Source organism: Lagenorhynchus albirostris, chromosome 3 (assembly GCF_949774975.1).
Source record: "Lagenorhynchus albirostris chromosome 3, mLagAlb1.1, whole genome shotgun sequence".
NCBI lineage: Eukaryota > Metazoa > Chordata > Mammalia > Artiodactyla > Delphinidae > Lagenorhynchus > Lagenorhynchus albirostris.
The window spans coordinates 110,153,020-110,297,198 of record NC_083097.1 but is presented as its reverse complement, the minus strand read 5'-3'; the positions used below and the strand labels follow the sequence as shown (position 1 = coordinate 110,297,198).

Here is a 144,179-nt window from a genome sequence, read left to right as displayed (position 1 = left end):
AGGGCAGAGCTCTAGGAAGCTTACCATGAATGCACGTTGGTGGGGACAGTCTTTCCAGGCAACGGGAGACCTTTCTGGTGCCTTTGCAAATCCCACCACCAGGGCCTGTGTATCCCTATAGACTTGGGCCCAGGTGAAAAGGGCAAGTCCAGTGACTGGGTACAACTTTTTTCCAAGCCAACAACACTCTGTGAGCTTTGCAAGGTTACCTGTAATGAGCCTACACTGCCATGCTAGGCCCACTCCACACACTGAGGACCCAGACATAGTTCCTACACAGGAAGAAGGCTCTGACACGGGAGACTGGAAAGGCAGATGCACACATCTACCACCAGCTCCTCAAGTCCAGGGATATTCCTGAGAGAACCAGTAAAGACAAATACAAATTTTACAGATGAGCAGCCATGCTTCTGTTATGAGAGTTACTGTGAAGACCGCTGTGGGCCGTAATAGATTCCATAACCAGAATTCTATTTGCTAACCAGTCAGGTGTTATACAAAAAAAGTGTCCCTGTGGCTACTGGGCAATTGAATGTCTTGACCTTCAGTTCCCCTTTACTAGAGCAAGTCACACCATGTTGATTTGATGTATGAACACACAGGAGGAACGAGATGAAATATGGAAATATTCGTCAAGACAAATAACATTTTACAAAGCTAGATAAACTAGATGGAGATCTCACCCTTCAATGTGTTCTCTACTTTGGCTCATTTTAATTATCTTTCTTTTTCTCATTTGTTTTTAGAAAACTAGCTTCTGAGGCTTTGGAGAAGAAACACTGTTCCAGATGCACAATGGAAAAGACAAAAGGACAAAGAATTCTCTGGCTAATCAGAAAATCAGTTTCCCTTGTCCTGCAAAGGGAACATATGTGCGGAAATGATGGGCATTCCAGCTGCATTTGCCAACCATCCTTCAGACCTCTCCTGAAGCTAGGGACAAAACACCAGTGACAGAGAGTGAGATCCCAGAAGGCAAGACATGAGGGGAGTTTGATAAACATGGTGTCTTATTTCCACTAACAATTTCCTAACCCCAGAAGAGCTGAACCTGTGCAGCAGCCTTCTCACAGGATCTATAACCCTGGGTGTTTGGATGATGAAAAGAAAACCTCTGGAGCTTAAAGAGCCTTCACCTTGGGCAATTCAGAGCTCTGCACATCACCCATTCTCCTCCATGAACCAGAACTCCTCTACGTCTGAGGGGACTTGAGGGAACTTTTGATGACATATACCATTAAGCTTTGAGCATCACAGGGATTAGGGGGGCCTACCATCTGTGCAATCAAAATTCCATCTATAACTCATAGTTGGCCTTCTGTATATGCAGTTCCTCTGCATCCGTGGATTCCATCAACCATGGATCATGTAGTACTGTAGTATTTACTACTGAAAAAAATTGTGTATAAGTGGAGCCATGCAGTTCAAACCCATGTTGTTCAAGGGTCAATTTTACAGTGAGAGTTAGTAGCATGGGTATGAGGGCAGGAAAAGAGAAAAAGTGGTCACACAGCAAAAAAAAACAGCAGAGCCCAACTTCCAGGGCTGGCTTTCCCTCTAGGTCTTCTCACCCGGGATTTTGCTTGTGTGCTGTTGAAACCAGCAGACCTTAGACGGAGTGCAAAGGGGAGGGTACTGGTTGACACTTTAATAATCAGCTTCCGATGGATCCTTGGAGCTCAGGAAGCAACTTCTGACCTCGCAGGGCTGCCGCCCAGCTGGTCCTCACACCATTATCTGATGAAGTATGTTCAATAGGTGGCAGATGACTATCTCAGGACTCTGGGTTATGTGGCCATTGAATCAGATTGCTAATAAGGAGGTTTTAATGTAGAGTATGAATCTTTGAGCAGTAACTGTTTACCTCAAGTTTTTGTACTAAATACCACAAAATGAATCCCTAAACAAAAGAACATCTGTCACAGCAGCAGCTTTAGTCAACATTGGACAGCTGGGCCAGTCCCAAGTCTCTACCAAGCATAGAGAAGCTTTCTTAGATACACACACACACACACACACACACACACACACACACACACACACAAGCACAAGCAGCCTTCTCCTGCTGAGGAGTGGACAGATGATAATACAGGGTCACCCAGACTTGCCACAAGAAGGTCTTTTTCACCTGTTCCAACCACACATAGAATCCTTAAGCACACCAAACATTTCTCTTTCTGCCATGGTCACACTGTCTATGCTATAGGCAGAGATAACCCGAAACAAAAGAGAGTCTTCCCCAAGCAGGGAAGAATAGAGCGGGCTGGAATCCCCTTCCCAAAGTCCTTTTATTGGAGCACAGAGTAAATTACTCTCAGAATCAGAATCCACATGACTCTACTCTGGGAAGAAGAAAGACCACAGACACCAGAGTCTGTCTGGTAGCATGCAAGAGGCTAAAATCTAAATTCGGTATGAGTTAGGGATTCTAAATAAGAACTGAACTAACACTATGCCTATCCTATATTTAACATTTGTGATGTGCCAGGCCTAGTGGTGAGCACTTGTCTCATTTTATTGTCACAACCACCTGTGGTTGTCATCCCCAACTTAGAGATGAGAAAACTCAGGCCCAAAGAGGAGAATGATGTGCCCAAGGTCACAGTGCTAGTATGTGATGGAATCTGGATTCAAATCTGCTGTCTCAATTACTAAGGGCCTTCCGGCAATTAAAAAATTATGCACACACGCCTTGTGAGAGGACACATTAAAGGAAAACAGATACAAGGGCCATGACTTTCCTAAGCTATCAAAAGTTGTCACTCTGTTAATACTGATGGACACTGTGGGCCACACTTCTTCCTCATCAAGGCCCACAGGCTTAAGATTTGATCTCTGACCTTGCAGCACCACCAAGGACTTTCCCAGGATAGCTGGCACTCTCTTGGTGCTTTGCACGGGGCTTCTCATGCGAGATCCACGCCTAAAACACGGTATTTACGTAACGAGCATCTTGACCACCACATGAAGCACATAACAAGGCAGAAATAGGGTATCTCTGTTGGATTTCAAATTGCAACAATACTTGTGAGTTTAGAAACATGAAAATCTACTTGGCTTACAGCCCACCAACAATGGAACAGGGAACAAGCAGGCCTGTGAAGCACACAGCCCTCAAGTGCAGCCAGAAATTCGCATCAAAGAGCAAACCTCAGAACGCAACGGAAAACTGAACCCTGACTTAACTTCACTTGAATCTCAACAAGCGCCCATTTCCATACAACGCATCCCCCTCTCAAGGGGTCAGGGCGGTTTCCTGGGTGGGGTGCTTCAGCAGCTGAGGCCAGGCTAGGATCTCACCTTTCTGGTGCTTCTCCACCCTCCCTCCACACATGCCACTTCCCAGTAGTCTGTGCACTCGGCCAGCCCGTGGAGCACAGGAACCCGCGGAAACACAGGGTGGATGCCAGTGAAAGCAGACAGCAAAGGGGCTACACACTGTGCTTCTTCCCAAGAACTGGAAGCTGTGAAGGGGCTTCATCCCACACTTGCCCAATACCTACTACACACTGCTGATGTTGAGGCTGCAGCCCAGCGAGAGCTGGACCTGCCCTCACACAACCAATGAGCTAGCGGGGCAGCTGGGCCAGTGAACAGCCGCTGACAGCCCAGTGTGATCAGAACTGTGATACAGGATGTGCAGGGTACACTGGGAGGACAGGCAGTCACTAGACCCAGCAGAGGGTGAGAGTCATGGCAGAATCAGGGAAAGCTTCCTGGAGAAACCTCTAAGCTGAGGCTTGAAGGATTAGAAGTCACCTTGGCAAAGCAGAGAAGGCGGTGGGGAGGGGGTGTAGCGGGAGGAGGTGTCCCTAAAAGAAGAACCAATATGGCCAAAGAACTAAAAGCTGCCGCTGCTGCTGCTGCAGCTGACGTACGGCATGCACTCACCCCGAGCACCAAAAGGATGAGGAGCAGGTCCACCAGAGCTCAGCAGCCAAGACCCAGCCTCCTCTGAGCACACCCAGGGGGTGCAGACTTGCCTCAGGCCAGCCTGTCCGGCTGTGCACCCCATATCTGACGCATAGTAGAGGCCCAATACATGATGGCTATCATTCTCACTATTATTACTGAAGCCATATGGCTTCTCTTGCAATCATGTAAGTTAAGAATGAATGTTCTTCAAGCCCTGCTAGAGAGTTTCTATTACAATTAAGTATTAATTAACTTAACAACCATTGTAGAATTCCCATTATAACTCTGCATCATGGGTTTTCAAATTTAAGTTCGGTTTCTCCTTCCATTGCTTCCTCCCATCTCCCACAATAAGCTGTTTACCATTTCAATTATTTTAGTTCCAACCACTGTGATCACTGTACTTACAATTCAATCAGGCCTCTAATTTTAAGCATCTTTTTTGTGTATAGCACCAACAATTGACAAGTGTCCTGAATTTAACATCTGCTCCCAGCAGTAAACGGTTTTAAATTTGAGAAGTGAAAACACACATTAGGCAATTATGAGCAGTTCGCACACTGTGATTCATGGCTGTGCATCAGCAACTTCCTCCACGACAGCCACGGTCCTGATGGATGGGACTGCAGCCAGAAGCATTACTGCAACGCAGAGCCTGAACAAGCCACTTGGACACCCTGCTGCCACCAACATACCTTTTGACTAACAAAAAAACAACCTACTGTGCACCAAGAAACCTGCTGGACATTTTTCTAGGCTCTTTCTCATGTAATCCTAGAGTAAGCTGAATCTGCCCAGAACCTGGAGTAAAGACTGGACCTCATGCACTCAGACAGCCCCCTCCAGGAGTCTCATTGATGTCCACAGCCAAGAAACCATGCAAGGTGGCCTCACCCTGCCTTAGTGTCTCTGTGGCGTTATTGATGTTTGTGTCAAGGCTCTGTCTGCTGTTCAGGGGATGGTGGGGCGGGGGGAATCCAGCCAGAAAGTGTCCCACTGGGCTCACAGACCTCAGGTAAGAGGCTATGGAAAGAGCAGAGACAATTACAGCCAAAGGTGTTTTTCATTCCGACTTGGGAGGTGACACATCAGTTGAGACACGTGAGGAATCATTAAGTGCGCAGAAAGAAAGCAGCCATTTCTTTGGCCTCAACCAAATGTTAATTATACATAAATTGGTAAACTGTGAAGGGAAATAAGTATAAAATGCTAGAAATATACTATATTATTAAGACTGTCTAAAATTTTCAATTAGGAATTTTAATATCTATAATTCTCTAGGACAGAGCTCCTCTAATACCTCAGCCTTCCACTAGGGCTTCTAGAACTACAGCTCCATAATTTTAAAATTCTCCCATATCGAAAAGGACAGGAAATAACTGTGACTGCAACTTGGATAGTGTTTTACAGTTAATAAAGCATTCTCTCAAATCTAAAAAAAAAAAAATTCTCCCATATCATCAGCCTCTATTCAAAAGCCTGCCTTCTCTGCCACCTGACTTTCCATGGAAGATGCCGCTTCCCCAGGCCCTCGGGGATGGGAAGTGGAGTCCTTTCCCTCTCTGCTGTTACATCAATACTTCCCCACCTTCAATAGCCTCCTTATCGTGTCACCCATTGATTGGCAACTCATTCACCTAAGACTTGTGCGCCTGGCACCCATCATCCCCTTCACCCCCACTCCTTCCCTCCTCCTGGGTTACCAACATCCACATGGATAACCCATCCTGCGCCCTGACCTCCGCTTCCTAGACCACCTCGTTCTGGTGCCCTCCTCCTCCACTCCATCTCGGCCACCAAGAGTCACACCTTGGACCTTGTCATCTACCAACAGTACTCCCCTGTTACCATCATTAATTCAGACATCACACTCTGACCACACCTTCCTCTTCCCAAGTTGTTTGTTAGCCTACTACTTCTCTGGACATTCTGTGACCAGGCCAGGACCTCCAGTTTGCCACCCCTTCTTTGTCTGCCCAATCCAGCAGTGCAGTGCAGGCGCATGAATAGAGAGACCAATTCAACAGGTTTGTCTTTTTCCTCGTGTAAATTTGAACGCCTTTATATTTCATCAGTAATTATAATGATGGCTTAGACTTGGGGTGTATGTGCACGTGATTTTTTTAAATCACCCTAAGAAATTATATCAATCTATAGAGGGGTGGTCAGGAAAGGTCTTTACTACATTTGAGCACAAATCTGAAAGGAAGGAAGAGAAGGAACCACAAGGTTTTCTGGGAAGAACATTCCAAGCAGCACAAACAGTAAAGCCAAAGGCCTGGAGGCAGTAGCATGCTAGGCAAAGACACAGACCTACTAGAGAACGGACTTGAGGATATGGGGAGGGGGAAGGGTGAGCTGTGACAAAGCGAGAGAGTGGCATGGACATATATACACTACCAAACGTAAGGTAGATAGCTAGCGGGAAGCAGCCGCATAGCACAGGGAGGGAGATCAGCTTGGTGCTTTGTGACCGTCTGGAGGGGTGGGATAGGGAGGGTGGGAGGGAGGGAGACGCAAGAGGGAATAGATATGGGAACATATGTATATGTATAACTGATTCACTTTGTTATAAATCAGAAACTAACACACCATTGTAAAGCAATTATACCCCAATAAAGATGTTAAAAAATAAAATAAAATAAAGAACAAGGATGCCAGCACAGCAGGAGCAGAGTAAACAAGAGGGAGAGTGGTGGGCGGGGTAATCAAAGAAATGGATCAGGATGGCAGCAGGGGGCAGACCACCGAGACACTCCAAGGCCACGGCTTTTATAAGCCAAGGCTATGGCTTTTACTCTGATGGGAGGGTTTTGAGCAGAGAAGTGATGTGCCCCAAGTTGCGTTTTGAAAGGCACGCGCTGACTTCTGGGTTCAGAATTGCCTCTAGGGAAGAGCTAGAGTGGAAGCAGGGGTTCCAGGTAGGAGGCTATGATCAAAATCCAATTAAGATACAGGAAGATAGAAGTAAGAAATGGTCAGATCTACCTTGAAGATTGTATTTTGAAAGTAGAACCAACTAGACAGATAAAGCTAGATGGTTAGAGAGATTGTGTAGGTGCGTATACGTATCTGAAAGCACATCCCCAGTCTATGGTTGAATGAGAAGCATATTAGAGCCGTACATATGATCCTACTTACACTATAAAAACGACATATTTATACATGCATAGGAAGCTATTCGGAATGACACTCAAGTGCTAACAGTCATTTCCTCTGATGAATAGATTTAGAAGGGACATGGGAGAGCTATCATCTTCTACTTTATATGCATTTTTGGTTTAAACAATGAGTATATACACTCATTACTCATGCTGAATGGGACAGGTCATTTGGTAGTAAGCACCCCTCCGCAAGAGGTGGTGGCCCTGGACTGGAGGACCAAATGGTCAGCCCTCTGGTGACATGGGTAAGTCACCAAAGGAGTCAAACATCAGATAGCATATTGGACCTAAAGATTCTCTGCAAGCCTTAGGCGTCCTCCTCAAGATAAACAATCTTCTAGGATCCCCTCACTTCTCTGAGCATCAGTTCCCTCACTGGTAAGACAGGGATGACAGTACCTGCTCCAGTGCAGGCTTGAGATAATGTACATAAAGTGTCCAGGACTTCCCTGGTAGCACAGTGGTTACTGTGCCTGCCAATGCAGGGGACACGAATTCGAGCCCTGGCCCGGGAAGATCCCGTGCCGTGGAGCAACTAAGTCCACGTACCACAACTACTGAGCCTGCGCTCTAGAGCCTGCGAGCCACAACTACTGAAGCCCGCACGCCTAGAGCCCATGCTCCGCAACAAGAGAAGCCACCGTAATGAGAAGCCCACACACCCCAATGAAAAGTATCCCCCGCTCGCCACAACTAGAGAAAGCCCACACACAGCAACAAAGACCCAACACAACCAAAAATAAATAAATTAATTTAAAAAATTAAAAAGTGTCCAGTACAGCACCTGACACACAGAGACTCTCGGTAAGCATCAACTCCCCTCTCCTACCCAACAAGGATTCCAGGAAAGTCCAGGAGGTGGGGCTGCTCCCAAAGGCTCAAAACACCCTAATATTGCAGGCTCCAGTGAGACAGGAAGGGTGCTGGCCTAAAAGGGATTCCGGCACCCATCCCCCAAAAGCATGAGCGTCTCCCTCAGAGAGAAGGGCAAGGCTGCTTCCCGCTGACCCTCTCTAGAGAAAGGCAAAGAGTACTGTAGAAATACCCCCACTCTACTAGCAACAACGTGTGGCTGGACTCCCCAGAGTTCCAAGTCAAGGTCAGAAGTTCCTGACAATGTGTGATTTTCCTCTCTTGGCTTGAGAGAAGGCCATGGGGAGAGGAAAAGAAAAGCTGAATGCTATTTATCTAAAATCACTAATACTTTCTGAGAAGCTATAAAATGTGCATTGCTCTTGACAAATGGATGTCGAAAGAGCTTTGATCTCCATTGTGGCTGGAAATTATCCGTTCCCTTCCTAATGCAGATATATGGTTTTCATGTCTCAAATCTGCCCAGTCAGATGCACAGCACATTCCTAATTATTTTGAAATGATTAAAAATAGAGCCATAAATCTATGCTTTGACATGACATGGTGATTTGACCCCCCAGACATAACGTAATGGGTTATTAACAATGCTTCCCAAATCTATTGAAATTTTTTTCCAAAGCTATTCACTAATTAATAGCTATTCAGACAATGATCATTTTTGAGTAATTATGAAACTGTGTCACATTATTTTGTGATGAGAACATAATTATGTCCATTAAAATTATTTGTATAGTTTTTAACCTTCTGCTTAAAATAAATGAGGTTGGTCAAAGGGTAACACACACTTTGTGACAATACCTAGAGTACTTCCCAAAGTTTGTTTTGTAGCCCAGAAACTTAGAGGTCGTCCTTCAGCTTTTTCAGAGCCCCTGGAAGCAAATGGCACTGAAGAAGTACCTGGGAGAGAGGGTCCCCGTGATCTTACAGGATTCACATCTCCCCTCTGTAGCCATCAGGCTGCTCCCCCTCAGCCTCTGGTCACCTCCAGCATGGCCCCCTTGCCCACCTCACCCCTCCAGTCTGTCCTTCTGGCCAAGCCCCAGCACTCAGTTTATATAACCCCCAGTCCGCCCAAAATACTATTTCCTGGCCCCTTGCCCCACCTCCTCTGACTTACTGGGACCTGCTGGAAGGCAAGCGCTCACCTCACTCACCCCTGTATCCAGCAGAGCCCGTGAGACAGAACTTGCATCTCCCAAAAGGCCATCACCAAGAGGAAGAAGGTGTAGAGAGCTTGCTTAGTTCACACTTGCATTTGAGGAGCAAGACTGAATGGGATGAGTCTAATAAGGACTTCTAACAAAGGCTTCACTTTTTGCTGGGACTATCTTAGGGTGTGTTTGGGTTGGAGGGGATGCGTGCCTTACTGCCCTCCCAATGAGTCGTCCCTTCCAGGTTCTAGGAAGCCTCATGCCTCAGATCTGGGTAAATCAAGAGGCCTCAAATCTGTAGGGCTTGTGTTTTAAAAATAATTGTCATTCATCTGAAATTCTAATTTAACGGGGCATCCTGCATTTTATCCTGAATCTCTGGATGGAGATGAGATGGATGCAGGTGTCCACCGGATGGGCACCTCCCCAGCCAGCCCAGGCGGTCTCTCTTGTTCCTAAGGCACAAGCTGCTGCATGGTCATTCCTATCCTCAACACATCAGGTATCCTGGGCTCAGGCTCAAAACTCTGAAGGGCCACAAATGAAACCTTACCTGGAGGTCTTTTTCATCAAAATAACTGTGTGCTCTTGCCTCAGCCCCTGCCCCTGTCCAGCTCCTCCATCCAGCTGACTCATCTCTTACCTAGAGTTCACCTTCACCTTCCAGGAGACAGCCTTCTCCACACCTTCACACTCTTGCCAGCATCTCTAGCTGTGGCCACAAGAGACTTCACCACCAGTAGCCAAAGGCCTACGAGGATGGAGCTCAAAAGGGCCTGGCCCCTAACACTGGCTACCACAGGTTCCAAGAGTTTCCTTTGTAATGTGTGGGGAGCGGCTGTGGGTGGGGGAGGGAGGAGAAGCAGGGGCAAAAGCTCACTGTGCAGTCAGGCCTGTGACCTGTCTCCCCCTCCTCCCCATCCCCCAAGAGGTCTTCCCAGGAGAGGAGGCTTCCAGCAGCTTCCAACCAGTTCCCTAGATTCATTCTTTCATTTGGCCAATAAATACATATTGCACCCGACTATGGGCCAGGAACTGTTCTAGATGCTTGTTCTAGATGTTCTAGATGCTTACATCACAGAGAAAAAGAACAGAGATCCCTGCCTTGTAGCTCTGATTCACACAGCAATCCAGAAATGCCAAAACTCAGCAAAAAAACAGTCATGGATCAGACTGGAAGTCAAACTTTCATCAGCTGTGTGAAAAACAGGTAATACTGACTTGGACTGAAAACATTAGATTATTTAAAGAAAAACAGAGAAAACTCAAACATAATAAAACAATAACATTAATAAATACATTTAAGACTCTTCTTTGGGGAAAACCAGAGTTAAAACAGTCAAATCTCTGGCAAATAACAAAAAAGATAAAATGCTAAATGATAAAAAATGAAGCAGATATAGGGAAAAAATTAAAAAGTGTAAGGCACTCATAATACCTATGGACAATTAATCTTCGACAAAGGAGGAAAGAACATACAACAGGAAAAAGACAGTCTCTTCAGCAAGTCGTGTTGGGAAAGCTGGACAGCCACATGTAAATCAGTAAAGTTAGAACACACCCTCACACCACACCATACACAAAAATAAACTCAAAGTGGCTTAAAGATCTAAATATAAGGACACTGTAAAAGTCCTAGAAGAGAACATAGGCAAAACATTCTCTGACATAAATCATACCAATGTTTTCTTAGGTCAGTCTCCCAAGGCAATAGAAATAAAAACAAAAATAAACAAATGGGACCTAATCAAACTTACAAGCTTTTGCACAGCAAAGGAAACCATAAACAAAATGAAAAGACAACCTACAGACTAGGAGAAAATATTTGCAAATGATGCAATTGACAAGGGTTTAATTTCCAAAATATACCAACAGCTCATACAATTCAACAACAAAAAAACAACCCAATCAAAAAATGGGCAGGAGATCTAAATAGACATCTCCAAAGAAGATATACAGATGGCCAAGAGGCACAAGAAAAGCTGCTCAACATCACTAACTAATAGAGAAATGCAAATCAAACCTACAATGAGGTACCACCTCACACCACTCAGAATGGCCATCATCAAAAAGTCTACAAATAACAAATGCTGGCGAGGGTGTGGAGAAAAGGGAACCCTCCTACACCATTGGTAGGAATGTAAATTGGTGCAGCCACTGTGGAAACATGTATGCATGTTTCCACAAGTATGGAGGTTCCTCAAAAAACTAAAAGTAGAGTTGCCATAAGATCCAGCAATCCCATTCCTGGGCATATACCCAGACAAAACTATAATTCAAAAAAATACATACACCCCAATGTTCATAGCAGCACTATTCACAATAGCCAAGACATGGAAACAACCTAAATGTGTATTGACAGATGAGTGGATAAAATAGATGTGGTGTATATGTATACAATGGAATATTACTCAGCCATCAAAAAGAATGAAATAATGCCATTTGCAGCAGCATGGGTAGACCTAGAGATTATCATACTAAGCAAAGTAAGTCTGAAAGAGAAAGACTGGGGACTTCCCTGGTGGTGCAGTGGTTAAGAATCCGCCTGCCAGTGCAGGGGACACAGGTTCAATCCCTGGTCCAGGAAGATCCCACATGCCACAGAGCAACTAAGCCCATGCGCCACAACTGCTGTGCCTGCACTCTAGAGCCCGCAAGCCACAACTACTGAGCCCACGTTCCACAACTACTGAAGCCCGCATGCCTAGAGACCGTGCTCCGCAACTAAAGAAGCCACCACAATGAGAAGCCTGCACACCACAATGGAGAGTAGCCCCTGCTCACCACAACTAGAGAAAGCCCGCATGCAGCAACAAAGACCCAACGCAGCCAAAAATAAATAAATAAATATATCTTTAAAAAGAAAACAAAGAAAGACAAACACCATATGATATCACTTATATGTGGAATCTAAAATACAACACAAAGCAACACATCTACAAAACAAAAACTGACTCAGAGATATAGAGAACAGACTTGTGGTTGCCAAGGGCAGTGGGGAAGAGAGGGAAGGACTGGGAGTTTGGGATTAGCAGAGGCAAACTATTCTATTATATATAGAATGGATAAACAACAAGGTCCTATTTTATAGCACAGGGAACTGTATCAAATATCCTGTGATAAACCATAATGGAAAAGAATATGAAAGTTATATATATAACTGAGTCACTTTGCTGTACAGCAGAAAGTAACTTTCTAAATCAACTATACTTCAATAAAATTTTTTTAATTTTTAAAAAACACTTTCACCCTCCCCCCCAAAAAAACTGCAAGGTACTTAACTATTAATATTTTTTACTAATGAATTTGAAGATCTCAACAATATGGATGATTGTTTGGAGAAAATAGAAATTATAAAAATCAATCCTTTAAGAATTCTTTAAGATTAATAATCAAGGAAAAAGTTACCAAATATTTACTTCCATAAAAGTCTACATGTCCACATGTCAAATTTAACTTTTAAGAAACCGCTAATTCTTGTCATGTGAACAATTTTACTACCTGAAAAAAAGTTGAACAGCAATCTAATTTATTTTATGAATCTATCCTAACTCTAACACTAAAATCTGAGAGAAATATAAACAACATGGATTCTCCTCACTTAAAGAATAAGTGTAGAGGGACTTCCCTGGTGGTGCAGTGGATAAGAATCCGCCTGCCAATGCAGGGAACAAGGGTTTGATCCCTGGTCTGGGAAGATCCCACATGCCGAGGAGCAGCTAAGCCTGTGCGCCACAACTATTGAGTTTGCGCTCTAGAGCCCATGAGCCACAACTACTGAGCCCATGTGCTGCAACTACTGAAGCCCGCGCACCTAGAGCCCATGCTCTGCAACAAGAGAAGCCACTGTGATGAGAAGCCCACGCACCGCAAAGAAGAGCAGCCCCTGCTTGCCACAACTAGAGAAAGCCTGCGCACAGCAACGAAGACCCAACACATCCAAAAATAAATAAAATTTTTAAAAAAGAAAAGAAATAAGTATAGGGATTAGCATATATAAACTATTACATATAGAATGGATAAACAACAAAGTCCTACTGTATTGCACAGAGAACTATATTCAACATCCTGTGATAAACCATAATGGAAAAGAATATGAAGAAGAATGTATAAATATGTATAACTGAATCACTTTGCTGTATTGCAGAAATTAACACAATATTGTAAATCAACTGTACCTCAATAAAATAAATTTTTTAAAAAGTGTAATAATCCTAAATAAAATACCAGAAAATAGAATTCAATAGAATATTAAAAGAATAATGCTTAACAATAAAGTAGGATCCATCCCAGGATTGCATAAATGATTTAGTGTTAGGAAATTAGTCATATAATCTCCCAGATCAGGGCATCAATTTTTTAGTGACAGCCTTATGCTTAGACTCTTGTTAAATTCAACATGTTTACCTCATGAAAATTCTAAAATCTGGGAATAGAATGATACTTGCTAAACATAATAAAGTATATATTATACAAAGAATTTATCTTCCATGAGGATCCTGGTTATATTCAAATAATTGTGTATTTAATTATATGACACTATCAACGGGAAGAAAATATATAAATACTCTCCTTGTTTATTCTATTTCTTTCACATTGTTGAAATAATACCTTTCGATCAATGTGTAAGGTTAATATTAAGTAATTCCTTCCCCTCCCCTTCCCATCAAGTTATCATTAACTTGGTACATCTCAGAACAAATAGCTTAAATCTGAGGAAATCAGACATATCTCAAATGAACAATTCACTTCACACCTACCAACGTAACACTCAAATTTTGATGTGAAAATCAGGAACAAGACAGGGAGGCTTGTTATCAACATTATTAACTAAGACTGTTCAGAAAGGCCTGATCAGTACAATAAGAAACAGCATTTAAATCTATAACTATTAAAAATGAGACTATACTATCATTTTCATTCATTCATTCATGACAAGATTGTATTCTTGTAAAATTCAAGACAATTTAATCTAAAAATGTATCAGAAATAATAAGAGAGCTCAGTACCATGTTACTAATAAATATGCAAAACTCCTGAGTGGGCAAGGGTGTGGTAAAACTGACATACTTATATGTTGTTCGTAAGAATTTTTAAGTTGGTACAACCCTTTTGGAAACAATTTGGCAATAGGTATTAGGAATCTTAGAATATTCACATAAAAATAAATAAATGACGGGACTTCCCTGGTGGCACAGTGGTTAAGACTCCTTGCTCCCAATGCATGGGGCCCAGTTTCGATCCCTGGTCAGGAAACTAGATCCCACATGCATGCCTCAACTAAGAGTTCACATGCCACAACTAAGGAGCCTGCTTGCTGCAACTAAGACCTAGCACAACCAAATAAATAAATTTTAAAAATAAATCAAAAAATTAAATAAATAAATAAATGTTAATTCCCTTTATGACAGATACTCTTGCTTTCCCAAAATCTATTCCTGCTTCTTTCCTACTAACAGAATCTAGGGGCTTCCCTGGTGGCGCAGTGGTTGAGAGTCTGCCTGCCGATGCAGGGGACACGGGTTCGTGTCCCGGTCCGGGAAGATCCCACATGCCTCAGAGCGGCTGGGTCCATACGCCATGGCCACTGAGCCTGTGCGTCTGGAGCCTGTGCTCCGCAACGGGAGAGGCCACAACAGTGAGAGGCCCGCGTACTGCAAAAAAAAAAAAAAAGAAAAAAAAGAATCTAAACTTTGGGGAGCAATGTACTCAGCCCAGATCTAAGGCAATCATGGTATGGTAGTCCTGTTACCTTTTGCCAGTGATGGGTGTAGGAGTACACATTTGACTTAGACCACATAAAGGAAAGTCTGCTCAAGACATTAATCTCTGCAAATAGAAAGCTCTTAAGAAGAAATCCCTTTTGCTCCTACCTTCTTCCTTCCTCCTTGGGATTCTATCAAATAATGATGTGATGCTTGGAGCTATGGCAGCTATTTTAGACCATGAGGGCATACATTATCAATACACTGAAAAACAGAAAGCACCTGTGCTCTTGATAATATCACTGAGCCACTCCTCCAGCCTGTACAGTCTTTCCTCTAAATTTGCATCTGAACACATACTAGGCATCCATCATTCATGGCTGTCTGACATCTTTTTAATAACCCCATGATATTTTGGCAGTTTCACATGAGTCTTACCTCCCTGTACTAGGAATCCAAAGATCCACTTATCAGACTTCCTTATTACTAGACTGAGGACATGGGTCCCAAGTTCTGCCAGTGTGACTCACCCACATGAGACCTGGATTCAGAAGGGAGAGGTGAAATGACAGCCATGTGCAAAGAGCTCAGTTTTCTAGTAGTGTGCTGTTGGAGGCAACTGGTCCTCCTAGAGAATATGTGGCAGAGTTTCTGGAGCCCAAAACCCAGGAGTCATTAGAGCAAAGCATCAGGAAATGGCAGCAAGAGTGTTTCACTAGAAAGTCCCACAATGGGATGGAGCAGATTCCAGCTGCACTGTTCCTGGTTATATCCAAGCCTAGTTCTCTGCATCACCACCCCAACCCCCCAGAGGTACCTATTATCTTGTGTAAAGATTCCTTTCTGCTTAAATATCCCCAGTAGATTCTCTCATTTACAAACAAGAGCCTGAAACTTTAATTCTACCTCTAGCAATCTATTCCAAAGAAAATAATACAAAACCTAGAAAGCACCTTACACATAAACATGACTATTGCTCTATTATTTATAATGGTTGAAAAATTTTTAAATAAGTTAAATGTCCCACAATGAGAAAATTATTAAGTAATTTATAATTAATCCAGTTGAAGTCTATAAAATATATATAATAATATGGAAAACTACTAAAACAAGAATGCAAAAGAACAAAATCATATATAGTTTGATCACAGCCATGTTAATAGCAATGAGTCTCATAAGCATTTCTCCCACTTTTATTTATCCAACAAGTACCTCCTATGGTAAACACCTTAGGGGTATCTGCACAGCCCATGAGTCAGCCCATTTCCCTGAGAATTTGCCTTCCCACACCACAAGTGTGGGTCCTGGCACCAATGTTTGTGCCTCATGATCCCTACTCCCTGACCACAGTTGACCAGACCTGGGGAGACCACTTGAGCCAAGCTGAGTCAGTGAGAATCTTCTCCAGGTATCTGAACTCAAAATGTTAATGTTAATTTCGTCATGTGACTGGAACTGAGTGCCAAGTGAGAGAGATGGGGAGAAGGGGGATGAGGGGGAGACCAAGGGAGGGGAGAGAGGGACAGGGAGAGAGTGGGCCACTTTCTAGATTCTAGTCTCAGCCCATTCCTGAGTCCCAGTTTCCTCCGTCTCTTTGGGTTGTGAAAGAAATTCCTATGTCCTTGTAATAATTTTTTGACACTAACTAGTTTGAATGGGCTTCTGTTCCTCAGAACCATGGTTTTACTAGCACATTTCTAACAGTGAAACCTTAGGATGCCGTACACAATCTGAGGGCACCTCACCCTCAGCATCCCTGACTTCTTTTCTGTCCACCTTCACCTTCCCAGAGGCTGCACCTTGTACCCCGGCCTGTGCAGCCTGGCCAAAGTCACTCCAGGCAATTTGGCCAAACCAGCTTGGACACCAAGCTCCCTTCATTGGACTGGTCAGAGTGGGGAACCAGAGAAGGATGAGAATGAGGAGAGCCAGAAGGTAACTATATAAGAATGGATTTGTCTTATGGAATACTACTCAGCCATAAAAAGGAACAAAACTGTGCAATCTGCAGAGACAAGGATGGATCTAGAGACTGTCATACAGAGTGAAGTAAGTTAGAAAGAAAAAAATATATATCGTATAATATCACTTATATATGGAATCTAGAAAAATGATACAGATGAACTTATTTGCAAAGCAGACATAGAGACACAGAAGTAGAGAAAGGACATATGGATACCATGGGGGGAAGGGGGGGTAGGATGAATTGGGAGATTGGGATGGACCTATAGACACTACTATTAGATAACTAATGAGACCCTACTGTACAGCACAGGGAACACTTCTCAGTGATCTGTGGTGACCTAAATGGGAAGGTAATCCAAAAAAGAGGGGATATATGTAAACGTATAGCTGATTCATTTTACTGTACAACAGAAACTAATACAACTTGTAAAGCAACTATAGTCCAATAAAAATTTAATTTTAAAAAAATAGACTTGGGGCTTCCCCGGTGGCGCAGTGGTTGAGAATCTGCCTGCTAATCCAGGGGACACGGGTTCTAGCCCTGGTCTGGGAGGATCCCATATGCCGCGGAGCAACTAGGCCTGTGAGCCACAACTACTGAGCCTGCGTGTCTGGAGCCTGTGCTCCGCAACAAGAGAGGCCACGACAGTGAGAGGCCCGCGCACCGCGATGAACAGTGGCCCCCGCTTACCACAACTAGAGAAAGCCCTCGCACAGAAACGATGACCCAACACAGCAAAAATTAATTAATTAATTAATAAACTCCTATCCCCAACATCTATTAAAAAAAAAGAAAAAAATGGACTTGTCTTTACTGGAAGGAAAATAAAAATGTTGGAGATGGGAGTTGCTTAAAAAGCCTTGGCCAGAGCCAGAAGGAATAGTGAAGGAAGAAAGACAGTCTGGAGATTGGGCATTTTGAAAAGAAAGCAGAGATCTGAGCAGTTGCTAGAAGATCCAGTCTTCAAGGACACAAAGGGACAAAAGAGAACATTTAGGAAGTTTGCTAATAAATCCTCCTTGGTGATCCCATTAAGAAAACCTCAGTAAATCTGTTCATTATCCCCATCGAGGCTTTGAGAGACTTGTGCATTTCTTCTAGATGCTTAACTGTATTGAGACTGTCTTAATGAAAAGAGGTCCAGTTTTTTTTTTTTTCTGATTTCACAGGGGGGAAAAAACGATCCATGCACTACTTGGATGGAGTATAGAGGATGAGATTTGGTGGTTGTGATCCTAAATATAAGAGGAAAAGGAGCACAGGAAGGTTTGTGCATTTTCTGAGGAGAGCGCCGCCGGCAAGCGCACATTCCCCCAACTTCCCAGGGTGCAGGATGAGCTGTGGTGTGCAGAAAAGCCCCATTGTCCTTCTGCGCCATTTGCAACAGAACCTCTCCAGGAACCCTGCTTGAAACGTAATTCAATTAATGGTGATGAGTTGACTGCTGATCAGGATGATCAAAGCCTTTGCTGATGCAGAAAATCTGGAACTTTGAAAGGACCAGAGCTGGCATGTCTCCCCCGATTTCCCTGGGCAGTGATGCAGTCCAACCAGGATGGAGAAGTCTGGTCTCCCCTCCACACCCGCAGGGCCCCTATCACTAGGGAGACAAAGAGCTTCCCATTCCAGCACCCATTCCTGCCACCTCCAGAGAAACAAGTCAAATCCAGAGATAGGAGGCAATCCTTTCTTCTCTCTGATGCTCATTTTCCTCAAAGGAGACAGGCTTTCCCTGTGGTCTCCTGGGACTGCTGAGAAAGGAGACTGGGGTATCAGAGAAAGCACTTTCTGGAAGGTCCATGTCTGCATATGTGAGGACAGTCCCACATGGGTCAGGAATAATGTCCTGAAAAGAAATTTATTTCTATCTTGTCTCCCCCATCCCATTAACTCAGAATCCTTTCTCCTCCTTCTCCTGTCACACTCTTGATTCCTTGATTATTTGGAAAGACCTATGAGGTTTGTATAGAAAGATGATTGACCTGTCATAAAGAATTCCCCACACAATCTAGCAAACACGTCATCCCCTGCACCCCATGCACATCATGTCCCAGCCTGACCCCGACAACGGAGAGCATGGCCCACCCAGGGAGCTGACAGTTCTAATTAGGCAGAGAGACTTCACTAGCATAGCCATAGCAATGAGAACTCTCTGGAGAACACAACAAAAGCCTGGAGGATCTCGAGACATGTCTGTGCAAAACAGGGGAGAGAAATGTGCCAAGAAATGTGCTGACCATAAGATGTGATGTCCTCAACAGGCCCTGACAAATGCTTGTGTTGGAATGAGCACCTCATTCATCCTCTCCATCCTCCATCAACCACCACCCAGTTATCCATCCACCTAATCACCCATCTTCCTTTTATCCACTCCATCTATTTATGCATGCATGTATCCATCCATCCATCCACCCATCCTCCTTTCAGCTATCCATCCACAGATTCACCACCCTCTTTTTCATCCACCCTTTTATTCATCTATCTTTCCACCCAACCACCCATCTGTCCATCTCTCTGAGCTCCATCCAGCCAACCATTCATCCAACTGCAATGTTTTCAATCTCTAGGTTCATTTATGTCCTCAAAAAACCATCCTGCCACACATCCACTCACCCATCTATCCAACCAGCCTACTGCATGCAGGATCTATGCCAGGGTCTATGGCTACAGAAATGAGTACCCCACCCATAAAGACCTCTCAGTCCAGTGAAGAGGGTCCTTTATGAATAAAGCCCATGCAGTTAGCTCCTCTGGAGACCTGAATGTGTTCTCTGTCTGGGATCCTCAAGCAGCACATTCTGGTTTCCCACCCCATCAGCTCCATCACAGCCTGGTCCAGGGACGTTTTCCTAGCAGACCCAGAAGGCAAAAGAGGGGAGCAACATCCCACATGGAGCTGCCAAGAAGTGAGCTCCCAGCCACCCAGAGCAGTGCTGCTCAAGTCCCCGACCGGGTGGGGGGGAATCTCTTTTCAAGGTACAAAGGGCCCCTCATCTACACCACTTCCTCCCTTCAGCCTCTAGATCAGTGCTGTCCAGTAAAAATATAATGCAAGTCTGGGGAAGGGGAAGGGGAAGCTGGGACGAAGTGAGAGAGTGGCATGGACATATATACACTACCAAATGTAAAATAGATAGCTAGTGGGAAGCAGCCGCATAGCACAGGGAGATCAGCTCCGTGCTTTGTGACCACCTAGAGGGGTGGGATAGGGAGGGTGGGAGGGAAACGCAAGAGGAAGGAGATATGGGGGTATATGTATAACTGATTCACTTTGTTATAAAGCAGAAACTAACACACCATTGTAAAGCAATTATACTCCAATAAAGATGTTAATAAATAAATAAATAAAATGCAAGTCACATATTGAATATTAAATTTTCTAGGGGTCACATTTTAAAATGTCTTTAAAAAGGTGAAATTAATTTTAATATATTTTACTTAACACAATATATCTAAAATATTATCAGTTCCACATGTATTCAGTATAAAAATTATTGAGATAGTTCACGTATTTTAGTACTAAGTCTTCAAAATCCAGTGTGTATTTTATACTTACGGCACATCTCAATTCGGTCGAGCCCCATTTCAAGTGCTCAACAGCCACATGCAGCTCGCAGCTACCATATTTTAAGGCCAGACCCAGACATGAGGCCACCCTAATAATGTGGGGCCTTTTCAAATTGATATTTGCTAAGCGTTTGCTAAGCAGTTAATCAGAGGACTCGCTAAGCAGTGTGACAGGAAGGACAGGAAAACAAAGGGCACTGCAGATGATACTCACAGCCCCTCCTCCACTGTCCTGAGCAATTAAGGTCCAGCCCCAGACCGGCAAACCCTCTCTGCAAAACTCAGGCTCTGCAGTCACCAGACTGGCCTCCTCCAAACACAGTCTAACCACCTTGAGTTACTTAACCGTGCTCCCCGGAAGACTGTCCCCACTTCTTAGAAGACCCTAAGGGAATTCTTCCCAACCATAGGCAGTGAGACCTGTCATCACAGCTCTGTCCACATTCAGGTTTCTCTTAGCTCCCCTGAGAGATGGGGTTCCAGGATGTTATTCAGCCAGCCCACCTCTCAACCAGCTTTATCCCTGCTCAGATTCCATTTTCTCTGTTCAAGTGAATTCTCTCTTCTTCAGGACCAGCCGATGAGGCTGGAGAAATATACAAATATTGGTCCCCAGGACAGAGACTGCCCAGTTCTTACATACTTGGAGAACTTATAGTTTCTCTGAGATCCCCCAGCAGCTTATGGGGTACAGAAGCCTGTCTCATTCTAGAGATGAAGAAACTGAGGCTCAGAGAGGCTGAGTGCCTTACCCAGAGTTACATAGGGTATCAATAAAAGTGATGCAGCAGACTGGACCACAGGCTGCCCACTGTCTACATCGCTGCCCTCTTCCCTCCCAGCCTTCCCCACAGGCAGCCCCTCTAGACAAAGAGAACAGGCAGAGGAGAGGGCTCTCAGAGGGTCTCCTCCAAGGTCGCAGAGCCATTCCACCGCCAAGGCAGGCCCATGAAGAGGAGCCCTCACCAACCAGTCCCACCTTCCTCCCAGAGACAGCACGCCTTGGAGAGCGTGACCTGCAGGTGCCTTCAACAAGCTCAGGGACTTCACACCTCCATGCCTCCACCCATGCTGCTCCTTCTGCCTGTAATGTTCTCCTTCCCCTTTCCTGCTCAAAAAAGTCCTTACAGCCTTTGAGGCTTGACCAGAGCTCAGCTCAGTTAAGCCTTCCGTGACAGCCCCAAGAAGAATGACTGTTCCACCTGCATTTTTCCCTGTGAACAATACATTTGCTGATTCAGGTGCCCCTCCATACTCTGACCCGCACAAAGAGCAGATATGGACACTGTAACCAAAACAGTGCCCGACAAGCAGGGACTGGCACACAGTAAGGACTCAGAAAATGTTTATAAATAATCAGGTGGGAAGCTTATGGTGCATTAATAACCTGTGTCACCAATGGGCTGTCTGGGTCCCCATTCTTTTTTTATTTTAATTTTATTGGAGTACAGTTGATTTACAATGCTGTGTTAGTTTTAGGTGTACAGCAAAGTGATTCAGTTATACGTACACATATATTCTTTCTTTTTTAGATTCTTTTCTCACGTAGGTTATCACATAATATTGAATAGACTTCCCTGTGCTACACAGTAGGTCCTTGTTGGTTATCTGTCTTACATACAGTAGTATGTGTATGTTCATCCCAACCTCCTGATTTATTCTGGGTCCCCACTCTTAATCTCAGCCTCCTCCCATTTCTCCAGAAGCCCATGTGCCTGTGGACACCCCAGCCTTGGTGCAGCAGGGCCATTGGGAAAACCCTGTACACATGTTCACATGCAAAGCCCCTCCTGGAGTGACTCTCCTGGGGTCCCAGCTTCCATCTTTAACTGTCTGTCCCCTTGGCAGCAAAATTCCCAGGGACCTGTAGCCTCTCCCCTTCCCTACCCACCCACTGAAAGCGACATCCTCTTGGATCTAGATGGGAGATATCAAAAGTCACAGGTAATTTAGTTTGCTCAAGAGCATATCGGGAGATTATTTATCTGTGTTCTCTAGAAAATGAAGGCCATAGTAGATCTCGCTGATTATATTACCCCACTGAGAGGCAGAAATAATCCTGAAAGTGGCAAGTTAAATCACTACTTTGTAATTTACTGAAACAAAACTAATACCAAAAGAAATATTTTCTCCACCGTTTTATAGCAATTTCACCATTAAACTGTCTTTGACTGCAATTCATAACAATGAATAAAGAATAGGAAAAAGAATATCTTCAACCCAGCCAAGAAATTTATTTTTCTGAACACTAAAAATTTTCCCCATTTCCTCCAGGCAAAAGCACTGGGTGTCATTTCCAGAGTAGCCACAGCCCACCTAAAATGATGAGTAGGAATGACGAGGGTCACACTGTGTGTGCAAACAGCTTCATCCTCCCTCCTCCCCTGAGAAAGCCACCAAGTCCTCTTGCTGGGACTGAAGGCTGGACGGCCCTCACTGGAGCAGCCCACATGAGTCAGCACGGCAGTGTTCCTCGTGCAGACTCCCAGAGAGCCTTGGACTCTGGGGGTCAGCATCTTTGGCCTTCAAGTCCAGGGGTATTTATGGTAAGGGCTCCTGGAGGGGGTGGGGACCCAGCTCCCAGGTACAGATGGACTCTGGGAGTATCTAGACATCAACCCACACAGAGGCTGGCGACGGTCACTGAGAGAGGGAGGCAGGACCACTGGCCTTCTTCAGCCACAGCCCCGCATTGAAGGAACTTACCTCCTGCACTTTTGGGTTCCCGAATCTCAAAGAGAGCAGCTCCACAAAGCCTGGGATGGAGAGACAAGAAGGAAGCGGGGTACTGGGCACCCTGCTCAGCTGGGTGACCCTTCCTCACTTAGACACTCCCCTTACGCCATCCCCTTCACCCCTGTGGACTCTATTCCCACGTGACCCTCAGATAGCTATCTCCGGCCATCTCTCTACTCCACGTGCCGGACTAAAATAACCAACTGCCATCTTGACATTTCCTCTCAGACATTTCAACATCATTACAAAGTCATGGACATTTAAAACTCAACCATCCAAATTTGGGCTAGTGATTTTCTCCACCAAACCTGACTTTCCCTACTTAAGGGATTGGCACCTTCCTCCAGCCAGCCATCCCACAGGGCAAGCCAGACACCTGGAAGCCACCCTCAGCACCTCTCCTCTGCTCACACCACATGCCTGACCCTCCCAAGTCCCAGTGATTCCACTTCTTTATTGCCTCTTGAATAAGTGTACCTTTCTGCATCTCCACCTCCACCACCTGGTCCAAGCCACCACTGTCTCTCACCTGGACACCTGCACTCATCCCCTAATGGGCTTCCTTACTTGCATTCTGGCTCCTGGACAATCCATTCTCAATCAGGAGCCAGGGTCACTTACCCTCTGCTTAAAACCTTCAGTACTATCCCACTGCTTGTACATAAAGACCACATTTTCTCTCCAGCCTTCATGGCTCTGTGTGCTCTGGCTCCAGCCTGCCTCTCCCATTCCACCTCCCACTACAGACACTTGCTCTCTGCACTCCAGCTATCATTTGGTCTCTTGAACTCACCTCGACCATCCCATCACAGGGCCCTTACCCTCCATTCATACCCCACCTTTCTTGCTTAATTATCTCAGGTTATCCTTCAGGTCTCAGCTTAAACATGCCTTCCCATGGTAGGAAGTCTTCCTTACCATGTACACATTTTCCTTACAGCACTCATCACAGTTTACGATAATGCTTTCATACATATGATTATTAAATACCTGGCACCGCTAGAATATAAGCTCCATGAGGGCAGGGACCATAGATTTTGCTTATCACCATGCCTCCAGTGAGTAATTATTATGTAGATGAATAATGAATAAGGACAAAATCAGGGTTCTGTCATGGCCCAAGTGCCTTTTCTCAAAGGAAGAATATACTCTCCACATGACTCAGCCAAAATGTCAGCCCCCAGTGGCCCTAGATTGACCCTTGGCCCCAATAGCAAACTGACTCTGGAGCCAGCCCCTCATTTATTCCTCCCTTGAGTGAGAGTTTGTGGATGGCTCAGGGCCACTTGTCCACATACTTGAAGACATACACCCCAGTGCTCTCCCAGGCACACCCTGTAGGCACACCAGTGACACAATGGGAAAAGGAGCAATAGGCAGAGAGTGATCAAGATGGCAGAGTAGTAGGACGTGAAGCTCATCTTCTCCCACAAATGCATCAAAAATACATCTACACCTAGAGTCTGTCATACAGAGTGAAGTAAGTCAGAAAGAGAAAAACAAATAACGTATGCTAACACATATATATGGAATCTAAGAAAAAAAAAAGGTCATGAAGAACCTAGGGGTAAGACGGGAATAAAGACACAGACCTACTAGAGAATGGACTTGAGGATATGGGGAGGGGGAAGGGTAAGCTGTGACAAAGTGAGAGAGTGGCATGGACATATATACACTACCAAATGTAAAACCAATAGCTAGTGGGAAGCAGCCGCATAGCACAGGGAGGTCAGCTCGGTGCTTTGTGACCACCTAGAGGGGTGGGATAGGGAGGGTGGGAGGGAGGGAGATGCAAGAGGGAAGGGATATGGGGATATATGTATAGCTGATTCACTTTGTTATAAAGCAGAAACTAACACACCATTGTAAAGCAATTATACTCCAATAAGATGTTAAAAAAAAAAAAAAACTACATGTGGAACGATTCCCACAGAATATCTACTGAACTTTGGCAGAAGACCTCAGACTGCTGAAAGGGCAAGAAAATATCCATGTAACCAGGTAGGAAAAAAGAAAAAGAAAAAAAAGAAAGTGAGGAAGGAATCAGGATGGGACCTGCACTCCTGGGAGGGAGCTGTGAAAGAGGAAATGTTCCTGCACCCTGGGAAGCCCCCTCATCAGCAGGGAGATTTGCAGGGACAGAGGGGACTTCAGAGCCTCGGAGGAGAACACAGCAGCTAGTTTGTGGCAGCCAGAGCAGAGGGAGAACTACCCAGACAGTCAGTGCTGCCACCCTGCACTCTCCAGCCTTAGACACATGACCCCCAGTGTGGCTGAGGGCTGGGTGCTAGAACTCAGGCTTCAGATATCAGAACCAGAGAGAGGACTGGGGTTGGCTGTGTGGAAACAGCCTAAGGAGGCTGGAATCCAGTGCGCCCACAACTGAGGGTGTAAGCAGAGAAAGTCTGGGCTGCCTTAGAGGCCAGTCGCCATTGTTTGCGGGGAGCATGAGGTGAGAGGAGGAACCCGGGTTGTAGTCTTTTTCCCTGTGTGCACACTTGCAGAGAGCAGGACACTACCTGTACGGGTTCCAAGTGCGGTCGCAAGCCTCCACCACCGCCCAACCAGAGGCCAGGAGTGGTCGCAGGCCCCTGATGTCTCCCTCCTGGACACCAGGAGTGGTTGCAAGCCCCCACTGCCTCCATCCCAGACCCTGGGAGTGGTCGCCAGCCACCACCACTGTCCTCACAGACTCTAGGAGTGGTCAGGAGCTACCTCTGCTCCCATCATGTGCTCCAGGGGCACACCTGAGCTGCCACTGCTGCCAAGAACCCTAGGACTGGGAACCAGCCACCACATCTGCACACCCCCTATCAAGGGTATAATGACGAGCACATGCTGAGGAAAGAGACGACAGGCATCGGTACTAAAAACAGCCCTCGCACCAAATATATTAAAGCCACACAAGCTACACAGGGACACCCATACATATAAATAGCCCTCCAGGATCAGAGTAGATAATTGTTTCTCCTAAACTCACAGAGTAAGAGAAATATAAGTAAAATGAAGAAGCAGAGGAACCACTCCCAGTTAAAAGACCAAGAGAATTCCCCTGAAAGAACAAACAATGAAACAGAGCTCTTCAGCCTATTAGACAACAATTTCAAAAAGGAGGTAATGAAAATACTGAAGGAATTAAGAAAGGCTATCAACAGAAAGGCAGAGTACTATAACAAGGAACTAGAAACTATAAAAAGGAACAAAGAAAAATTATAAAACTCATTTGCAGAGACAAAAGCTGAGCTGGAAGACAGAATAATGGAAATCACCCAATCAGGACAGCAGACAGAAAGCCAGATCAAAAAAAAAAAAAAAAAAAAAAAAGGAAAGAAAGAAAGCAAGCAATATAAGGAACCTATGGGATAATATAAAGTGTGCCAATCTATGCATAATAGGGATTCCAGAAGGGGAAAAAAGACAAAAGGGGATCAAAAATGTATTTGAAGAAAGTATAGCTAAAAACTTCCCAAATCTAAAGAAGGAAACAGATATCCAGGTACAGGAAGCACAGAGGGTCCCAAACAAGATAAACCCAAACAGACCTACACTAAGACATGTTATAATAAAAATGGCAAAAGTTAAAGATAAAGAGAGGATTCTAAAGGCAGCAAGAGAAAAACAAAGAGTTAATTACAAGGGAACCTCCATAAGGCTATCACCTGATTTCTCTGCAGAAACACTGCAGGCCAGAAGGGAGTGGCAAAATATATTCAAAGTCCTGAAAGAGGAAAATCTGCAACCCAGGATACCCAGCAAGATTATCATTTAGAATAGAAGGAGAAATAAAGAACTTCTCAGACAAGCAAAAACTAAAAGAATATTAAACCTATCGTAAAAGAAATATCGAAAGTTCTTCTCTAAATAGAAAAGAAGAATCTATAGGAAAGAGAAAATCACAATCGGAAAGTAAATCATTAAATAAGCCAGTACACAGATTAAAAAAAAAATCAACAAAATTCTATGGAAGTGATGATAATGAACAGCTAAAGGATTATCATGAAGATGTAAAAGAGGACATCAAAATCATAAAATGTTAGGGAGGAGAATAAGAAAATGTAGATTTTTTTTTCCTAGAATGCATTTGAGCCTATATGACTACCAGTCTAAGGCAAGTAGAGATAGGAAGGAGTGAGTATACTTGAAAAACAGAGTAACCACAAATCAAAAACATACAACAGATTCACAAAAACCAAAAAGAAAAGAACATAAGTATAATACAAAAGAAAATGAGGGCTTCCCTGGTGGCGCAGTGGTTGAGAGTCTGCCTGCCGATACAGGGGACATGGCTTCGTGCCCCGGTCCGGGAACATCCCACATGCTGCAGAGCGGCTAGACCCATAAGCCATGGCCGCTGAGCCTGCGCGTCCAGGGCCTGTGCTCCGCAACACGAGAGGCCACAACAGTGGGAGGCCCGCATACCGCAAAAAAAAAAAAAGAAAAAGAAAAAGAAAATCATCAAACAACAAAAGGAAAAAAAAGAAAAAGGTACAAAGAATAAATATAAAATCAATGGGAAAACAAGGTTTAAAATGGTAATAAATACACATCTATCAATAATTACCTTTGGGACTTCCCTGGTGGTCCAGTGGTAAAGAATCCACCTTTCAATGCATGGGACACGGGTTCGATCCCTGGTCAGGGAACTAAGATCCCACATGCTGTGCAGCGCGGCCAAAATAAATAAATAAATAAATACCTTAAATGTCAATGGACTAGGGACTTCCCTGGTGGTGCAGTGGTTAAGAATCCGCCTGCCGGAAAAAAAGCCTGGGAGAGGGGGAAGATGGCGGAAGAGTAAGACATAGAGATCACCTTCCTCCCCACAGATACATCAGAAATACATCTACACGTGGAACTGCTCCTACAGAACACCCACAAAACACTGGCAGAAGACCTCAGAACTCCCAAAAGGCAAGAAACTCCCCCACGTACCCGGGTAGGGCAAAAGACAAAAGAAAAAAAGAGACACAAGAATAGGGATGGGACCTGCATCAGTGGGACGGACCTGTGAAGGAGGAAAGGTTTCCACACACTAGGAAGCCCCTTCACAGGCAGAGACTGCGGGTGGCGGAGGGGGTAGCTTCGAAGCCACAGAGGAGAGCTTAGCAACAGGGGTGCAGAGGGCAAAGCGGAGAGATTCCCGCACAGAGAATCGATGCCGACCGGCACTCAACAGCCCGAGAGGCTTGCCTGCTCACCCGCCGGGGCGGGCGGGGACTGGGAGCTGAGGCTCGGGGCTTTCATCGGATCGCAGGGAGAGGACTGAGGTTGGTGGAGTGAACACAGCCTGAAGGGGTTAGTGAGCCATGGCTAGCCGGGAGGGAGTCCTGAAAAGTCTGGAACTACCGAAGAGGCAAAAGACTTTTTCTTCCCTCTTTGTTTTCTGGTGCGCGAGGAGAGGGGATTAAGCGCGCCGCTTAGGAGCTTCCCTGGTGGCGCAGTGGTTGAGAGTCCGCCTGCCGATGCGGGGGACACGGGTTTGTTCCCCGGTCCGGGAGGATCCCACATGCCATGGAGCAGCGAGGCCCGTGAGCCATGGCTGCTGAGCCTGCACGTCCGGAGTCTGTGCTCTGCAATGGGAGAGGCCGCAGCGGTGAGAGGCCCGCGTACCGCAAAAAAAAAAAAAGAGCGCCACTTAAAGGAGCTCAGAGACAGGCGCGAGCCGCGGCTATCAGCGCTGACCCTAGAGACGGGCATGAGACGCTAAGACTGCTACTGCCGCCACCAAGAAGCCTGTGTGAGAGCACAGGTTACTATCCACACCCCCCTTCCGGGGAGGCTGTGCAGCCCGCCAATGCCAGGGTCCCGTGATCCAGGGACAACTTCCCCGGGAGAACGCACGGCGCGCCTCAGGCTGCTGCAATGTCACGCCGACCTCTGCCGCCGCAGGCTCGCCCCGCACTCCGTGCCCCTCCCTCCCCCCGGCTTGAGTGTGCCACAGCTCCCAAATCAGCGGCTCCTTTAACCCCGTCCTGTCTGAGCGAAGAACAGACGCCCTCCGGTGACCTACACGCAGAGGTGGGGCCAAATCGAAAGCTGAGCCCCAGGGAGCTGTGCGAACAAGGAAGAGAAAGGGAAATCTCTCCCAGCAGCCTCAGGAGCAGCGGATTAAATCTCCACAATCAACTTGATGTACCCTGAATCTGTGGAATACCTGAATAGACAAAAGAATCATCCCAATTGAGGAGGTGGACTTTGAGAGCAAGATTTATTATTTTTTCCCCTTTTCCTCTTTTTGCTCTTGGTGCTGCAGCCAGGAGTCAGTGCTGTGCCTCTGAGGTGGGAGAGCCAACTTCAGGACACTGGTCCACAAGAGACCTCCCAGCTCCACATAATATCAAACAGCGAAATTCTCCCAGAGATCTCTATCTCAACACCAACACCCAGCTTCACTCAACGACCAGCAAGCTACAGTGCTGGACACCCTATGCCAAACAACTAACAAGACAGGAACACAACCCCACCCATTAGCAGAGAGGCTGCCTAAAATCATAACAAGGCCACAGACACCCCAAAACACACCACCAGACGTGGACCTGCCCACCAGAAAGACAAGATCCAGCCTCATCCACCAGAACACAGGCACTAGTCCCCTCCACCAGGAAGCCTACACAACCCACTGAACCAACCTTAGACACTGGGGACAGACACCAAAAACAACAGGAACTATGAACCTGCAGCCTGCAAAAAGGAGACCCCAAACACAGTAAGATAAGCAAAATGAGAAGACAGAAAAACACACAGCAGATGAAGGAGCAAGATAAAAACCCACCAGACCTAACAAATGAAGAGGAAATAGGCAGTCTACCTGAAAAAGAATTCAGAATAATGATAGTAAAGATGATCCAAAATCTTGGAAATAGAATAGAGAAAATGCAAGAAACATTTAACAAGGACCTAGAAGAAATAAAGATGAAACAAGCAACAATGAAGAACACAATAAACGAAATTAAAAATACTCTAGAAGGGATCAGTAGCAGAATAACTGAGGCAGAAGAATGGATAAGTGACCTGGAAGATAAAATAGTGGAAAGCTACTGCAGAGCAGAATAAAGAAAAAAGAATGAAAAGAACTGAGGACAGTCTCAGAGACCTCTGGGACAACATTAAACACACCAGCATTCGAATTATAGGGGTCCCAGAAGAAGAAGAGAAAAAGAAAGGGACTGAGAAAATATTTGAAGAGATTATAGTTGAAAACTTCCCTAATATGGGAAAGGAAATAGTTAATCCAGTCCAGGAAGCACAGAGAATCCCATAAAGGATAAATCCAAGGAGAAACATGGCAAGACACATATTAATCAAACTGTCAAAAATTAAATACGAAGAAAATATTTTAAAAGCAGCAAGCGAAAAGCAACAAATAACACACAAGGGAATCCCCATAAGGTTAACAGCTGATCTTTCAGCACAAACTCTGCAAGCCAGAAGGGACTGGCAGGACATATTTAAAGTGATGAAGGAGAAAAACCTACAACCAAGATTACTCTACCCAGCAAGGATCTCATTCAGATTTGATGGAGAAATTAAAACCTTTACAGACAAGCAAAAGCTGAGAGAGTTCAGCACCACCAAACCAGCTTTACAACAAATGCTACAGGGACTTCTCTAGGCAAGAAACACAAGAGAAGGAAAAGACCTACAATATCGAACCCAAAACAATTAAGAAAATGAGAATAGGAACATACATATTGATAATTACCTTAAATGTAAATGGATTAAATGCTCCAACCAAAAGACACAGACTGGCTGAATGGATACAAAAACAAGACCCATATATATGCTGTCTACAAGAGACCCACTTCAGACCTAGGGACACATACAGACTGAAAGTGAGGGGATGGAAAAATATATTCCATGCAAATGGAAATCAAAAGAAAGCTGGAGTAGCAATTCTCCTATCAGACAAAATAGACTTTAAAATAAAGACTATTACAAGTGACAAAGAAGGACACTACATAATGATCAAGGGATCAATCCAAGAAGAAGATATAACAATTGTAAGTATTTATGCACCCAACATAGGAGCACCTCAATACATAATGCAAATACTAACAGCCACAAAAGGGGAAATCAACAGTAACACATTCATAGTAGGGGACTTTAACACCCCACTTTCACCAATGGACAGATCATCCAAAATGAAAATAAATAAGGAAACACAAGCTTTAAAGGATACATTAAACAAGATGGACTTAATTGATATTTATAGGACATTCCATCCAAAATCAACAGAATACACATTTTTCTCAAGTGCTCATGGAACATTGTCCAGGGTAGATCATATCTTGGATCACAAATCAAGCCTTGGTATATTTAAGAAAACTGAAATTGTATCAAGTATCTTTTCCGACCACAACTCTATGAGACTAGATATCAATTACAGGAAAAGATCTATATAAAACACAAACACATGGAGGCTAAACAATACACTACTTAATAACAAAGTGATCACTGAAGAAATGAAAGAGGAAATCAAAAAATACCTAGAAACAAATGACAATGGAGACACGACGACCCAAAACCTATGGGATACAGCAAAAGCAGTTCTAAGAGGGAAGTTTATAGCAATACAATCCTACCTTAAGAAACAGGAAACTTCTCGAATAAACAACCTAACCTTGCACCTAAAGTGATTAGAGAAAGAAGAACAAAAAAAACCCCAAAGTTAGCAGAAGGAAAGAAATCATAAAGATCAGATCAGAAATATGAAAAAGAAATGAAGGAAACGATAGCAAAGATCAATAAACAAAAACCGGGTTCTTTGAGAAGATAAAAAAATTGATAAATAATTAGCCAGACTCATCAAGAAAAAAAGGAAGAAGACTCAAATCAATAGAATTAGAATTGAAAAAGGAGAAGTAACAACTGACGCTGCAGAAATACAAAAGATGAGAGATTACTACAAGCAACTCTATGCCAATAAAATGGACAACCTGGAAGAAATGGACAAATTCTTAGATATGCACAACCTGCCAAGACTGAATCAGGAAGAAATAGAAAATATGAACAGACCAATCACAAGCACTGAAACTGAAACTGTGATTAAAAATCTTCCAACAAACAAAAGCCCAGGACCAGATGGCTTCAGAGGTGAATTCTATCAAACATTTGGAGAAGAGCTAACACCTATCCTTCTCAAACTCTTCCAAAATATAGCAGAGGGAGGAACACTCACAAACTCATTCTATGAGGCCACCATCACCCTGATATCAAAACCAGACAAAGATGTCACAAAGAAAGAAAACTACAGGCCGATATCACTGATGAACACAGATGCAAAAATCCTCAACAAAATACTAGCAAACAGAATCCAACAGCACATTAAAAGTATCATACACCATGATCAAGTGGGGTGTATTCCAGGAATGCAAGGATTCTTCAATATATGCAAATCAATCAACGTGATATACCATATTAACAAATTGAAGGAGAAAAACCATATGATCATCTCAATAGATGCAGAGAAAGCTTTCGACAAAATTCAATACCCATTTATGATAAAAACCCTGCAGAAGGTAGTCATAGAGGGAACTTTCCTCAACATAATAAAGGCCATATATGACAAACCCACAGCCAACATCGTCCTCAATGGTGAAAAACTGAAAGCATTGCCACTAAGATCAGGATCAAGACAAGGTTGCCCACTCTCACCACTCTTATTCAACATAGTTTTGGAAGTTTTAGCCACAGCAATCAGAGAAGAAAAGGAAATAAAAGGAATCCAAATCGGAAAAGAAGAAGTAAAGCTCTCACTGTTTGCAGATGACATGATACTATACATAGAGAATCCTAAAGATGCTACCAGAAAACTACTAGAGCTAATCAATGAATTTGGTAAAGTTGCAGGATACAAAATTAATGCACAGAAATCTCTGGCATTCCTATACACTAATGATGAAAAATCTGAAAGTGAAATCAAGAAAACACACCCATTTACCACTGCAACAAAAAGAAAAAAATATCTAGGAGTAAACCTACCTAAGGAGACAAAAGACTTGTATGCAGAAAATTATAAGACACTGATGAAAGAAATTAAAGACAAAACAAACAAATGGAGAGATATACCATGTTCTTGGATTGGAAGAGTCAACAATGTGAAAATGACTCTACTACCCAAAGCAACCTACAGATTCAATGCAATCCCTATCAAACTACCACTGGCATTTTTCACAGAACTAGAACAAAAAGTTTCACAGTTTGTATGGAAACACAAAAGACCCTGAATAGCCGAATCAATCTTGGAAACAAAAAAAGGAGCTGGAGGAATCAGGCTCCCTGACTTCAGACTATACTACAAAGCTACAGTAATCAAGACAGTATGGTACTGGCACAAAAACAGAAAGATAGATCAATGGAACAGGATAGAAAGTCCAGAGATAAACCCACACACATATGGTCACCTTATCTTTGATAAAGGAGGCAGGAATGTACAGTGGAGAAAGGACAGCCTCTTCAATAAGTGGTGTTGGGAAAACTGGACAGCTACATGTAAAAGAATGAAATTAGAACACTCCCTAACACCATAGACAAAAATAAACTCAAAATGGATTAAAGATCTAAATGTAAGGCCAGACACCATCAAACTCTTAATGGAAAACATAGGCAGAACACTCTATGATATAAATCACAGCAAGATCCTTTTTGACCCACCTCCTAGAGAAATGGAAATAAAAACAAAAATAACCAAATGGGACCTAATGAAACTTCAAAGCTTTTGCACAGCAAAGGAAACCATAAACAAGACCAAAAGACAACCCTCAGAATGGAAGAAAATATTTGCAAATGAAGCAACTGACAAAGGATTAATGTCAAAAATTTACAAGCAGCTCATGCAGCTCAATAACAAAAAAACAAACCACCCAATCCAAAAATGGGCAGAAGACCTAAATAGACATTTCTCCAAAGAGGATATACAGACTGCCAACAAACACATGAAAGAATGCTCAACATCATTAATCATTAGAGAAATGCAAATCAAAACTACAATGAGATGTCATCTCACACCAGTCAGAATGGCCATCATCAAAAAATCTAGAAACAATAAATGCTGGAGAGGGTGTGGAGAAAAGGGAGCACTCTTGCACTGCTGGTGGGAATGTGAATTGGTACAGCCACTACGGAGAACAGTATGGAGGTTCCTTAAAAAACTACAAATAGAACTACCATATGACCCAGCAGTCCCACTACTGGGCATATACCCTGAGAAAACCATAATTCAAAAAGAGTCATGTACCAAAATGTTCATTGCAGCTCTATTTACAATAGCCCAGAGATGGAAACAACCTAAGTGCCCATCATCGGATGAATGAATAAAGAAGATGTGGCACATATATACAATGGAATATTACTGAGCCATTAAACGAAACGAAATTGAGCTATTTGTAATGAGGTGGATAGACCTAGAGTCTGTCATACAGAGTGAAGTAAGTCAGAAAGAGAAAAACAAATAACGTATGCTAACACATATATATGGAATCTAAGGGGAATAAAATGTCTTGAAGAACCTATGGGTAAGACAGGAATAAAGACACAGACCTACTAGAGAACGGACTTGAGGATATGGGGAGGGGGAAGGGTGAGCTGTGACAAAGCGAGAGAGTGGCATGGACATATATACACTACCAAACGTAAGGTAGATAGCTAGCGGGAAGCAGCCGCATAGCACAGGGAGGGAGATCAGCTTGGTGCTTTGTGACCATCTGGAGGGGTGGGATAGGGGGGTGGGACAGAGGGAGATGCAAGAGTGAAGAGATATGGGAACACATGTATATGTATAACTGATTCACTTTGTTATAAAGCAGAAACTAACACACCATTGTAAAGCAATTATACCCCAATAAAGATGTTAAAAAAAAAAAGAAAATTATAGGCCAATATCCTTGATGAATATAGATGTGAAAATTCTCAACAAAGTATTAGCAAGCCGAATCCAACAATACATAAAAAGGATCATACACCATGACCAAGTTCACAAGGATGGTTCAACATACACAAATCAATCAATGTGATACACCACATAAACAAAAGACAAAAACCACATGATCATCTCAATAGATGCAGAAAAAGCATCTGACAAAATTCAACATCCAATCAAGGGGTCCCTGGTGGTGCACATTCAAGACAAAACACTTACTAAAGTTGGCATAGAGGGAACATATCTCAGCATCATAAAAGCTATTTGTGACGAACCCACAGCCAATATAATACTCAATGGTGAAAAGCTGAAAGCCTTCCTGCTAAAATCTGGAGCAAGTTAGGGATGCTCACTGTCACCTCTTCTATTCAACACAGTATTGGAAGTCCTAGTCACAGCAATCAGACAAGAAAAAGAAGTAAAATGTGTCCAAATTGGAAGGGAAGAGGTAAAATTGTCATTATATGCAGATGATATGATACTATATATAGAAAACCCTAAAGACTCCACACAAAAACTACTAGAACTGATAAAAAAAATTCAGCAAGGTAGAAGGATACAAGATTAACATACAGAAATCAGTCGCATTTCTTTATACCAACAATGAAATATCAGAAAGGGAATGTAAAAAACAATACCTTTTAAAATCATACCAAATAAAAAATAAAATACTTAGGAATAAACCTTACCAAGGAGATGAAAGAGTTATATGCTGAGAACTATAAAACATTAATAAAGGAAACTGAAAATGATTCAAAGAAATGGAAAGATATCCCATACTCTTGGATTGGAAGAATTAATATTGTTAAAATGGCCATACTAACCACACAGTCTACAGATTTAATGCTATCCCTATCAAATTACCATGACATTTTTTACAGAACTAAAACAAATAATCCTAAAATTCATTTGGAGCCATAAAAGACCCAGAATTGCCAAAGCAATCCTGAAGAAAAAAAACAAAGCAGGAGGCATAACTCTCCCATATTTCTGACAATACTACAAAGCTACAGTAATCAAAACACTGTGGTATTGGCACAAAAACAGACATATGTATAATGGAACAGAATAGAGAGCCCAGAAATAAACCCACACACCTATAGTTAATTAATCTTCTACAAAGGAGGCAAAATATACAATGGGAAAAAGTCTCTTCAGCAGGTGGTGTTGAGAAATTTGGAAACCACATGTCAATCAGTGAAGCTAGAACACACCTTCTCACCATACACAAAAATAAACTCAAAATGGCTTAAAGATTCAAACATAAGACATGACACCATAAAACACCTAGAAGAGAACATAGGCAAAACATTCCCTGACATAAATTGTACCAATGTGTTCTTAGGCCAGTCTCCCAAGGCAGTAGAAATAAAAGCAAAAATAAACAAATGAGACCTAATCGAACTTACAAGCTTTTGCACAGCAAAGGAAACCATAAATAAAACAAAAAGACAACCTAAAGAATGGGAGATAAACCCACACACATATGGGCACCTAATTTACAATAAAGAAGGCAAGAACATGCAGTGAAGAAAATACAGCCTCTTCAATAAGTGGTGCTGGGAAAACTGGACAGCCACATGGAAAAGAATGAAATTAGAACACTCCCTAACACCATACGCAAAAATAAACTCCAAATGGATTAAAGACTTAAATGTAAGACCAGACACTATACTACTTTTAGAGGAAAACATAGGAAAACCACTCTTTGACATAAACCGCAGCAAGATCTTTTCTGACCCACCTCCTAGAGTAACAGAAATAAAAATAAACAAATGGTGCTTAATTAAACTTAAAAGCTTTTGCACAGCAAAGGTAACTATAAACAAGACAAAAAGCCAACCCTCAGAACTGGAGAAAATATTTGCAAATGAAACAAAAGACAAAGGATTAATCTCCAAAATATACAAGCAGCTCACGCAGCCCAATATCAAAAAAAAAAAAAAAATCCAGTTAAAAAATGGGCGGAAGACCTAAATAGACATTTCACCAAGGAAGACATACAGATGGCCAAGAGGCACATGAAAAGATGCTCAACATCACTAATCATTAGAGCAATGCAAATCAAAACTACAGTGAGGTACCACCTCACGCCAGTCAGAATGGCCATTATCAAAAAAGCTAGAAACAATAAATGCTGGAAAGGGTGTCATGAAAAGGGAACCCTCCTACACTGTTGGTGGGAATGTAAATTGATATAACCATTATGGAAAACAGTATGGAGGTTCCTTAAAAAACTAAAAATAGAATTACCATATGACCCAGCAATCCCACTACTGGGCACATACCCTGAGAAAACCATAATTCAAAAAGAGACATGCACCCCAATGTTCATTGCAGCACTAGTTACAATAGCCAGGTCATGGAAGCAACTTAAATGCCCATCAACAGATGAATGGATAAAGAAGATGTGGCTCATATATACAATGGAATATTACTCAGCCATAAAAGAAACAAAATTGAGTTATTTGTAGTGAGGTGGATGCACCTGTCATACAGAGTGAAGTCAGAAAGGGAAAAACAAATACCGTATGCTAAAGCATATATATGGAATCTAAAAAAAAAAAAAAATGGTACTGATGAACCTAGTTGCAGGGCAAGAATAAAGAGGTAGACATAGAGAATGCACTTGATGACACGGGATGGGAGGGTGAAGCTGGGACGAAGTGAGAGTAGCATCGATGTATATACACTACCGAATGTAAAATAGTTGGCTGGTGGGAAGCAGCAGCATAGCACAGGGAGATCGGCTTGGTGTTTTGCGATGACCTAGAGGGGTGGGATAGGGAGGGTGGGAGGGAGGCTCAAGGGGGAGAGTATATGGAGACATGTGTATGCATATGGCTTATTCACTTTGTTGTGCAACAGAAACTAACACAGTATTGTGAAGCAATTATAGTCCAATAAAGATGTATTAAAAAAAAGAATGGGAGAAAATATTTGCAAACGATGCAACAGACAAGGGCTTAATTTACAAAATATTAAGCTCATACAACTCAACAACAACAACAAAAAACAACCTTATCCAAAAATGGGTAGAAGACCAAAATAGACATTTCTCCAAAGAAGACATACAAGATGGCCACAGGCACATGAAAGATGCTCAGCATCGCAAATTATCAGAGAAATGCAAATCAAAACTATGATGAGTTACCACCTCACACCAGTCAGAACACCATGTGATCTAGCAACACCACTCCTGGGCATATATCTGGACAAAACTATAACTCAAAAAGATACATGCACCCCTATGTTCATAGCAGCACTATTCACAATAGCCAAGACATGGAAACAACCTAAATGTCCATCAATGGACAGATAAAGATGTGGTACATATATACAATGGAGTACTACTTAGCCATAAAAAAGAACAAAATAGTGGCATTTGCAGCAACACGGATGCAACTAGAGATTATCATACTAAGTGAAGTCAGAAAGAGAAAGACAAATACCATATGATATCACTTACATGTGGAATCTAAAATATGACACAAATGTACCTATCTATGAAATAGAATCACAGACATAGAGAACAGACTGGTGGTTACCAAGGTGGGGGGTGGGGGTTGGGGAAAGGATGGAGTGGGAGGTTGGGGTTAGCAGATATAAGCTTTTATATATAGAATGGATAACAACAAGTTCCTACTATATTCAATATCCTGTGATTATCCATATGGAAAAGAATATTTTTAGAAAGGAATGTGTGTGTGTATATACATATATATATATATATATATACATACACACACATACAGATATAGTTGTGTATATATATATGTATAACCGAATCACTTTACTGTACAGCAGTGATTAACACAACACTGTAAATCAACTATACCTCAATAAAAAAAATAAAGTAAAAAATAAATTAAATAAAGTAAAAACCATCAGCCCTTCCCAAAATTAATTAATTAATTTAAATTTAAAAAGAAGAAGCAATAGGTTTCTCTCTCAGAAATTTGGGGTCCACTAAACTGGAACCACCTACTCCCTCATGGGCAGTTCCATCTGCCCTTGTCTGTCCCCACTCCGCATGCAGCCCTCATCTTGTAGGCCTCTCAACATCCTTCAGAGAAAAACATCATCCCTAAACAATCCCCAGGAAAAAACATGTGTATGGGGAGACACTTCAGGCTAAGCCAGGCTGGGCTCATGACCAGCAAGCTTGACAACAGAGTAAAATGAGCTTCATGGGTGTCCATCTGCTAAGACATTGAAGCATCTCCCAGGAGAGGACTTGTCCTGAGAAAAAAATGACCAAGTCTGACGAACTTAACCCAGAGACCAAGCCTGATGATGTGACCAGCTCTGTCCCTGATGATTCAACCTGGGTGTAAGAGAGAAGAGGGCTATAAATTAAAACCAACAGCCCCTCTCCTACAAACACAGCAGTGCTGCAGAACGTCAGCAGTCTGGCTGCACTACACTCCCTCCAGCTGAGGAAACATGAAAGAGAAAGATGTACCTTCTCTTCACTTCTGTAGAAGCTCAGGGCTATATGCATGAACCTGAAATACCCAAGAAACAGGCTCCAGGGAGAGACAGCAGCACCTTCAGAACCAGGAGGACCTAGCCAGAGTCAGGAGGGCCCAAGGGACCTACCAGAGACCAGCTGATGGACCTGGAGCAAATAAGGAGAACACAACCCAGACACACCACCATGAACCCGGACTCGACCTGTTCAAGGACATAAAGGGCAATCACAAAATACATGGGGAGACCATGATGGGAAGCGGTTCCCGATGAGCTGAGAGTCAAAGAAATGTGTGTGAAGGTGGGCCAGCCAGGAGAGAGTTTAAATTCCCCAGTTACTTTACAAAATGTATAAAATCAAAATGGTCCCCAGAGACTCAGACCTTCCAAATCTAAGTCCAGGGAGACAGGTTTATGGATCATTATTAAACTGATGAGAACCAGGAGACTATTAGACATAAATCAGACAAATAAGCCTGCAGCCCCATCTGTAATGAGACATGGACACAGGCCAGCAGCACCTAAATCTCAGGGACACTGGTTCAGAGCAGGTGGGGGACAGGGAAGGGTCAAGGCCTGAGCTTCACTCCCCTCACCCCAACCAGACCCACCTCAATCCTTTGCCCTTGGACTTCAGGCTCGGGAGGCAGAAACAATCTGGTTCCTAGTGTGTGCTGAGTAGAGTAAGGTCTGATGCAATAGGCAGTTCTCATAGCTGCCAACTATGATGAAGGTGCCCAGCCAGGTCCGGAGAGAGGGAGGATCAAGCCCCGGAAAGAGCTGTTCCTGGAGCAGGCTGATCTCCTGGGGAAGAGGAGAACATTCTGTCGATGGGATTTTCCCGGGTTGGAGTTTGGATTGAGCCACAAAGCTCAGGACACCATGAAGAAAGGCCCACACATTTCAAAGAGAACAGCTCTGCCCACTTACTAAGCCATGGCCAAGCAGGCCCTTATACATCCTGTCACCCCTCCTGCCCAGAAACTGTGGAAGGTCCCCTCCCAGAGGAGGAGCAGAGAGGATGCTCGGCCCCCAAGTCTGCGTGGAAACTTCGGGAGAGGAGGGAGATTCAAGCTCATCCCCCTATATGTTTCCTGAACTGTGGACTCACAAGTCCTGGTGGCACTACAGCCCTAGAAGTGTGGCCTAGGGGAGGGGAAGAAGAAGACAGAATTCCTATATCCATTTTACACACTGAGGCTCCCAGAAGTTACATGAATAATCCAAGATGAGGCAGCTGGGTCAGCTCAGCCGCCTGGCTCTCCTCCTGCCTAGGTGGCAGATGCCAACATCTCCCCTAATGTCCCTCTACGTGGACCAAGCACACCCTGAGGGCAACTGGACGTGGGACCACTCCCCAAAGTCCCCTCCATCCTTGCCCAAGCGCCTTCTCCCCAGTGTTCTTCCGCTTCCCCACTGCTCTTCCCAGACTCAAGCGCCAGGCTGGGTTGGAGTGGACACCAGATAAAGGCCAGGCCTTTTACAGACCCCCATGGGAATCCTAGCACCAGAGGGCTGAGGACAAGGCAGACAACACCCCACGCTCCCACCCCAGCATCGCTGTGGGTCTTTTGTTGGGACAGATGACCATTGTGATGAACGAAGGGAAGGGAAGGGAAGGCAAGGACAAGCCTGCCCCCTGCTCCCATCTCACCCACACCACTGTGACCGAGCCACTCTCCTGCTACAGCACAGTTCCAGCCGGCGATGAAAGATACCCTTTTATTTTCCTTTACAAATTACTTTCCTGAGGGAAGGCATAAAACTGAACCAAAAGAGTTGAGTTTAAATAATTTAGAATGTTTTTACCTAGGAATGTCAGTGTAGGGTAAACAAAGGGAACAAAGTTCAGGCCCTCTCTCACCTGAGGCCCGTTCCAGGGCCTGAACTCTGCCATCCACTGAGACGGCCTTAGTACTGTTGGTTTATTCAATGAGCATTTATGGATCACCCATGACATCCTGGGTGTGTCATAGGCACTGGAACACAGCAATGAACAGGTGAGACGTGGTTCCTGCCTTCGTCTGAAGACTATGGCTCAGTGGTTCCTCCACTGAGCTTACAGTCTAGTGGCTATGATACCAGCAAATAGGACAAGTACAGACTGTAATCATAATCATAAAAGCTTACACTCCCTAAGCCTGACTCTACTGGCAGGCACTATTTTCAGTATTTTACATGTATTAACTCATCTAATCCTATGAGGAAAGTTCTATTATTATCTCCATTTTACACAGGAGGCACAAAGGGGTTAAATAACTCATCCAAGGTCACACAGGCCCAGAAATGGAGGGTCATGAACCACAAACACAGATGTGTCTGGTTCTAAGCCCTCTCTCTCAACCCCCTCACTCTGCGTCTCTTGTGATAAGACCATAAAGGAGACAAACAGGGTAACGGGAAAGAGCAACTGGGGGGAGACATTTTTACTTACAGGAACCCAGAACGGCCTCTCTGAGGAGGGATGGAGACCTGAGGAAGCAAGGAACGGTGGGAGCACCTGGGGAGCAGCCTGCCAAGCAGCAGAAACTGCACCACAAACTCCAGATGCAAAACCAAGTGTAGGCGCGACCAGGGAATGAAAGGAGGGCTGCTGAGGCTGGATGCAGAGCAGGAGGAGGGCAGTGGGCGCCGATGGGGCTACAGAGGAGACCAGACCCAGATCTCCTTGAGAAAGAGGGAGGCTTTGATTCAAAGCACACGAAAAGCCAGTCCATGGCGAGCACACGCTGAACCAGTGGAGTGAGGGCTCTGATTCCCACTGGATGGCGGGGGCATGGGGCAGGGCCCTGACACTGAGTTCCATTTCCTCATCTGCCAGGGGGCCCTGCACGTTCTGGGGCCTTTGGGGAGATCACATAAGATAAAGTCTTATTGTTGATAGAAAGCAGAGATCTCATGCACTCCCCTGGGGAGCCAAACTTCCGGAGAGTAGCATGGAGCCGCCCCAGGGTGAGGGATGGGAAGGGCAGGATCCTTTCCTGGGTGAGGCCAGAGCCCCAGCTGCCCATGAGGGCACCTCAGAATCCAGCTGGCAGACAATGTGGCATGAGTTCCCTGCCAAGCTGGCCTCTCCTGCCACTCATTTCCCATCTGGGGCAAAAACTGTCTTTTTATTCCCTCCCAGATCTGCAAGTACCTGAAAACTAATTACAACCACAGTCCTGTGCCATGAGATCCAAGGTTTTCTTTGATAGTTTAGAGTTCGGGTGAGAAAAATACGGATGTATGCTGAACATGGAGAAAAGCGGGGTGAATTTTTGGGCCCCAGCCCATCCTCACCGTCTGTGCCACATGCTGACAGGGTTTCTCCCCTCTGTCACCACCTCCATGTACATCAGAGCCCTGAACCAGGGTGACGTGAGGAGGAAGAGCACGGCTCAGAAAAAAAACTGTTCCCTTAATGTGAATAAACACGTTCATAACAATGAAACCAACATTCACTGAGCCAGACACTTACTGAGCATGTTTCATCTAATCCTCACAACAAGTGAATGATGTAGGCCATGTTCTTATGCCCATTTTGTAGATGAGGAAGTGGAGCCTCAGAGAGGACAGTAACGTTCCCAGGGTCACACAGGTGACAGAGACAGGATTTGAACTGGGCCCTGCCCGACTCCAGAGTCTGTATTGTTTATGCCTCATCAAGAGGATTCCTTTCACAACCGAGATCCAGGTGGGCTTATCTCACACTGAATGCCTGTATGATTCGTGTACCCTGAGGAATAAGATGAGTTAGCGTTTATTTAGGACTTACTAGGTGCCAGGTGCGGCGCTAAGCGCTGATACACAGTATCTTGTTTAATCCCCGCAGACAGATTCTGTCCTTACCCCATTTCACAAGTCAGGAAGCTAACTGCAGGCTCCAGGGCTGGGTGGCAGGGGCATGGCTTCGGGCTCAGGGCTGTGTGAGCTACATGACCAGTCATGGGTTCGTTGCTGGGAATCCGTCACCCTGGAGTGCTCTGGAGCAGACTGAGTCAGGGATTTGTCACCATCACTGCCACCCCCCGGCCCGCCGCGAAGGAGGCCAGACTGGGGTTTGCAGGGAAGGGAAGCCTGTCTGCGGCCAGGCTGGGAGCAGCTATCCTGGGCTATGTCCTCCCCAAAGAAATTGCCCAGCTCCAGCTCTTCCAGGCAGGTCAGCCAGACGAGCTGTGTCAAGGCCATTGGGTCAAAAGAGAAGCCCCAAGCCAGCCAGTCCCTCTGCCCTACGGCACCTCAAACCCTGGAGTGCAGGTCTGCAGACCTGTTAGGTCCCCATCATCCCTGTGTCCTGGGAATGCCCCACCACATGGACACAGAGAGGAAGTTAAGCCAGAACCCACCCCCAGACAAAGGACATTGAGGACCACCCCACCTCAGGTCCCCTACACCCAACCACAACTCCTACTGGGCCTTGCTCGGCACCTCTGCTCCCATAGGAGCTGAGGCAGGGTGGGTGGACCCATAGGTAGATGAAGAGTCTGGCCAAAAGACTAGGAGAACAACGTGACAGCTAGGATGGAGGCCCAGATGAGCCAGGAAAGACCTTGCAATACAGAGACGCTGCCCACTCTCCCAGCCCAGGCAGTAGTATGCAGTCAGCACCTCCTCCCTCTCCTGCACAGGCCCACACCTGCCATAAGGAAGGCAGCCATACAGAACCCACCAAACCCAGCGCCCTCAACTGCTCCTGTGGACAGCCAGCTGCCCACCCCTCCCAGCTCTTTGGTTTAGCCCTCTCCCTTCACTGCCCGGTACTAATATCCCACTTTGTGGGATCTCTCTGTGTGCCCAGAATGGTGCTGAGCCCTCACACGCAGTCTTGTTACTCCTCCTCATCATCCTCGCAGGCGGGACTATAGCATCATCTCCATTTTATAGATAAGCAAACTTAAATGCCTTGCCAGGGTCACCCAGCTGGTGCATGGTAGAGCTGGGACTGAAGCCAGGCCTGTCCAATTCCAAAGCCTTCCACCTTTTCCCTCAGCCTCCAGCCCTATCAGATCTCTCTGCACCCAAATCTCCAATGCACCAGACCCCAGAGTGCATCAGGCGGTGGGAACCACCACCACCCCTCTCCATGTTTGCACGGCCTCTTTCCCAGGGAGTTGTACCTTCTAACTTCTCTCCCCACCTCCTGTCCTGGGGTTCCCCAGGTTAGAAGCTCTTGGGCTACCCAGGAAAGCACTGACTGGCAGGCCCATGCTCAGATGCTTCAAACTCCCTGGCTGCAGTGTGGCAGCATCAGGCTCCCTAAATGTTGTTTACTAATAAATCCCTGAGAATGTATAACGAAGTTGATGGGGCTTGACTGATGGGTCCAGGGCAAAAGGGAGCCAATTACCCGACACTCTCTGCTATGATCTTAAAACAGATGTTGGAGTGTGTAAAATTATGGCTTGTGGTTGAGAACTGCAGATACAATTCCAACCTTCCCTTTTATTGCCACACATAAATGTTAAATGCGGCAAGATCTACATCTGAAATTCAGTTGTTGCCATTTTGTCCCATGTTTCTGAAGCCAAGGCTGCATTTGGAGTTGGTGTCCTGGTAATTACTCTGAAACCCCAGGAACAACATACAGAAACAAACTGACACGAAGTGCAGCAGAGGACAGGCCCCCAGGGCTCACCTCTGATGACCCCAGAGTACAGGTCAAAGGGGTCACCAGCCCCTGCCCTCTGGAGTTTATACTTTAGGTGACCCAAACCTGGTCCAGCAGACCACCCTTCCAGAACCCAAATCAGCCTGATTCTCGGCACATTTATACGGACCAAATAGGAAGGTGAGTTCTTGCACATTTGCATGTGATTAGCATTTAAGGTTATACCTGGGCCTCTGGGACTTCCCTGGGCCACCCACAGCAGGGACTCCAGGAAGCCAGCACTGCAACCAGCACTGCTTACATCACGTGCCTCCTCACACAACTGCCCACAGAGGAAGTGGGAGGAGTGGATGCAGGATGGACACAGAAAAAGGAGTCTGCGAAAGTGGAACTCCCTGCACAGAATTCTCAATAGCAAAGTTTCTCGACATTTTGCTCAAACCCGGAGGCCCTTCCTGACAGACCAGCCCCTGGACCTGCTCACAGGGCAATCCCAGCAACTCAGCCGACCCACCCTCGTCTCTGAGCACGTGTGCCCTGAAGTCTCTGAGAAACCCACACATAAAGGGGCCAGTTATGGGTTGACTGTTTCCCCCACAATAGGATAGGGTGAAGTCTTAAACCCCAGTACCTCAGAATGGGACCTTATTTGGAAATAGGGTCTTTACAGTGTTAATCAAGGTGAAATGAGCTCATTAGGGTAAACCCTAACTCAATGTGACTGGTGTCCTTATGAAAAGGAGAAATTTGGACACAGAGACAGACCCACACAGAAGGAAGACGATGATAAGACACAGGAAGAACACCATCCACGGGTAAGGAATGCCTGAAGCTATCAGAAGCCAGGAGAGAGTCAAGGGCAGATTCTCCATCACAGCCTCAGAAGGAATCAACCCTGCCCACACCTTGATTTCAGGCTTCTGGCCCTCAGAACTGTGAGAGAATCATTCAGTTGTGTAAGTCCCTGGCGTGAGGGACTTGGTTACAGCAGCCCCAGCAAACAAACACCCCACTGTCACTGGGATGCTGACAGGGCAGAAGCGGGCCCCCCCTAACATGAGCCTCCTCCAGGCCCTGTGAAAGGCCCTACTAAGGTGTTCACGTGGTCCCATGTTTTTGGTGAAGTTGTTAACTGGGCCATTTTAACACAAATAGGGCTGAAAAGAAAGGAATTTTCATCAACACCAGTGGGCCTATGAAATAAGAAGAAAAAGGTTCAAAAATGGCATGAAGGGGGCATCACCAGAACCTCCACGGAAGCTCCCTCAAATACTGCCCAGCTTGTTCCCCAAGAGCCCAGTATGAAAAGAAGGCAGGAACATCCATCTACCTTTTCTCCAGGAGACAAAAACTGCCACTGATAGTCAGTCACATAGGTCACTACGTGAGAGAGAGAGGGCCAAACAGAAAAGACACAAATGGGGGCTTCCCTGGTGGCGCAGTGGTTGAGAGTCCGCCTGCCGATGCAGGGGACACAGGTTCGTGCCCCGGTCCGGGAAGATCCCACATGCTGTGGAGTGGCTGGGCCCGTGAGCCATGGCCGCTGAGCCTGCGCATCCGGAGCCTGTGCTCCGCAACGGGAGAGGCCACAACAGTGCGAGGCCCACGTACCACAAAAAAAAAGAAAAAAAAAAAGACACAAATGACTGTCCCGAAAGATGACTTACACGTGTCCTCCAACTGGGAATGGCAATTGTGATGCCCGACACCCACACGCTGGGCCGTTTTCTCTGAGATCCAGGGCAGGTGTTCCTCTTTCCCCCTCCCTTGCAAAAGATGAGGTCACCCAGCTGTCAGGGAGCTGAGGAATGACCTTGATCACTGCAATTATGAGTGGGGGGAGAAACCTTAGCCAAGTCCATTTTAAACGTTGGAAATTCAGGAGCCGGGTTGAACAAGGACAGCAAATGGCCAGTGTGTCCTCGAGTGAGCACTTCCAGAGACCCTTGGGGCCTGAGCCCCGCCTGCCCATCTTCACCAAGCCACCTGCATCCTCACCAAGGCCTCTCCTCCTGCAGAGCCCCCCAGCCTTCATCCTTCACCCTCAACTTCCCCTGCCGAAGGGCCAGGAGCTGGAGGAAGTGGTGGCTGGAGAGAAGACACATCCCAAACGGATTGTCCTGCTTGTGCTCACGGGATCCCCACTCTGAACACATGCCGTGCCTTTCTTAACGTATGGAAACTGTGTGTTTCCTAAAAAGCAGATTGATTCCCTCTGATTCTGCTCATAGCACACGTGAGCCCCCGCCTAATCACAGAAACCTGGCCAGATCTCTGGCCACCCTCCTCCACAGTGAACCACCCAGCCGTAGGATCACTATCTCCCAGAGACACAGGCCCTCTGCCATGACCCCACAGCCAACCACTCGGCCTCACACAGCTCCTCACCAGCCTCCCTGCTGCCAGTCCGTCCCCTCCTCCCCCCTACCCCCAAACAGCGGGACCTCTCTACAATGCAAATCCCACGAACTGTGTCCTTGCTTAGAAACTTACCAGGGCTCATCAACACCCTCAGGAGAAAATCAAGGCCGTTTTTGTCTCTTATGAAATATACAAGGATCCAAGCCCCAGGAATTCCCTCCCCAAGTACTTAGGACTTCCCAGGATGCTGCTTGCACAGGTGACTTACCTGCCACGTCCTACAAGGGGTGCCAGGCATCAGCACATGCCCAGAGGCTGTGCTTGTAGCCACAGACAGTCCCCAGACGTGAGACACCTACTAAACCACCTACCCCTTTGTCCTTCCTGTTCAAGAGAGCCACACTCAGGCAAAGGTGCCTGGGGCCGAGGCACTGCAGGCTTGGGGGCCAGCTGTCTCCACGCACACACCCAGGTGTCCTCAAGCTGCAGCGGGCAGGGTGAGGATGTGCTTCTCCTCCCTCCTCTATCACCAGGCCAGATTCCTGGTTGCTTTATAGACCCTCTCATGGGTCCCTGTGGCCTTTCCTAGAATCTGACCTTGCTCACCACCACCCCCATCTCTGGTGGTGTATATCATCTTCAATTTCAAAAGGCCCCGAATCCCCATATAAAATAATGGCTGCAAAAAGGGTTTGTGGGGAGGGGTGTTTTATGTGATTCCACCCAGTGGCCCCCCACCCCTCATCTTTGACCACTCCCTGCCCTGCCCACACTTTCCACCCAGAGCTGTTTGTCGATCCCTGCACACCTTTGGTCACTCTTTCTCCTCTGTCTAGGGCTCCTGCACCAACCGCTTTCTTTTTACTTGCTTATGTAGCTGCCGCCCACTCACCCTTTACCTCTCAGCTCCAATCCCACCCTGGGATTGATGGTCAATTATCTGTTTATTTGTAGGCCCCAGCAAAGGAAGGGCTACAGCAAGACAGCTCTGGGCCCTGTTGTATTTACATCCCTGGGACAGGGCAGAGCCCCAGGGCTACTCAGAGAATGTTTGTGGAAAGGACCAGTGAGCCAACAAATGAAGTTCAGGCTCCCCATTTGTTGCAACCTCCAGGTTTCCTGCGGCGGTTGCCATGGCTCCCAGGTGCTGTCCTCTGGTGGCCACTGCCGGCAGCCTAGTCTGAGAGGTGGGCGCCATCACAGCAATGCCAGATTGTCGGGAACCATTTATTTTGTAAACTCAAATTAACAGGAAGCAATTTCATTAACAGATAGTGCTGCTTGATGAGTTCATTCCAATTCAGGGCTTATTTTTAAAGTGTCCTTAAAAGCTGTGTGGAGCAGGCTGAAGAGCTGAGTCTGATTTAATGGAAATCGCGTGATATTATGTCTCAGCTGAGAATATCGAAACGCCGAGGCTTTTCCCTTGAACTGTGAGGACCCCTCCAAGCTACAGATATCTCCTCCAGTTTGAGGAGGGGGTGGACGGGGTGTGCATACATGAAGCTAGGCTCTGGAGCCTGTGGGCCCAATTCGAGAAGGGAACTCAACCCAGCAAATGCTTCTCCACCCTGGAGAGGCTCTTATTACAGCCAGGAGAAAGACACACGCAGAGTAAGAAATCACAAGACTTACCTACCCTGTGAGGGCCAGGGAAGTAAGATGCACCGTGGAGATAGGCCGAAGGCCACTGGTCCTGGAGAAGAGAAGCCCCACACACTAGTGCCCCAGTCATGCCAGGACAAGTGTAAACTAGATGTTGTGTCCAAAGAAACGCATCGCCCTGCCATCACAAGCAGTCTCAAAGAAATTCCAAACTTGACTTGGCATTTCCAGAGGAACGCTGCACCTTCCTCGCCTCCTGCTTCCCACGACTCTCCTCCAGTCTCTCCCTTTCCACCTCCAGCCCACAACCACCTTCACCCTCAGCTGCGGATTCTGTCAATCAACAGCCTCATTCACTTCCCCTTCACCCATTACCCAGGTTCTTTATTCCCAGAACAGAAGCATCAGCATCACCTGGAACTTGTTAGAAATGCAGATCTTCGGACCCCACAGCAGTCCTTCTGACTCAAAAACTCTGAGTGTAGGGCCCAGTAACCTGGGTTTTAACAGGCTCCCCAAGGCTTTCAGAGGCACAGTTGAGCCACTGCTTTACCTCAGAGGAGAGCCCAGGAGCTGATCCACAGGGAGGGTCCTCCCCACCACTCTCTGCCCTGCTGCTTCAGTTCAATCTCTTGTACCTGTTCTCCTGATTTGGCATTAAAGAAATCTGGAGAACAAGTAGCCAAGACAGAACTCACAGAGGGTGGGCAATGGCAGGAGATAATCCTCTTTAAATGGTTGGGGGTGGAGGAGAAGGCCTGGGGACCCTCATACACCAGGGAACCTTGTGTCTTTCATATCACTCAAACGGGGATACCAACCACGAGGCAAGGAGAGGACACTAAACTAGGTGTCTGGAGGCTCAAATTTACCCCAGTTCTTCCAAAACTGGTCTTAAACCTCTGCAGCAGAGCCCAGGATTCAGAGAGTCATACAGCTAATTCCTGGGAATCTCTATGCACACCTGGAGACCCTAACCTCTACAGAGGTCAGGAGCAGCCCCCTTCTCGGGCTACCAGTGGGATCACACCGAGTCAACAGGATAGGCTCAAGTCATAAGTAGTGTCCTCTGGCACTAGGTAGGATGGATCCACGTGCAGCTCAGGGGCAGGAAGCAACACTCCCTCTCCAACCCAGGGGCTAGTGACCATGCCCCCCAGAAGGAGGTCAGTGCCTCTCAGCTCCCTAGGCTGCCCATCAACAATGTTCCTTAGGAATCTGGGCTACTGGCAGGACAAGGGCAAGAAAGAAGTTTCCTCCACAGCCCTGGGACTGCTTATACCTGGGTCAGCTGCTCCTTGCACTTCTAATAGGGCATAAAAAGGCAAATTACATGCCTGGTGCTCACAATACCTTTATCCCTCTTATTTGTCTAGAATGTCTTCCACATCCATCATTTCATGTAATGGGCAGAACTGGTGTGATCACAATTACACAGATGAAGAAACTAAGGCTCCTAGAGGTCTTTTTCCAAGTTGAAATATGGTCCATGATCAGCATCACCTGGGAGCTTGTTAGAACTGTAGTCTCCCAAGACCCTACCGAATCAGGATCTGCCTTTTAGCAAGAGCCCCACCTGAATTTGAGAAGTACTGGGCTGGGTACTTACTCAAGATCTGGGGCCAGTCCAATATTCTTTTTTTTTAATATATAAATTTATTTATTTACTTACTTAGGCTGTGTTGGGTCTTCGTTGCTGTGCGCAGGCTTTCTCTAGTTGCAGCGAGCCGGAGCTACTCTTCGTTGCAGTGTGCGGGTTTCTCATTGCAGTGGCTTTTCTTGTTGCGGAGCATGGGCTCTAGGGCCTGCAGGCTTCAGTAGTTGTGGCAGGTGGGCTTAGTAATTGTGGCTTGCGGGCTCTAGGGTACACAGGCTTCAGTAGTTGTGGCATGTGTGCTCACTAATTGTGGCTTGCGGGCTCTAGAGTGCAGGCTCAGTAGTTGTGGCACATGGGCTTAGTTGCTCCGCGGCATGTGGGATCTTCCTGGACCAGGGCTCAAACCCGTGTCCCCTGCATTGGCAGGAGGACTCTTAAACACTGGGCCACCAGGGAAGTCCCCAATATTCTTTTACAACAAGTGATGCCACACTTTGAGTGATAAGGACCTTTTACTAGCAAAAGTCCATAAAAGTTCTCTGCTTTCTCGCCTGGGGGCTCTGTTAAACCACACTTGTTTTGCTCTTAGCTACCCTGGAGAGGAGATGGAGGTCTGCATTCTTTGAACTCTGGGACTCCTCAAGGAATAAAGCCTTTACTGGTGTCACCCCAGGCAAACGAAGAGCGATGCCGCCCTCAAGTGGCAGCTTCAACACTGCAGCTCACACAACACCAAATCAGAACTGACTGGAGGAAGGCCATCGGATTTTCAGGGAGCCAGATGATGTAATATGCAGAGCAATTGTTTTGGGGGGCAAAAGCCCCATATTCTAGGCACACACCTTTCCAGAAGATAAACGTTTTTCAAAATAGCTGGAATAGGGATTCCTGACTCTGCCATCCACCTGCTCTTTCAGCTTCGCCTGCTTTGGCTGTTTCCTCATCCACAAAGCAGAGAGTTGAATATGTTTTCAAGAATAGTTCTCATGTTCTGAGTTTTTTATTCACTGAAAATACTGCACGTGTGTATTCAAGTATCCCGTGCTTCATGCTGGCTGCAGGGGGCAGTTGTGAACTAGGCAGAGTCCATCCTTCAGTTGAAAGATATAGAATAAACACAGACAGGACCCGTCACAGAGGAAAGGCCCCTCACCCAGCCTGGGGCTTTGTTTATGACTGCATGGGCCCTCTCAATTTTCTGAGTTCTGTTACACACAACCCTCCTGGTCTTCATGGCAGTCTCACATGATTTCTATAAGACCGCCTACCGGCATTGCTGAAAGGTACCCTATCATTTGGGTCATCCTTTTCTGGAACATCTACTGATCCTGCTCATCCTCAGAAATGCTCTGCTGGGATTTACATCTTGGAAGCTGAGGCATTGAGGCGGTTTCCCAAGTGTTTCTAGCTTTCTCTCCCCTGAGCATTTAGCCAAGTCTTGACCAAATAGTAGACCAGTCTATTTTAAATTTTAAAGTGCATGTTGAGGGAGCTTCCCTGGTGGTGCAGTGGTTAAGAATCCGTCTGCTAATGCAGGGAACACAGGTTTGATCCCTGGGCCAGGAAGATCCCACATGCTGTGGAGCGACTAAACCCGTGAGCCACAACTACTGAGCCTGCGCTTAGAGCCCTCAAGCCACAGCTACTGAAGCCCGTGCGCCTAGAGCCCAGGCGCCCATGCGCCGCAACAAGAGAAGCCACTGCAACGAGAAGCCCGTGCGCCACAACGAAGAGTAGCCCCCGCTCGTCGCAACTAGAGAAAACCCGCGCACAGCAACGAAGACCCAACACAGCCAAAACTAAATTAATTAAAATAATGTGCAGGTAGAAAAAACAATGTATGCGGTGGGTAAGGGCCTGCTTACTTGTGATAAGAATTTTAAGTGCTCTCTCCCTCCATTGATCCAGGACTCCAAATCTTACCAGTCTACCTGGACTTTGAAGGATGTACACACAGACACAACTAATGGAAATGGCCCCAAACATAGCTCCATTTTTTTTTCTGCTTGTTGTCCTTGAACCTGGCAAATCCCAGGTTAGAAGTATTTCCCCTTCTCTCCCTCCCTGCCCTTACGGCATGTGTCAAAACTGGAGTGACAAGGTCAGGATTAGTGGCACTTGCTCATGGTTATTGGACGGATCTAGAAACCAGTCTGTATTTTCACATCCTCTGAGATCTTCCCTTCCCTGATCCCCCAGAAATGTATTCCCTCCGTTACCATCCTGGAAATGTTGCTCCTATCCCAACAACATGGCTGTTTTTCCATTTTGCCTCCTACCCTGCTGCTTAAGAGGTCACCTCCTTGATTTCTACAGTTACGGCACCTGCTCCAAATTGCAGTAATCCAGCTCAGAGGACCAGGGCATTGAGTCATATCCCAGGGCTGCTCCAGCCAGAGGCAAGGGAGCACCACCCAGGAAAGGAATGCCATGGTCTCTGGGTAACTGAAGGAAACTATCCCCTTCTGCACACAAGACAGCGGGCCTAGGACGCTGCCCACCTCCTTCCTCCCCAAGTAGATCCCTCATTTCAACTAGGCCAAGCTTCCTCACCAGATACTCTCCTCCACCTGAGGCCTCACTGCACGCCCACAAAGCCCAGCTACCCCCCTTCTAAAGCATCCTCTCAGCATCTAACCCCACTGGCCACTGCCACCTCTTACTTCTCAAATCTCCCTCCTCCCTAACATGCCTCATGGATGATCATTCTGGCAGCTGCTCGTTTCCTTCAAAGCTTCCACTTCCTCTTCCTGACACAGCCAAACACCATCCTTTACTCTCTAAAGCAGGAAGAACACACCCTGACGCCCAAAGCTTCCTTCCACACCCAACTGCAGCTTCAGGATCTCTCGATTCCATGTCTGTACAATTTCCTAATCTTATCCAGACTCTCACAAACATCTGCACTGACTCCTGCAGACCGGAAGCTCCACATGTCTATCATGTCTTTTATTCCAGGTTTGAAACCTTGGAGCCATTCTTTTTGAAATATATTTTTAATTTAACATTATAAAATTCCAAAATGCTTATTACAGAAATCTTAGAAAATACAAACAAGCAAAAACCACTCACAATCCCACAACTGGGAGAAAACCATTTCATTTTGAAACACCTATCCAGTTTTGATATTTATGCAAACACCTTCCATGTTCCTTCCAAACATGGGAAGCTGTGCGTATTGTTTTATAACCTGTATTATAATTTTACATACGAAATGATCTGTTAAGCTACTTAAAGAATGATTGAAATCAATCAAGTATACAAAGTGTACTACCAAAAGCCAGCTCAATATAAAATGTCAGTAGGCCCCTGAAGCCTAGCCTGAGTTGCCTTGTCATTACCCCGTAAAGGTTAACTACTTCCTCTACTTCTAACAGCATGGTTGTTTTAGTTACTTTTCCATCTTCCCCCTTCCTCCTGTACCAAGACCTACCACTTCCCCCTTCATTTGGCTCATTCCCCTAAAATGTGGATTATTTTAAAAGTTCCACTACCTCCAACTTCCCCCAGGCCCCACTCACCCTGCACATATCACATGAGCATCCCTAAAACATTGTCACTCTCAGGTCAGGCTAAAAGCCCCAGTGCTCCACACCAGGACTCCAGTCTCTCAGCCCTACCACCTCTGACAGCGCCCCAACAAAAACCCCTCAAGATGTTTGATAGGCATGTCAAAGGCCACTGGTCTAAAGCCTCTGTGTGAATTCTCATCAACCCGACGGGAGCCACAGAAGTTCTTCACGTTAAGCTGAAGCTGCCCCACTGCAAAACCGTCCCAACAGCCCTGGCTTGCCTCCAACACCCTCTTCCCCAGTGACACCAGGGATGCTGGTATCTCTCCTGGGTAAACAGGTATGCTACTCTTTCCAGGTGATTCCAACAGCCCTATAAAATGGCTACACTCTGGATAATCACTAGCTAGCTGGCTTCCCACTCATATTACCAGGGGTCCACTTTTCTCCCTAAGACAGAGGCCCAGAAAAAAAAAAGACTTTACTCCAGACACTTCTTGAAGGTGGTGGACACAGGCCCTGTTGGTAGGCCTGGCACCGGGACTATTAAGTAGCAGGACTACAGCGAGGAAGGCCCCAGACGCCTCCCCATCTAGCCCCTATGCTTTGTATAGTTAGTGTCTCTTCTGGTGGCTTCACCCCCTTTCAACACTCAACACCACCCCACATACACACCAAGACACACATACATGCACACACTGTTGGAACTGTCACTGGTAACAACTGTTACTAGCACATTCTGGGCCATGTCCTGTTCTTTGAAGGGGCAGTCATCAGTCCTGGCACTGGCCTTTATAGGGCCGTAACCCACCTCCTGCTAATACCAAAACCCTCAAAGGCCCAGTCACAGGAGCAAGGTAAGGATTTCTAAGTCAGAGAACTGGGCCAAGACTCAGCATGGGAGAGTAAGTATGGAAAGAGCTACTTTTTACCACCCAGTGTGCTAAGCCTCAAATGTTCTTCAGAATGGAGGTCTCTGACAAATGTTAACTACTTGGAATTTAGCTTAGAGGACTCTTACCTCTAGAGAAGAGTTTTTATCTAAAACACAAAAACATACAGACACACACATACACACCCTTCATTATGAAATTAAGAAAACCATTCCTTTGAGTGTAAGACAGGTTTCTTTTTATTAAGTTTTCCTAAAACTTGTCTCATGTTTACTGAATGTTTTTCTTTGTGTAAGAACATAACCTGGAGCTTTAACAAACCAATTGGGACAATGCAACCTGGATAAATGCTTGTCTGCACACAAGTCATTGATTACGATTCTCTGGCCTGGCCTCCATGTAAATCCAATTGGTCTTAAAGCCTATCTAAACAGAGAGCAAGCAGACCACATCATCTTATTTCTAGTTTAAACTTTAAACCTCAACCTCACCCCCATCCCAAGACCCACACCCTCCCCCACACACAAAAGAAAATTTTTAGAAGAAATGGCCATTAGGAACTGAGTCAGTTGCCTAAGAATTGGCTTAATCCTGCAGCCAGCACTCCTAAGTAGCTCTTGGCCTCACAGCAGGCCAGCTGGAACTCTTGAAGCAGGACAGGTAGAGAATGGATAGAGGAGGCTCTAAGAACAGGGCCAAAGTCCTGGTGCTGCGAGGCTTCCACACATGCTTACACTCCAACATAAATACACTTCCACCTTCCTCCTCTAAGTGATGTTTCTCTATAGCACTTTAGAGCTTGTAACACTCTAAATATTTTAGTTCATGAGATGGACAGAAACATATTCTAGATATGCAAGGTATAATCTTATTTCTAACAACATAGGCCAAAATTAACAGAGCAGCTCTGTTAATACAGATTAACAATTACAAAGGTCCAAAAAGTAACCAACAAAGATTGTAACAGTTTCTAGGGCAGGTACCAGCTCTGGCCTCTAATACTACAGGTTTCCCTTAGTTTCCAAAATGCCTCACTCTTATCAACACTGCCCAAAGGGCAGTCACAGGGAATGCTTTGGTGCTCCTGACACTGGCTGCACAGTAAGAATGAGGTGTTGCTAAAGTCAGCACCACACTTCTTTAACACTTATTTCAGACTCATCCAGTACAATCCAGTGCATCTTAGTTTTCTGTATGATCTGTCCGCTGTTTAACACATACAAATTGGCAGATTCATGACAGATATTAACACAACACATAAGTGATTGTGAATGAGCAAAAAAGAACTTTTAACTCTTGTCGTAAGACTTCAAGCTATACCTCAAATTTACACAGAACATCTCACCTGAATAAGCAGGCCAGGATACAAATCTTCACACCATAATTAACAAGAATCAGTCCCTCAGTTAAATTTACCAGGCCTATATCCAACAGCACATCTACCCAATTCTAACCTTCCGAAGAGAAAATTATTTAGACTTTGATACTTGGGATATTAGTGGACATACTTTCAGGAACATACATTCTTAGGAAGAGCCTGCAGGTCTAAAATCCTCAGTTAACAACTTGCTCCAGGTGAAAGGATCTATTTTCCAGGAGCAACACACGGCATTTGTAATAGGAGCTCCTTTAACTGGGGGAAGATGGGAAGATAGGAAGACGGGGTGGGAGTCCCAGCGGAGCTGACTGACACGTGATGAAGCTCAGAGCATACCTTTTAGTTGTTCTGTTAATCCATGCCATGCTCTCTAGTCCTCAGAAACAGAGGGAGACCCCTCCTCCATCCCCACACCAAGCGGGGAGCCTTTGTGGCAATCTCCACAGCAGATCTGTGAAGCACAATTAGAGTTCCTGCCATATATGTCATAACAAGTCTGCTTGATAGCTAGGTATAGCTTGTGCTATAGCTCAACTTTCTAAAACAAACTTCTCTTTGTATAAGCATGATTAAACATAAAAGGAGTGAAGCATAAGCTCAGTAAGACTAACTGGGCTTCTAAATAGTACCATTATGAAAAAGATACAATGCACTTCATTTCTGTATCTAACTATTTCGAAGTCAAAATGCTCCATACATTACCTATATCTCCCGCCACCCAAATCCCCTAAAAACTAAGAAATCTCCAGTATTTAATTGCTCTAGTTGATATTTAGAACAAAGTTGACAACTTAAAGCTTTATAATAGTCTGTTTTAATATAAACAATTGTTGGAATCAATCAATGTCCATTTCAGGAAGCTTCTTGTCTGAATCCGAAGGCAGAGCTGTGTCTGTACCCTGCTCAGCAGCCTGAGGGCCTGGGCTGTCTCCTTGTCCATCCACTGGTCCATTCTGCTCTGCATTTTTTTGCTCCTCTTTTGGAGGTTCCACTTTGGGTTTCGGCTTTGAAATTATAGGGCTACAGATACTCATCAGCTCCTAGAACAACAGGAGAGAAAACTGTGGTTTCTTGTAACAAATTTTACATGGCATACTAAAATCCAAGTCCACCCTATCCCCAAGCCAGAAGCAAAGATGCAATAATGAAATTCTCTCCTATTAATAATATAATAATGAGACTGACTAGAAAAGACTATTAAATCTTTAAAATCATACATTACTTTAATTTTAGCTTCAATCTCTTTTGCCTTGACAACTGGATCCATGGTCAGACTCTGCTTGTTCTGCAGATTCAGCTTGTTATTCATCCACTCCATGGCCTCATTTGTGCTTTTTTCTACCTTCACCATGTCAGCAGCATCCAAATGGTCATACTGGTCCTCCTGCAACCAGTAGCCAACCAGACAAGTGTCAAAGGATGATACTGTCCCTACTCAAACATTGCCTAGTTCTTCACCATCTTTCAAAAAGTTACAATCTTTCCCAAAATGAAGCCCATCTAGCCTCTCAAACTACATAGACATTCAATTCCCGAAGAATTCAGAAAAGTAACCCCAATTTTTAAAACACAGAGGAAATACATTTAAAGGCCAAAATTACACAAAGTAGTAATTAAAATGCTTCAGCAGTATACATAGCACATGCTTTACACAAAACCTTATACAATGCAAAAAAAAAATTACATGTCATTAGGTATGAGACCTGAGATTTAGGCATCCTTGTTAGGAACCAAAATAATAATGAGTACAGTTTTTTAAAAGAGGCCTTTCAGGGCTTCCCTGGTGGCGCAGTGGTTGAGAGTCCGCCTGCCAATGCAGGGGACACCGGTTCGGGCCCCGGTCCGGGAGGATCCTGCATGCCGCAGAGCGGCTGGGCCCGTGAGCCATGGCTGCTGAGCCTGCTCGTCCAGAGCCTGTGCTCCACAACGGGAGAGGTCATAGCAGTGAGAGGCCCACGTACCGCAAAAAAAAAAAAAAAAAAAAAAAAGAGTCCTTTCGAAAGAAGCACAATTTTTTAATTAAAAGTAATTTTTTTAGAAAGCTCAATTTATCTGTCTTAAAGTTTCTTACACTGACAATACATCAAGATCCTTGAGTATAGTAGTGGACTTAACCGAACTATTTACCAAAGTTTGGGAGCCATCGAAACTCTGGAATCAGACCTCAGGCCAAATCCCAGCTCCCCCAATAGTAACCTTGGGTGAGGATTAAAGATGTTAGAAATTATCTATAAATGTTGATGCTACCACCTACTTCATAAGGGTACTGTGCAAATTTAATCAGATAATATATTTATGGAGTATATATCATATAGTGCTCAAAAATAATGAAAGTAGTTTATTGTTGAGACAGTCCTACATCTGCATAACAAACCAAATTATTTGCCTAATGTGTTCTAACACCAAAATAGAGCAAGTTAAGTCAAGGATCAAACATTTCAAAACAAGAAAAGGAAGCTGAATAATACTGCTCAATTCCATAGTCCCCTTATTAAAGAGAAGCAGCAAATCCCAGGGTTGTTAGTAAGATTAGATAAAATATTATACATTACATTAACATCCAAAAAGAAAATACTATCATTAAACAACTGTTAAAAAGAAGACAAAAAAATGCTACGTAAATGTCTCAATACTTAACTCTACCGAAACAACAGTAGGGAAGAGGAGAAGAAAAAAAAAAGAAAAAAAAAGATACCTTGTTTTTGAAAGAGCTGATTACTTTCATATACTGTTGGATTTGTTTCCCTAGTTCGTCAAATAATTTTGGTCTTTCTTCAGATTCCTGGAATCGTATCTTAATAGGCTGACCTAGATTCTTAACAGAAGAGAGAATATACAAATTCTTCACAGGGGAGTTTAAACTTTAAGAGTATTATCTTTCTACCAAGACTGATTATGAATTAAAATACGTTTAATCTCCATGTTCTATATATAAGAAGTTGAATATTTTTCCCCAGCCAATTGAAATATATCCTCAGTCTACATGAGAATATACCTCAATACTGTTCCAAGTGGAGCCACTTCAACTTGTCACTTGAACCCTAGTTCTCAAAATACATTAGAGAGACAACCAAAAATTAGGTGCCTCCAGACAGTGATATGGTATACTTCACCATATATGAAGTACACTTGGAAAAATAAAAAATAAATTTTCTTTTAAACCTGTATCTGACAAAGCCTCCAGCTGTAACCATCAATTTACCAGATAAGATTAAACACCAGAGTTGAAAAGGAGCAAAATCCAGACCAGGAATAAATCCTCGAGCACGAATGATCAAGTTTTTTCATCAACTAAGTAAGGGAGGAGAAATGGTGGAAGGAGAAGTACAGACACAGATTTAAGAGACATATCAACAGAATGTATGGACCCTGTTTGGATCCTGAGTCAAACAAACTAAAAAATTATTTATGAAGCAACTGGAACCTGAAAACAGACTGAATATATGGTGATATTAATGGTGACATTAAGAAATTTTTATGCATGTGATAATGGTACAGCTTAAGGCTACATTTTCTTTTAAATACACACTGAAATATTTTTGGATTAAATATAACCTGAGAGACTTGCTTAAAATAACTGGGAGTGGAAACGAGCAGAAATGAAACAAAACCAGACATAAGTTGACAACAGTTGAAGCTATAATTCTGTCTACTTTCACGTGTTGGACATCTCCCATAATAAAAAGTAAATCAAAAACCTCAATGGCAAGGATCTCACTGGAGACTCTTTATATTCTTGCCAGAATGACAGGAAACTGCAGGCACTGTCCTTCAGCAATTCCATTCCAGAGGTTAGTCACAATGGCCCAGTTTGACAAGAAACTAAGTAATCCAGAGAAATGCAAAAAGTTCTTCTTGTGTATTTGCATCTTTTTCCAAACAAAAGGCCTCGGGCTTCCCTGGTGGTGCAGTGGTTGGGGGTCCGCCTGCCGATGCAGGGGGCGCAGGTTCGTGCCCCGGTCCGGGAGGATCCCGCGGGCCGCTGGGCCCATAGGCCATGGCCGCTGGGCCTGTGCGTCCGGAGCCTGTGCTCCGCAGTGGGAGAGGCCGCAACAGTGAGAGGCCCGCGTACCACAAAAAAAAAAAAAAAAAAAAAAAAAAAAAGGCCTCAACTCAACTTTAAATAATTCTTTGTACTTTTAACTCTAAGGTGTAACTATCAGCTTCTTTAAATACAAAACCAGACACTTCTGCTCTACTGAGAATCAAAGCTGTATACACGCAGCCCTGCTCCAACTGCATTGCAAGTACCTTTAGGACAGGGATGCATCTTGCTAGTCTTTCAATCTCTTGACACCAAGAACATAGTCAAGCTCCAATTCAGTGAAACAGTTTAGGGCTAAACTCAATTTTCAGAAGAATTCTTTTGCTGTTACAAAGTTGTGAAAGAAAGTGAACCTAAGTGATAAAAAGTATAGCTCTTCAGTCACTTTCAATCTGCCTTCAATTACTTAACATGAGAATTACTCTCAATTTTGAGATACTCTCCATGGAAACTACAGCATTTCTGCTTTCAAGAGTCACTCACTTTTAATTCAGCCAATTTATCAACATAAACTTGCTTTGGCTGGTCTTCTCCATCCTCATACAACCAATTTTCAGTATCTTCTAGTTTTAAGGTAAAATTGTTACGGTCCTAAAGATGAAGGAAACATTGCAATTTAGTCAGTCAAAAATCAGTAGATTCACAAATGAAGAAACAGGCACAAACTATGATATATATGGATTTTCTTTAAAATATGGGGGAGTGGAGAGATGGGGATATGGAAAACAAGACTGACAAAATGTTATTTTGCTTTATAGGTACAAAGGGGTTTATTACACTATTTTCTCCGCTGTAGGGGATATATGAATATGTTTGAAAATTTCAGAATTAAAAACTACATTTAAAACTAAGTGAGTCACATAGTTAGTAATACTGTAGTGAATATATGAAAGTTACTAAGAGAATAAGTCTTAAAAGTTCTCATCACAAGAAAAAAAATTTTTTAAGTATGTGTAGTGACGGATGTTTAACTAGACTTATTGTGGTAATCATTTAACAATGTATATGAACATCGAATCATTATGCTGTACACCTGAAACTAATATAAAGTTATATGTCAATTATACTGAATTTTTTTTAAGAAGTGAGTTAAAATAAACATCAGGGAAAAGTGAACTGATTTAAAGAAAAATACTAGGTAAATAATAGCATGCAAAAATGTATCAAAAAGTGACACACCAAAAAAAGAGTGATGCACAACATCTAACCTGTGGGAAACACTCCATCAATAGAAAATAAAATGATATAAAACTTTTCCCCAAAAAAGTGCATTTTTAATCATTTTTCTGTATACCTACAGATACAAACTTCCCCTTGTTAACTACATTTAAGGATCCTGCCGGAAGACGCACACTAAGTAGACACACTGCAGCACATACTTACATCTTCACTCACAAACTTCTCATATTCACCACTAAGCTTGTCTCTCATTTCGTACACGTATTCTTCTACTGCATTCTTAGCATCATTCCTCTCCTTCTCTAGTTTATCCTGCATGATCATCTTACCCTGTGAACAGTACAGTTAGACATTCAGAAAACTGAGACAATTTCCCCTTAACTATTAAGTAATATAAAAGTAGAAAAGCCTTCTTCCTCAAATCCTTTTAGTTCTGCGAATCATTCATGGAAAGAGAGCTGGAAGCATCAGTCCTTAGTAAATTATTAAGATCAAGTGAGAGTTCTGTGGGTGTACTTAGAAAAAAAGAGCAATAGAAGAAATATCAAGATGTTGAAACTCAAAAGCAAAAATAAGGAAAAGAATTTAAGACAAGAGAACTTTAAGAAACTATTAGCTCAATGTCACAAGGTGAGTATACTCTGCTTGTATTACATACCCAGGAAAATCAAATTATTCATATAGTATAGAGGCTAAAGGGTCTATGAAACAAAACTATTCTAAGATCCAATGTATATATGATGAGAAACCTCACAGACAATAATTAATTGAATAACTGTGCTCCAGGGTCCCAAACCTTGCATCGCTCACCATAACTAGAGTTACATATTGACTGGCAACAGGGAAAGGAATAAACAAAATATTAAGGCTAATGTAATTTCTCCTGCTGATCAACTTCCCTGACCCTGGCCTCAAACATCCCAATCGCTAGTGAACAATCAAACTCACACACCCAAACATGAATGATACCTCCCCTAAATGTCAAAGATCTCAAAACAGAGTTTTTAGCAATAAAGACATAATATCACCATAAAAGAATTTTGATGTTATGTCTTGGGATCTATTAAACTTGTCCTCCACTACCCCAAAACCTAAAACTGTTCTCAAACCCCATACAACCTAAAATACATGAAGGTCACTAGATACAGAGTTTGAACGTTACGGTCAAGTTAACTTTTTAGCTTATTGTTCTAGAAGACTTAAAATAACCACCTCATTTTCAATGTACAAGTTGAGCATCTCTCTGTCTATCTGCCATAACAGCTGATTCTCAATTGGCAGGTCCACAGTACTGGTCTTCACTTTTGCCTTCTTGGCTTGCGGGGGCTGGTCCATCTTTTTGTCTTTTGACCCAGCTTGAGAGGTCTAAAATAACAGAAATCATTAAGAACACTTATACAGACTCTTAAACTTCCAAATGAGTCATGTTTCAAAAGCTGGTTTTGCTCTTTTATTAACTTAGTTTGTGTTCTTACAATATCTGGAAAGTTAAAAATATAAATATTTTTGACTATAAATAGTCAAATCCATAGAGATAGAAAGTAATGGTGGTTGCCAGGGTACGGGGGGAGGAGGGATAGAGGAATGGGTAATTGTTGCTTAATAGGTAGTTTTAGTTTGGCGAAATGAAAAAGATTGTAGCACAATGTGATTATACTTAACACTACTGATCTGTACACACACATACACTTATTTACATACATACACACAAAAACAACCTGCCATAATCCCACTATCAACATATAATCACTATTAAATATTCTCTAATTTTCTTCCACTCTTATCTAAACATATGAACATGCATAGGAAATTAGTGGGGAGAGGGTATGAAATTTTTAAGGATCAGAAATCCAGTACTAATATGACTTCCAGAGTATCTGCACCTACTTACATTCTCACAAGGAGTAACAGAATCCATTCCACTGTACCCCGGCCAAAAAAAGGAATTCATTTACCATGATCTATTATTTTCGTTGGGTCAATAACCTTTTTTCACAAAGTTATAAGGCATACTTATTTCTTCAAATAGCCTAGTCATATTTCATCCAGCGTTCTCTTGGGATCTTTGTGATTCTTCCCCCCAAGTGATTGACTCTTCTAGCTTTTTTCTAATCTTCTATTATTTGTCTATGCAAGCTTTTATTGTTGAATCTATTCACCTTTTCCTTTGTGATTACTTTCATTGCTTTTACGCTTTGAAAGCTCTTGCTGATCCACAAATTGGCGGGGGGGTGGGGAAGGCAGGTGGGTCCACCTCTCTCCTTTCTCCTCCCCGACCTTCCCAAACACAGAAAAATACGTACTTCTCTTGCCCACTGCTGCCCCCAACCCAGGCAATAACAGGTCTTCCACCTTGGAAAAGGCCTACAGTACACTAAAGCATCTATGAGGATGATTTCCTCTGCATTTTTTTTTTACAATTATTTGCACAGCTAAAGGAATAAAATTTGTTAACTGACATGAAAATGGGTACCAGACTTAAGCCTCCTAAAGGCTCTGCCAAACTTTTTTAAATGCCACAATCAGAAATACATTAGAAGGTGAAATTATACACTGCAATGTCAAATAATTTGAAAGAAAAGCTGTTTTCAATGCTGATGACAAAATTTAAACACGAAAACTCAAAAGTTAAAGAACAGGTTGTAAAGGATCCAAAAATGCTACATATTCATTTAAATACTTGGGATAAATATTAACATTATTTACAAAATATATTTCAAAACATTATTATTGAAAACTGTATTTCAACAAAAAGACAAGTTTCAGAGAGTTGACAAAACTTGAAAGAAACATCTTTCATTGTTTATTAGTAAAGAATAAATTATGGGTAGGATGACTATAAGTAACAGCCATTCAGAAACCAGCATGAACCAATCACTAGCCTAGTAAAACTAGGGCTTCTGAGTGCTTCCTTCCCACAAACCATCCAGACTGAAGTTCAAAGACCATTTTGCCAAAGATACTTTCCAACCATACTACAAAATCTTGCTTTAAAGACTGTTCAGATAAATGAAGATTTCTAATATAATTCCCTTCCAAGACATAATATGTCAGCCAAAACCATTATGTAAAAAGACGGCAAATCATACTCTAAAACACAATTCATACCTCCATTTCTTCAGACTCTGCCTTATTTTCTGCTGGTGTCTGCTGCTGTTGCTCTTCAACATGTGGTTCCTCCTGATCCACTTGCATCTTCTGAAAAACAGGTCACATCAAATCCTGAAACTAGGAAATACTAGTGAAAGACTAAGCAACCTTCATGACACATTGGCAAAATCACATGATGTGGAATTCCTACTAATTACCAACAATCAGACAACCCAGACTCAAATTCCAGCTATAACACATATGTTACACTTAGAACATGAAACTTTTCCTCTCTGGATCTCGGTTACTACATCTGTACAATGGAAATAACTCTTGCCTTGTCCTTATATAAATAGGAGCGGCTATAGAACTACATTGTAAAACCATAGCAGTACTTATAAGCAAACAGCGTGGCAATATTTAACACAATAAAATCCGAAGAAAGCATGAGTTTCTCCTAGCTTCCTCATGAATACATTTCTCTCAAAAGTCTTAACTTTTTCTAGCAGTTTTTAAATCAGCCTTTCCATCCTCAAAAGTACAACCACTGTGTACATTAGGGGAGGTGGACACCTTGAAAATTCTGTTAAAGGTGTTAAAAGAACAAAGGCTGACAGAAATGACAAAGAAGGGAGAAGTTTGTAGAGACCTTGAATCACACTGGCTTTCAATGCCTGCAGCACATTATAATGACCTCGGAGGCTTTTAAAACTGACCCCTGGGCTCTAGCCCAGACCAAGTCGAACAAAATCTGTGGGGATGAGACCCCAAACATTTATAGTTTTATAAAGCCTTGATTTTTATACACAGTAAGTACAAGACCCAGTGCATGATTCCAACAAATGAGTGAATTCTATGCTACCTGTGGAAATAATCAACTGAGACTCAGCATTCCCCAGTAATCAGAAAGAACCAAGAATAAGTCAAATTGAGAGGTGCATGGTCTGAAGGAGGAAGCCAACTATGTCCCACTTCTATACAAATTCTGTATAAAGACTTTGTGCTAGTTCACATATGATGGGGTACGTATGCAAACCTACTCTCAGCAGCTCTGTCACCCAGTATATTTGCTAGAATTTCTAGACAAGTGTCACCTCTGAGCCATTATGAATGGCCTAAAATGGTATAAGATTGTCTAGATTACCTCTTCCTCCTTTGCATTCTGATCTGTTTCCATCGGTTCCTCATTTTCTTCAAACTTGTGCACTTCCACTAGAGATGCACTGGACACACTGAAGATGCCATGGACATTTACTCGAACCTTGACTTTCACTTTTGAACTGGAGCCATCAGACTGAGGGGTGACTTTCTGAACTGAAAACTGAGCTAAGGACGTAAGAAAGACAAAAGAGAACACATAACCTAAGAGGATGAATTCAAACACAAATACATGCCCATACTGCCAGGTTATGTCCATTTCTCAGTGAAAGGTCAGTAACATGATACTTCAAATAAGCGAAGTGGGCACTCTTAAAATCTTACTAAATCATCAGATTTCTCCTTCCTCTCTCACAAAGAGTCAAACTCTTATTTATCTTGTCTCAATTAAGGACTCAAGTACCTCCTAACTCTTCAAACATGTCCTTCCCTCCAGTGCCTTACTCCAATTCATCTTTATAGGCTACTGCCAGATAAATTCCTAGAATAGATTTGTCCCACTTTCCTCTACTGAAAACCCCAGTGATTCCATACTGCTTGTCACTTATCAAGAAACTGACATTTCTAGATTCAGTTACTATACCAGGGTTTTGCTTATGTTTTTTAATTCATAAAACTCTGTAAAGTATGAATTATCACACCTAGTCCTGTTTTACAAATGAGGAAAATAGAGTAGGTTAACTTTCCAAGCTTCTAAGTGCCATTCAAGATATTCCTAATACTTTACCCATGTATTCTAGTTCCATAATTATCATATTAACTCTAGTTTCTCTCTCCTCGACTGGTATTATATCCAGATTCTAAGTTTCTCAGAGTCAATGAAGACTCAAGCCAACATGGTTCCATAACCTGTGATACTGATCATCACAATTTTCTAATGATTTTCTGTGTACACCTAACTCTATGTTAGGGTCAGAATTGAATCTCTTCAACTCCTTTCAGTAACTAGCACCACATTATGCACAAGGTATAACAATAATGTGCATTAACCAAGAACTACAGCCCAGGGAGTTCCCTGGCAGTCCAGTGGTTAGGACTCTGTGCTTTCACTGCCGAGGGCGTGGGTTCGATCCCTGGTCGGGGAACTAACTTCCCGCAAGCCGCACAGAGCATCAATCAATCAATAAATAAATAAAAATAAAAACTAAACTAAAAAAATTTTAATTAAAAAAAAATAAAACAAGAACTATAGCCCACAATAGGAGATCCAATTAAATAATGACCATCCTGCTGGTTCTAAACCTGGTAATACGACTGCAAGTGGTTTTTTTGTGCGTGTGATCTAAAATACCTAAATTTCAGCATACTCTACTTGCTTTGCTATTCCAGTTCTCCCAAGCACACATAATTTTTTTTTCTTTTTTTTTAATTCCCAATTCTTTACTTACCTATAGCAGGATCTGGATAGGGCAAATCCTGAGGAGCGCTATAATAGGCCTCAAGAGTGAAAGGTTCCTTTCTATAAAATGTGAGTACTTTAGAGAAAGGAGCAGCATGATTTTTTGAAAAGACTTCACAGTCACTGAACAGAGAGAGGAAAAAGACAAAAACACAAATTTAGGACATTGCTAACACTTTTTACCCATGTATTCTAGATTTGTAATCACTGTATAGCTCTAGTTACTCTTCTCAACTGGCACTGTTTGCAGATTATAGGAGTTCCTAAGAAAAAAAATATGTATGTGTGTGTGTGTGTGTGTGTGTGTGTGTCTAGTGTCAGTTTTAAACATATATATATATACTTCAATCAGCACATAAAAGGCACCAATTATTTCAGCAGGATCAAATAAAAGAAGCTAGTAAGGACACAAACTTATTCTGATGAATGACTAAATAATCACTTTGCTTCATGCACTACGGCAAAATATTACAGATGTGTATAACTTGAAATGGAGAGTATTTTCTAAGACTTAACACTTAAGTAAAAAATGATTAAAAAACATTATTACCTTGACCCTTCTTCAGCTGGAGAATTCCATCTCAGAGATACTGGATATGGTACTACATCAGTGATAGAAAATTCTCTGACTTTGAAAGCAGGCGATAAGATTGCACACTAGAATAATAATTTTTAAAAATTCCATTTGGCAAGTAGACATACGAACTAATTATTACAATACCTATAAAGAATGACTTCAGAAGACATCTACTTACATTAATAACTTAATAGTACCTAAATAAGTGGTTTTATAAATGTCTATCATTTGTCAAACCACCCATATAATCTAGCTATTCCTCATTACTTTTCCATTAACCTCAACCTTTATTTAACTGATGTATAACACTACTTCATGCAACAAATACGTCAAATTCTAGTGGTATTTCAGGCTTACGTATGTTTCTAGTAACTTATTTCATCTTGTTACATGTTATATAGTACAAACAATTCCATTTATGAACACAACTTCTGATACCAATTTTAAAACAGAAGTTTTAGAATCTTAGACCTTAAGATCACTGAGCTGATCTCAGACTAGCTGGATACATAAAACCACTGCTGTATTTACAATGACCTATAAATGGCTACCTGTGAAAGAAAGCAAGCTCACCTGCAATGCACAGCCTCTAGTAACAGCTTCATCAGCATTTAGTGTTGTACTAAGTTCTTTACCAAAAAATTTGCTGATTTTCTCTTTCACTGCAGGGATTCGTGTTGCACCACCAACTATCTCCACTGCATAAATATCTTCTTTCTTTAACTCTATTTAAAAACAATTAGAATAGACATTTATATTAAAAGAATCTTTTAATTAGTATTTTACAGTGAAATAAAAAGAGCAATATAACATCTTATCACAACAAAATAATTCACAAATGTATAACAAAGCCCCACCACCCCTAATCCCCTCCACAATAACACGTGAGCGCGCACACACAGACAGGTGCACGCTCAAAATAATGAGGGCAGAGTGGCACGACAATATTGGGACTTAAGAGGTGAGAGTCAGGAATACCTAATGTCCTACAGTACACAAATCCTACAATCTTGGAAACAGCCTCACACAAATAAATGTTAAAACATCAATAATTGAGCTGGCCATAAGGAAAATAAAAGGGCCTCAAAATATTGGACTATCCCTGACATGGCATGCAAAAAAAAAAAGTATGCAGATGCACATCTAGTCACTCCAGCACTCCAGCCAGAGTATAAGCATAGGCCAGATTATAACACAGGTACAATCTCCTCATATCAGAAGGAGAGAAGGTACACACCAAGGCTCTGCTGTCACTCATAAAACACCTCTTAATACCACCTGGTTGGGAACTCCCTGGTGGCGCAGTGGTTAAGAATCCGCCTGCCAATGCAGGGGACACGGGTTCAATCCCTGGTCCAGGAAGATCCCACATGCCGCAACTAAGCCCGTGCACCACAACTGCTAAAGCCTGCGCACCTAGAGCCCATACTCTGCAATAAGAGAAGCCACCACAATGAGAAGCCCACTCACTGCAACTAAAGAGTAGCCCCCACTAGCCGCAACTAGAGAAAGCCCACGCGCAGCAACAAAGACCCAACGCAGCCAAAAATTAAAATTAAAAAAAAAAACAAAACCCACCTGATTTCCTGGTCACATTTTGTGCAACAAACACTGACAATTTGTTGAGAAGGGCTATTTAAAGAAATGGGCTGACCCAGTATGGAAAGAACATGCCCATCTGTGATAATCATTCTGATTTAAGAGCTGAGCCTGTGTCAAGATTAGAGTACATCTCAACACCATGAAATAGCAACCAACACAAGAGTGGACTCTAGGAAAAGGTTTGTCAAAGGTTTGCAGAACATTAGTAATGCATTCCTAAATCAAACTTCCACCTTTTAGCCCAAGATAAAATTAAAGCATCCTGTTAAGTATGTGATTATCATATCCTCCCTTTACTTATTTTTCAACAAAAGATTCACTGACAAAAAAAACCTACAAGACTACCACAGCAACACTGCTAAAGACAATTTTTACCACCATGAAATACCTGAGACTTTAAATCCATCTTTGAATCTGAATTACATTTCCTGGGAAAACTATCAGATTTCCCTAGACACTACTGGAGGTCCTCCAGGGGGACGATATTGATAAAAAGAAGTTTCATATTGCACTGAAGTAGTTCATACAATGAAAATTTGTAAAACTTGAAAAAAAAAAGTAATTAACATTTTCCAAAGAGTCCAAGATGAACAGTCACAATAATACTTACTGGCCTGTTCCAAAATACTACGGAGTGGTGGCTCCACTCTAGCTAAGAGATCATCACACATCTCCAGAAATTTGCCTCTATGGAAAAGAATAATAGGTTAAATCACATTCCACTTTTATATAAAATAAATCTCTATAATCAAAAAGACAGATAACAAGTACTGGCAAGGATGGAGAGAAACTGGATCTCACACACATTCCTGGTGGGAATGTAAAATTGGTGTAGCCACTTTGCAAGAGTTTGGCAATTGCTCAGCATGTTATATATAGTGCTCCCATATGACCCAGCAATTCCACTCTAGGTATCTATCTAAGACAATTGAAAACACATGACCACACAAAATTTGCACATGAATGTTCATATCAGCATTATTCACAGGCAAAATAGTGTGAAAAACCCTATTATCCATCAAGTGTATTCAGCAAAAAGGAACAAAAACAATAAAAGTGACTGATACATGCTGGAACATGGATGAACTTTGAAAACAATATGCTACGTGAAATAAGCCTATCACAAAGAACACGTCATATATGACTGACCCCATTTATATGCAATGTTCAGAATTGCCAACTCCAAAGAGACAGAAAGTAGATTAACCACTGCCTAGGGCTTGGGGGAGGAAGAACAGATGGGGAAAGACAGCTAATGGGTACAGATATTTTTTTCTCTTTAATTAATACACTTTATTTTTTAAGACTGGTTTTAGGTTTACAGAGAAATAAACAAAATGTACAGAGAATTCCCATACACCTCTTACCCCCACACCCAGTTCCCCTGTTAACATCTTGCATTAGTAAGATACATTTCTAACAAATGATGAGCCAATATTGATACATCATAGTATAAATTAGGGTTCTACATGACTTGACAAATGGTGTAAGTATTCACCATTACAGCATCATACTGCATAGTTTCACTACCCTAAAAATCCTCTGTACTCTACCTATTCATCCCTCCCTTCCACTGAACCCTGGCTAACCACTGATCTTTTTACTGTCTCCATAGTTTTGCCTTTTCTAGAAGGTCATATAGTTGTCATATAGAATGTCACATAGTTCTAAAATGTCATATAGTTGGAATCATACAGCCTCTTCAGGTTGACTTCTTTTGCTTAGAAATATACATTTAAGGTTCCTCCACGTCTCTTCACAGAATGATAGCTCATTTAGAGTTTCTTTATCAGGTGATGAAAATATTCTTAAATTGGGTTGTGGTAATGGCTGCACACTTCCATGAATATATTAAAACCCAGTGAATTATATACTTTAAATGCGTGACTTTTATGAATTACATCTCAAAAAAAAAAAGAAAAATAGTGAAGGTATAGAATGCACCCACCAGAATGGCAAAAATTCAAGATCACTAATACCAATATTTGGTGAGGATGTGTAGCAACTGAAACAGTTCAAAATGACGGTTTGGTGGTCCAGTGTTTGAGACTCCACGCTCCCAATGCATGGGGCCCAGGTTCAATCCCTGGTGGGGAAACTAGATCCCACATACCGCAACTAAGACCTGGAGCAGGATGCATGAATGAATGAATGAATGATTATTTTTTTAAAACTCTTAGCTTTGTCTAAATAAATAAATAAATAAATTGATGGGTAGATGGAAGGATGGATAGATGAACAGATCAATAGGTATGTGGAAAAAACAAGTACAGTTAATATTATCAGTAGACCCTAAGTGGCAGGATAAGGATGTTCACTGTAAAATTCTTTCAGTTTTGCTGCATATTTGAAAATGTCCAAAATAAAAACATGAAAAGCAAAGGTACAGAGAGCATTCTAGAAAGATGGCAGCAGCAGCAGTAGACGTTGTTCCTTTTTTTAAAGTTTTATTGAAATTTAATTCACATACCATAGAATTGACACATTTAAAGTGTACAATTCAATGGCTTTTACTATATTCAGAATTGTGCAAACATCACCACTATCAATTTTAAAACCTTTTCATCACCCTAAAAAAGAGTATTTTCATCACCATTAACATTATTCTCCCAACTCCCCCACCAACCCTACAGCCCTAGGCAACCACTCATTCTGGACATTTCATATAAACAGAATTAGACAAAATGTAGTCCAGTTTAACTTATTTCTTTCATCTAGCATAAACTTTTCAAGGTTCATCCATGCTACAGTACGCATCTGTACAACATTTTTTTAATTGCCAAATAATATTCCATTGTATGGACATATCACATTTTGTTTATTTTATCAGTTGATGGGCATTTGGGTCATTTCCATTTTGGGGGTATTATAAGTAGTGCTGCTAAGAACATTTATATATAAATTTTTGTGTAAATGTGCTTTCATTTCTCTTGGGTATGGAGTGGAACTGCTGAATCATATGATAACTCTATATTTTACTCATTTTTATGTGAAATAAGTATTTGAGCTTTTATTTTTTTAATGAATTTATTTATTTTTTTTTATTTTTGGCTGCATTGGGTCTTTGTTGTTGCACACAGGCTTTCTCTAGTTGCAGGGAGCAGGCGGCTACCCTTTTGTTGTGGTGCGTGGGCTTCTCATTGCAGTGGTTTCTCTTGTTGCGGAGCATGGGCTCTAGGCACACAGCCTTCAGTAGCTGTGGCATGAGGGGTCAGTTATGGCTCACAGGCTCTAGGGCGCAGGCTCAGTAGTTGTGGTGCATGGGCTTAGCTGCTCCACGGCATGTGAGATTTTCCCGGACCAGGGCTCGAACACTTGTCCCCTGCATTGGCAGGCGGATTCTTAACCACTGCATCACCAGGGAAGTCCCTTCTGAGCTTTTAGAAGAGAAGTGTGCACTGCCACTAGAGATGCACTGGACACGTTGAAAATAGCTTGGTGATTCCTCAAAAAGCTAAACACATGATTACCACATGACCCAGCAATTCCCCTCCTAGCTATACACCCAAAAGAACTGAAAACAAGATACTCAAACAACCTGTTCATGAATGTTCATAGAAACACTCGTCACAATAGCTAAAAGGTGGAAACCCAAATGTCCATCAACTGATGAATGGAAAAATAAAATGTGATATACCCACACAAATGTAGTATTATTTGCCATAAAAAGCAATGAGGTACTAATACATGAATCTAGGAAACATTAAGTTAAAGAAGCCAGACACAAAAGAAGCCAAACACATACTGTATGATTCCCCCTAACACATCATAGATACACAAAAAGTTGCTGTCTAATAATAATGAAAACCATCACTTTCAAGCAGAAGAGAGAGGTGACTACAAATCTGGTTACTAGGCACAGTAATCTAATTGTGGCAGATTAAAAGCAATTCTGACTCCATCACAATTTTCTGAAGATGGCTCAGGCCACCCTTCTCCAAACAAGCCATCAGTCTTGCCTGAATTCTACCAGTAGAGTTCACATACTAAAGAACATCCAAGCAACCTAACCAGATAACAGAAGCATTCTGGGTATTTCTGAGGATAGCCCTGAAATGTCAGTTACCCAGAATTCTTGTAGTATTATACAAAAAGACCCGTTGTCCTCAAGTGATACTGAACTACTCAAAACCACCAATTTCTGAATCAATGACTAAAGCAAATTCAGTTTAATCCTGCACTAAAGCACTTTGCCCTGAATTTATGAAAACTGGTAACTCACGTGTAATACATGCACATGTAAAGGAACTGCCAATTTCCTGGAAATAGTCTACATTATTAGACTAACCAAACCCAGCCTTCACATCAAAGGCAATATCTGGACGTCCCTGGCGGTCCAGTGGTTAAGACTCTGCGCTTCCAATGCAGGGGGTGCGGGTTCGAACCCAAGTCAGGGAACTAAGATCCCATGTGCCATGCAGCACAGCCAAACATAAAAATAAATAAATAAATAAATTTTTTTTAAAATAAAATAAAGGCAAGATCCTGAATGGCCTCTGATTTTTACCTATAGAACTGAAGTTATATAACATCCATATAATTTCAACAATTAGCTAATTAAGGCTAATATAAGTAGAGAAACATCACAGTTCAGTTTACCACCAAAATATTAATATGATTACCTATTCATAGTTCCAGATACATCAACATCATTCATAAAACATTCGATGCTCAAAGGAAGGTCTGAAGCATTTGCACTCATCAATTTCTTGAGTTTCTCACACTCCTGAGACAGTCGTAATAATGCACGGATTTTGGACTTTATGTCTAGCTTGTATTTCTTCCCAAATTCCTCACAGAAGTGATTTACTAGCACCTCATCAAATTTTCTGCCTCCCAGTGTTGTGTCAAATGCAGTGGCCAGAACCTTTGAAAAAAATATGATAATTAATTCAAAAACTAACCAATTTAAAATTTTATCATGGTATATATTTAACTGGTAAACTGTAATAAAAAGGCGAGAAGGGACATTAAGGTTGAAACAAGGCAATGCGCATGTGTCATTTAATCATGGTTACAACCACTATGGAAAGAGACATTGCAATCCCCAATTTACAGATGATACAAAGACCTAGATAGATCAGATAGGTCACAGGTCACAAAGTTATTAAGTGGTAGAAATAGAATTCAAAACCCAACCTCAATTCCAAAACCTATGCCTTCTCCACTACACCAATCTGACTCCAAGCAACAATTATAATTCAAGGCCCAATACACTAACATGTCATGTACAGTTCTAGTTTTATTGCTACCACAAAACTGTGAATAATACCAAAGGCTTATTTAGTTCTACGCAATTTACTACCAGAAAATATGCTAAAGTCCGAAGTCACAGCTATCTGTTTCTATTCAACATAGAAGACTAATTAGGTTAGGTTATCCTTTTCCAAATCTCTGGCAGATTAGAAGCAAACTAGATCTAATCAGATCCAATAATAGAAGACTGGCTAAATAAGTGATGACCCACACCCTTAAAACAATCTCTTCAAAGAATGTTAAATGTCCTCAGGAAGTTTTTCTTAATAAGTGAACTCATAGGAGAGGAAAAAAAAAAAAAAGACAAGACACAGTTCTGTGTAATTCCAATTTTGTTTTCATAAAAGACTAGAATGAAATACACCAACTGTAGTAAGACCATGAATGTCTTTTCTTTATACATAGATGTTCCAAAATTTGATTTTATAATAAGTATTTTGATAATTAAGTTTTAATGATAATTGGAAAACTGACAACTAACAGCTGATAATGAAGCAGAAACTAATACACATCACTTTGACTCAAAGACAAGACTAAATTATGGCCAGTATCTTCTGTCGAAAAAGGTGAGAGGGTTTCCCTGGTGGCGCAGTGGTTAAGAATCCACCTGCCAATGCAGGGAGCAACAATGCCAATGTTGCTGCCACACGCTGCGGAGCAACTAAGCCCACATGCCGCGCAACTACTGAAGCCCGTGCACCTAGAGCCCTGGCTCCATAACAAAAGAAGCCACCACAATGAGAAGCCCGTGCACTGCAACGAACAGTAGCCCACGCTCACCGCAACCAGAGAAAAGCCCGCGCATAGCAACGAAGACCCAATACAGCCAAAAATAAATAAATAAAATTAAAAATAAATAATTAAAGTTAAAAAATGAGAGTACAAAATGGAATTTAGAAATAATCCTATTATGGATAAAAGTAAAGCTTAAACAGTGAGAATAACACTTGGTCCATCATTCATATCTGTAAAAATCGTGAACCTCTTATTTCCCAACCATCCCAAAGATTTGTATTAAAAAAAAAAACATAAACCATAGAAACAAATCAGAATATAAAGCAGAGGCAAGCCCAGTTTTCAAAGAAGCAGGATTGTAACAGAAACTCAAAATGCCCTCCAAACCTAACAAGTACTTATTTTGGGATAGGTAGTCCACTCGACCAACTCCTAAATTGGAAGCAGAATTAGACTTGGCACTAAGAACCTTGATACAGAACCCAAATAATTAAATACTCAAAATATCCTTGGCTCTTAAGCAAATTCTAGATAAAATCACCAAGCCAGAGAACTGATTTTATATCCCACTGAGGAACTAGCATATACCACCAAATTTGACTGTGACTCACAGACATAGAAAACAAACTTATGGTTACCAAAGGGGAAGGGCGGGGGGATAAATTAGGAGGATGGGATTAACACTACTATAAATAAAATAGATAACCAACAAGGACCTACTGCATAGCACAGGGAACTATACTCAATATTTTGTAAAAACCTATAAGGGAAAAAGAATCTGAAAAAGAATATATATGTATAACTGAATCACTGTGCTACATACCTGAAACTAACACACTGTAAATCAACTATACTTCAATTTTAAAAAATAAACTTAAAAAAAACCCTCACTGAACACCTAAAATCTATACCTTTTACTCTATATAAATTTGACCTTAATAAAGAGACTAATACAGGAAATGTGTATACATATTTTTTAAAAATTTTTTCAACTGTGACTATGATCACCCTCTGGTCCCTCTCTGCCATTAACACTGCTAGACTTCTCTGTGTACAAAACTGCTTTCTCCAGAGCTCTAATGTCTCCAGACATCTAGACTATCACTCCTAGTCTGGTTTCTTTCGGCCACCCAAGTTCTAGTCACTCCATCCTGTTCCCAGACCACTCAAAACCTTAAGAGAATACGTTTATCATCTCCTCAATCCTCAGTGTAAGATATATGAAGGGACTACATGTTAAAGATTCCTCCTAGTAAGCTTGCAAGGCAAGCATTATTTTCCCCACATTATAGGTAAGAAAAATAGGCTCAGGACTCTAAGAGTTTCTTCCTCAAGGTCTATGCTCTTTGCTTCATACCATGTCAACTCTTGATAAATTATTTTGGGCTTACAACTTCCACCCAACCCCTACCTACCTAATTCCAGGTTCAGATGGCTCATACCAAGTTTCCACTAGTGAAACAAAATTCTTTAACCAATTATTTTAAGTTGTCTCTCATAAATTCCTAATTAACATACACTTGTAATACGGTCTTCTGGAAAAAATATACTTACTTTAAGTTTTCCTCTATTAAACGCACATACAGAAACTTGATAAGAAGAATGCCCCATGTCTACAAAAACTACATTTCTTGGTTTCTCTTCTAAGGCAGGAAGATCTTGTTTATAGATTCCATATGCAAGAGCAACTACACAATAAGAAAAAAATTCAACATGTTATCATTTAAGTACTAAACTTAAAATTCATTTAAGTAGGAAAAAACAGACTCTGTATACAGATCCATGAAAGACTCAAAATCTTTATAAGCTCTGCATGATTTATTCATGAAGAACACTAACTTCAAATAGTTAAATGCCGACATTCACTTAGGCTTCCTTACGTTTCCAATTCCAACAACTTTGACAATTTTTCCCAAAACCACTTCTCCAAACATTTCTTCCCATGTTTCTACTATCCTTGTGCCATCTCAACATTCCCATATATTGTACCCCCTGAGATGTTGCTTTATACCCCACCCCTGTAACTCCACCAATCCACAAGCTGGAGAAAAACCCAATATTTAAACCAAAGCAATACTCCAAACACACAATAAATGCGTTCCTTCCCAAACAAGCATGCAATTAAATACCAAAGTAAGTGCTATGAGGATACAGAAAAAGCACTTCTCAGGTGAACTCTTCACAGAATGTGACAGAGTATCCAAAAATACTATGACACACAGGTGGTAAGTGCTCCAAGCAAAACAGGGAACAAGAAACCCTAGGGTTTTAAGATTTCACAACCTTCAAGATGGAGTAAGTCAAGAATTTCAGTTAATAATCTCTTACCTGCAGTAGTTTCATTCATTAATCGAAGGCAATTGAGACCAGCAATCTGTGTTGCATCCATCACTGACCGTCTTTCTGCATCAGTATAGAAACAAGGAACCTATAAAAAAATTTGAAAGTTTACTGTATTATGGAGATCCCTCATTTAAAATATACCTGTCAAACAACAGTAAAATCCAGAAACGTCCTCAAATACTTACAGCAATTTATTCTGTATATGACCAAGGAAGTATTTCAAACCAGTAGGAGAAAGCTGGACTATTCAGTGGTCTTGGGACAAATGGACAGCCATACAGAAAAAATAATAAAGTTGTATCCTTACTATACACCTAATACCAAAATATATTTCAAATCAAAATTTTAAATGTTTTTTAAAAATCATGAGTACCATAATAAAAGGGAATCTTTACCGTCAAAGAAAAGATGGAATTTTCTAAATATAACACAAAACCCAAAAGAACCGGCAGGTCAAGGCGGGAGTCCGCCGGTGGCCAGTGCTGGGTCCCAAGCCGGGGCCAGGAGATCAGTGGCACACCTGGGCCAAGGGCTGCAGCGGGCAGGGCTGCTCGCTGCCTCTCGCTCGCCTGGCAGCAACAACGGCAGACATCAGTGAGGCCCGTGGGGACTGGAGGCGCAGCCCGGTGGGTGGGACGTACAGCTGTCCCTGGCTCGCTCAACCTGCGTGATGCTTTTCTCGCCAACAGTGGCTGGGTTTCACTACCTTCAAGATCTTCGTGCACCTGGCTGGCCCTGTTGGTGTTCTCTGTGCTACTGACCCTGCGTGTGGACAGCCTGGCTCCAAGCCTCTCCTGGTGAAACGTGTCTGTGCCCTTCTTCGCCGCTAACAGGCTCAGCACCTACTTCCCCACTATCATCTCCGTGCATCTCTTCCAGGACGGAGAGAGAGAAGCAGCTGGCCATGCTCAGCCTTTTCTGGGTCCTTAGAGTTCTTAGCCTCAAGTTCATTTTCAAGATGTTATTATGCCAGAAGCTGGTGGAGCAGACTCGGGAGCTCTCCTTTGACCTGATCAAGTCTCTGGTCTTCATTCTCCTGAAGCTGCTCTTGACCTGCACCTGCTGGGTCAACCAGCCTTGTAGAGGATAAGCTATTGATAGAATGCCCAAGCTGAAGTCCCTCTTCAACCATACCACTGAAGAAGTCTGGGTCTGAAAGCCAGCTGTGCCCTGCTGAGTACCCACTTTTCTCTGTACTGATCATGTCTGAAATAGTTGCCTCAGCAGGGCTACAAAGAGCAGCCTTGATCCTTAAAATGTATTCCCTCTTGGACTTCCCTGGTGGTCCAGTGGTTAAGACTCCGCACTTCCACTGCAGGGGGCACAGGTTCGATCCCTGGTCGGGGAAGTTCCACATGCCACATGGTATGGCAAAAAAAAAAGTATTCCCCTTTATTTCATGCTTTGAATAACTAATCCTAAAATGAGATCCTGATAAGAGTCCCAGGCCAGACAGTCCTGAACTCCTCTGACAGTTGTAAACTGCATATAAGTAAAATGTTCTGATGAGCTCTGAATATTTTCATGGATCCTGGGAAAGTACCCATTGTGCAAAGGCTGCCAAGCTGGACTTGGGGTTTCCCCTGGGTAGCAGCACTGACCTGGAAGCGCACTGCTCCAGCCCCCAAGACAAGACTTCCTTAGATGCTTGAGCTCTAAAAAGTGTAAACCAGCTTGTGAATCCTCCCCTGTGCCACTGGGAAAAATGGTCCTTTCTTCATTCCAGCCCAGGCAGACAAGAGTATGTTGAATAAGCATAATTGGGACTCTCTCTGGAGACTTGAAAAGAACTTGCTTTCAAGGCGCAGCTTGGGTTCCTATCCCAGCAGATGGCAGTGCCACGACTTTTCCACCACCCTTTGGCCAGCACTGTTAGCACACTGAGACAGATTTAGGCATCCCTAAGGGATCAGAGGGAGGGCAGGTGCTCTGATGCTCATAGGCACTGAGACCTACAAACACTAAGTTTACAAATGGTCTCAGCCCACCGAACTAAGGTCTTTGGTTTGATGTCAGGTGCCAAATGAGAACATCTGCTGAGATAAAAATAAGAGAATGTTTTGCTGGGGAAGAAAAGAAAAGAAAAGAAAAAGGCGGGGAGGGGGGTTGATACATTTGACTCATTAAAAAATTCTAATGACCAAATGGGGAAAAATATTTGCTACTCACATCATAAAACAGCAAAGAGTTAAACTCTCTAATATTCGAAGAACTACAAATCAAAATAAAGACCATACACTCAAAATAAAATGAGGAAAGGATAGGAACATTTCACAAAAAGCAAAATACAAAATGGTTCATAAATTTTAAAATGTTCTAGCTTACCTAAAGAGTAAAATATCAGCATTAAAATCACACACACTTTGCTATGATTATTTATCTATCAGAATTATTTAATATACCAATAAGCTGTGCTGGTGAGGCTGTGGTCAAACAAGTCCTCTCAGGCATCTGATATAAGTGTAAATCAGCACAAATTCTCTAAAGGGCAATTAAACAACAGCTGTTGAAGTTTAAAATACACATATCCTTTGTCCCAGCAATTGCACTTCTAGGAATTTAGCCTATAACCTACAAACTTATCACATAAGAGCAAAATGATACTTGTTAAAGTTTACTCATTGTAGTATTCTTTGCAATTAAAAAAAAAATCTGGAAGCAACCTGGATGTCCAACAAAAAGAGACTAGTTAAACAGATTATGGTACACATAAACTGCGACACTGCTCCACTAAAAGGAACGAAGCACCTCTTTACTGCTATGGAACATATATAAGGTAAATTGTCCAAAATATACTAAAAGAAAAATGAAAGTAAAAAAGGACCTATACATATTTGCCTGGGTACATAAAAACCTCTGGAAAGATCTGTAACAGGGTGGTAAAACTGGTAACCTCTAGGAAGGAAAATCTACTTTACTAGGTAACAGATGTGCTAAAGCTTCCCATATACCCTTTTACACATTTCATTTGATTTGAACACGAGGGCTACTATTACCTTCCCCCAAAAATAAAGCTTATATTTTAACAATAATCAGTTTATAAATAAAGCAAAATCCACCCAGGCCTTATTTACATAGCAATCAGATATACCATAGTACCAAAATCTAGAGCAATGACTGTGCAGAGAAGACTGTGCAGAAAAGAGTTCACAGAGGCCAGAGACCACTATCCTTAGGCCCGATGGCAAGGTTGGCCCTTTTCTGCATCTAGGAATCTGAATGATAAATAGTTCCCTAAATCAACAGAAAAATTTCCCTAAATTATAAGAGTGGTTCACTGTGCCTAAACTGTACAATGTAGTTTATGCTTTACACTTAATTTGCTTCTGGAAGTCTGGAATTTCGGTACATGCAAGGCATAACATGCCTATGTGAATGACCTCCAATAGAAATCCTGGACTCCAAGGCTCAGGCAGAACTTTGCTGGTGTATGACATTTCATACGTGCTGTCACAACTTGCTGCTGGAGGAATTAAGCACTTCTGGTCTGACTCCAATGGAAGGTGACTCTTAGAAGCTTGTATCTGGCTTCCTCCAGACATTGTCCATGTATGTTTCCCCTTTACTGATTTTATTTTGCATCCTTTCACTATAATAAATCTTAGCCGCGAATATGGCTTTATTCTGAGTCCTGTAAATTCTCCTATCAAATCACCAAAACTCTTGAGGACCCCCAACACATAACTTAATTCATCACCTTTTAACTTGATCCCAAAAGCTGGAAAAGCCACTCAGGCAGTCTTGCCATTTTACGTAAATTTTACTTCTAGGGCTTCCCTGGTGGCGCAGTGGTTGAGAGTCCGCCTGCCGATGCAGGGGACACTTGTTTGTGCCCCGGTCTGGGAAGATCCCACATGCCGCGGAGCGGCTAGGCCCGTGAGCCATGGCCGCTGAGCCTGCGCGTCCGGAGCCTGTGCTCCACAACGGGAGAGGCCACAGCAGTGAGAGGCCCGCATTCCGGGGAGGAAAAAAGAATAAAAAAAATTTTTTACTTCTACATGGAGCAAAATTCAGAATCAAAGTTAGGGCGGTAGATGGGGGGAAATGGGGACAAATCACCAAGTCCAACAGAGATTTGGGGGAAGGCAGAAACCATCTAAGAAATACAGTGCCTGTATTGAATCTGAGCTCTTTAAGGGAAGTAGCATTCTTATTCTTTGCATCCCCAAAATGTGGGTTATGAGCCATAAGCCAATTCTTCCTGACAAATGTCAGTACTACTTTACTAGATAGCCTAGAACCAAGGAATCCATCAGTCAAAAAACTGTGAGGTGAAATAAGCCACCTAACAGTCCTTGCTTTGACAACCAATGCACCAAAATTTAGACAAAAGATGCCAGTAAACAACAAGGTCCTACTGTACAGCACAGGGAACTATATCCAATATCCTGTGACAAACCATAATGGCAAAGAACATACATATGTGTAACTGAATCACTTTGCTGTAGAGAAGAAATTAACACAACACTGTAAATCAACTATACTTCAAAAAAATTTTTTTTTAATAAACAAAAATTTTAAAAGGCATAGGAGGCCAAAGAGCTAAAATATCAGATAACAGCGGCAGAATGAGGAGATTCATTGGAAAGGCCAATACAACCACCCAAATTTCAACAGTCCCTATGGACTTCACCATACTACAAGCACAAAGCTACAAACAGCCAGGCTTCCATCTAAATAGGGAAATGGAAAAGACAAGATCAAGTCTACTGCTGCCTTGCCTTTAGTGCTAGATACAAAAACAGCAAAGATACAGAGATAGAAATGAAGAAAAAAACAGCATTTCTAATTGAGAGTATTCAACTAATGCAACAAACATGTGGCTACCATGTGCCAGGCACTATGCTAGGTGCTAGAAGGAATCCAGGAAGAAGTGGGCTGAGATAAGCCTTTAAACAGACAGAATAACAGAATCATGAGCAAAAACTAGGGGGCAGAAAAAAATATTCAAGAATATGAGAACTAGTTTGATGAATTCTTAAAACAACCATTACCACCTAAGACAAAAAGCAATTTTATTTTCAATTAATAGCTTTCTTCTTTCTGCTTCTTCATGCAAGATCCCAATAATGTGTAGGGATCAAACTCACCGAAACAACACAGTCCACGACAGGCTTCTTAAGAACACTTTCCGCTGTCTCCTTCAGTTTGGACAAAAGCATGGCAGTCACTTGCTCCGTGGTAAAATTTCGCTCTTCCTCCATGTATTTCACCTGCAATAAAAAACCAAAAGGATCTAAACTTAATACTTCTTCATGTCCTAAAAACCTAAAATGAATAATCTCTAAATCATCAATGGAACATTAACTCAGGAAGGAATTAAGAAAGCTAGTTTTAGAAGCAAAAACAACTTGAAGGTCACTTTTAGCTTTTTAATATGCTTGTCAAGCATGATACCTGGAGATGAGGACCACTATGTAAATGGCACGTTGTGACCACCAACAAAACTTGAAGACAATTACCTGGGCAGAAGCAAATTGGTATAGCTCACTATGACCCACACTGTCCCTCCATAAAGGGATCTGGTGGTGGAAACTATTTTACCATCTGACGTACTGTGTGTATTTTACTTTGTTTACTGTGTTGACTTTATGATCATCGTCCCAATTAGGATCCAATCTAACGCAATGGTTTTTGTCAGATTTGTTCACTGTCATAGCCCCAACACGGAGGACAAACTTGACACAATAAATACGTGTTGAATTAAAGAATAAACAACAAACAAAGCTTCAAGATATCCTAAACCTGGATAAAGGTATGCAACTTTGACAACATTTACAAACTTTAAATGTTGAAAAGACTGCCTAAGTAAGATAAGGTCCTATTCCACATGCCCATACTCCCCAAGTACAACCCAGACCAGAAAATGTCACTTTCTTCTTTTAGTTCCTGCTCCAACTCAACCTGAACACCACCTTCTCACTCCCCAGTCCAACCACAATTTATTCTGGTTTAGAATTTAACAGTGTCTCACTTTATTGCATGATAAAGATCGGAAAATAACCCTCCCAGTGAGCCTCTTTCAAAGCTACCTCTTCTTCCCTCATTTAAGTCTTTGTCAATTCCTCCAAGCTCATACTTGGATCCACTTGTTCCCAGGTCTTCTCCCTAGTCTCTTTCTCCTTTGGCACTTGTAACGCTTCTGACTGAATCTGCCAATACGCATCCTATTTCTTTCTTGACTGTAAGTATCCCCCATTTCCTCAGCTCCCTTTCCTTTTTTCCTCCTCTGCACTCCATATTTATCCATTAGCAGGCCCATTCAAACTGTACTAAAATTATTGCTGAAAATACCATAAGTAAACCCGTGATCATTTTTCAGTTATCAAAATTCTTCACTTCCAAATTCAACTGAATTCTCAGCTACAACGGCACAATTAACTACCTTTTCCCCACAATTCTCATCATCTCTTGGATTTTGAACCTGTTCCCATGATCCTTATTTCTACAAATGGGGTGTCTCAAACACCACATTTCCTCTCTCTAAACTCAGTTGCCTGAAAAGCTCAAACAACCTTCTGGATTCCTCTTACCACCTGAGTGCAAGAGAGACAAATGTGTTCACCGTACCCATCCCTCAGCCTCTAATCTTTTTTGTATGATCAGTTCACTGCATGCTTCACAAAGAGACTCTCCTAGATGTTGCAGAGATAGCAAAGACTAAACTCCATTTTCCCCAAAAGAACAACACCTTTCCAATCCTACTGTCAAGAGTATGACCACATATCTGGCGGTGACTTTAAAGTGTTGATTTCTTTGCCTGCTCCTCCGGAAGTCATTCACTAAAATCATACCAGCAAGACTGCTGCATTAGTCAACAAGACAAGTAGCAACTTCACATCATTACCACCTATCTGTCCAACCCCTATTAACAGTGCCACCTATGACTCCCAAATAAAATCCATATTATTCAAAAACTGCCAATGGTCTTTACTAGCAAAAGACTTTCCAAAGCATTTGTAACCATTTTCATTACAACTTGAAAGTAGAATGGTATAATATACAATGACCTGTATTTCAATCATTAAGGTATTATCTTGAAAACCTTACCTTTATACCTGTTAACCCAGTGGGCAACTGCACAATATCATATGCAAGTTTAGATTTTTCTGCCTCCACAAATGGATCAGAGAATGCTCGGCCATGGAATCTTTTAAATCCTTGGACTGTGTTCTTTGCATTGGATATTACCTAAGAAAAAGTGTATCAGAGTCAAAGAGTGGAAAGACTAATAGCAATGAAATTATGAAAAAAAAAATTCAACAATCTCAGGATTAAATTAGAATCATTTTCCTTCTGAGTTAGTTTTCTTTAGCACTAAACCTTTCTGAACGATGCCTGCTAGCTTGTGAAGTGAGGAGTGAGGGACCTGTACAGGTCACATGCAGGGCTAGGACCGGAGCCCAGATTGCCTTACTTCCTCATGAAGACAGGTCATTACCCTTATAAAAGTATTCTCTGTTCTTAAACTTCTAACAAACATTTACATAAAATAATTTTTATCTTTTAAAAATTACCCGTAGTTTGTTATTTGAACTTTCCAGGGGCCAATCTGGCAGTATGTATCAATTCAGTTATTCTAGTGAAGAAAACTTACCATAATGGAAAAAAAGATGACACTAAGCCCACAAAGCTAATGCAAATAAACTGATAGAGCATTATTTATCACAGCAGAAAACTGCAAAGAGCCTAGAGGGTAAATGACAGGAGAATGGGTAAATAAATTATGGCATATCCATACAATGGTTAATATTATTTTAGAAGTCTGGAGACAAGTATCTATATGATATGATGTCACTTTCTTGGGGTGGGGAGAAAAACATTTATATGCTTAGAAAGAGTACAAAAGGTTACACATTAAGATATTAACAGTGATTTTTGGATAATGGTAGTATGCTAACTTCTAAATTCCTCACACTTTTACATCTATATTTTCTAATTTCTCTAGAATAAAGTATTATAATTTATGGGAAAAAATGCTGGCAAAGGACATTCAAAAAATTTAAGAATGAACTTCTGCTTAAGACTTATAGGCTCCTCTTCCCAATGCAGAAGTTAAGTGCAACAAGTCCCAAGGAAAAACAGCAGAGCTCCTCTGCATCAGCAATGTCAAAAGGCACAAACAGAAGTTCTTTTGTAAAACAATATGAGGGCTCCAAAGTCAGGCCCTGTTTCAGTAAGCTGCCAAGTAGAAACTCAGTATCACAATAACTATGTCAACCTAGAACTAGGCAGCCAGTTTAGTACAATAACTATTCTCAATAATGAAAGCAAGTTTAAAAACAGGAAGAATTCACTGGACTTTTAGAAGGAAAGACGTTTCAAAACAGCTCTGTACTTGCTATCTACTGTCTCCTAAAACATGTTGAACTTTCTGAAAATGAGATTATAAAACACCCAATTTAATTAAATTGGCCAAGCACAATTTTCTTGGGCTTATAAATCTTAGGCGCTGCCTGGTCCAGAAAAAGAAACAGTTATTCATTCTATACGTTGCTCCAGATTGAACTATTAAAACATCTAACATGCAACTCCTTAATTTTACAGCAACCTCAGACACTCAGGGAAATAGAACTCTTCAGGTTCTGCTGCTCTGGTTACAGAGGAACCAGCAAATATGTCAGGTTCCTGGTTTAAAAGTAAACTAATGGTAAGTGTGCTTCTACAAGTATGTTTTCCTTCCTTGAGAACCTTGATCAACACTGACCTTAAATATGAATAAGATGAAGACAGAACAAGACACTTTAACGAGCATTTAAAATACCCAGGGGGACTTCCCTGGTGGTCCAGCGGATAAGACTCCGCGCTCCCAATGCAGGGGACACGGGTTTGATCCCTGGTCAGGGAACTAAGATCCCACATCCCACATGCCACACGGCGCGGGCAAAAAATAAATAAATAAATAAATAAATAAATAAATAAAATAAAATACCCAGGAAAGGGCTTCCCTGGTGGCGCAGTGGTTGAGGGTCCGCCTGCCAATGCAGGGGACGTGGGTTCGTGCCCCGGTCCGGGAGGGTCCCGCATGCCGCGGAGCGGCTAGGCCCGTGAACCATGGCCGCTGAGCCTGTGCGTCCGGAGCCTGTGCTCCTTAACGGGAGAGGCCACAGCAGTGAGGAGCCCACGTACCGCAAAAAAATAAAATAAAATAAAATACCCAGGAAAAAATTTAAAAAATAAAATACCCAGGAACAAGCAAACATCCTAGCACTTTGCATTAAACAGATTATACATGTTCATGCTATTTTAAAAAGCTATTTGCTTCTCACTCAAGTACATTAAGAAGGATCAGGTTCATCTCTCAGTTGTACACCCAGGGGCTCACAGTGGTGGGCACATAATGGGCACTGAAATACTTGCTGAATGGGAAGGATGGACAAACCACAGAAGAAAGTCACTTTAGGGAAAAACAAAGTTCTACCTGGCTTTTAGCTGCTGCTCCAATTGAACGATTCTTAGGACCAAAAGAAATGCAAGCCCTAGAAGACAAAACAAACATTTAAACATCAAACCTTACTGTAATTATTACATCCAAAACCAAAGCAGGCAAGGACTTCCCTGGTGGTCCAGTGGTTAAGACTCCGCGCTCCCACTGCAGTGGGGGGGAAGGTTCGATCCCTGTTTACGGAACTAAGATCCCAAAAGCCTCGCAGCACAGCAAAAAATCTGCTTAGCCGAAAAGCCCTATTTTTGTTAACTGCACACAGTAAGTCTATGATTTTGACCTTTCTACTGAGTAAACTGTCCATGGAATGCACTGCTTCTTAGAATAATGGGAGTTCATCACTTAGATGTTGAAGTACAAGTTTGGTATGACCATCTGTCTGAAATACTGGAGAGAGGTGGACTAACCAGTCTCCACTGTCCTCTAATTCTTCAAGTTTGGTGTTCAAAATTCCAATATAAAATAGTATACCCTCATATCAATACATCAATAAAATGTTCTTTGTGTTTAGAACAGCTCATAACTTCACCAAGAGAATAGTCTATAAACCCTGAAAACAACGCTTGTCCTATTGTGAATATTGAATACATAAAAAGTTATTTTTCTAGAACTAGTTTCCAAGGACTCAATTTCTTTTTTTTTTTTTTAAAGACTCAATTTCTGACAAGGAACTTCATTCCCACTTCTGAACACATTCTTCCAAATCAATTCATACACTGCCTGCTGGTTTGATGTATATGCTGCTTATTTTAGAAAGCAAAATTGAAACTTGCTTAAAGGTATAAACACTTTAAAACACTGTGTTTAAGCTTAAAAAGTCAGTTATTTTGGAGTTGATGTTTTTGCTATCATGGCCTCCATGCTTCCCCCTGTTTTTCACTCTGGAACCTTGGATATATTTGTCATCTCCCTTTCCAGTAGCTGATTTCTCTCAAGCTAAAATAAGATCAAATTTACCCATGCCACCCCCAAAAAATCCAAAAGACAAAGCTCTTCCCAGAGTCCATTTCTCCCTCAGGTTAGTAAAGCCTTCTCTTCCTCCTACTTAATAACAATGACTGCATAAATTGCCTATATGCACCATCTCATTTAATCCTCATAAGCACCCTATCTTATTCCCACTTTATAGGAGAGGAAACTGAGTCCAAAAAGGTATTAATAAGTAAATTTGTCCAGAGTCATACAATCTGAAAGCAATGGGAGTCAGGACTATAGATCGTTTCTCCACACTTCACACTCTAGCTAGCTTTGACCCTCTCTCTATCCCCCCTGGACCCCTAATTCTTCAAATTTAGTGGAACGAGTAAGAATAAGAGCTCTACAGCCATACTGCCTTGGTCCAAATCTGACCGCACTAGATGACCTACTAATTAAGTAGAACTGTTTTACTTAAACTTACCAGCCTTGTACAAACTGGCAGAATGCTCAGCCTCTCTGTGCCTCAGTGGTCCTTTCCAAACAATGGTGCAAGAGTCCCTGTGAGCCAATCTCCCAGAAAAGTTACAAGCAGCTATGCCCTGAATAAATGACACAGCCTGGAATTTCATCAGATTTCCTATGAGCCCTAAGCTCTATGGGCCTAGAACATGCTGAGGGGTAGCCCCTCTAGAGCACAGGTATCAAGCTCAGCCTTTCTGCAAATATACCACCTATCACTTAAAAAAAAAAAAAATCCTGAGTACCACTTAAATGTCTCCCCTATTACAGCCCTTTAGGAAATTGCCCACCGTAATCTTACCTACTCCATTCACCCTGTCCACTCCTTCTAGCCTATGCATGCAAACCTACATCTTTCTAAAAGCCACCAGATCTGAATTTCTAACATGCATCCCACCAATAACTCAATCCCAACATAACTAAAAGCCAACATTATTTATCTTCCATTGTTTCCTGCAGCCCTGTTTTCAAGCCTTCACCTCCTCAAAACAATACTAGCTCTAAGAATGAAAAAATTAATGTTCCCAACTTTATTGTATGTCTGTTGAAGGGTTAATTTCCTATTCTACCTTGGTAACTCTGAATCTGTCTTGCTTCTAATTACCTTCCAAACAAAAACATTACCAGCAAATAGGGTCCAGATTCCGTAATGTAGAACCTAAGGCCTCTCACAATCCCAACCCCACCCCCATTTTCCAGGTGCAATCTCAAGCACACAGTGCCCCAACACAAGTCAAACAGTCTTCCAATCCTCCTGCTTTGCTCTACCACTTTTGCCACCTGAAATGCCCTGGTCCTTCTAAATCTCACTCATTCTCCAGAGACATCACACACTTGTGATGCCTTCCCAATCCCTCTCAAGTAAAAATTGTTACTACCTCTTAAAACTTATTAGACTTGGCTTAAAACTTACTGGACTTTGGGCAATGTGAATGTAGAACATTTCCATCATCACACAATGTTCTACTGTACGGAGCTGCTCTAGGTAATATTCTCTTTGAAGTCAGTTAACATTTTTACTTACTCTTAAAATCTACATCTGCCTTAGAAGTAATAGATAGGAAATGGTTCGTATATCTTGAAAAGCTAAATAAAAGTTTGTCTCAGTTCAAATTATTCATCCTTTTATTCGTCTATATATGCACACACTACAAACAGTTCCCAACTTCTTACAAAGCAATCAAATGTAACTAATGGAACATCAATCTTTACCACATAATATGGCAATTACACCTCAAACAAGGCATAACTCTTGCAAAGTATGGGCAGAATTCACACTTTTCTTATCGTATTATAGAAAATTATTAATATATTATTACATAATTCTTACATTCTAAAAAAAGTTCTATAACAAGCCAACTAGTACATTAAAGAAAGGAATCCTTAGCTTTTCCACTTTATGGTCAATTTGATTGAGTTGAACACATGTACAGTAAAAAGAGCTCAGGCTCTAGAATTAGACAGTATGGGTCTGTCTGAATCCCTTCTCTACCTTTCTAGCTGTGTGACCTGTTAATTAACTGCTCTGAAATTCAATTTGTTCATCTCTAAAATGGGGGAAATTACCGCACCTATGTAATATGGTTGCTATAAGGATTAAACTTGTTGATCCACTTTTAAAGGACATTTATCAGAGACTGGCACATCATAAATAACATTATATATTACTAAACCTCCAATGAAACCTTGGTCTGAGTTTCATACAAAAAATATATACCGGGACTTCCCTGGTGGCGCAGTGGTTGAGAGTCCACCTACCGATGCAGGGGACGCAGGTTCGTGCCCCGGTCCAGGAAGACCCCACGTGCCGCGGAGCGGCTGGGCCCGTGAGCCATGGCCACTGAGCCTGAAGCCTGAAGCCTGTACTCCGCAACGGGAGAGGCCACGGCAGTGAGAGGCCCACGTACCGCAAAAAAAAAAAAAATATATATATATATACACACACACACACATATATATACACACCAACTAGGGAGTTCCCTGGTGGCCTAGTGGTTAGGATTCTGGGCTTTCACTGCCATAGCCTGGGTCTAATCCCTGGTTGGGGAACTGAGATCCCACAAGACACAGGGCACAGACAAGAAAAGAAAAAAAAAAAAAAACCAGAACAAACCAAAAATATACCAACTAGTTTGCTATGTAAATTGTGCTTCACCTTCTCAAACTATCCACTAAAACCCACTCAGCCATCTTTAAAATCATGAGGAATAAAAAGTTCTACCATTTCCTTTTCAAAAGGACAACTGAGGGCTTCCCTGGCGGCGCAGTGGTTGAGAGTCCGCCTGCCGATGCAGGGGACACGGGTTCATGCCCCGGTCCGGGAAGATCCCACATGCCGCAGAGCGGCTGGGCCCGTGAGCCATGGCCGCTGAGCCTGCGCGTCCAGAGCCTGTGCTCCACAACGGCGGAGGCCACAACAGTGAGAGGCTCGCGTACCGCAAAAAAGAAAAAAAAACGACGACTGAATGAGGGTAGATATGTTAAACAGCACAAATTGAAAGGGTTTTTAAAGTAAAAGCTTACATAAACAAATCTAATATTTAAATGTGAAAAAGGCCCAAAAAGATTACGTCAAATTTTAGGGCCAACGCTAGAACCTATTCCGTGCTTTCTAGTGCAAGCTCATCGTAGAAAATTAGAAAAGTGTAAAAAAGAACATAGGGATTATCAGTAACTCTACAACCAACACCCTCCTACCAGAGACGGCCATTACTATTTAGGTAAATACTGCTATGCAATCCTAATAAATTAAGTAATTCTTTTAAAAAGAGAAGCTAAATACCCCCATTAAGTTTGTTTCTCCTCAACAAACACTCTAAAAAATCTTCAGTGTCTGAATGATTCTGTCAGGATTTGGATAGGGAACAGATATTTAACGGAAATATGTATTGATACTATTTCCCACTCACCAGGAAATTCCAAATTTTCACATAGCCTGCATGCAATCCCTATGTAGGAAGCCTCTCTTTCATCCAAGCAGGTCAAGCTCCCTTGTCCCACGGCTTTCATTTTTGAGCCTTCATATGCCAGGCAGTGTGCTAAGCATTCTACACTTGATTCTCCCAAATACTCTAAGACAAGAACTATTACTGACCCAATTTTGTAAATGAAGAACTGAATAAAGGCAAGTTAATGTGCCCAGAAACATAACTAGTACTAGAGCTCAGGATTCAAAATCAGGACTACCAAACTCCAAGTCCCACACATACATTTTTTTTAACCTTTTTTTTTTTTTTGGCTGCATCCTCCTTGCAGCGCACAGGCTTCTCTCTAGTTGCAGCACGCAGGCTCCAGAGAACGTGGGTTCTGTAGTTTGCAGCACGCAGGCTCTGGCGTTGAGGCGCCCAAGCTTAGTAGTTGTGGCGTGTGGGCTTAGTTGTCCCACTACACGTGGGATCTTAGTTCCATGACCAGGGATCGAACCCGCAACCCTTGCACTGGAAGGCAGACTCTTTACCACTGGACCACCAGGGAAGTCCCCATACATACTTTTGTACTGCCTACCAAACCCTCTAGATTTATTCCTACTTCTATACCTTCACCAGACTGTCCCAATCCTTTCTTCATGTATTCTAATCCTGTTTGCTCAAGTCCCACTCCTGCCTTTCCTTATCACTCTATCTCCCACAGATATGACTTGTCCTCTGAACTTGTATAATTAAGGTCTATATTTAATAACCTTGCCCATAATTGTACTCTCTATTCTTATTCTATTTACTGTTGCTTTACGTCATTCATATTTCCAACTAGAATGATTACATCTCCACAGCAGGACTCTATCTTACACTTCCTCTATACTTTACACAAGGCCAAGTTAATGCTGCTAAAAATGGCAGTACTCAAGACACTTGCTACTTGACTGATATTACCTTTTCTCCATTCCAAATTACAGGCTGACATTACACAAAGTTAATTTAAATCAAGTTCAAAACTTTTCTGTTCTAATCTTTAAGTCCTAGAAATAATCATCTTTTTAAACCAGAGAATAGCCGTTGTTCTCTTTCCTGGGTCAAAGATACCACTGACCAAACATTTATGGATATTCTGATAGGATGTTATGAACAGCTGCAACCGGCACGGATCCTTAAAAGGTACAGTTTCACGTTTATAAGTGTGTGTAGGACCGCCCTCAGAATATTCAGACAGCTGTTACTCTAATTCAATTTCTTAAACAATATAAGAAAATGAGTTTTTCAGAGAACCTACAATAGTATTTAGACTATCAAATAAGAGAAGCAGGCAAGACTGGCATGGAAATGGTTATTAGGTTAATCAGACTACCCCACGGTCACTGCCTTAGCCCAGAGCTAGAAAATACCCAAAACAGTTGATATCGAACAGATCAAACAACTCATACTAGCAAGATATGCAGTTCCTTAAGAACCACAAACTCCTGAGTCAGTAAGTTTTACACATTAAAAGCTACATATTTGATAAACCCTAAAGGCAAACTTCCATAGATTTAATTTTACTGTCCCAATATATGGTCCATTAATGAACAGAATTAATAAAATATACAAAAAGGTAATAATAACAATATGAGCAAATAATTGGGCAGTATTTACTATGTAACAGGCATTATGCTAAATATTTTATATAACTCATAATCCTCACAAACCCCAGTGAAACAGAGAAATCACTTACGTTCCTGGTGTAAATTAATCCCTTAAATTTTTGTAAAGTATTCTGGCAATAGGTACTGAAATTTTAAGCATATATATCCTTTCACCAATTTCACATCTTGAAATCTATCCAACAAAAATAAAAGTATTAACATGTAAACATAAATATAAAAGACTTGTTGAAGACTATTTCTAATTGCAAAAATTTAGAAACAACCTGAACATCTGAGGAAAGCATGTTAAAGCCATAGTATGGACTATTATGTACTTAAGGACGTAAATTCATATTTACTGACTCTGAAAGATGTCTAAAATATAAGTGAAAGAAAATAATTACAAAATATAGTATGATCCTATTTGTTTATATGGGCACACACATCCCCACATATATTTGTAGAAGTCTAGAAAAAGTTATGCAAGGATAGACAGCAAACAGCAAATAATTAGAAACAATTTTACTTAGCACTTTATTTTTGTTGTTGTTGCTAAAACAAACAAGTATTTTATGAAGTCAGAAAAAGTTTTAATTTAGGAAACCCAATTTAGAACCTGATGACATAAAGTTCCTGTAGATTACACCTACCAATTCTATATACAAAGTTGTATTTTAGTTCTTAAATGAGTCTAAGAAACTACTTTGATAACCTCAATTAGACATGAGAAGTGTTAGCAATCTGAAGCTTTAGTTAACCAATCAACTTTCCTATTCACTGAAACCAAAAGATCCAGTCATCCTGACGCGCTTAGATCTACAACGTGTAAAGATATTCACTCCATAGAGGAACACTTTTCTTGCACAAATAAGGTATCAGATATTAATCTGCCAGTTAGCCAGAACCCACCTTACTTTCAGCTTTTGCTCCCAAGGGCAGTTATTAACAGACAATTTCATCTCTTCAAATTCCTAATATACTGTTTTATGAGGAACTAAGTCCATGAAAATGATAACTATTCATACACAAAATTATCTTCTTAGGTAACTCATATCTACCCTATAAATTTTGTACAGTACGGCCCAATTAACTCCTGTAATGTTTGGCAGTCCGTTAACATTTTTATTCCAAAGAAGCTTTAAGGTTGTACTCTTTCTAGTGTAATAATCCAACTAAATATAAAAATAGGCTTTCCATCTTATTCCAAAGCCTATGGTCATGAAATATCAACACGACACTCATAAGTTAAAACTCCAAAGTTTATCTCTAAGCCGCCCACACTTTTCTCCCATGCTTCCACACTGGTGGAGAGCAACATAAACTCCCATGTGGACCAAATGATTGCAATATCCTCCTAAGCATCATCCGGCTTCTTCTCTTGCCCTTGTCAAATAAATTCGTTCTCCATAAAAAAGCCAATCACATCTTTAAAATATCAATTGGATCACCTCCTACAGCACCTAGATAAAAATCTTTAACATGATTTACAAAGCCCTGCCATAATCTAACCTGTCTTGCCTAACTTCTCTGCAGATTCAATTCACAGCATTTTTTCAAGTGGCTATAATCCTCTCAGTCTGTCAAGTGTGCCTCAGTTCTTCCTCACTTGCTATTCCTTCTGCCTGGAACAACTCTTCCTCGCTCCCACCACGAACCTCCATGGTAAAACCCTACTCATCCTCTGCGTTTCATCTTAAATGACACTTCTTTAAGAAGCACCTTCCATCACCACCCCATATCCAATTTAAATTAGGTCCCCGTCATTGCTTTCCGTACTTTCCCATCTGGACCTTTACCACAGTCAGTAATTACATATTTGTTTAGCATCTGGTTTTCTCCACTAGCCATGTCCATGATGGCAGGATCTTACTTGTTTATCAGAGTACCTTTAGTGCTTAGCACAACAGCTGGCATATTAGAAGCTACTCATTATCTGCTGAAATGAAAGGAAGCCTAAATTTGGTGGGAAAGCAAGGGTCTCTTCTAGGTAAGGCTCAACTGGCTCCTCAAAAATGGAATTCAAATCCTGTTGCACCCACAATTTTAAATGAGTTACTTTCACTATACCCAGCCCTCCAGAACCTGCATCTCATTCCACTCTCACACTAAAACAAACCTATCTCACATTCCCTGTGTACCTCTGAGATATAAATCCATTCTTCCATAATCACTACTTAAAAAAAAAAATCAACCTTTCTGCCCACCATGTTCTACTTAGCCAAAGACTCCAACACAGAAATCTAAGCTAATCGAGATCACAGTTCAAAAACTACTTGGGGGCTTCCCTGGTGGTGCAGTGGTTGAGAGTCCACCTGCCGATGCAGGGGACACGGGTTCGTTCCCTGGTCCGGGAAGATCCCACATGCCGCGGAGCGGCTGGGCCCGTGAGCCATGGCCGCTGAGCCTGCGCTTCCGGAGCCTGTGCTCCGCAACGGGAGAGGCCACAACAGTGAGAGGCCCGTGTACCGGGGAAAAAAAAAAAAAAACTACTTGAATGTATGGCATCCCTCTAAGTTCCTGGAAATATAGGAACATGTAAGGAAAATTACTTTTAAGTATTTAAACATATATTCTTATCACAATTACATGGTGTATCTGGTCACCCATCAAATAGTCTTTGGGACAAATTTAACTGTGATCTGGGAAGATTAAATTCTTTTCTGAAACAACTCTTTCAGTTCCAAATAATGAGATTCATGGTAAAACTGCTGTAGTTACTATTTGTTTAAAGGAGAAAAGGGGTCATAAGAGTCTAAAAGAAAGGACAGGAACACTTCATTCCAATATTTGGAATTCTCTTACCTTTGGAGCTAAAGTATGTTCAATTCTAGCTGGGAAAAGACCAAAAAGTTACATGCCTAACTCAGTGCTCTAGCCCTCTTAATTTCTTGAGGAAAACTATCTCTACAGATGAAGCAAACTAGGATCCAGAGAGGAAAATAACAAATAGGAAATTAATGCTTAAATACTTAAAAACTTCATTGTACAATACACTTCCCTGGAAATACAAATTAGACCCACTGTTAAAAACTATTAAGATGGGAGGGTTGGGGATTGGGCTGTGACTGCTAATGAGTACAGGGTTTCTCTTGTGGGATGATGAAAATGTTTTAAAATTGTGTTGATGGTTGCACAGTTTTGTGTCTACACTAAAAACAAACTGTACACTTCAAAAGGGTTAACTGCATGGTATGTGAATTATATCTCATTAGTTAAAAACTATAAATAAAATTGAGAAAGGAACATCAAACTGTGGTTTTGGATCTGGGATGGGTTTTGCGGGAAGCAAATGGGTTACGTCTAAAATAAGGGATAGAAATTTGATAAGTTTAAGGGAAATGTTGTCAGTCTTCTGGGTAGCAAATATCAGTCTGGTATAGGGAGCAATCGAGTTGGCCAGAAATTGCTCAAGAAGTTTAACAAAAGGTAGGGTGAAAAACGAGCCTTAAAACAGAGGCCCTTAATGAGACACAATGAGAACCTAGCAAATAACAGAAACTTCTTAAAGAGATTCTGTCCAAGAGGAAGACAATGGATTGAAAGGTGTCTCTACGTACAAGACTCTTACCCTATCCAAGGAAAGACCTGGGTGAGTCATGATTTCTTAGCGCTGTGTCTATACTGGCTCCATAACTTACCATAGGTTCTAAAAGTCAAAGTGAGCCCCTGAGTCATTCATTAACAATTGCAGCCAACACCCTGGTTGGAATGTATTACAGTGAAAGCGGAACGCTGTTAGGGATAGGTGCGCGAAGAATGACAGCAAAGAATGACCCAACATTCAGTTCAATATACTGAAGCGACGTGAAAAACCAAAGCGAATGCAAAAGGTATCCAAAAGGCATCGATTTTATTAAATCCTTTTCTGATATCTTTCCGCGCCAATCCTATCTGGAGATCTCTGGTGCTCCGACTCCCTCTCTTCCGGGCGCCACCCCACCCCCCACTCACGTGGGACTCCGGTCTCTGCACTGTCTTACCGCCTGCCGGCAGACGCCACACCTGTTCAATTAAACTTTTATTAAGCTCCTGCTGTGTGCAAAGCTCCCAACTCTGTGCTGGGCTTTAGAGACGTCAGTACGCCCTGGGCCTATTATGTGCCCTCTAAAAGAGAATCTCGGTCCATCCCACATCCCGGGCCTGCCTTCCCCCCAGCTCCTACCCACAGCCTCCGCTGGTCCAAGTACCCACTCGGAGCCCTCGCTCGGCCGGCGGGCCACAGAAAAAAGGCCTCGCCCCTGGCGCAGACCCACACGGGGGGTCGCGGCCCCTAGTGACCTAAAACGCAGTGGGGGTCCACTACCCACCGAAGCCTCGGCTCGGAACGGAGGTGACTGCCCGGCCCGCGTTCCCCAAGCCGCGAGGGTCACAGACCCGAGCAAGCGCTACCTCCCCACCACCCCCCAACCCCCAGTGCACGCGGCTACCCTGGCCCACACTCACGGCGTGCAGCGGTCGCTGTATTCATTAGCGATCGTTTCGATGCCGCCGGCGCGGGCTACAGCGACGTAGCAGCTCTGGAACCCCAGATCTATGCCCACCACCGACATGGCGCCGGCTACAGCTCAGGCTCGAGCCCGGGTCCGGCCGGCAAGACAAGACACGGACCCCGGCGGGGCTGGCGCGCGTAAAGCGGGCCGCGTGGGCCAGGAAACTGGGGCTAGTGGGAGACGTGCGGAGGGCCACACAAGAGCCTAGGTTGTTAGCAGGAGGGCCGCAGCGGAGGACACTACACAGGCCGGCTCCGGCCGCAGCCTGGGCGCCGGTAGCGGGGGCGGAGAAGATCTCGAAAGGTCTCGTCGCTACGAGAGTAAAGAAGCAGCGCGAGAACTGAGAGGGAATGTTCTCGCGAGACTCCGGGTCAGCCGCTTTTCTTCCTGAGGCCCCGCCCCCCAGTTACGTACACGTGTACGTCACTCCCAGGCCCAAGAACCTGGGAAGGGCCGGCGAAAGACAGTTGGGAGGCGGGGTTGGCCATTGAGCATGTACACGGACCCCGCAGCCGCGCTAAGGGCGGCGGCAAAGAGCAGTGGAGCACCTCCCCTTCCAGAAGAAAGTAGGACAGCCGGTTTGAGGCAAAATACTGAGGAAGCGCTTTTGTCCTACTTCCGCTTTTTTCTTTATCTCAAAGGAAGTTCTGGTTGTGGCACCTCCTACGCCACACCTTGTGTTGGGAAATGGGAGCACAAACTAATCTTAAAAGTCCAGAGGCGTCTCTCATCTGCTCTCCTTGAGGTAGGTTGGTGGGTAGAGAAGGCCGCCGTTGGAACGCGGCCTTCGGCAGTCTTAGCTAAGACGCTGTCAAAGTCAAAGACAGCGCCCTCTGCGGCGGAGGGGAGGACTCCACCCTCAAGTCCACCGCCTTGTTTTTTTCGTTCAGCCTCGTCGCACCGTTTTCTAAACCACTCCTGTCCTTAGATCAGACTGAGGAGCCTACGGCACTTAAGCCTTTCAATCCCCAACCCATTCTAAGCACATGTCTTGAGCTGGATGCAAGAGACACTGAGGTGGATGACATGCTCCTAGGTACGTTCAGACCAGCCGGTAAGTGGCAGGATGAAATGAAGCTAGCGAATCATCAGGACCCCTCGCTTGCATGGGCACCTGGAAGAGCAAGGAGTTGCTGAGAGTTATGGTGGCTTCCAGTTGTGGAGCGGAAGCCAGCTGTCAATCGGGAAGCAACTCTTTGTAATGAGCATTTCTGATAAATCGCTTAAAGATAGAAGACAGGGAATCTGAATTTCCATGTCTTCAGTAATTTGATGTGATGTCTTATTCTAAGTATTTACTTTGTAAATACTTAAGCATTGTATAAGCTTCAACCTCACAAAACCTGAATCCAGTACAAGAGTAGCTAGACAGGTAAATGGGGTCCCAGTACCTGGTGGCAAGTTTGTCCACACATAATGGGGGAGCGGAGGCGAAAGGGCAGAGAAAATTTTTTGTTTAAATTTTTCTAGTCTTGCCATAAAATATGAATTTTATTTCACACCTGCTGCCTAAGAAGGTACCTCAATCTCCAGGAGCAATGCCCAAAGCCCACGTTGGGTGCCTTTAAACTTGCTAATCACCACACGGTTCTCACATTTTGGCTAAATCAAACCTGTTTTTGTCTTCAAAAACAAGCACTGAGTGCTCCCTGAGGCTGTAATAGGAGGTGTGGAGGCAGGAAGAAAAAGCCTTTGAAAAAGAGAACAAGGACAAACAGATGCTTGTACACCCATATTCACAGCATTATTCACAATAGCCAAAAGGTGGAAACAACCCAAATGTCCGCTGATGCATGAATGTGTTTTCAAGATGTGGTATATACGTATGATGGGATATTATGCAGCCTAAAAAGGAACAAAATTCTAACACGATGCAACATGGATGAACCTTGAAAACATCATGCTAAGTCAAAGAAGCTAGACACACAAAAAACAAATATTGACTAATTACATTTACACAAGGCGCCTAGAATAGGCAAATTCATAGAAACAGAAAATAGAATAGTGGTCACTAGGGGCTGGCTGGTAGGAGGGATTGGAGAGTTACTGTTTAATGGGTACAGAGTTTCAGTCTGGGATGATGAAAAAGTTCTAGAGTTGGATAGTGGTGCTGGTTGTACAACAATGTGAATGTACATAATGCCACTGATTTGTACACTTTAAAATGGTTAAAATGGTAAGTTTCCTTATGTATATTTTACCACAATTTTAAAAGTAAAGAAAAATAAGAAAAATTGTACTTGACCTTCCTTCCTCTATCTCCTATTTTTCTCCCATCTAGGAGGATATCAATAACACCAAAGATGTTACTGGCTTTACCTATGACAGAGTCCTGTCTCCATCTGTCTACTCTGGGTTATTAAGCACTGGACAAACAAGCCAGTCTGTAAACAGATAGGGTAGGGGGTCCACAGAGAAAGAGAATCAGGCACGGCTTTCTTGACGTAAGAAAAGCCATATTTGGCCGAAGCCATTTTTTGATCTACGCCTGGCCACAATGCTTGTCGTTGAACAGGTCTCAGTAATTAATGATCGTAAGGGAAGTGAGGGAATGCAGGAACAAAGGAAAAGCAGTCAAGAAACAGTAGTTCAGCAATAAAACAGAGTCCTAGTTCCTCCTCAAGGGATGTACATAATATGATACACATCTTCAAGTTCTACAGGAACTAAGGCCCCCACCCAGATGGAGGATGGAATGATGTTGATCTTTTCTGACACTTGTGGCTTTAATCACCTAAAGCTTTGTCCCAGTTCAATGTTAAAAATCTCCTCAGCTCAAGCCCCTTCATGAATATGCATATACCACACAAGGCCTTTCATGGATATGCACGTACTCTTGGCTTAAAACTTCCCCAGTTTTGCTGTTCAGGGAGACACTGCTTTGGGAAAGATCCCCGGTGTTCTCCTTTCTAACTTCAAGTAATAAATCCTTCATTCTCCATATCTTTGGCTTGGTGGTGTCTTTTGGCTCAACACCCACCAAGAGGGGAACCCAGTTTTGGGGTAACAAGCCTGACCTAGGCTGAAGTGCCTAAACTACCTAGAAGATCACTATGTCTGGGTTGTGGACTCTGTCTCTGCCTTCCATCTTGTGTGAGGCCTCCCCAGCCTTTAGCTAAACTGGCAAAAAACATCCCTATCTTTTTGTGTTCCAACTTCATACCTACCTGCCTTATTTGCCTTGGCACTGCTTTCAGTTTAAAATACCATTGGTTCTATCAATCTTTTGAACAATTTGTCCTTCTCAAAATGAAGCATAACATCAGTTACAGAGAGCACTCTTCCTGCTAAAAATAGTGTATTTGATCATCAAACTTATAGCTCAAGAGGCTATTCTGGGATATTTAAATAAATGAAGTCAGAAAAGGTTATTTAAGAATTCCAAAGAATCTAAAGGAACAAGTTTCCAAGAATCGATTGTGAAGCAGTAAAGTTGCCAGAATATTTAATGTCAAAGGCACCATGGGTGTAGCACAAGTTCTTTTCATTTAGCAGAGCATCTTGAGTATTTTAGAAGGAAGTTGTTAAATGCCTTTCTCTGATACAATGATCAAATTTAGTTCTAAGCAATTAGCAAATTTTTTGTCTGTTTGTTTTCAGTACACAGTGTTCATAGCCTGCCTACCACAAGACAAAAGTTTCTCAGTCAGTTGGGAATTCATAGTCTTCCCTGCCAGGTGTCCAGTGGAATCCTGTTCTATATTCTGGAGCAGGTTCTGGAATCATTTGCTTCACAAGTAAGCTACAAACTCAGATAATGGTGTTTTCTGGCTTCCCTGATATCACAGTGAGTGGACCAATGCCCTTAGCAGAACCAGCGCTCCTTTCTTAAACTCTAAAACTCTAACAACTCAATAATAATGGTAATTACTTCATCTCTAGCTCCTACAGTATGTGCCAGACATTGTGCTGAGTGATTTGGATATCATAATCCATTTAATCCTCACAGCATACCCATTAGGTGGGTGTCATTTTCCAATTTTGAAGATGAAAAAACAGACCTGATGAGGTTAAAGAGCTTGTCCAAGGTTATATAACTTTTAAAACTCCAATTTCAAAATGGCCTCCTACAACTACACCACTGTTTTCTTTAAGCTCATGTTCCTTGTAAGGGCTCCATAGAGTAAATATGGGAAACAAAAGAATAAGAGAAATTAATTCAACTAGTCATTCATTGTAGACCTTTTGGAATACTTTCCTTACTTTCAGTGTTTTTGTTATGTATATATGATGGTTGAATTTGGTTGTGCCTTTTTTATTGTTAAACCGGCCTTTCCCAAACTGTGTTCTATGAGATATGAATAGGTTAATAATGTCATTTTAAAGACTCTGAGAAGTCTAAAGAAAACCTGTTTAAACGTTGTTTAATTATAAGTACAAGTATAACAAGCATAAATATAAGGAGTAGTAGGGCACAATTTAGTCTCCTGGTTTTTTCCCTCAAGTATTTTTCTAATCTTAACACTCTTCTGATATAGAAACTACCATTACAGTTCACTCCTAGCCCCAAATTCGCTGAAATCCTAGTGTCCTTCCTCACACTATTATACCGTCTGCTTACATAGTAGCACTATGATCTCATTCTGAGGTCCTTTCCCAAAGCCTCACTCTTTTGCCTTTATTCGGGCTGATTACACTTATACATACGTCCTGCAGTATCATCAGTATCCCAAACCTTTCCCTCTTTATAATCTTAAAATGCTGGGTGAACTTTGCAAAGATTTCTCCAGGCCACAAAGACTGATACCATCAGGAAATTTTAACCCCTTCATCTAGGTCTCTTGATCCCTGATAATTTTCCTGACCTGATTCATAGCCTCCTTACCTATAAGCTCCACCCTCTCCTCAACCAGCCCCAGACTCAGCCTTCTTCCACCTCTATAGCAGCTGACATTCCAACTCCACCCCCAAAGTCCAGCCTCTTGGTCTGGTCTGCTGAGACCAGAAACGTGACTCTCACCTGCTCAGACTCACCTGCTCAGCTGGGTTTTGCTCTGGCTTGTCCTGTTCCTGAGTACAGAGGGACCCCCCGCCAGGGAGCTATCCTGCCATCTCATGTCTGCAAATTACAAAACTCTTTTACCATCTTTTGTTTAAAGTGTCAAATTCATCAGGACTCAATGTATCCTGTGCTGGTTTCCCTTCAGCTAAATACAGCTTCTTTGTCTCAGGACAGAATGCTCTTTGCTTCTTGCTCTAAGACTCAAGGACAATGATTTTAAAAGGCCCTGTGGCCTCAGATAATAATTCACTTTTCAGGTTTCCTGATTAAAGAGGAATCTGGGGTATGAATATGTGTAATTTGATAAAGAATCAGTGTTACTATGAACAGTGTTACTATGAAAAATTTCATGTGGCACTCTGCCCAGGCATGGCGTCACAACCACAGCAGGACCATTTATTTTCTTGTGGACATGTAGTTAATGTTCAAATGCAAAGTGAGTTCAAAATCTAAATATATCACAGACGATTACAGTTTGACACTTGAACGCCAGCAGTGCAAGCTCTAACTCAGAGGAGAGTGACTAACATGTTTTCCTGGCAGTGGCACAGGAATCCATCCCCATGGCCAAAGGCAGCAGCAACAGCTACAGCAGGCTGAAACAACAGAGGGGATGACTTGAGCTCACTGGAAGCATCAGTTTCTCTTCCAGACAAGACAAAGACAAGCCTGAAAAAGGTAGCGGGAAGAAACTTCCACTATGGAGATACTGTGAAACAAAAAGCATGATAAGAACTTTATGTATTCTTGAAATGCTTTGAAAGAATAAGGCACTCAGCAAAGAGTAGAAATGAGGTTAATAAGTCATTCTTCAGAAATGGATGACTGGCCCTTTAAGAATACTATTTAGTCTATTAAATATGGCCATATTTTGTGCCATTTCCACTGAAGGCAAGAGTTATTTTTGAAAAGAGCAATGAAAAGATCCCAGCTGAATATCCTTACTTGATACAGTAGTTTGTGCCAGTGAACAGAGCTTGGGATATCTTTTTTTATTCCAATGGTACTAGCACTTGTTTTGAGAAGTCAGGAAAGCGTAGTATATTCGTCTTTCGCGTGTCATCTTACCCCTAAATGAGATGAGATCCAGGGCCCCAAGAAGGCCCCATCACACTAAAAGATCTCTTCCAGTCATTTAGAGTGTCAGTAGAGTGACAAAAATGCCTCCATTAGGGCTTCTCTCTTATGTTCTTTCTTAGGGCTTCTTCTCTAAAAGTAAAATCCCCTTCTAAAGCAGAGAGGACACAGTGACAATCTGGCATCTCCATGTAAACAAACAGAAAGTAAAACTACGTGGTTGAGAGGAAGTTCATGAATGAGCTCCTCACTCCACCCCCTGCCCCCCACCTCTCAAGCACACACACATAGCACTCAGCCTTTACTTTCAGATCCCTTAGGTGGGTGCCTTTCTCTAGAATTTTCAGTGGAATTTCCTAAAGCACTGAAATATTTGAGAGTTGCTGGTGCTTTTGTGAAGCAAGGCTGGGCACTTGCCCTGCCTCTGTGAGAAGTAGCTCCCTTTGACTAAAGGCGTGGTTGCTGGTAGCAGAGACATTCTGTTCCCTCTATAAGAGGCAACACAGTGTAATGAAGCAGTAATAATTACAGCCGTGATACTGGTACCAGAAAAGACAAGGACAAGCAGAAATAAAATTCCAGAAACATATCCAAGTATGAGAATCCAGTATATGATACTTGGCATTTCACACTAGTGAGGGAGAGGTGGTGTTGGAATATTAGCTAACCATTTGGGAAAAAAATTTTAGATCCCTACCTCAAACTGTATGCAAGAATATATTCCTGATAAGTCAAATACTTAAAGGTTTACAAATTAAGTTTCAAAAATAAAAACATATGATTACCAGAAAATAAAGGTGAATATATACATTATATATATTTATGCAACCACACACACACATAATGATCTTTTGTAAGGACAAGAGCAAAAGACAAAAACAGTAAAAGCAAAGATAGAAAAATGAATGCAGAAAAGACCGTAAACAAAATGAAAAGCAATAAATACAAAGTTCATAAAGATTACCGCCAGACTGTAAAATTAGCTAACTTAGTTAACTTGTAAAAGATTGTAGAAGATTGATATCACAAATGGTATTTGTTTGGGAGAGATGCAAATGATTTCTGTCTGGTAGTAAAGATACTCCCAAAGATTATGCTTTCATTGCCCTGTAGAACAATAACAGGTTTTGTATTTAACTTAGCAATCTAATTTCAGCATTCTTTCTTTCACTTCAGGATCTTGAGTTCTCCATTGAATGATCTTTACTCTCCTGCTGGTCTCCTCACTGAGGTAAGTAAATCACTGACATAGCCTCACTATATATATTTGTATGTTTTTAACTTTTTAAAAATTATATACTTTGTCCTGAAAAAGTTAAACATAGAATTACCATATGATCCAGTAATTCCATTCCTAGGTATAAACCTAAAAGAATTGTAAACAAAGTCTCAAACAGATACACATACACCAATGTTTACAGCAGCATTATTCACAATAGCCGAAGTGTGGAAACAAGCTAAGTGTGCACCAACAGATGAATGGATAAACAAAATGTGGTATACACATGCAATGGAATACTATTCAGCTATAAAAAAGGGATGAAATTCTGATATATGGTACAATATGAATAAACCTTGAGAGCATTATCCTAATTGAAATGAGCCAGGCACGAAAGGACAAATGTATGACTTCCTCATATATGAGGTACCTAGAATAAGCAAATTCATAGAACATAGAATGGAGGTTACCATAGGCTGTGGGAAAGGGTGAATCAGAGTTATTTTTTAATGGGTACACAGTTTGGGGTTTTTTTTTGGAGGGGTAGCGTTTTTCTGTTGTTTTCTTTTTTTTTTAGAAGATGTTGGGGGTAGGAGTTTTTTAATTTATTTATTTTTGCTGTGTTGGGTCTTCGTTTCTGCGCGAGGGCTCTCCCCAGCTGTGGCAAGTGGGGGCCACTCCTCATCACGGTGCACGGGCCTGTCACTATCACGGACTCCCTTGTTGTGGAGCACAGGCTCCAGACGTGCAGGCTCAGCAGTTGTGGCTCACGGGCCCAGTTGCTCTGCAGCATATGGGATCCTCCTGGACCGGGGCCCAAACCCGTGTCCCCCACATCGGCAGGCAGACTCTCAACTACTGTGCCACCAGGGAAGCTCTCTGTTGTTTTTGTTTGCTTGTTTTCGGCCACGCCGGTGAGGCTTGCTTGATCTTTTTTTTTTTTTTTAATGAATTTATTTATTTATTTTTGGCTGTGTTGGGTCTTCATTGCTGTGCGGGGGCTTTCTCTAGTTGTGGTGAGCGGGGGCTACTCTTCCTTGTGGTGCACAGGCTTCTCATTGCGGTGGCTTCTCTTGTTGCAAGCACGGGCTCTAGGCACGTGGGCTTCAGTAGTTGTAGCATGTGGGCTCAGCAGCTGTGGCTCACGGGCTCTAGAGCAGAGACTCTAGAGCACAGGCTTAGTTGCTCCACAGCATGTGGGATCTTCCCAGACCAGGGTTCGGACCTGTGTCCCCTGCATTGGCAGGTGGATTCTTAAGCACTGTGCCACCAGGGAAGTCCCGGCTTTCTGGATCTTAATTCCCTGATCAGGGATTGAACCTGCGCCCTCGGCAGTGAAAGCACCGAGTCCTAACCATTGGACTGCCAGGGAATTCCTAGGTACACAGTTTCTATTAGGGATGATAAAAAATGTTCTGGAAATGGATAGTGGTAATGATTGCCTGACATTGTGAATATACTTAATGCCATTCAATTGTATACCTAAAAATGGTTAAAATGATGAATTTTATGTTTTGTATACTTTCCCACAATAAAAAATTTTATTCTTTGACAACAACTTGGGAAGAAATATCCTTAAGATATGTGACATCAGGGACTTCCCTGGTGGTCCAGTGGGTAAGACTCTGCGCTCCCAATGCAGGGGGCCCAGGTTCAATCCCTGGTCGGGGAACTAGATCCCACATACATGCTGCAACTAAGAATCCCGCATGCTGCAACTATGAGCCTGCATGCCACAACTAAAAGATCCTGCATGCTACATTAAAGATCCCACGTGCCACAGCTAAGATTCAGTGCAGTCAAAATAAATATTTTTTTAAAAAAAGGTATGTGACATCAAATATTCTTTATATATACATACTTGTCGTAAGTCAATCATAAAAAATGGACCAAAGATTAGAAAACAAAGTTCACTAAATAATAAGAAGTAAGGTCCCACAAGCCACATGGTGCAGCCAAAAAAATAAAATAAAATGGTTTAAAAGAAAGAATAAGTACAAATGACAAATAAACATAAAATGTTCAACTTCACCTGGGATTTTTTAAAATGTTAATTAAAACAACAGTGAAATTCTATTCTTCATAGCATATTGGAAAAACAATATTATATGATATAAAACAAACTGCAATACACCTTACTGGCAAAGGTATCAGGGAAAATATGATCTGGTTCTGTCGTTCTAGAGAGCATTTTGGGAAAAGTGTGCATACTCTGTGACAAGAGTTCTACTTCAAGGAATATATCCTTACAAAATGATGGGCAAGCATACTTACCCTGTGTATACAAGAGAGGAAGTATAGTAGAGTACTTAACCCTACAGCCTTGGGCTTGAATACCAGTTCCAAGTGGCTTACTTGGAACTATGTAGGTCAGTTTCCTCACCTACAAAATGGGGGAAATAATAGGACCTACCTCAATAAAAAATAAAAAAAATAAAAAAAAATAATAGGACCTACCTCATAAGATTGATGTGACACATAAATAAGACAGTTATTATAAAATGTACATTACCTGACACAGAGCATATGCTCGAGAAATATTAGAGGTGGTCGTTACTGTTGTTGCTCTAATAGGATATTGTGTGAGATTTTTCCCAGTTGTCCCAGAATTGGTGATTAGGGCCCACAGGTGAGAACAAAGAAGTGAAAACTAACCTACACCCTTAAGAAAATTGCCAGTAATTGGAGCCAGGCAACTCCCCAAGAGACTAAGCAGAAACAGGCTAGACATTACCAGCCTCCTCCCTACTCCAACCACCCCACCCTTCCAGGTCTCTGTAGAAGTGAGGAGGAGTGAAGGGCACTTGGTGATTTGCTTTGTGGGGAGTGCAGAATTACTTCATGATGAGAAGGGATTTTCTCTTCCCAGCAGGAGAGAGGCAGAAGGTGCTCTCTCTCCAGGGAAAACAAATGAGAAGGGAGGCTCTTGTAAAGACTGGAGAGAGGTACATAGGGAGGGGAGACCTCCATTCCATGCCTTAGTTGGCCATTTGCTGAGGCAGCATGCTAGCCAGTTTCCCCCTTTGAACAAAGGAGGGGCAAATATGAACAAAAGAAAAGAAAACTGAAGACAGCAAGCTATATGAAGGGACCAAGAGAGGAAAGTAATATGGTGTGACAAGGAAATAAGTATTCCCCCTGGATCTACTGCACGTTAGAAGAGGTGGCTGAACTTGAACTGTTTCACCAGACCCTACCCAAGAAGCTGCTGGCTGGAAGAGACCCTTGCAACAGGAGGCAGCAGTTGAGAAGGAATGGTCAAGCTGGAGCTGGGATCCCCTCATCAGGGAACTATGGAGTAGGAGGCCCAGAGGGGTCCTCCAAGGACATCTATCCTGGACATGTGCCACACAGTGGGTATTAGCACAGAGACCCATCAGCATAGACTAGAGAAACAGGGACAGTCAACAGAGAACCTTACAGACACACTCAGGCAAGTATAAAACCTTTTGATTCCAGATTTCTATTATTTGAAGCTAAAGGTATCTTAATATACTTCTTTCTCTGTAGACCCAATTTCTCTCTCTTCATGTACTGGCTGCCTGTCAGCTCCGAATGTATATGTTTCAAGTCCAGCCCTATGCAGAGATGAAAACTGAAGACCTTCAGTTCTATTATAAAATTCCCAGGTAATGGTCCAGCTTGGATCAGTCAAACTGGTTCAGTCAGGTATACCTGAGAATACAGGGTCACTAATCCCAGTCTCAGAAGACTGTGTCATCATGAGCTGGAAAGGCACCCCACACATGTCTCACAGTGTTGATGCAGTGGAAGAAGATGTTGTCCCAGAATCCTAGAGCACTGAGGAATCCAGATAGTCCTGGGTGGGCTTTGAAATAAACATTATATATATAGGGGAGGGCATTTACTATACTTCACTTTCCAGAGAGCTTCACAAGGTAATGTGTAGGGACTGTGGGAGTTTGGAAGGGCAGAAGGAACTGGATCTGAGAAGAAATGAGAGAGGTCATTGATTGCCACAGAGAGAGAGAGTGGTCATGTCATCTACAATGTGACCACCCTTTACAGCAGCCCATAAATCTTCAGTAAAATCATGAGCCACTTGGTGTGATGGGATTTCTGGTGGGCACATGAAAGGGGAATGCAACTTCATAACCAGGTGTGACCTGGGGCAGGAACCTAAGAGGAATTAAACCACTAGAAGAGTAGAGTAGTCTTTGAATTACCCCAGACCCTGGATATCAAAGCCAGGTTTACCCAATTCTCTAAGTGCACTGAAGCCTCTAGGTGACAACTGGGTTACGATTTTAATGGCAGGGAAAAAGAAGGAAACCACAAAAGATTTCACCAATAGCAGCCTGATTAAATAACCTGTGATTAAATTAAATCTAGCTAACTATCAATACAAGTTAGAATCCTGATCCTTCACAGGATGGGGCTTCTGTGCTTTTTCTGCAGTTGGCCTGGTGAAATGGAGCAGTGAGGAATTTCAAAACTCTCGGATGTTCTTTAGATTCTAAGACTTCTAGTCTATATTTGCTTCTTTGGAATCAAATTTCCCTGGAACTTTATTACAATGGGCTATTTTCTTACCATACTGATTCATATACCTTCAAGCCTTAAAGCTCTTAGATGGTGGGAGCAGGGATTTCTGTGACCTCTAGCCCACATTAAGGCAAATTGGGCTTTGAGGGAGAATGGGAGAAGTGGCAAGTACTCTGAAAAAAGTTGTCGAAAACAGAATGAAGGGACTTCCCTGGTGTCGCAGTGGTTAAGAATCTGCCTGCCAATGCAGGGCACATGGGTTCGATCCCTGGTGCAGGAAGATCCCATATGCCACGGAGCAACTAACCCCAAGTGCCACAACTACTGAAGCCTGCGTGCCTAGAGCCTGTGCTCCGCAACAAGAGAAGCCACCGCAATGAGAAGCCCGTGCACCGCAACAAAGAGCAGCCCCTACTCGCTGCGACTAGAGAAAGACCTCGCGCAGCAACGAAGACCCAACGCAGCCAAAAATAAAATAATTTTTTTAAAAAAGAAGAAAATCAGAGATATAATTTAAAAATAACCCCACTTTCTAAATGCAATAAGTATCTTCATGTAAAAATTATTGGGATTAAAATTCACTTTGAGGGAGTTCCCCGGAGGCCTAGTGGTTAGGATTTCAGGCTTTCACTGCTGTTGCCCGGGTTCAATCTGTGGTCGGGGAACTGAGATCCCGCAAGCTGCGCAGCGCAGCCAAAAAGGAAAAAAAAAAATTCACTTTGAGGATTTAGCAATGATAAAAAGCCCTTCATATGGATGCTAAACAGACTTACTGGGGTGATCATTTAGTACTATATAAAAATACAAGTCATTATGTTGTACACCTGAAAGTAATACGTGTCAATTATACCTCCCAAAAAAAGTCCTTCATGACATCTATTTTAAAATGGATTCATGAAACTTCACTGAAGAAAATGGAAAAGAAACAGAATAGTTAGTTTTTTTATTTGTTTGTTTGTTTGGCCACGACATGTACCTTGCAGGATTGAACCCAGGCCATGGCAGTGAAAGCGCTGAATCCTAACCACTGGACCACAGGGAACTCCCAACAGTTAGAATTTTTAAAATGCAGAGACAGGGCATAAATGTTTTGTCACAGAAATAATCCTGGTTCAACATGTAATGAATGGAAAGGTGTATAATACCTAAAATGGACAAGATTTACAAATGCTGGTAATACTTGGAAATTTGAAGCAACTCTTTTTTTTTTTTTTTTGAAGCAACTCTTAACAATGTCTGGAGTTGATTCAAATTTTCCAAATTCTCAAAAGATTGCTAAAAACCAGATGGTGCAAAAAGAAAATCTTTATAGCAAATTTACCCGTAGCAAGTACAAGAAAAGGATCTGTTGACAACTCCAGAGCCGTCTTGAACTTGAAGCACTATAGAAAGTGCTTCTCACAAAAAATTTAAGTGCTCTTAGGATGTACCTGCTTTTTTTAGAAAGAGGCTATCTTGCCACTCTTATTCATTAAAAAAATGTAATTACTATTTTCTGTTTTGCTTTAGACACCACATAAACTGAATCTTGATTTAGTATTTTTCTGATTAGCATTCTAATGAAAAATGATTTAGAGGTATTTATTTTTAAGTATTTTGGCCAACTTGGGTTTTTTCACTAGTAGCACTAGTAACGTGGAAAAAAATTTAAAAAGCTTTTATCAGTTGTTTTATCTATCACAGAAAGGAGTGTTTGGTATGGTAAAATATTACTCACTTCATATTTTTTAAACCTTAAGATATACATTCATAGACAATACTAAATGTTTACAAATGTTTAATCTATGTACGCATAAGGACCTAAAAGTAAATTCTGTGTTTTTCCATATTTTTTACATTTACCAGAAGTAAAACTTTTCTTTAAAAGTCAAAAACTTAAGAAATAATTCTGTCTAGAAATAATTCTGCCACAACTAAGAGTTTGCATGCCACATCAACTAAATCCCACATGCTGCAGTTAAGACCCGACACAGCTAAATAAATAAATAAATAAAATTCTCCAGAAACATTGTCCATGATATTTTAAAATGTGTTAGAATTAGTTAAGTTTCAGTTGTGGGACTTCCCTGGTGGTGCAATGGTTAAGAATCTGCCTGCCAATGCAGGGGACACGGGTTCGAGCCCTGGTCCAGGAAGTTCCCACATGCCGTAGAGCGGCTAAGCCCATGTGCCACAACTACCGAGGCTGTGCTCTACAGCTCATGAGCTGCAATTACTGGAGCCCACGGGCCCACGCATCGCAACAAAGAGTAGCCCCCGCTCGCTGCAACTAGAGAAAGCCTGCGCACAGCAACAAAGACCCAACACAGCCAAAAATAAATAAATAATTTTTTTTTTTTTAAAAAAGAAAACCTCAAACATCTCTATATGTAGATAGTGGAAAGTAACATGCATTGTTTTCTCAATCTCTATTTTAAGTTTTTCCGTAATGAAAATGGATCATTTGTGTTTTAATAAAGGCAGGAGGGGTGTGGTTTCAAGACTCGAGCTCAAACCGGGAAAAAGTCATTTTTGCCTCAGGACCCACGTCGCAGAAAAGGTACACTAGAGGGGGTAGGCGGCCAGAGACATTCGATGAATGAGGGTATGTCTGGAAGAAATATTAGATCATCATTCCGAATTTCACATGAACTTTAATAAATCAACCATCATATATCTGACCTTGCAATTAAAATGTTTGGATTTAGAGCACAGAAGTTTATATCCTCCTCACCAGAAAAGGGAGAGAGAAAGAGAGCTGAGATGGGTATTTTCATTTCAGCTAGTTTCCTTTGTTTTTTTTTGTTTTTTTTCCCTTTGTTTTTGCTATATGACATTTCTATTTTAAAAAAATATTTAAATATTTATTTATTTATTTTTGCTGCGCTGGGTCTTAGTTGTAGCACACAGGATCTTTTTCTTTTTTTTAACATCTTTATTACAGTATAATTGCTTTACAATGGTGTGTTAGTCTCTGCTTTATAACAAAGTGAATCAGTTATCCATATACATATGTTCCCATATCTCTTCCCTCTTGCATCTCCCTCCCTCCCACCCTCCCTATCCCACCCCTCTAGGTGGTCACAAAGCACCGAGCTGATCTCCCCACACAGGATCTTTTAATTGTGACATGTGAGCTCTTAGTTGTGGCATGCATGCAGGATCTAGTTCCCCAACCAGGGGTCGAACCCGGGCCCGGGAGCACGGAGTCTTACCCACTGGACCACCAGGGAAGTGCCTATATGACATTTCTAAATGTTTGGCCACCTGTAGGCCTTTGTAAAACACGTTACCTCTCCCACTGTTGTCTACTTGTGAAAAATTTTACATGGAAATGTCTTATGAAGAGGTCCTGTTATAGGATATAATGTACAACTTTTGTTTTTTCTGCTCAGCATTCATTCCTTAAAGAATTCCTCTGATCTTCTTCATTCTGGTGGCTTGCTAACTGTGGGATCCCACCCCCCACCAGAGGGATGGGCACATCTCACTAAGAAGCCAAGCAAACTCCTACAAGGGAACTTCACTGTTGAGATGAGGCACACAGGTACCACACGGGGTTGGACCTGATCATCTGCTGGCAATTGCCTAAAAAGGTAGCACACAAGCTCCTATGACTAAGATCTGGACTTTTCTGGTTCAAGGCCTTCTCAAGGCTGTACTTCCTCTTTCTAAATTATGAGCCAGCCAATAAACTACTAATAAATTCTTTGTTTATTTAGCCAAAGTTTTGTTTTGTGTTTCTTGCAATTGAATCCTAAAAGATATAAGGGCATTCGTTCTATATTATCGCAAAATACAGTCATTCCTCAGTATCCTCAGTGGCTTGGTTCCAGGACACTTCCCAACGCCCCCGAAAAATCCGTGGATGCTCAAGTTCCTTATACAAACCAGTGCAGTATTTGCATAAAACCTACACACATCCTCCTGTGTACTTTAAATCATTTCTAGATTATTTGTAATACCTAATACAATGTAAATGCTATATAAATATATAAATTTATACATTTATACATTATAAATGTATAAATTTATGCATTTATACATTTATATAAATGTAAATGCTATATAAATATAGCATTGTAAATACATGTAAATACTATGTAAACAGTTGCCAGTGCAAATTCAAGTTTTGCTTTTTGGAACTTTCTGGAATTTTTTTCCCAAATATTTTCATTCTATGGTTGATTGAATCCATAGATACCCAACCTGCAGATAAGGAGGGCTGACTATAAACAAAACTGGCTAGAGGGGAAGGAGAGTTGTATAATGGAAAAAGCTCAGGGCAGTGGGCCTTGGATAAATCACTTAACAAAGAGGTCTGAGTCTCAGTCCCTTAATTTGTAAAACGGGGATCCTCTGGGGGCAAGGCACAGAAACTTGACTTGAACCATCTTAATCACAAAAGAGATTTACTGAAGGAAGGCTGTGATAACCCAAAGAATCAAAGGAAAAGGCAATCAAGTCTAGGTAGGTCTTTCTGTCTCTCTTCTCTACTTCTCTCAGCATGTCAACTTCCGTTTCTCCTAAACCAGCAAATCCTGGACTCAAAAGCACACAGCTTTATATCACAGCAAGGCATGTCATCAAGGCCCAAGGACCCGAGCAGCTGTGTATGAAGATGAGAGAATACGATACAATTTTTGAGTATTTAGTTTTCAAGCCCCCTTGGAAAGTGGAAATAATTGAGGAAGGCAGCTCTTAGCCCACTCCAGGGAGCTTTAGGCACCACTCTCACCCACAAGCCCAGAGGTGGATGGAAGGGCCATCCTTTTTTTCATTTGGAGAACCAGAGCCTCATATCCACAGAGGCCCGAATGGCTTTCCACCAGTCCCCTTGCATGGCCACTCCCCTTTACAAAACAAATGGTCTCCCTGCTCTGAACCGCTCCCTTACTTAACCAAGTTAGTCAAATTCTCTTATCCTACTGGAAGGAGAAGAGCTCTTTTTGTGGTATGCAAAGGCATATGAAGGAAGAACCCACATTTGATTTTGCACCAGGGTCCAATTTTACAGCACTTTTTCCTGAATAGTTGCAATAACTAGTTGTAAAACATAATGAAAGGGCAAAAACCTTTAAAGTTGGTGGATCTGTTCTCTCCCCTCTTCCTGATGCTGGTGGAGCTAGTTTCCATTGTGGTTAGTCTCACATTCTTATGAAAACACATTCACCAACTTCTGGTGCAGGATTGTAACAGGGAAGAACTAAATCGGACTCCATGTTGGATCTGTTTCTTTGACTGTAACCTTTGCTCTTTGTTGCTTTTGTTATTATAATCATACATAATGACCTGCCACAGGGAACCCTGCCCCTCTGCCTGAATGTTAAAGTGCCTTTGTTCAGGTCACAGGGAGACAATCTGACCCTGCCCACCTGTGAATGGCTGCAGAAAAGAAGAAATTAACACATCCCCTTCCCGATGATGGCCAAGCCAGATAAAACTAATGCATTACCTTTTTACTTTACTTCCTCACCTCCTCCCCCTCTCTGTTCTATAAAAGAAACTGGCATCCAGACCCCGATAAGATGGTTTTTGGGAGACCCTAGTCTGCAGTCTTCTTGGTGTGCCGGCTTTCCGAATACAGTCGCTGTTCCTTGCCTCAACACCTCATCTCCCGATTTATTGGCATGCCGTGCGGCGAGCAGAGTGAGCTTGGACTCGGTAACAGGATCAGCTACATAATATATAGGGCCCAGTACAAAATTAAAATGTGAGACTCCCTGTTCAAAAGTTATTAAGAATTTCAAGACAGCAATAGCAAAGCATTAAGCCAAGTGTGGGACTTTTCTAAGCACAGGTCCCTGTGGAGTGTATCGTTTCCCTGCTCATGAGGTGGCAAGCTATGTTCTGTGCTCAGCTCTCTAACCACAGATGCTCATGAACCGGTCAGGGTCAGGGCAGGAAACAACCATCCTGACCAAAAGCAACCCAGTTCAGAGATGCAAATCTCCCTCCAGCACATCCATCCTTTTACATCCACCTTTCCCCCACATCTTTTTTTTTTTTTAGTCAAAAGTTCATAGCTTTATTTATAACAACCAACAACTGGGCATGCTCTATGGCACATCAACAAGTTAATGGATAAGCAAGTTGTCGAATAGCAATAAAGTTGAGTACAAGTTAGCATTAAGAATTAAACTATCGGGGCTTCCCTGGTGGCGCAGTGGTTGGGAGTCCGCCTGCCAATGCAGGGAACACGGGTTTGTGCCCTGGTCCAGGAAGATACCACATGCCGCGGAGCGGCTAGGCCCGTGAGCCATGGCTGCTGAGCCTGCACGTCCGGAGCCCGTGCTCCGCAACAGGGGAGACCACAACAGTGAGAGGCACGCGTACCACAGAAAAAAAAAAAAGAATTAAACTATCTATAATTGTAATAACTTGGGTGGATCTCAATATGATTGAGTGAAAAAAGGATTGTTAAAAAGAACACTGTATTATTCCATTCATATAAATTTTAACCCATTGCAAAGTATCTACAGTGACAAAAAGCTGATCAGTGGTTTCTGAAGGATGGTGACAGGGGTGGTAATCAGGAATTACAGTGTTGCATTAAGAAACTTTTGGTGGTGATAGATATGTTCATGATCATGATTGTGGTGATGATTTCAGCCTTATAAAAAGCTTATAATATATAAAATATTTTATAAATATCAAATCTCATCTTCATACACTATAAATATATGCAAGTTATTGTATACCAAACCTCAATAAAGCCTTAAAAAAGTGTATTGTCCCAAAATGAATATATCATGGAAAATAAATACCACATAATAAAATGTGCCTTTTGTCTATGTCTCCTACTGTTTCCTAACATTGAGTTATGAAATAAATCCAACTTTGTTTCACAGCAGCATAGTGTCAATTAAAATCATTAGCTGAGGTAAGGTTTAATTCTCAAAACCAGTCTTTCAATTTCAGTTTCCTTTTCTTTTTTTTGTTTTTTAATTTTTTTTTTATTGGGGTATAGTTGTTTTACAATGTTGTGTTAGTTTCTACTGTTCAGTGATGTGAAGTAGAGTTCCCTGTGCTATACAGCAGGTTCTTATCAGTTATCTGTTCTATACATATTAGTGTATATGTGTCAATCCCAATCTCCCAATTCATCCCAACCCCCCTTTCCCCCCACATCTTACATAACTATAAGACACTTGGTGGAAGCTTTCCTAGGATAAAAGGATAGTCTGCTTAAGTCTTAGTAGTGTTCATTTTTTTCCTTTTTTTTAATTGACGTATAGTTGATATACAATATTATATGTTACAGGTGTACAGTATAGTGATTCACAAATTTTGAAGGTTATATTCCATTTATACTTATTATAAAGTATTTTCTATATTCCTCCTGTTGTACAATATATCCTTTTTTTTTTGGCTGCGTTGTGTCTTCGTTGCTGCACGCGGGCTTTCTCTAGTTGTGGCGAGTGGGGGCTACTCTTCGTTGCAGTGCACAGGCTTCTCATTGTGGTGGCTTCTGTTGTTGTGGAGCACGGGCCCTAGGCGCGGGCTTCAGTAGTTGCAGCACGCAACCTCAATAGTTGTGGTGCACGGGCTTCGTTGCTCCGAGGCATGTGGGATCTTTCCAGACTAGGGATCGAACCCATGTCCCCTGCATTGGCAGGTGGATTCTTAACCACTGGACCACTAGGGAAGTCCCGTACAATATATCCTTGTAGCAAACCTAATAGTTTGTGCCTCTTAATCCCCTACCTCTATCTTGCCCTTCCCCCCTCCCTCCTAAAGTGTTCATTTTTGCCAGCTAGAAATTACTTGCAGCTTTCACAAGAGTTTTAAATTTTTCTCAGCTTCTACCCATTAAGGTTTACAGTACTTAGTGTCTGAATTTTAGCCTGGGCCCTCTGGACAAAGTTGTGAGTCCCTCAAGTCCATGGGCCTCAATGGGAAAGAGCTACATTGGCTTGGTCTTGCCATTGAAAAAAAAGATTTTTTTTTTTTTTTTGGCTGTGTCGGGTCTTAGTTGCGGCGCACGGGATTAGTTGCCCTGCATGTGGGATCTTAGTTCCCTGACCAGGGATTGAACCCTTGTCCCCTGCATTGGAAGGCAGATTCTTAACCACTGGACCACCAGGGAAGTCCTGAAAAAGCAAAACATTATTGTATTGTGTGTGTGTGTGTGTGTGTGTGTGTGTGTGTGTGTGTGTGTATCTGGCCCCTGTATCTAGATGCTTTCAGTTAACTCTTGTAGGTTTTCCAGGTGTGCAAACCAAATCACCACAAAAAATGTCATTTGCTTCCTCCTCTCTATTTCTTATATCTTATTCTGTCTCTTGCCATTTTACATTTGCTGTAGTGCAATTTCTTTCTTTTTTTTTTTAAAGCTCTTCCTGAGCCATTTGTTTCCTTTTTTTAAAATTAATTAATTAATTTATTTTAGCTGCTGTGGGTCTTCACTGTGGCACGAGGGCTCTTCATTGCAGCCCACAGGCTTCTCTAGTTGTGGTGCATGGGCTCTAGAGTGCAAGGGCTCAGTAGTTGCGGCATGCGTGCTTAGTTGCGGTATGTGGGATCTTAGTTCCCCAACCTGGGGTTGAACCTGGGCCCCCTGCATTGGGAGTGGGGAGTCTTAACCACTGGACCACCAGGGAAGTCCCTGCAGTGCAATTTCTTTTAAAATTAGCTGACAAATGGGAATTCCCTGGCGGTCCAGAAACTCTGCGCTTTCAATGCCAAGGGCCAGGGTTTGATCCCAGGTCAAGGAACTAAGATCCTGCAAGCTGCACAGTGTGACCAAAAAAAAAAAAAAATTTTTTTTTTAAAGTTACCTGACAAATACATCTTAATATCGTTTTGTGGAAAACTTGAAAGTTTGTGAATAAAGTTCATCTAGAAAAATAAATACCTAGGAGCAATAAAGAAAACTGAGGAAAAGAAGAATATTTAGGAGGGACTTGCCCTACCAGATATCAAAATATTCTATAAAATTATGGAAATTAAAGCAGTACAAATTCTGGCACAAACAGATCTTTGGAAGAAAACAGAATGTCCAAACAAATTAAATTTGTACATATTTAGTTATGAAGGAGTGGCATTTCAAGTCAATAAAGAAGTGATAGGGCTTCCCTGGTGGCGCAGTGGTAGAGAGTCTGCCTGCCGATGCAGGGGACACAGGTTCGTGCCCCGGTCCGGGAAGATCCCACATAATGCGGAGCGGCTGGGCACGTGAGCCATGGCCACTGAGCCTGCACGTCCAGAGCCTATGCTCCACAACGGGAGAGGCCACAACAGTGAGAGGCCTGTGAACCGCAAAACAAACAAACAAACAAACAAAAAAATATATATATATATATATATAGCCATAGGGACTTCCCTGGTGGTCCAGTGGCTAAGACTCTGCACTCCCAATGCAGGGGACCTGAGTTCGATCCCTGGTCAGGGAACTAGATCCCACATGCATGCTGCAACTAGGAAGTCTGCGTGTTGCAACTAAGCGTCCATGTGCTGCATCTAAAATATCCTGCATGCAGCATCTAAGACCGGGGCAGCCTAAATAAATAAATATTTTTTTAAAAAGAGCAAAATGTATAATCTATCAAAATTTAAAATACACATATCCTTTGACCCAGCACTTTTACTTCTAGGAAGTCAAGTTACAGAAACATGGGTGAGTGCTTAAAAATCTGTTCATTCCATCTTTGTGTTAAATGATGTAATTGTTCAACAACAGGATACTGGTTGGATAAATTGTGGAATATCCATGTAATCCATATAACATAATACATGAAAAGAATGAATTGGATCTGCATATGCTGATATGGGAAAAGATGTCCATAAACACAGTGAGGAATGAACAAAGCAAGCTGAGGAACAGAACAGAGAGTAAGATTCCACTTTTTAAGGAACAAGATGTGCACAAAGGTTGCATGACATCACCTTCTCTAACTCCCATTGCTGAATCACTCTTTACCCCTTACGCTAAATTATTTTTCTTTAGAGTATTCACACACGTTGGACATTGCGTTTGTTTATTGTCTGTAGAAAGCTCCATGTGTACAACGACTTTATTTGTTCAATGCTCTGCCTTCAGTTCCTCAAACATTTTAATTGAAAAACATAAATTAAAAAAAATGGAGACACAGAAACATACATACATATATATATTTCAAAAAGTTATCTATACGCAGACCTACTAGAGAATGGACTTGAGGACACGGGGAGGGGGAAGGGAAAGCTGGGACAAAGTGAGAGAGTGGCATGGTCATATATACACCACCAAATGTAAAACCCATAGCTAGTGGGAAGCAGCCGCATGGCACAGGGAGATCAGCTCAGTGCTTTGTGACCACCTAGAGGGGTGGGATAGGGAGGGTGGAAGGCAGGGAGATGCAAGAGGGAAGAGATATGGGGATATATGTATATGTATAACTGATTCACTTTGTTATAAAGCAGAAACTGACACACCATTGTAAAGCAATTATACTCCAATAAAGATGTTTTAAAAAAGTTATCTATATTTCAAAGACTGGATTTAAGAGAATAAATTTCTATGACTGACACTAAATACTAAAATATCCTTAATTAATATTTGTATAATCTTTTTCCAGTTGAAAAAGCAGTTTTACCTATATAGCCTTATAACATCATTATGAAAAATATAAACAACATATATTTGCATTTTATAATTTGCTAAAGTCATTCTTTTTCTTTTTCTTTCTTTTTTTTTTTGCGGTACGCGGGCCTCTCAGTGTTGTGGCCTCTCCCGTTGCGGAGCACAGGCTCCAGACGCGCAGGCTCAGCGGCCATGGCTCACGGGCCCAGCCGCTCGGCGGCATGTGGGATGTGGGATCGTCCCGGAGAGGGGCACGAACCCGTGTCCCCTGCATCGGCAGGTGGACTCCCAACCACTGCGCCACCAGGTAAGTCCTAAAGTCATTCTTTTTCAATTGATGGTCCCAATCTTGTTGAACTCATTCCTTTTCATTTTGCTATCCAAACTACTTCTAGTGTCCTGAACAATGCAGTTTTATTCATTTATATTTATATTTATATATATATATATAAATTCATTTGTATATAAAGATAGATAGATGGATCCCTCATTCGAGAATGTTCTTCTCTGACTCTCCACGCAATATACGTGGACCCATCCTTAAAATCCCTCATTCTGACCGATCAACCTGCCTCATTCCTCTCCCTCAAACTACAGACGCACACAGGAAACACAACAGACCAGGCCCTAACCACTACTTGCCCCAAAAGCTGACCCATTAACTCTCCAAGCACGACTGGTCCCGCCCACGCCTACGGACTCCGGGGTTCTAAGTCCCCGCCCCCTCCGAGGAGTTTCCCAAAACCCAGCGCGGCAGGCCTCAGCCGCGCTAAGATGGCGACTCCCATGCATCGGCTCATAGCCCGGAGACAAGCGTAAGTTAGGGCCGGAGTCGGGCCGCTGGGCGGGCTGGGGGCGGGGAGAAGCGCGTCAGCCGGCTAGTGAGCGGGCGACGGTATGCGGGGTCGGTGTGGGATCCTCAGCGTGGTCAGGCGGAGGTTGGCCGTTTTTCTCACACGTCGCCTGCCCGCGAGGGGCTCGGGCCGGGGCGGTAAGTTTGATGTCTGTGGATTAGCGATTTCGTGGAAGACGGCTGCGTAAGACCAATGGGCGGGACCTAGGGGGTGCCTGAAGAGAGTCTCGTGTTTGGTTCCCGCGAAGGGAACGCCCAGGAGTTGGTCGCTAAGAGTTCTATGCCCCTTTGCCAACCCGGCCGCCCACCCCACGCGTGACCGGGCGAAGCCTGTAGCCCTCGTCCAACACCGCCTACTCTCGCCGACGTAAACCTTCAGCTTCCTGTGCAGCCTCCAGCCCACTGGCTTTTCCTGCCCCATTCCTATCGCCTTCCCTAGGAACAGCCTGACTTTTCTGTCAAGCTCTCTTCTCACTTTCTGCCATTCATTCTCCAACAAATATTAATTTATGCATTACCTATCGCTCTATGCCGGTATTTGGGTGTAAGTAAAAAGAGGTGTTCAAGACGGAATCCCTGCTTTCAGGAAGCTTACATTCTATTGGTGGAAAGAGTCGATAAACTAAGCATTTTAAGTAAATACAGTTGATGATAAGAGCTTTGAAGGAAATAAGAGGTGATGGAAAGAGAAAAAGGTACAGGTTAGGTTGGTTGGACTGGAAAGGCATCTCTGAAGAGATGGTATTTGAACAGAGATCGGAAATGTGAGAAAGGAACCAGTCATGAGAGGATTTGGGGAAAGAGCACCCAGACTAGCATAATTGTTTTGAGACAGCAAAGAACTTAGTTTTTAAGAAACGAAAGATGGCCATTGTGGATAATGAGCGAGAGAGAATAGCACAAGAGGTTTTCTGTGAACAGATAATGCAGGAGTTTGTGCCAGATGTCCCTTTCTTGTGAAACCTTTTTTTCTTCTATCAGTCTGCATACCCAAACAACGTCCGACACTTTTTCACTCTGTCAGCTTTTCATGGCATCACCATTTGCCCGTTAATAATATATCGCTCACAGTCTGCTCTAATGTGTATATTTATATTTCTTTTTAAATAAATTTATTTATTTTTGGCTGCATTGGGTCTTCGTTGCTGCGCGCGGGCTTTCTCTAGTTGCGGCGAGTGAGGGCTACTCTTCCTTGTGGTGCGCGGGCTTCTCATTGCGGTGGCATGTCTGGTTGGAGAGCACAGGCTATAGGTGTGAGGGCTTCAGTAGTTGTGGCATGTGGGCCCAGTAGTTGTGGCTCACGGGTTCTAGAGCTCAGGCTCAGTAGTTGTTGGCGCACGGGCTTAGTTGCTCCATGGCATGAGGGATCTTCCCGGACCCAGGGCTCAAACCCGTTTCCCCTGCATTGGCAGGCAGATTCTTAACCACTGCTCCACCAGGGAAACCCCTGTATTTCTTTTTTTTTAATTAATTTATTTATTTTTGACTGTGTTGGGTCTTCGTTTCTGTGCGAGGGCTTTCTCTAGTTGTGGCAAGCGGGGGCCACTCTTCATCGCGGTGCGCGGGCCTCTCACTATCGCGGCCTCTCTTGTTGCGGAGCACAGGCTCCAGACGCGCAGGCTCAGTAGTTGTGGCTCACGGGCCTAGTTGCTCCGTGGCATATGGGATCTTCCCAGACCAGGGCTCGAACCCGTGTCCCCTGTATTAGCAGGCAGATTCTCAACCACTGCACCACCAGGGAAGCCCTGTATTTCTTTTTATATTTATATTTTTTATTCTAAGAGCCCTGATACTTCTCTTCTCCCTTTCATCAGACTACCTCTTATGCCTGATGAGGTTCCTTGAACATAAGGATAAAGACTTAAGGAATCAGAATGAATTAGTAGTATGCTTGGTGGAGGAAGAAGGCTTTGAAGTCATATGGTTCTGAGATCAAGAATGGAGTAACAGTAATACTTAATAGATGTGCAGCAAATGATGTCACCAGGGTCTAATCTCTCTCAGGTTTGCCCTTTTGGGTGTTGGTTCCATACTTGGTTAGATCACTCCTTTGGTCCTAAGATGGCTGCAGTATCTAGGGTCCTTTATATCCTTTCAGCTTCAAGTTGATAGCATCTCATTGTCTAGGTTGGGTTACATACCCTACCCTGAACCATGTCTATGGGATTATGAAGCTTTGATTGACTTGGATCTCATTCTCTTCCCAGGATAATTGAATGGATCCTTATAAACCAATGGGTGGTAAAAAAATAAAATAAAAATAAACGAATGGGTGGGTAGGTCAGAGGAGGTAATGATTGCTAGATTGACAAAACCAACCAATGTCCACTTAAATATGAAGCTGAAAGTAAGACTTCTGGTGCTTTTAACATAAGTTTTGGAGTATCACACAGTTAAACAAATGTTCTATTTCTGCAGTATGCTTGTATTTGGTACATGAGCTACACAGAAGTAAAAGACAATCTTAGCTTTAGGAGCTTCTAGTCTTACTGGAAAGAAAACATGGTGTATAATGAAACCTGTCATGGTTTGCAGACTGTCGGGACAATTCCCAGGGAGTTGGAGAGGGAGGGCCTTTAGAGGCAAGGGGAGTCCAGGAGAATTTGGAATATTTTGGGGGGGGAAAGCAGACGAGGAGCCTTTACTTTTCATTTTATATTCATCAAAAAGATTTAATTTTATTTATAAAGAGCATATAGCACTTCCATAAGAACAAGTCTTAAACTACAAGTTATGAGAAGTGAGAAAGTACTATTGACATTGTTTTTAAAAGTCTTTGGACTAAAGGAGGAAAGGGGGGAAATTTGAACTTTTCATTCAGCAGATCTTTCAGGGACTTAACTTTGAATCAGATTTCACTCACATATAATTATATGCAGCATGAGAAGATAGGAGTGAGTTATAGAGCCCTATTCTACTCTGAATGTGTTTAAGGCACTTGACCCATGTGATTGCTCCCCAGCATAACAGAGATTTTCCAGGTGACATGGCTGTACTGCTGCTGGTAATCTGAGAACCCCTGGCAAACAGGAGTGGTGCTTAAGGACTGGAAGTAGGCAAATGCTGTTTTGATTTTCAAAGTGAGAAGGGTAGATTCCACAAACCAGACCAGTGAACTTGATATCCATTCCAGCCAAAATTCTGGCTCGATTTATTAAATACGTGCAGAAAGAAAAGCCAAGATCATCAGGTATCAAGTCATTACAGATTGATACCCTTTTTGCCTTTTAGGTATTTGGATTTCAAAAAGCCATCTTGAAAAGTCTCTCACAATATTCTTGTGAAAACAGAACAATTAGGTACATCAGTTGAACATCATGGACAAAGAGTATTGTTTAATGGGTTTAAGTAAATATATAGAGGTATCCCATGGTGGCCTGCAGAGTTTGGTCCTCAGTTTGGTCTTGTCAACATTTTTATAAATGACTTGGATGAGGACACATGTGCGTGTTTATCAAACCTGCAGTTAACACAAAGCTGAGAGGGATAACTAATACAATGGATGACGCAATCCCAATCCAGAAAGGTCTTGACAGGCTGGAACTCTATGTTGAGTCTAACAAGAAGAAATTTAACAAGGGTAAAAGTAAGTATTGTAATAGTATTTTTTTAAAATTTCCATGTCCAACTGTTTGTTGCTAGTATATTGACTTTTGTATGTTGACCTTGTATCCTGTGACCTTATTAAACTCATTTAGTAGTCCTAATAGCTCCATTTTGGATTCTTAGGGATTTTCTAGGTAGATAATCATCATTTATATTATATTTTTTGTTTATTTGGTATGTACATTTTTAAGATTTTTGTTGCATATTACCAAATAGCCCTTCAGAAAGTATCTGCAACTTACATTCTTACCAGCAATTAAGAATGTGTATCTTACTACATTTAGGGTGCCCATTCTCCATCTTTGCCAACAATCGGCTTAAAAAACAGCTTTGCCAATCTGACAGAAATGGTATCAAAGAAGGTGGTTTCACCCAAAAAGGCTGTACCATTAAAACACTTCCTTAAGCCTTAGCTTAGAATATAGAAATGGAATATTATTAAATAGGGTATTCAGGGCTTCCCTGGTGGCGCAGTGGTTGAGAGTCTGCCTACCGATGCAGGGGACACGGGTTCGTGACCTGGTCCAGGAGGATCCCGCATGCCACGGAGTGGCTGGGCCCGTGAGCCATGGCCGCTGAGCCTGCGCGTCTGGAGCCTGTGCTCCGCAACGGGAGAGGCCACAACAGTGAGAGGCCCGCGTACCACCAAAAAAAAAAAAAAAAAAAAAAATAGGGTATTCATTTGAAAAGAAATAAATGCTGATCTTGTGTTTATTTTGAAATTATAGGTGTGCCTCATTCAGTATTCTATCTGGAAGATTTAAGTATTTTTAGGGGTGTTAATGTTTAGAACATCATAGGTGGGCTTTAGGTATTGGTGAATGTTTTGTTTATAACAACAAAAAGCAAACTCCACAGTGCTGGTAGATAATATTTTTAATGGCTGTGATCTCAGGTTATAAGTTTCTTAATATTGGGAAAACAAACTATGAGTTGGAGAAGACTTTATTTCCTTGATTCTGAGAGGCTTCCACACTCCTCCATATTTTCATTGTTAGGAAATATTGTGAAAGGCTTTGAAATGGATTAAAAAATAAAGATTACTGGCTGATTTGTCTAATTCCCTGTCCTGGCTAGTGACTCTGTGAGGGCCTGTGCCTCACTGTCTTTGATATATATATATATATGTTTTGTTTTTTGTTTTGTTTTTTAATTTATTTTTGGCTGAGTTGGGTCTTTGTTGCTGCGCGCAGGCTTTCTCTAGTTGCGGCGAGCGGGGGCTACTCTTGTTGCGGTGCGCGGACTTCTCATTGCGGTGGCTTCTCTTGTGGAGCACGGGCTCTAAGCACGTGGGCTTCAGTAGTTGAGGCTCACGGGCTCTAGAGCGCAGGCTCAGTAATTGTGGCCCACGGGCTTAGTTGCTCCGCGGCATGTGGGATCTTCCCAGACTCACGGGCTTGGTTGCTCCGCGGCATGTGGCATCTTTGCAGACCAGGGCTCGAATCCGTGTTCCTTGCATTGGCAGGCGGATTCTTAACCGCTGCGCCACCAGGGAAGCCCTCTTTGAGCTATTTTAAAATGACTCTGTAAATTGTAGAAAGCTGGTAGAAAAGATTCTTACCCATGAAAAGACAGTACAACTGATTCTTGCCCTGTGTCTATTGACCAGTTTTGTTTGGGTTTTTTTTGACCAGTTTTTAGCTATCTGTAAATTCGTTTCCTGTGTTCCTGATTGCTCATATATGTGTGTTGTTTGGATTCTGTTTTGAACCAACTGCAACATCTTACTGGTTCCCTTATTAATTAATGATTAAATAAAACCTTTGACATGTGTTCACTTTATATTTATATGAGAGTCATGATTTTACATTTTTTACTAATTATCCTTTAATGTTTTTGAATTTATTATTTCTGGAATGCATATCACAATTGTGTATATATTAAGTGTGTTAGTGGTTCTTTTTGCCTGAAAAGTGGGCAACTTAATATTAAGTCCATAGAGTGTTTTATTATTGATAGCCTTAACAATTTGCTACATTACACATTCAGATAAGCTCTGAAGTTATAGTCGTGGTTCTGGCAGTTGCTTACTGAAATTTATGAACTATTACTATTATGGTAAAAAGCTGACTCTTCTTTATTATCTTTCAATACTACCACTCAGGACTTCCCTGGTGGTGCAGTGGTTAAGAATCCGCCTGCCAATGCAGGGAACGCGGGTTCGAGCCCTGGTCCGGGAAGATCCCACATGCCGCGGAGCAACTAAGCCCGTGCGCCACAACTACTGAGCCTGCGCTCTAGAGCCAGCGAGCCACAACTACTTGAGCTCACGTGCCACAACTATTGAAGCCTGTGCACCTAGAGCCCGTGCTCGCAACAAGAGAAGCCACCTCAATGAGAAGCCTGCACACCACAACGAAGAGTAGTCCCTGCTCAGCAACGAAGACCCAATGCAGTCAAAAATAAATAAATTTATTTAAAAAAAGAAACTACTACTGAGTAGTATTTCCTTGCTTGAAACATTAGTTCTTCATGTTAGGATTGGCTTAATTTTTGAACAAACGCTAAAAATAAATTACTGTCAAAATTACAGAAGCTGGCTGATGATGTGGGAATTCATTAATGAAAAGCATACTATAAACAATATATGTCCTCTTAAACCCTTGCCTATTTAAACAGTCAGTCATTTTAGAAACATTTACTGAACACCAATTATGTGTTCTCCAGGGATAAAAAGGTGACTGCTCTAGGTCGAAATTAAGAATCTAGCATCCCATCATGCAACCATGTTTTGAGAAAATTTAAATTGCCATGTTTCGTTAGTCCAGATAATTGATTAGCCTAATGTGTGGATTGATATTCACAACTCCCATTTATTTGTCTATTACTTTATGCCAGATTCCTTACTGCTTTCTATACAAACATCCCAGTCTGTAGAATGGGGATATTGTTCTCAAACTCATTGGGTTATCATGGGGATTAGATGTATTTATGTATAAATACTACTTAGCTAAATTCCTGGCACACAGTAAGTATAAACCACGGTTATAGTCTTATCTAATTCTCACAATAACCTAGTGAAGTAGATATTATCCCATTTTTTAGAATAGAAACTGAAGTTCAAAAACTAGCTTGCTAATGAGCCTAAAGCTGTGTAGTGCAAGAGCCAAGATTTTAAAAAAATTTTATTGTTGTGAACTATAACACATCTACAAAAAAGTTCAGACAACATAAATATGTCCTTAATAGGTAATGTTTATAATTCTTTTTTTTCTTTTTTTTTCAATTTTTATAATTCTTAACCCATGTAACCACTACCCAGATCAAGTATTTAATAAAAAATTGCCAATATACTAGATGCCACCAAGCTTTCCCAATCACAACCTCCTCCCTCCTTCCTAAAGTAACCACTATCCCAACATTTATGGTAATTACTAACTTGCTTCTGTTCTGTGCTTTTACCATCTAACTATTCACTAGAGTTTAATTTTGCCTGTCTTTAACCTTTACACAGAATCAGACAATTTAGATTCTTTTGAGTTTAGCTTCTTATATCTAAGCTCCATCTGAGTTATATTAAGCTGGAATTTGTTCATTTTTATCACTATGAAGTATTCCAGTGTATTCTATACCACAGATCATCCATTCTTTGATATTATTTCCAATTTAGAGGATTTTACAAATCTTGTTGTTAAGAATATTACTATAGTTCTTCCTCTTCCTCTTCCCTACTTGAACAAGTCAGTCCTAAAGCCATGAGGTGGTATAGATCCATGCAGAGGACTGACTTGGCGCTGGAGTATTAGAGCTGAAGGGGAGTAACTAGGGCATCCACATAGGGACGTGAACTGGCGTGCAGTGCCAGCAGGGTGCAGAGGGCATCCAGTTGAGTGAAGGTCCAATGCAGGGCACCAGATCCCAAGCAGAGTGAGGGGGGTTTCCACACAGGGAGGGCCATTTAACACAAGTTGTCACCCTAGTGGGGAGAATGTCTCCATGGGGGAGGGGAGGTATAATTTGATGTGGGGTGGCACAGTCTAAATAGAAAGAGAAATGAGTTCATGTGAGGTGGACTGGCCCGGCAGTGGAAGTCAGAGCCCAAGCAGGGTGAGGAGCATGTTCACATGGGGAGTGTGGGAGGACAGCAAAGGGCAGAGTACCAGAGCCCACATGGAGTAAAGAGGGCATCTGTAAGGGGGAGGGGGCAACAATGGGCAATTGGTTTCATAAGACAGATTGACCAAATAACTAAATCTGTTAAGGATAATGGGAGCCAGATTTCTCACTGAAGGAGGAGGAGGTATGGGGAAGGAGAAAATAGAGTAAATTCTGTGAAGTTGAATTGGAATTAAAGGTATCGGTATGAATTCATGGTTTTCAAAATATATAGTTAAATATAGCTGTAGATGTGTGTATTTGATACATGGATAGTAATGTGTGTGTTGTTCCCTAGCTCTGTCCACTGAGGGTAACTGGGAGCAGCAACATTCCAGTTACAGTGAGCACATGTGTGCCCTGATCTTGACTCTGAATGTCATCAGGGTTCCATCAGGCTGATTTCAGGCCTGGAAAGGCCTGATTTTAGGACAGGGAAAGTATAAGATGAGCCTGGAATTTTTTGTTGTACCAGAAAGCAAGGAAGTGCTCAAAGAATGAAGGAACCATGTCAAAAGAACACAGAATCCAACTTGGAGGGATTCCCACTGACCAAATCTAGGGTAATCTGAGCATCAAAATAAATCATGGTAATGGATAGTAACTCATTCAATAAAATAGAAAAATAGACTTCATACTGATAGATGAATAAATGAACTAAAAATTTAATGAGCAGGATATTTATGTACTTTCAAATACCAACCCACAAAATACTTATTAATTGCTTTATTAGATATTAATTATAGTTGTATAACAAATTACCCCAGAATTTAGTGACTTCTAACAATAAACATCTCAGTTCTGTGGTCAGGAATTCAGGAGTGACTTAGCTGCGTAGTTCTTTTTTCTTTCTTCTTTTTTTTTTTGTAGGGGGGGCTGCCTCAGGTGTTAGTTGTGGCACGCGGGATCTTCATTGAGGCATGCGTGATCTTTTGTTGTGGCGTGTGAGCTTCTCTCTATTGGCATGTGGGTTTTCTCTTTTCTAGTTGTGGCACGCAGGCTCCAGGGCACATGGGCTCTGTAGTGTGGCACGTGGGTTCCAGAGCACATGGGCTAGGTAGTTTGCGGCTCGCGAACTCTAGTTGAGGCGCAGGAGCTCAGTAGTTGTGGCGCGCGGGCTTAGTTGCCCTGCGGCATGTGGGATCTTAGTTCCCCAATCAGGGATCGAACCTGCGTACCCTGCATTGTAAAGCGGCTTCTTTACCGCTGGACCACCAGGGAAGTCCCAGCTGAGTGGTTCTGACTTAGGTTCTCCCCACATGTTTGTGGTCAGGATGTTGCCAGGGGCTGCAGTCATCTGAAGACTTGACCACAACTGGAGGATCTGCTTCCAAGATAGCTATTCACAGGGCTGTTGGCAGGAAGCCTCAGTTCCTCACTACGTGGGCCTCCCTAGAGGCTGCTTGAGTGTTTTCATGACATGGCAGCTACATGAGCTAATCTTTAAAGTCACGCTCCATCACCCTGCTTTATTCTGTTAGTTAGAAGCAAGTCACTAAGTCTTAGCCACACTTAAGGGGAGGGTAGTTAGGCTCCAACCCTTGAAGTAAGGATATCATAGAATTTGTGGACATAATTTAAAACCACCTCAATTACAAAAGGACAAAAAATAACTTTATATTGCAAAATCTGGTTGACCCTCCATAATGAAGGGATCAAAACGAACATCATCAGTAACAAGACAAATTGTAGTCTTGTGTCACCTGACAGGAATACAGTGAGAAGAACACGGCACATTTCTGTTATATTCCTGCCAAAAATACATGGCTTGAATCTAATCATATAGAGATATCAGATGTTGTAGCCAGCCTCCAAGATGATCTCCAGTGATCCCTGCTTCATGTGTACTCTCTTCCAGAGAGTACCAGAGTTGGTCTGTATGACCAGTAGAATATAGCAAAAGTAATGGTATGTCATTTCCAAGATTGGGTGATAAAAGACTGACTTCTTTCTTGAGTTATCTTGGTTACTCTCCCTGGGTAAAACCATGTTGTAAGCAGCCCGATGGAGAGGCCAGCAGGTAAGGAACTGAAGCCTCCCGTTAGCCACATGAGTGAACTTGGAAGCAAATCCTCCAACTCAAATTGAAGCACATTCTACAAAATAACTGGCTGTAATCATCAAAAAGTGTCAAGGTCATGTAAAGCAAGACACAGGACTGAGGAACTCTTCCAGAAGAAGGAAGAGACATGACAACATGTGCAACATTGATGCAGAACTGGATTTTGCTAGAGAGAATGTTTTGGGGACATTTGATGAAACTTAAATGGGGTCTGAAGATTAAACTTAAATGAGATCTTGAAGGTATCAACATTAACTTCTTGATTTTGATGGTTACATTGTATATATGAGAATGTCCTAGTTTATAGAAAACATGTAGTAAAGTATTCTGGTTTGATGAGGCATCAGGTTGGCAACTTACAAATGGCTCAGCAAAAACAGTTCACAAATGATTTAGGAAAAATAGTTCTTTGAACTGTACTTAACAGCTTTTCTATAAGGTTGTGACTATTTCAAAACTTTTAAAAGCTACGTAAAGGAAAGCAATATTCCAATATTCTTACACATGTTATCTGGTATAGTTTTTTGTAGATTTCTGTTGTGTAAGTACCTGCAAGTGGAATTGCTGGACTGTGGAGTATGCATTTCTTCAACTATAGTGGTTTTTGCTTTTTCTTATGTTAGTAATGAGCACCTTTTCATGTGTTTATTAATTTGTTTCCCAATCCCATTTTTGTACTGCCTTTCCATCTTCCACTTTATCTTATTTTTCTATTGTACATCATTTCCTTAATGATTCATAAGAGTTCTTTGTATACTTAAGATGAAGCTGTTGGCAAAATGTGTTACAAATATCTTCTCCCACTCTTTGGCTTCTCTTTTTACTCTCTTTATAGTATATTTTGATGAACAGAAATTCTTAATTTTTGAAAATTCTTAATTTTAGTAATTCTAATTTATCAATCTTTTATGATTAGTGCTTTTTGTAAAATTAATGTATTTATTTATTATTTTTGGCTGCGTTGGGTCTTCGTTGCTGCACGCAGGCTTTCTCTAGTTGCAGTGAGCGGGGGCTACTCTCCATTGCGGTACGCAGGGTTCTCAGTGCGGTGGCTTCTCTTGTTGTGGAGCACGGGCTCTAGGCACGTGGGCTTCAGTAGTTGTGGCACATGGGCTCAGTAGTTGTGGCTTGCAGGCTCTAGAGTTCAGGCTCAGTAGTTGTGGCGCACGGGCTTAGTTGCTTCGCAGCATGTGGGATCTTCCTGTACCAGAGCTCGAACCCGTATCCCCTGCATTGGCAGGCGGATTCTTAACCACTGCACCACCAGGGAAGTCTTAGTGCTTTGTTTTTGTTTCTTAAGAATTCCTAACTCAAATATGTCACTTTTTTTATACTATCTTTTAAACCTTATTGTTTGACCAAGTTTGTAATCATTTTGGGCTTATGGTTAAGTCTTATTTTTACCATGTGCATAACCAGTTGTCCCTACATCATTTATAATCTAACCTTTCCCCCCACTGCTCTTTAATGCCATGGTTGTCATAAATTGTTCATGTATACATTAGTCTATTTCTGGACATTCTGTTCTGTTCCACTGGCATATTTGTATATATTTGCTCCAGTCTCACATTGTAAGTTATTATAGCTGTATCATAAGTCACTGTCTTTTAGTTTTTTCTTTCAGTCTTATTGAGATATAGTTGACGTACAGCACTGTATAAGTTTAAGGATAATGATTTGATTTACATACGTCATGAAGTCACTGTTAACAATAAGTTTAGTGAACATCCATCATCTCATATAGATACAAAATTAAAGAAACAGAAGAAAAAAGTTTTTTTCTTGTGATGAGAACTTTTAAGATTTACTCTTAACAATTTTCACGTATAACATACAGCTGTTAATTTCATTAATCGTGTTGTACATTACATCCCTAGTACTTATTTATCTTATAACTAGAAGTTTGTACTTTGACTGCCTTCATCTGGTTGCTGCTCCCCCTATCCCCCACCTCTGTTAACCACAAATCTGAACTCTTTTTTTATGATTTTTTTGTTTGTTTTTGAAATATCATTTACCTACAACACTACGTTAGTTCCAGGTGTACAACAAAGAGATTCAATATTTCCGTACATTACAAAATGATCACCACAAGTCAATTTATTTTAATCTAAGTCTTCCCTACTTGTTCCTTTATAAGGGTATTTTGGCTATTCTTGGCCTTTTGAATGTCCATATACATTTTAGGGAATAAGTTTAAGTTCCATACCAAACAAACACCTGTTGAGATTCTGATTGGCATTGCTTTGAATCTATAGATCAGTTTGGGGAGAATGGACAGTTTTTACAATATTGAGTCTTTCAGTCTATGAACATGGTAATCCTTTTACTTAGCTACTTATTTAGATGTTTAATTTCTCTCAGTAATGTTTGTTTTCTGCATAGAATTCTTGCACATATTTTCTTTCACTTATTTATAAGTGCTTGTTATTTTTCAGAATGTTATAAATACCACCTTTTTTTTTTTTTTTGCGGTACGCGGGCCTCTCACTGTTGTGGCCTCTCCCGCTGCGGAGCACAGGCTCCGGACGCGCAGCCTCAGCAGCCATGGCTCACGGGCCTAGCCGCTCTGCTGCATGTGGGGTCTTCCCGGACTGGGGCACGAACCCGTGTCCCCTGCATCGGCAGGCGGACTCTCAACCACTGCGCCATCAGGGAAGCCCATAAATACCACCTTTTAAATTTTTATTTTTAACTGTTTTTGTTAAGTAGAAACTCAATTGATTTTTATGTGTTGACCTAATATCTAATAGAAAGTTTGGCAAACGATAGTCCACTGAATCCTGCCTGCTGCCTGTTGTAGGCTTGCAAACCAAGAATGCTTTTTACATATGTTTGTATATATATGATCAATTTGATGATAGAGAACACTAATTTTGAACCTCAATTGAGTGAAATGTTATAGAAAAGAATTCCATTCTTCTCATTAATAAACCTCTTTTATTTGAAATATTTTCATTAATAAAATATTTGTAGAAATTTGTTTTCTCTCTTGTGATATAAATACCTTTGTAATATATTAAATTTTGCCTCTTGGTCTGCAAAGCCTAAAATATTGACTCTCTGACACTTTATAGACAAAGTTTACTGACCCCAATATAAAACCTTCCTAAACTCACTTATGAATTCTAATTATTGAAAAATGTTTTGGGACTTCCCCGGCAATCCAGCGATTAGGACTCCACGCTCCTAATGCAGGGGGCAAGGGTTTGATCCCTGGTTGGGGAAGTAAGATCCCACATGCCGCATGGCAGGGCCAAAAAAAATTTTTTTTATCTGTAGAGTCTGTTGGATTTGCCATTTACATGATACATCATCAGTAAGGAATGACAATTTTATTTCTTCCTTTCTAATTCCTTTATCTATTTTTCTTCACTTGCCACACCTTAATTCAATTTCAGGGACTGAGATTTTTCTTAGTCTCCTAGGTGACTAGAATCTGGGCTGCACTTGATAAGCAGTTGCTTTATTCTTAGAGTAAAGCCCTTCGGAGTCCCAACTCTGAATGCATAATTTGTCTCCCTTGCTCCTTGTAAGTGATGCTTGCTTACCCTCCTGAGTTGGGAAAAAAAACCAGAGTTGACTTAAACGTAGGACTGACCACTCTGGGTTTCCAGCTTCTTCCATATCTTGGCTTGGTTATTCTTTAATCTCTTGTTAGTTCTCTGATACCTCGAGCACATTGTTAAAAATGTTTTGACTGTCTTTTCTAAAGTTCTGAGCTGAAGAGTTGGTCTGAGTTACCTGGTCTGCCATTACTGGAATGGAATTGAGGAAAGAAGATTTGTACTCAGTTCTGTCTAACTCCCAGGTCCATGCTCTTAACCACTTACTATATTGCTTTGTGATTAAATCTAACAAATAATTTAAAGTGTAAAATGATGCTTATTTTTGGATTGTACCTTTACATAAGCATCATTTTATGCTTATATTGTTTATGCTTCTCATGACAGAAAATGTCAGGTCAAAAATTTAAGGCCTGTATTCTATTTTTTACTCTGCAGTGAAGCAAATAAACAACATGTAAGATGTCAGAAATGCTTGGAATTTGGGCATTGGACTTATGAATGCACAGGAAAAAGAAAGTACCTACACAGGCCTTCAAGAACAGCAGAACTAAAGAAAGCTTTAAAAGAAAAAGAAAACAGATTATTATTACAGCAAAGGTAAGGTTACATATGGTATCCAAAGGAATATTTATTTGTATTTATAAAATTTATTAAGGGACTAAATATCTCACGGTGGTTATCCAGATTTAGATTATATTGTAATATTAGCTAATGTTTAATGAGTGTTACTGTGTGCCAGGCACCGTACTAAGGTCTTTACAAGTATTAGCTTATTTCAGCATCACATCTATACCGTTAAGGTAAGTACTATTATAATTCCCATTTTACATATGAAGAAGCTGAGGCATGGAGAGATTCAGTAACTTGCTCAGTGTCACACAGCAAGTAAGTGGAAAAGTTAAGTGTTAAACCAACTAGCCAGTCTCCAGAGTCCATGCTCTTAATCACTTTGCTTTTCTTGCCTCAACTGCCAATGAAATGACAGCAGAATACTATGAGGTAGATTATATGAACTGATATGGAAAGATATCCAAAGTAAGTACCCAAGATACTTATACTAAGTATATAAACAAGGTAGAGAACAGTATATATAATATACTATCATTTATGTTAAAAAGGAAGAAAAAAGGAATAATGGAGCTTTTTTGGGGGGGGAAATATAAGTGGTTGATAATAGTGGTTCTTTTCTAGAAGGACAACTGGGTAGGAGGGAAAAATTGTTATTTATCCTTTTATGCCCTTTGAATAAAGCTTTTCAAATTCCCATGAAATAAGTAAGCTTATGTGTTTCAGAGTAACTGAAACAGGAAGGTGTCAGGTCTACTTAGTGCTGCATATTAGAAGTAGCACCTTCATGAGGACCGTTAGCAATATAATAGTGTCTTAAACATCTGGATTTTCCAGGCAACAGTCTTCCAGTTTGTGGACAGGAAGGCTCTTCAAGGGTTATACAGGAATAGACAGGTAATCAGTTTCTAGATTATCAATATTCATATATGTTTCTTCCAAAGATAAATCTGTATGAGACCTTGCCTACCCCTCTCTAATTTCACAAAAGAAAGGCATACCTCTCGCCTATCTCTAATCTTACCTTGGTATATTGTGCTCATGTATAAAATCCTAGAGACTTTTCAAAATACTGGTGTTTGTAAGAAAGTAAAAGGCCCAAATTATTGGGAGCAAGTTCTTTTGTAATTTTTTTTCTCAGCAAAATTGAAGGAGGATCTAATTGAGTTGTCAATTTAAAAGTATATTTTAATGATACATTGTTACGTGACTTGTGGAATATAACATGGGAGGAATTCAGAGAACTGAGTGACATTGCTACAGCAAAACTCTTTCTATTCCCATCTACCTGTTCAGGTTAACAAGCTTTCTCAGGGTGCAATCTGTAAAAGTTAAATATAGGAATTAAATTGATACTGAACCCTGTCATAGTCAAGCAATAAGATCCATGGATACATAAGCTAGGGAAAAAAAATCCATGTCATTAAGAGGTACAGTTCCAGTGAAATTTTTTTATGTATAATAGTTACAAAAAGTTATATTTTACATTGTTTTAATCAATTTGTATAGTAGTAATGATAATAGTAATTCAACTCAGAATTTTTAAACACTTTTAAAACCTTATGATCACAAGTAATTAAAAGATACAATATTAAGTTATGTCTATATTTTTACTGCAGAGAAATGTAAGTGATCACTAAAATTTTCAGGCATGAAAATATATTAGGATACATTCTGTGGGGAAAGGAGAATAAAAATTCAAGTTCAAAGAGGAAAAAGGACAGTGTAAAAGTACCAATTGTTAAAGATAAGCTTGTTCATTTATTTTTTTAAAATTAATTATGATACATATCAAATTTTGTGGTATTTACAGTTACCAAAATGATGTAACGATTTTCTTTTTAAAATATCAATATTTAATATATAATATGCCAGACTTTATAAACTTTGAGGGGAAAAACATAATTTTTCAAACTTCTTTTATTAGGAATGTAAGCAAAAAATGTTTGAAGACCTCTGTCCTAAAGAATAAAATATAAGAGTTATGAATAATTTCATTTCAACATTTACTTTTGTTTTTCTAGTTGTATTACACAACTATCTTGGTCTTAAAAATACATAGAACTACATGAATTTTAGTTTTGGCTCTGTTACGTAAAGACTGCTGATTTTTTGGTTCAATGATAAAATTATGGAAGTGTGTGAATTTCAGTGATCTTGCATTCTTGTGGTGTGACTTAACAAATGTACTTCTACCACTTATTTTACTGCAAAAATTACAATTCTCCAGTAAGTAATTCCATCGTGTAAAACAGCTTTACATAAATACATATTTATATTTGAGGACCCAGGAAATAAGGATATAATGTTATCTAGGAAATATAGAGAAGTTCAGAATATAAAAATGTTAAATTTACAGGACAGTATATAGTAATAGAAGTAAATCTGTAATTTGAAAGCCTGATTTACTATGCATGTTGTTTGGCAGCTGTATAGCAGCAAGCCATTTGTGTATTTCACTCAGAAATCTCCAGACTTTGTTCTTTATAAATAATGTGAGGGAACACAGTCTTGAAGTATTAAGTCTCTGGTTCTTAAGCAGTAAATAACTGAACGTTTGGGGGACATGCAGAAAAAGAAGTATTTTGTTTGTTTGTTTGTTTTTGTTTTTTGGCCTTTCCTCGTGGCATGCAGGATCTTAGTTCCCAGACCAGGGATCAAACCCGGGCTTCCTGCAGTGGAAGCACAGAGTCTTAACTACTAGACTGCCAAGGAAGTCACAAGAAATAGTTTTTAATTATTTTTTAATTATTTTTACTTTTTATTTTTATTGGAGTATAGTTGATTTACAATGTTGTGTTCGTTTCAGGTGTACAGCAAAGTGAATCAATTAAGAAATAGTTTTTTAAATTAAAGGTTGCTTTTTTTTTATATGAAATGGCCATTTATAATACCATTCTAGAAACCCAAATTATAAATTACAGCTGTTATGCTATTACTTGCTTTGTTCTGTTGTTCACTAAATAGTCGATTTAGCCATGTCAATCTAAGTTCAAAACTAAAAAAGAGGGGCTTCCCTGGTGCCACAGTGGTTGGAAGTCCGCCTGCCAATGCAGGGGGCACGGGTTCGAGCCCTGGTCTGGGAGGATCCCACATGCCACGGAGCAGCTGGGCCTGTGCGCCACAGCTGCTGAGCCTGTGCTCTGGAGCCTGTGAGCCACAACTACTGGGCCTGTGTGCTATGGCTGCTGGGGCCCACGCACCTAGAGCCCATGCTCCGCAACAGGGAGGCCACCGTGGTGAGGGGCCCGCACACAGCAAAGAAGAGTGGCCCCTGCTCGCTGCAACTGGTGAGGGCCTGTGCACAGCAACGGAGACCCAGTGCAGCCAAGAATGAATAAATAAAATAGATGAGTTGGGAAAAAACTAAAAAACAATCAAATTGGTGCGTTTGGTCATCTTAACTACTAACTTAACCTCGCTTCTAAAGTACAGTTGATAACATTTGTCTTGCTTAAGTGCTGGTTAAGTTGACTGTATGTACCATATACACCTGCAACAGGAAACTTTCCTCTTGATTATAGCAATAAACACTGGACTCTCAGTACATGTTATAAAAGACAAAGTGTTTTTCCAATGAAAAAAGTTTTGGGGATAGCAGAAGCATTTGAGCTGTTTATAATCACTGTATTAACAGGAGCTTTTTCCCCCCTTCACATTTATCAGCATTGGAGAAACTAATGTAGAAAGAAAGACCAAGAAAAAAAGGTATGTGTGGCTTTAGTATTATATAGATAATATATAATACTAGTTGGAGGGATGGGGTGTGTGATTTTAAAATAATAGTTAAAAGATTTGGATCTGAAGTCTCTTGTTTGCAATTCATGATTAAATATCATCCTGTTTTCTGATATGTTCCTCTGTTTACCTATCTGGAGTTTCTTCCTTCATTTATCCTTTTTCTCCAACTTTCTAGAGTCCTTATACCTGGAAATAGTAATTTCTCTTGTCTTAGATTAGGAAATGTTATTAGAGTGGTAAGAAATTATTGACCAGCTGTATCTGGTATAAAGTAGTTAAGGTTATGAAGCATTTACCACTCTACATGAGGTTTAAATAAACCCAGTTGTTAAACTGCAACTTTATTCTAACATCATTCACTCTGGAGCATAGTATAGTAGATACACTTATCTCAGACTCCACCCAAGAGAGTTAAATTGCTGTAGTAAAAGACCTTGTGGTTGAGGGGAGAGGGTGGGCACGGTGGGGTTATTACAGTTAGGGAATCCTCAAAACATCAGATCTAGAGATAACATGCTAGCAAAGCTTCAGTGTATATATATATACATAATACTCAAGTGAAATTGCTTTTAAACATTCTATTAAATGTCAGCTTCTCATGCATATAATTGTCTAATAGGTCTAAGAGTGTAACTAGTTCCAGTAGCAATAGCAGTGACAGTTCAGCCAGTGATTCTTCGTCAGAGAGTGAAGAGACCTCTACCTCATCCTCCTCAGAGGACAGTGACTCTGATGAAAGCTCCTCCAGTTCATCATCTTCAGCCTCCTCCACAAGCTCTTCCTCGTCCTCCGATTCAGACTCAGATTCCAGCTCTTCCAGTAGCAGCAGCAGCAGCACAAATAGTAGCTCTGAGGATGAACCACCAAAGAAGAAGAAAAAGAAATAGAATTGTTCCATCCATGTTGGACTGATGGACTAAAAACGTTAATGCGATTCTCAGAAGGGAATTTAGAATGTGTTAAGACCAAATAGGTTAACTGATCAAAATTTTTAGAGTTCAAAAGTTTCTAAACGTTTTACATTGTAGGAGCATAAAGAGTATTAATAATGGATTATATATATAAAGACTTTTTTATTTTAGGGGTGAATTTTTTTTTATCTTTAAAATATATCTCTAAAATTAATCAAAGCTGAAATCTAGTAAATCTTTTTTTTTTTTTTTTTTTTTTTTGGCGATACGCAGGCCTCACTGCTGTGGCCTCTCCCGTTGCAGAGCACAGGCTCCGGACGCGCAGGCTCAGCGGCCATGGCTCACGGGCCCAGCCGCTCTGCGGCATGTGGGATCCTCCCGGACCGGGGCACGAACCCGTGTCCCCTGCATCGGCAGGCGGACTCTCAACCACTGTGCCACCAGGGAGGCCCCTCTAGTAAATCTTTTTGTGATGAAACCTATCTTTTCTCCCTGTGAAATAAATGCCATACTTTGTTACATGTTAGTGCTATGTATCAGACACGTTTTCAGGATAATGCATCAGAATATCTATCTGGCGGTGAATTTCTAATGCTTTTGGCTGTATGTTACTATGTAAGATTTAATACCTCTATAAGCTTAGAGTTTTCCTACTGTTAATACATGTGCTCTATTTTTATGTTTATGTTCAGAAAGTTCTTCTGACTTCTTCTTCTAAGTGAAAAGTTCAAGGAATCTATTAATAAATTTATACCTTTTTGATGGTACAAGTTTTAAGTTACTGTGTTGTATCATTCATTTTCTTCTGGTTCTTAGAGTTACCCTTTTATGACAAAAATTATTCTAGAGGAACTTAAAAAGGAACAAAATTCTGAAACTACATAGGACTCTAATCTTGGTGCCTTTTGATAAATTCATTGTATCAGAAAAGAAAACAGTCATTTAAAAAGCTAACTTAGGGCTTCCCTGGTGGCGCAGTGGTTGAGAGTCCTCCTGCCGATGCAGGGGACACGGGTTCGTGCTCCGGTCCGGGAAGATCCCACATGCCGCGGAGCGGCTGGGCCCGTGAGCCATGGCCGCTGAGCCTGCGCGTCCAGAGCCTGTGCTCCGCAATGGGAGAGGCCACAACAGTGAGAGGCCCGCATACGGGAAAAAAAAAAGCTAACTTAAGTAAAAGTGATATAAATACCTTTGTGTGTTGATATGCTTAAAAGGTACCATTCAAAGGGGGAAAAAATGGTAGGAGGAAGAGAGGTAATTTTTACAGAAAATTAGAGTGATGTTGGTTGCCTTTTACTAAAATATTAAGTTTTCATAAAGATTGCCTTTTACCATTTTGCAATTGTGGTATGACAGTTCATATGGTAACTGGTCGTATATGACAGTCTACTGCATAAATATGAATGACTTGGATTAATCTGGTGTGTTGACATAGCATATACACAGTTGACATCTAGCATGAAAGTTTAAAAAGAAATACTGCACAGTATTTCTTAAAAGTAAAGTACCAGGCCATGGTGAAATTATTTGGTTTAACATCACATTATTTTGTGATGTCTTTTAAACTTTTTGGAAAGAGGTATCATTTGTAGAAAAATCTTGATTTGGGTTAAATATAGGTTTTTTAAAACTACAGATGTTGTCTTTTTATATTTTTATGGAAAAGCAGTAGAAAATTACTTTTGAAGAAAATGGACTTCTATTTAAATGTTTAAGTATATGTATGTTGTGAGCTTAAAGAGCTGTAATTACCTGTTTTACAGAACCGTTGCTTTCAATGATTGTAAATAAACTCTCAAAACATCATTTTAAGGCTCCATACAGAATGTGTCAATTGACAGGCAAATTTAATAAATTACTAACGAAATACAGTTTACAATGTAATCTCTGTAAGGGCAATTTTAGCAGTTAAACTTGGAAGGGAAACAAATGTGTACATAGGTTACATCACTTGCAGTTAAATAAAGCTCAGTTTGTGCTGACGAGCTTAATAAGCCGCTTTTATCTCTTTGCTGTTTTACTTAATGCCACTTCTTATCTATTTACATGGTAAGAGCATTTAAATTCTAATTATTTTTACTATTACAGATGTTAAAAGGTATACCTGGGAAAGTACAGAGGACAGGAACTTTATTCTAGTCACACAGTTTACTCAAAAAAGCAGAATCAATGGCAAAGTGGAGAGTAACTTCCAAAGAGTTTCTCTCCATCCTGCCTAAAAGCAGAACTCTGGATGTTGAATCCCTGGCAAATGTAATAAATGTATTATTTCTCAACCACAACCACAAACATATCAAAAGGAGACATAATTAGATGATAGGTTTCACTCCACAAACATTTGTTAGTATGACTATATAACATAGTAAATTTGTCTTGGGATCAAAAGATGGCATTAGACCAAGTTAGCACTGGAAATGGAAAAAAATACAGAGAAGGTGTACTTTATAGTCATGGTTTTATTTACTTTTTTTTTTTTTTTAATTGCGGTATGCAGGCCTCTCACTGTTGGGGCCTCTCCCGTTACAGAGCACAGGCTCCGGACGCGCAGGCTCAGCGGCCATGGCTCACGGGCCCAGCCGCTCCGCGGCATGTGGGATCTTCCCGGACCGGAGCACGAACCCGTGTCCCCTGCATCGGCAGGCAGATTCTCAACCACTGCACCACCAGGGAAGCCCCGCTATCTACTTTTTTAACTTGCTAATTTGAACTGACTGTAGATTTACAGAAAATTTGTAAAAATATTACAATTTCCGTGTATACCTCACCTAGCTTCCCCTAATGTTAGCATCTTATATAACCATAGTACAATGATCAGAACCAAGAAATTAATATTTGATAAACTACTGTTAATTAAATCAAAAGCCTTACTCATATTTCATCAGCTTTCCCAGTAATGTTCTATTTCTGTTCCATTATATTACCCAGAAAGTACATTTAGTTACTTCTAAGTCTGCGGCTGAGTTCCTTAGTCTTTCCTTGTCTTTCATGCCCTTGTCACTTTTGAAGAGTATTGATCAGTTATTTTGTCTAATGTCCCTCAATTTGGGTTTGCCTAGTGTTTTCTCATGACTGAACTCATGTTATGCTTTTTGGAAGAATATCACAGAAATGAATTCCCAATGTCAATAAGTCATTTATTATTGGTGATGTTGACCTTGATTACTTGGTGAAGGTGGTTTCATCAGGTTTCTCCATTGCAAAGTTACTGTCTTTCCCCTTTTAGTTGATAGATATCTTGGAGGAGATACTTTGAGACTTTGCAAATTGTCCTTACAGTCAGCCACTACTTTTAGTGGATCTTGTCTAGAACAATTATTACTGTGATGTTTTGCAAATGGTGATTTTCCATTTCCCTCTTTACTTCTACACTAATTGGAATTATACTCTAAGGAAGAGCTGCCTCTTCTCCCCCATTCATTTAATCAATGGTACTGTGGACTCCTGGATGTTTATTTTGTTCTGTGGGTTAAAATTCAATAATAGTGTTCCTTTGTTGCTCAAATTCTTACACCTTTGGCTATTAGAAGAGTTCCTTCACGTAGGCTCCTTCATTCTTTCAACAAATCCTCATCTTTTTGTTAGGACTTCCTTACTTTGTGGGACCACAAGATGTTCCGGGTTCATCTTGTGGACTCCTTGCCCCATCTTTGGAAGCAACCACTTCTCCAAGGGGCCTGCCCTGGTTTTTAATTGGAGAATGGTGTTTAGAATCCATGATCTGGGTGCTGTCTTAGTAGGTTTCTTATACATTTTGTATAATAGTGTTCTAAGGTAGGTAGTTAAGACATGGAGACCTGCCATTAGCAGGAAGAAATTAGTTAATTCAACATTTCTCAGCTTAGCTTTTTTTACTTTCACAGGACTCTTCCTCAGCAGCAAAGCTCTTTGACAACAGGTGGAAGAGACAAAGTCTTTAATTAAAAATTGCCATTAGAGACTTCCCTGGTGGTCCAGTGGTTAAGACTCCGTGGTTCCAATGCAGAGGACGGAGGACGAGGTTTCGATCCCTGGTCGGGGAAACTAAAATCCCACATTCTGCACCGTGCAGTCAAAAAAAAAAAAAAAAATTTGTCATTACTTCCTCCCATCCCCCACTCTACAGTATATCTAAATTGAGACATAGGCCAAATATATATCCATATTCAGACCTTGGGTTATGGTGCCTTAATTGAAAGAAATTGGCCCAAAGTAATGTTTCAAATTGTATTTTTATATACTGTCCTGTGGGTTTATACATCCTGCGAAAATTGTGCCCTAAAAAGATTTAGGTGTGGGGACTTTCCTGGTGGCGCAGTGGTTAAGAATCCGCATGCCAGTGCAGAGGACATTGGTTTGATCCCTGGTCTGGGAAGATTCCCACATGCCATGGAGCAACTAAGCCCGTGCACCACAGCTTCTGAGCCCGCACTCTAGAGCCCACGAGCCACAACTACTGAGCCCACTTGCCACAACTACTGAAGCCCACGCATCTAGAGCCCGTGCTCCGCAACAAGAGAAGCCACTTCAATGAGAAGCCCGCGCACCGCAACGAAGAGTAGCCCCCACTCTCCGCAAGTGGGAAAAGCCTGCGCGCAGCAGCGAAAACCCAAGGCAGCCATAAATAAATAAATAAAAAGATGTAGGTGTGGTGGTGGTGGTGGTGGTGGTGTGTGTGAAAGAGGGAGAAAGGCAGTGCGAGAGAGGAAGAGAGAAAGGAAAGCCAGTACAATACCTG

At 41.9% G+C, this 144,179-nt stretch overlaps 2 protein-coding genes and 2 long non-coding RNA genes across 7 annotated transcripts; 3 read left to right on the top strand and 1 right to left on the bottom strand.

The window, feature by feature from the left end:
- Positions 1-55,246: 55,246 nt before the first annotated feature.
- HSPA4 (heat shock protein family A (Hsp70) member 4) lies at positions 55,247-98,006 on the bottom strand. Of its 3 annotated transcripts, XM_060143582.1 has the most exons (19): positions 97,668-98,006; positions 87,209-87,266; positions 84,838-84,978; positions 82,878-83,000; positions 77,773-77,872; positions 76,999-77,132; positions 74,076-74,320; positions 70,064-70,140; positions 68,425-68,576; positions 67,825-67,931; positions 67,264-67,397; positions 65,862-66,043; positions 64,736-64,825; positions 62,840-62,992; positions 61,832-61,957; positions 60,932-61,039; positions 59,099-59,218; positions 57,626-57,787; positions 55,247-57,443 (listed from the first exon to the last, which is right to left on the bottom strand). In XM_060143582.1, exons 1-19 carry the CDS (start codon positions 97,772-97,774, stop codon positions 57,240-57,242), a joined length of 2,523 nt encoding a protein of 840 aa, XP_059999565.1. In that variant the 5' UTR covers positions 97,775-98,006; the 3' UTR covers positions 55,247-57,239. The 3 variants fall into 3 exon arrangements, with proteins under 3 accessions (XP_059999565.1, XP_059999566.1, XP_059999568.1); XM_060143583.1 differs by lacking the exons at positions 87,209-87,266; positions 97,668-98,006 and adding an exon at positions 85,385-85,402; XM_060143585.1 differs by lacking the exons at positions 84,838-84,978; positions 87,209-87,266; positions 97,668-98,006 and adding an exon at positions 77,973-78,042 and having other exon boundaries at positions 82,878-82,892.
- Positions 98,007-98,242: 236 nt separating this feature from the next.
- Positions 98,243-112,054, top strand: LOC132518241 (uncharacterized). Of its 2 annotated transcripts, none has more exons than XR_009539888.1 (4): positions 98,243-98,459; positions 103,260-103,394; positions 104,970-105,024; positions 111,978-112,054. It is a non-coding gene; the product is annotated as an uncharacterized LOC132518241 (long non-coding RNA). The 2 variants fall into 2 exon arrangements; XR_009539889.1 differs by lacking the exon at positions 98,243-98,459 and adding an exon at positions 98,603-98,750.
- A 1,950-nt stretch (positions 112,055-114,004) lies between these two features.
- ZCCHC10 (zinc finger CCHC-type containing 10) lies at positions 114,005-141,426 on the top strand. The gene is made up of 5 exons (XM_060146345.1): positions 114,005-114,144; positions 120,733-120,876; positions 134,682-134,843; positions 138,480-138,521; positions 139,174-141,426. Exons 1-5 carry the CDS (start codon positions 114,005-114,007, stop codon positions 139,439-139,441), a joined length of 756 nt encoding a protein of 251 aa, XP_060002328.1. The 3' UTR covers positions 139,442-141,426.
- Positions 120,936-126,949, top strand: LOC132518240 (uncharacterized). Its single transcript, XR_009539887.1, has 2 exons — positions 120,936-121,052; positions 126,625-126,949. It is a non-coding gene; the product is annotated as an uncharacterized LOC132518240 (long non-coding RNA).
- Positions 141,427-144,179: the final 2,753 nt, after the last annotated feature.

Coding starts and splice junctions, on each gene's coding strand:
- HSPA4 (XM_060143582.1), bottom strand. CDS start 97,774: ATGTCGGTGGTGGGCATAGATCTGGGGTTCCAGAGCTGCTACGTCGCT. Junction 74,321..76,998: donor TTAATAGAGGAAAACTTAAA/GTAAGTATATTT, acceptor TTTTTTTCAAAG/GTTCTGGCCACTGCATTTGA. Junction 59,219..60,931: donor ATAAATTGGCTGAATTAAAA/GTGAGTGACTCT, acceptor TCTTCTGTTAAG/AATCTAGGTCAGCCTATTAA.
- ZCCHC10 (XM_060146345.1), top strand. CDS start 114,005: ATGTCAACTTCCGTTTCTCCTAAACCAGCAAATCCTGGACTCAAAAGC. Junction 120,877..134,681: donor CTCATAGCCCGGAGACAAGC/GTAAGTTAGGGC, acceptor TTTACTCTGCAG/TGAAGCAAATAAACAACATG. Junction 138,522..139,173: donor AGAAAGACCAAGAAAAAAAG/GTATGTGTGGCT, acceptor ATTGTCTAATAG/GTCTAAGAGTGTAACTAGTT.